At 45.3% G+C, this 144,179-nt stretch overlaps 1 protein-coding gene across 1 annotated transcript; it reads left to right on the forward strand.

Moving 5' to 3' along the window:
• Positions 1-21,732: 21,732 nt before the first annotated feature.
• Positions 21,733-115,372, forward strand: LOC147662640 (adhesion G protein-coupled receptor F3-like). The gene is made up of 9 exons (XM_086951029.1): positions 21,733-21,751; positions 21,915-22,043; positions 25,063-25,247; positions 76,753-76,935; positions 82,539-83,927; positions 85,187-85,228; positions 93,875-93,910; positions 100,351-100,425; positions 115,022-115,372. Exons 1-8 carry the CDS (start codon positions 21,733-21,735, stop codon positions 100,414-100,416), a joined length of 2,049 nt encoding a protein of 682 aa, XP_086807155.1. The 3' UTR covers positions 100,417-100,425; positions 115,022-115,372.
• The last annotated feature ends 28,807 nt before the right edge of the window (positions 115,373-144,179 follow it).

A 144,179-nucleotide genomic window follows, 5' to 3' on the forward strand; every position in this document is an offset into this window, starting at 1 on the left:
ATTTGAGTAATTTCTTAAACTATTTTGATTACCAGTCTGCTCAGTATGGTGTATTTGTATGTTATGTGGATTTGTGCAGTGGGCTAATTATCTGTGAGGGTATTAAGGCGCTTGAGCAGATGTGGAGGCAGTAAAGCCCTGCAGAGTTAGTCGAGGAGCCAAGCCTTCAGCTTCTTGCAGAATTCAAGAAGTGAGGAGGAGGCTAACATGTGTTGAGGGACATCGTTCCAGATTTTGGGTGTGATGTAGGAGAATGAATGACCTCCAGTTCTGCTCTTGTGAATGTGGGGTGGGGGTGGTGTGCGAGTGAGAGCATGACTGAACCTAGGTGTCAGATCAGCTGGTGAAAGTGTATGTGGTTGTTGAGGTATGCTGGTCCAAGGTTGTACAGTGCTTTGTATGTGGTGTGCCTTTCTGTGGGATTCTGGATGGTCTCGAGCCTGTGTATGAGTTGTTTAGAGATCTCGGTGTAGAGTGTGTAGCCACAGTCGAGTCTACTTGTGATGAGTGCTTGTGTGATGGTATGTCTGCTGTTCTGGGGCAGCCATTTAAAGGTCTTGTGTAGCATGTGTAGGATGTGGAAGCCGGGGGAGCTAACTGTGTTGACTTGCGCTGTCATGTTGAGTTTATCATCCAATATGAATCCCAGGTTTCTGGCATTGTCTTTGGGTTTCATGTGGGCCCTAGCTCTGACATATACCAGGTTGAGTCTCAGGGAGAGTTCTTGTTTCATAAGAATAGCACTTCCATCTTGACAGAGTTGAACAGATTTTCCTGAAATAGTTGTAAAAGTGAGGAAGGCCTACTATATATAAATCTCAGTAAATGGAGAACAATATTAGTTGTATATACACAATGCAGAACCATAGAGATGTTGGATTGCAACATGGGTTCTTTGGCGAGGGGCAATCAATGGGAAGCTGCCAAGAGGGAGAATACTGACACATATGTCAGGTCTCAGATACCCCTTTCAGGGCAGTTGTAGATTTGCTTCTATCTCTGGTCAACCAGTCCACAATCTGGTTTAGGCCCACTCTACCAGAACCGTGGGTCCACATAGTTTACTGGCCCTGACAGTTGTATATAAGTCTCATTCATCATCTGCGATCATGAAGGTGGATGGTCCACTTCCAGGGCCGGCTTTAGGGCAGTGCGACTGGTGCGTCTGCATTGGGCGCTGACCTGTGAAGGGGGGCACTGACATCAGGGGAGCGATGTGTTCAAAAATAACTTATGACTGGAGAGATGAGGGGCAAGTTTGCCCGGTGGTAGTGAGAGAATCTGAGGAGACGGTCAAGGGGGCACCAGAAATGAAAAATCTTATCATCATGCTAGTGGTGATATCACCTACACACTACACTTATACCCATCCTGAATATAGCTCCTCATATAAAGGTCACACTAAATATATTGTTACTTCTTTGCAAGGCTGTATAGGAAACTCTCAGTACAATGTAGGCAATTGGTATTCAGTATCTTATCACTGTTACTGCACATTTGACATTCTCTTTCTATTCGCTCCACCTCTGCATCCAGACCTGGCCACCATAAATAAATACAAATTCTGCCTTTAGTCTTTACAATCCCCAAATGTCCTTCATGTGCAAGCTCTAACATTCTGTCTTATTCCTTCAAGGTGGACCAGGCTTGTACTCCGCTGAAATATTCCATTATCCATTGCCAACTCACCCATGACCAGCCAATGGCCCTAGTCTCCTCTCCTAGTTTCTGCTTAGGCAGGCATATTTTGTGGAAAATGTCAGCATTCTTGGATATAGTTACATCTTTCGCGCACTGACCTTATCCACAGCCTCCTCCTCCACATTTTCCTCCATTCCCTCAATTACAAGCCACTGTGTCATTATTCACTTTTGAAATGAATATTCTGGAAGAGAAACTTCATACCTTATTAATCTGTCTGAAACTGCATCAAGCACTTTCTTCATGAAAATATCCCTCAACGGCTTGTGATCGGAGAGTACCAAAACGTTTGTACCTGACTCTTTGGTTTGATTTAGGATTTGGAGAGCACAGCTAATACTCAGGAAAGAGCTTCAAGGTGCTATAATTTTAAAAGCAGGATGGAAGGGTAAATGCAGCCAAATATTGTGAGAATTGTAACTCTGCGGAAATTAGTTCTGACTGATAAGTTAGGTGTTGAGATTTTTTCAAATTGTGTACAATCAGTGTAGCATGAACAGTGAGAGTGAAAGGGTTCCATAATTTTGCTCCTGCAAATGGTGCAGAGGGCCCTCCTCTCCACATTGTATGAAATATTGGATGGAGGGTTGAGGGAGCATCAGAGGATCTCAGAGGTCTGACCGGCAAGAAAAACTTAAATATTTTTTGAAGACTATGTGGATCAGGAAGATAAACGACACTGTGAATATGATTCACAGTATGATCCACAGTTTTAAAGAGAATCCTCTTTTCTATCTGTAGCCAGTGAATATTCCTCAATTCAGCTAAAATTGAACAGTGTCTGGGAAGGTGAAGTTGTCCATCTGGATGCCGAATTCTGTACCAGTTGAAGTTTACTTTTGAGATTCTTGGGGAGGCCTAGTTAAAGAGAGTTGAGTAATCAAGCATTGAAGTTATAAGAACATGGATTACAGTTTTCCTAGTCATAAGAGTGACAAAACTTAACACCTTGCTGAGAATCTTTAGTAACCTGAAACAGATGGTTGTGACTGTGAGAATCTGATGTTTGAAGGAGAGCTGATTTGACAAAGTTGACACCTAAATTCCGGTCGCCAAAGATCATTCCAGAATTCTTTGTTTATCCCAGAATATCAATAGTATGATTTTATCTGTATTCAATTTAAAATGATTTTTGTCCATTCATTCTGATATCAGATGTTGCTCGAGACTAAATTGGCTACAATTGTAATTGCTCACAAGAGAAAATATCAATTGCATATCTTTCACATAGGACAACTCTTCAAACCAGAACCTTGAATCAGGACTACCAGAGGGATCATATAGATGTTAAAGAGGTAGGGATCAATGATGACCCCTGCGACACCCCACATTACAAAGCAACAAGGATGATGCACTGACTGGGACTTATTTGTTAGGGAATTGAAGATCCAAACCAGGGCTGAGCCACCAACTCCTGTTTCTGCTACCCTCCAAATTAGGATGTTGTGAGATATGATGTTGAACGCTGCCGACAAATAACAAAACATGAGGGCAGTTGTTGTCTATTGTCATTAATTTGGTTGAGATGTTCAACACTATGGACACAAACAAAATTGTGCAACATCCAGAATCAGATTGGTTTCTAGGTACAATGATGGTTGAAAGGCATTTCCAGCTTCTTTACATGTGCTAAATAGGTCCATAGTTTGCTGATATATTGATGCATGCACTGTTTCTTTTACTGTTAACAAGTAATTATGTTCAGAAAAAAGGCTCAGGAGGCAAAAGCAAACACCCACTTCCTTTTTTTCTACAATAGAATATCATAAGCCATATAAAACTTGCCTGTTTCCAAACCAGTAACATAACCCACCCTGATCCGGTCAGATGTCTCAGCGGCATTTGATCCTGTCTCAGTTTGTATGAGTGGCCTGCTTGGCACAAGTAGGTATTAGGGATGAGGCTTTTCAACTTGTCTATTCTTTTTTGTCTAACAGAATACAGACTGAAGCGTGCAACCAGTATAGGTCTAAACTCTTTTCACTTCCTCATGGAACTTCCTTGAATCTCAACCTCTTTAATCTTTGTGTCCCCACTGGAAAGTCTTATTCGATCTTTTGGCCATTCGGTTCTTTCCTACATAGATAGCATGCAAATTATTGTTACTGTTTCTGATGAAATTCAACCTGCCAATTTTATAGACTGTGGGCCCAATTCCAAAAAAGGCTTGTGCACTTGTGGCGAAGATAGTAGATAGTGAGTAAGAGATGGAAGATTCTCTGCCAGTAGGGCACATCTTTACTCACAGAGTTCCACAGACAATAGTCTTCAGCAGCAGGGAAGTCTTTCAAATGGTGGACAAGTATGTTGAGAGCTTTTTCATGTTCTTCCCGCTTCTCGTATAGTATTGCACTTTCCAGATGAAGATCAGTATTCATTATTTTCCCTCCGTTCTGCCATTACTCAATGCAGGGACCCTGCCACAAGTGCACACCCCGATGACTGCGGGGCCTCCACCACGAGTGTGGAGGCCCTTTGTGTATAGGCCCCTGTATGTGGTGCAGCTAACAGCTGGATGAAATAGAATTGTTCTTGTGTTCTAAAGAGTTTTGACCTTCTGGTCCAATGCCTAGTGGCCTGAAAAAACTAGGTGGACTTCCAGAGCCCTTCAACTCCTCAATCACTCCTCGCACTATCTTGCTCAACCCATGGTATTAAGATTATGACTTTTTTTGGGTATTAAGGAAGATTTTTCCCTTCATCTCTACTGCATCACACAGGAGAGTGGTGAAGGCTTTAATTTCATCTTGGTTAGAACACTGCAACACCTTGTATTTAGGGTTGAACATAGTACTGCCATCTAAAAATTGACATAGGGCTGTGCCACAAGCCTTTTTGCTACTATGCCTTAAACCAATTTAAAGGGGCAAGAATGCACTTTATTCATACAATATGGAGGAGTCCTGTCCTTTCTGACAGTGCTGGTGTGAAATGTGATTTCTAGTGCCAACGCAGGCTCCCTTGTACCATGGTACAAGAGAGTCTGTGTTGCTGGCAGGATTGTTTTTGTGCAGGAAGGGGAAGATTCCTGCACAAAAACAATCCAGAGAGTTGTTTTCCTTGTTCTGTGTGTGCTGCATACCACAACAAACATAGAAAGAGGAAATACTTAGGAGAAATGAAATCATTTCTCCTCATTATGACTGAAATAATTTCTCCTCGTTATGACTGCTCTGGGGCAGCATAAGGTTTCGGCGCTGCCCCAGGATTAAGTGATTTTGTAAATATGGGGGAGTGTCAAAATCCGTATGTGTAGCGTGGGAACACCCGCCGCTATGCCCATGGAACGCCTCCTTGACACAGAGTAAGGCAATGCAGGGCTTTGCTCTGCCTTGCTGTAGTCCATATCTGTGAGGCCATGCAAAGCCACACAGTGTGCCTTTATGTTGCTTCATAGATATATTGTTAGGCCTGCCCCACCGGAGTATTAAAAAAAGTGACTATCGGCGGCCCGGGCCTCTTGTAAATAATCCCCTAACTTTCAGGTGGCTCAAAATGTGTATGTATGTCATCCTTGACTTGCCTAAGCTCCAGTCTATGGTAAAGAACTTCATAAGCTTCTCTAGCTTCAGGTCCTCAAAAGATCTTTGTTTAAAGCACTGTGTTTGGCAGTGGCTGCCAGCTAAGATCTGAGGTGGCAGGGTGGGAATGGGGTGTGGGGGAGTCATGGCGTGTATAAAAGATAAAATGAAAAAGACACCTCCTGCTGCGTCTCTCCCACATATTCTCAGCTCCACAACGTTGGGCAAAAGTTGCAGAAGAGGAAGCACATCCAGCTCCCCCAAGCCAATCACAATGCTTCAATGCAGTGTTGACATTGGTCTAAGTGCCGTAGTTCAGCGCTCAGACTGGGGCTGGGGTCCTGGGCATATCCTCCACCCAGGCTATAATGTAGCCAAGGTGGGGAACATGCTAAGTGTGCATTATTGTTTGGCCGTACATCAGTGTGCTCATCACTCCTCCCCCTGCCATGCTCTGTGAGCAGTAGCAAGCTACAGGGGCTGTCCGACAACCCTGAACCAGGGACAAATGATTATAACACCTAACAAAAGGTTCAGGTGAAGAAGTCACATAAAAAAATCAAACTTCAAATGTACAGTCAAAACTAGAAAGCAAAAGGAGAAAGAAGAAGCCTTTATATACATGAACAAATTTCAAAAACAATTATACTTTATTATATATATATATTTTAAAAGTTCAAGAAAGAACAATTGCGCTCAAGAAAAAGTGTTGGTAAAACAAAGACAAACAATTCACATGCCAAACATGTCGCTAACAAACAAACATTACATGTGCAAAAGAACAACAAAAACAAAGTAATGTGTCCTTCACAGATTATGGCCACAAAAAAGCGTCAACGGTGTTTCAACCGCTGGGTTACTATGCGGTCATCATCAGGACAGAAGATTACTTGAGCGTTGCATTACTTTATGCAAGACTGGCCAATCGTAAATTAGATGGCTTTGCAAAAATTCGAACTTCGAGAAGGCCAAATATTCAAAGACCCTAGGAATATCCAAACTGAGTACATTCAGTAATCGGCGTGTAAATTGTGCCCACAGGTATGCCCAATCAAGCGGCAAAATCCAGGCTCAGCGGTCAGCTAGACCGCTGCGCCTGGATTTTGCTGATTGATTGGGCATACCCGTGGGGGCAATTTACACGCTAGACCGCTGAGCCTGGACCAGACAGGTCCAGCATATATGAGAAGGGCAGACGAGAGGATATATCTGCGTTGATGAAGGGCAGAAATTACAGAAGTCAATAGCATTCATGGCAGTGTCCTAGCAGTTTCCCAATGACAGAGTGAGCCCAAGAAGGATGCCAACTTACAGAGATCAATTAGGTAGAGGTCATTTTGGGGGCAACCTAGCTCTGCATCTGCACCAATTGTTTTAAGTAGTTATGCCCATCCTCTCAGACTAAGACAATCATCTAATAGATCTTTGTATTTACCAGCTTTCTACTGACCTCCAGATTCTTCTAAAATGGATGGGACCATGATAGTCCCTACTACTATGTTTGAAATCAGCTAGTGTATACGGACAGACTGTCTGAGGCTCAGTGCCATTTAAAGCGAGGTGTGCAATATAAAAGACCAAGGGAGTAATTTAGAGCTTGGAAAAGTAGCAGTGCTCCCATCCCACCAACTCACAGTTCCTCATCATTATATTTATAAGTGGGTAGAGCCAAAAGTTTACGCCAATAGAGACTTGACTGGGCAGCTGGTGTAAACCTATGCCCTGTTGGGTTGTCCACCTCAGGGCCGCCAGGTCTTAGTGACAGCTGGCCCACTAGGCTTAAGAAGGTATGATTATCTCTGCAAGAGTGCACAATGCTTGGCAAGCGTTTCCAGGCAAGGCAGCTCTCTGCATGTCAGAGCCAATCATTTTGTGTTTTTCAGCAATGAAGTTGCATTATGGGGGTTTGTATCTGGAATACAAAAAATTTGCTGAGTATGCACAACACACATTGCAAACACTGAACAAAGTTTACTGTCTTTACCACAACTGCTGCACTGCCAGTTGCAGTGAAGGTTTTACAGATCTCCTCTAGGCTAGTGTAAATCTTAAATTGAGCAGAAAGTGATTGCTGACCTGGCATGCTGACGACTGGCTGGGGACAGTCTAGGGCCGTCCTCTAGACTCTAAATGAGAAACTGAGATATCATTTCTGTTTCTTCGCTATGTGATCATACCACAATCTGAAAACTGAGTCAAGGAACTCAGGTGTCAGGTTAAAAAAGGCAATTTTAATGAATGATCAAGTCCATTCGTGTAGCTTCTCAGTCTACAAACCTGTAGCATGGTTTAGTGGCTTGGTGGGTAATCTTGCTCATCACCCTTACTAGCTGTAACTGAACAAATGAAGTAGGGAATGGCACAAGTAGTACAGAAATGAATAGGGGTAATGATGAGTGCTTCCAGAGACGTGTGTATAGGGAACCCCATCTTGGTGATACATATCCATTTGGTGAATGTGCTCTTAACCTAAGGTGGGGCAAGAGCATGGAATATGGACTTGACAATATCTTGGACTCTGTGGGGTAGGTGGGGCTAGTGGAATCCCAAACAGGTCCTTGTCTCACTATACAATCTACCTACTATTTGGAATCCCACCCATGTCCTTGTCTTGCTGCATAGTCTACCTGTTATTTGTCCACCGTTTTTCTGCAACCTATCTACATGATGAAAAGACTTTCTTCATTATAACCAACACTAGACATGTTATCCTATCCATCAGTATGTCATAGCAATCCTCAAAACAAGGTTTTGATAAATGAAGCATAATAACGGAGAAACACATAACTAGTTTTATTCTTCTTACTGATTTCCTCAATTGATTCTCTAATTTTGCTCATCATATCTTTTTTAGGTCTGGATTTTGGCAGCACAGCTGTGCAGCAGACATATGGTTGCTAAGAGTGGGCTCTCCCGCTTCAACTATTGGCTTTATGACCAGCACCTTTGAGCCACATGCTTGAGACTTTGTCAATCACATCTGATTCTACTAAACATAAATGTGTCCCAAATCAATATGGTGGCTCACAAAGAAAAGCAGAAGAGTGACAAGACTTTTGTTAGTGTTTCAGTTCAGCCCGTCATGTAATTTAAAAATATTGACAATTTTGCTTAAGATAGGAGGATACTTGAATAGTAAATGTAAAGCATAGCTAAAAAAGATTATTATAAATTGTAGGTTTAAATATTACCACTTCAAATACATACATAAAGTACTGACATTCATTCATTCTTGTCAAACACACTCTTCTTGAAAAAAATAGTTTTTAAGACGGTTTCTATAGAAAAGGACCTTATTTCTAAACATGGTATTATGGCTTTTTCTTGTTAATGGGAAAAACTACATTGCAGGATGCATTTTCCTGGACTATGTCACCAGTACCAGGCTGTATGCACCAGGCACCATTAAACAATGACTACTTTGCAGAACTAATTATATTTCTTTGGTTTCCCAGCCTAATCATTTTCTATTTCTATAGATACAGTGAGCAGACTTGTCTGGATTGCAAGTAACCTTTGCCCTGTAGTCTTTACCCTACCTGCCCTTCACCCACAGTCTTTACCATGTCGGTTAGTACCATTCAGATAAGTGAAGCTACTGGGATTTTACCTTTACCACACATCCTTTAACACTTGGTACATTACTCTGCATGTATGTACATAAATATACATATATATTTTATTAAATAACATTCTTTTAATGCTATGTTAAAGAAAAAACAGGGTAACAGTGCGGGTAAAGATAGGGTAAGGGTGATTTTTGGATTAAGCGGTGAGTAGAAATAATGGAATAAAAGGGTGATTTTAGGGTTTAGGGCTGGGTAGAGGTAAAGGAGGTAAGGGTGAATGTAGGGAATAGGGGTTTGTACAGGTAAAATGGAAAAGGGTTTCTTACGGTTGAGGGGCGAGCAAAGGTAAAGGGAGATTAGGGGGTTACATTTTATAAAAAGAGGGGTTTGAAAGAGTCCAAAAACAGAAATAAAGGTGTGCATATATTTATATAAATACTAGCTTACCCGTCGCACGTTGCTGCGATCTCAGAAGAAAGGAAATTTAAGGAAACTTGTTATGATAACATTTAATTTACCGTGTGTCATTTTTATTGAAACTTATTCATTTTAATATGGAAAACATTTTAAAGTATTGTTTTAATTCTGTTTATTTATTCTAGTGCTTGTGGGTACACAGTATTTTTTGTTTTTCCGTCTGGTGCGAACACAAATAAATCAGAAGGTTTTCCAACACGTGAGCTGGCCACATACAGTTGTCCATGTGAGCAGCACGGATTCTCCAAATGTAGTCCACACACTTACAGCGATTGTCCTTGTGCTTTGTTGATGGTCATTGCAAAAGCGAGTCACACCGGAAACTGTAAACGTTCAGTATTGGAAAGATTATAAGGCCCTAGGGGACCGGGGGGGCCGATATTTAACTAATTTTCCTTTTTTTTTTTGCCATAAACCTTCGCTGGAGTTTACTCAACAATTTTTAACAATTTGTTTGGTTTTTCTTTGGGTTTTTTTTTTGCCAGGAACCTTCGCGGGAGTGTACTCAACAACTTCCAAAAGTTTCATGCCGATCGGATGAATGGTGTAGTAATGCATAAAGGACAAACAGACAGACATACTTTCGTTTTTATATATATAGATATATGACCTACTGGTGGTTGTCAGTAGGTAGTTATAGTCAGGACCTAGTTTGCGTAGGAAGAGTGTTTTTTCATTTACCATTAACTTTAGTGTTGTTTGATCGATCCTCATGAAATATTCAAAACTAATTTGCCACTCACTTTAACTGCTGTGTTGACAAGTTCAGGATGATCAGTCAAGCGGGGGCCAAGAAAAAGGGGGGTCCCAAAATGCGTTTTCCCCATGTTAATTTCCATAGGAAACTTTAGATAAGGCTACAGCCCGAACTCCAGAACGGAATTACACCAAATTTGACAGGAAGGTAGCTGTTGGTCCAGAAAGAGTCATTTTTGTTAAATAGTGTAAATCCATTCAGCGGTAAAAAAAATCCAGTTGTATATAGGGACACAGTGGATCCGCAACCCCTCTTGATCTCATGCTGAGATCTGATTTGCTGCTAACACTTTAAAACAGGAAGTGTTGGCAGCCATATTGTGACTTGGCTGAACAGAGTAACAGAAAAAATATTTTTTTTAAAGAAAAGTGGGCAGTGTAGAAACAGCTGACCCCCTAGGCCAGGGCCAAAAGAGCATTTAAAAAAAAATTACAGCAGGAGTCAGCCTTGATCTGTGACTCTCAGCAACATTTTTTTAAATGAAGCCCAGACTCCTGCAAGTGTAACAATACTTAGGAGGGGGCACACAGGCCCCCTTCCTTATAGCATTAAAGCCCAGGTAACCACCACCTCCCCAGGATATTTTAAAAGTTAGATGGGGTTGTCCTAGGCAACCCCTGTGCCATGGGAACAACCACCTCCCAAGGGCAAATAATTATTGAATATGGGGGCCCATGTGGCCCCCGCTACCCTGGAGACCACCATCTCCCTGGGGCAAAATTCAACAATAATGTGGGGGGCTGCGCATCCCCCCACAGCCCTGGGGACCCCCACCTCCCAGGGGCAAATTGCAAAACTTGAAGTGGGGGGCCCTGGAGCCCCAGAGACCAACGCCTTCTGAGGCTGTGTTCTGCAATGTAAGTGGGCAGCCGCTCAGGGCCAGCTCCATCAATGTCCTAGGGATCTCACCCCCAGGACATTGCAGTTTGCTATGGCGTAGCTACAGCCATAGCAAACTCTTCTCTGCATTCAGTAAGCGAAAGCATATAAAATGCTCTCGCTGACTTGAAGCGGAGCAGAATTGCTTTTCAACCGAGGGAGCTAATTGTTCAACATCTCCCTAGATATATATTTATATATATATGTATATATATATATACACATACATATACATTCTCTGAGAAAACCTACGTTTCCAGGGATGTTATAGTTAGGCTTAAGTTTCGATATTACAAAACCAGTGGAATTTAACTGTTATAATAAGCAGAGCTAACTATAACTTGCGGCCCTGCAATGCACTGCTTATGACCTCACATATTACATCACTCATGACATGGTCCGTGACATCACTGATGCCATCTAGTTTGTTTTGTGGATATTTCCTAAGTTTAAGTGGAGTGTAGCTCCTATATAGAGCAGCCTACAACACCAGCAGCATTTTCTGTTCTTCCATCAAAATCTTTAAGCATAGGATTAGCACAGTGCCATCCACGCTGTGATAGAAAGGAACTAAGTACTTAGACATCAACTAACAGATACAAATATCCACACAACCAGTCACTCACCAATACATTCACTGAGATACCTGATCACTCACTTAAGCAGTCATACATGCACCCACTCAGTCATCCATACAGTCACTCACATACCCACTGATTCACCAATACACATAAACATTTTAAAAACACTCACAGTCAGTGGATGATGTCATCACTGTTGTCATCAGTGATGTCATTTGAGATATCATCAGTGATGTCATCAGTGACATTACTGGTCATTAGTGATGTAATATGTTAGGTCATAAGCAATGCATTTCGAGGGTGCAAGCTATAGCTAACTCAGCTGAGTATAACAGCTGAAATTAACTGTAACGTCCCTGTAACCTTAGTTTTTTTAGTGAATTTCTAAGGATTTTTTAATTTCTATTTGCTAACTGTAACGTCCCTGTAATCTTAGTTTTTTCAGTGAATATATATATATATATATAAAGATATATATAACCCTTGACTATTTGCACTTCATATCATAGTGCTGTAATTACTTTAATTATCTCACTGTGTTTTACTATGTTTGTCCTGCATGGGTTTAATATTGGTTGCCTTGACATTAGATCCACAGTCTCCCGGTGCCGCGATTGTGCATTGGATTTCGGTTCTCTTTTATTGGGCACTGTCTCGCTGATTAGTATTGGTGGTCTTCCCCACCGTGAGCAGGCAACCTTATTGTAATAGTATGCTATTGTTCCATTATCATTACTCTTTGATCCATCCCTCACAGTCTTTGAACCCCCCTCTCAGAGTCATGGTGTGGGCCTCACCTGTTTGTACGGCGCTAGGCACCTAACTTATACACTTCCTTCACCCTTTCTATGGAGTAAGTAGTAACTAGATTGCTGGGCTTGTACCATTAATTACTTATGGTACTTTATCAGTAGGTTGGCAACTAATTTTCTTCTTTTCCTTCCTTTTTCCTTCCTTTTTTCCCCAGTTAATCCTTTGTTACTATTGAGTAATGCTCTCAAGCATCATTCTATAATGTCCTGATGATGATCCTTGTATTACTACAGGATCAAAATGGTGTTGACCCCAGAGCACTGACCCTGTACTTTCTCTATAATATTTAATATAGGGCGGAATTGCTGCTATAAGTTCATTTGTGACTAAGAATATTTTTCTTATATCCATCAAATATTATTGCCTGAGTTTTTTAATGTGATTTGTTGTCTTTTGTTTTCTGTTGCAAACCACCATTTAGTTATTTGCTAATAAATGTGATTTTATTTGCTTTCATAGACATTGTGTCTGGTTCTAACTTTTTCTTTTCATTGAATGTGTGACTGTTGGTCTTAGGGCCCCTTGTTGCTTTACACCATTATTTACCCCTCGTCCCTACATAGCCTCAGGTTTCCCTTGTACTTTTTTACAGAACCCACTTAAGTAGCCCTTAGCCATGTCTCAGGCCTGCCACCGCAGAGCCTGTTTGTGCATTTTGAACTGCCTTGTTGACTTGGTAAATTAAGCTTTTTGCCAGGTCAAAACCTTCCCTTTTAAGTCATACAAGTCCCCCCTAAAGTAGGCCCTGGGAAACCCAGGAGCAGGGTGCCATGTATCGTTAATGCATTACATGTAGTTTTATGTTTTCCATGTCCTGGTAGAGAAAAAACACTAACATTTGTTTTTCACTACTGCAAGGTCTTTCTCTTCCATTGGATAACGTTGGGGTTTGTTATGAATGTAATTTCCAATTGTGAAAAGATAGACTTTTCGAGTTTGATGTCTCTGGAATCACAATTTAAAATCCAAACTTATGGTGCAGCCAGATTTTAAATTGCAATGCAGTACTTCTGGCCATAACGGCAAATGGCTTGAAGAAGCTGATATCCAGCTTTGTAGATTTTAAGAAGGGGCTTGAGCTGGAGACCAACTTTTCGAAGACATTCATAATGACGTGTGGTTCAAGAAATATCAAATTGTAATTCTAAAAATGGCACTTTAAGAAAGTTGACATTTTCCTATGTTATCCATTTGGTGCTGGCTGTCTGTCTCTGATCACATATCTGGGGTGGGTGACAATTGCGCTTTGCCCATTCACCCTTGACAGCCACACACAATGGGAGCTTAGGAATGACTTGATGGGCCATCCTGGCAGTATGGAAGGGCAGAGCTGGTCCCAGTCTCAGGTTTCTTGGTGCAGTCTTTCACAAAGTGACCACTTAGGCCACAATACAGACAAAAGTTGTCGCGCCGTCTTTTCTTCATTTCGGTCTTGGAAAAGTGTGGTCGTACTGACCCGATCTGCATGGGTTCTCAGCTATCCATTATCGCATTGCAGACTAGTCGGGAGTCGGTACGGGGCAAAGCTGGGGGTACTCTGTTCTCTGCACGTTTCTTCTCCCCTCGTCGTTCCGCCAGCCGATGTTCTAATTGAAGAACCAGGTTTATGAGCGCATCGCAGTCTTGAGGGCGGTCGACCACCTGAACCAGCAGATCTTTGAGTTCATCACGCAATCCTCTGTAGAATAATGATGCTCATTTGTGTTCCAGCCAGTGGGCCTCTACCACCAGTCTTTTAAATTGTGCAAGGTAAGCAAGGTGATCTCTATTCTCTTGGCGTAGATCTAGTAGTTCGTTGTCTACTGTCTGTGGGGAGGTTAGTTGGTCGAAAATGCACCTGAGATCCCGCTCAAAGCGCTCAAAGGAATATAACACAGGATCATTATTTGCCACAATGTTTGTGGGATAGGCTGCCGTATCCCCAGAAAGATATGAGAGAATGAAGGCTACTCTAGACTCGGGTGTTGGAAACACAGCTACACTACATAAAAATATTTAATTTCTGAGGATCCCCTTGATTGCGCCCAGGGAGTGCCAAAGGAACCCCTATTTGTTAACATGACTGTAAGTGAGAGGTATAAGTTCCACCTGTAGGAAGGCGAGGTCCGGGATTAACCCCCTCCCCCCCATTATGTACTCAATTTAACCTTTAGGACATCCCTATTACATGTGACTTCAAGGTTTGGTTCTCCACTTGCACCAACTCTACCTGTCATTGGAGATCTCTCAAAGTGTTGTTAAGAGCAGAAACATCAAAAGAACCAGACACCATGCTGCCTGGGCGGGACAAGAAATTATTATTTTTGTTTCTAGGGGGCTTCGCATTCTATCAGGAACCAACCTGGGAAAATGAATGTTGGAACGTGTTCTTCTCTCCGCTGGACATGGAGAGGCAGCTGGACCCCAACAATCCCCAGAAACATTCAGACGAACACTGAAACAGAGACACCAGTGCTCATCTCATAATCTCAAGGAAAGGGGGTTTGGGAACAAACAATAAACTGAAATATGTAGTTAAAATAAAAAGCTAAAATAAGGTAAGAAACAACTGGTGCATGTTTGTGCCGGTGGAGAAGCAAACTCTGGGTCACAGAACAATCTGGAGCATCTGTTCTAAAGCTAGGAATGAGTATGGAGACCAGATCCTGCAGCAGTAGTAAAAGACATCAAAAAGGACACAAGTAATCAATTACATAAATCGTACATAAACCTCTGCAAGGTGTCACAATAAAAGAGGTCTTTTAGAATGATTTAAAATAAATCAGAATTACACTCACACCATATGGTGCCAAAAATAAATACAGATTTGTACAGCTGTCACAGGAGCCTGGTCTATAAGAACAGTATTGATGTGTGCAGGTCGTTTATTTGGCCCCGAGCTAGGGGAATCACTTCAAGATTGTACATATGAACAAAGAGAATTGGATTTATTTGTCACTTAAATGAAGATTGTTTTTCCTTTGCATTCCTTACGAAATCCCCTCACAGCAGTACCTTTTTCCCTAATCCTTCTTTCGTACATGTGGGCATAATTGTTTGGAAAAAGAAAAGGTTTTGAATGTGTATCTTATAACCAATGATAAGGTTTTTGAGTACTTTGTGAATTAAAACATCGTACTTTGGATTTCTTTCTGTTTTTCATTTGTGTCAAATATTGGTTCTATTTTCTATATTTTTCTTTTCTCTCCCAGTGCGGGACCCCTCTGTTTATAACACTTGTGAGCTAGCAGCACTAGTAATGACTCCCACTTAAGTAGCCCATAACTATGTCTCAGACTTGCCAGTGCAGAGCCTGTGTGTGCAGTTTACACTGCCATGTCGACCTGACAAAATAAACCTTTTGCCAGGCTTAAACATGCCCTTTTTAAACATATAAGACATCCCTAAAATAGGCCTTGGACAACCCAGAGGGAAGGGCTATTATTATCATTTAAATCTATGAAGCGCACAGCTGCCCAAACAGGGTTTCCCAGTACTAAGGCATCAGAAAGGGGCTAGCGTTACTAACAGGATTAAATTAACCAGGTCCAATGTATCTGAACGGTACTTTTTACTTGTCCTGGTAGTAAAGAAACACTTACATTCATTTTACAGTACTGCAATGCCTATCTTTCCTATTGGTTAACAGTGGGATTACCTTATTACATGTTATAAGTGGCATTCCCAATTGTGAAGGATTGCCTTTTCGAGTTTGGTGTCTCTGGAATCACAATTTAAAATCCAATATTATGGTGAAGTCGGATTTAAATCACAATTCTGAAAATGGCACTTTTGGAAAGTTGTTTTTACTTACTTTATCCATTTGGTGCCTGCTACCTGTCTCTGATCACATGCCTGAGGTGGATAACAGTAAGGCAGTTGGACTTTGTGTATTTCCCCAAGACAGCTACACACAATGGGAGCTTAGGTGTGACTTGATAGGCCATCCTGGCAGGATGGGAGGGAGAAGCTGGGCCAGGCCTCACTTACACCTGAATAGACTGTGCCCTGTCCCCACACAAAGGACTCCATAACCCCCTCCCGCCCCATGAGTTAGGAGCAAAGGCAAGAACGGAGAACCTCTGTGCATTTCAAAGGCCTGTCTTTGAAGTCTCAACCACTTTAAAGGCACAACTAGGTATATGTACTGGAACTCTGACACCACCTCTTCAGTATACTTCTGGACCTGTGAAGACTCTGCCAGGAATATGGAGAGTTGTAATGCTGAAGGACTACCACTCTGATAGACTGCTTCTTTGCTGGACTCCTGCTTTGCTGTGCTGACCTGCTGGCCTGCTACCCTCCTGCCGGGTGAAAAGGACTGAACCTGCTGCATCACTTGAACCCAAAGTGTCTTCAAGGGCTAGCTGGCTGGACTTCTGATCTGAAGTCTCAGGGGCATAAAAGACTTCCAACCAGCCTTCTCTGCACCTAGACTCTGCCATCTGTGAGTCTGTCCAACCAAGTGGTGCTATCACAGTCCTGGACCCTTGGAAGTGGGTCTAAGATGTATCTCCAGCAATATGTCCCTGAGCAGAACCAATGCATCTCCTCTGCTGAGTAGCATATCTTCAAGCAGAACCGATGCATAGCCACTATTGGGTGGATTAGACCTGTCGCAGAAGATTTGCATCACCACAGCCTCCTGCATCTGGGACAAACGCATTGCCTTCACAACTGCAGCTGTGCAACGCTTTACCCAGCGCAAGCTCTTTCCATCCCTCTCCGACGGAAGCCTCAGCGATGATGATGGATCTCCGCATCCTAGCTTAACCGCTCATCGGAACCGGTGCATCGCCCCTGCTGTGCCTCACAACCTCAACACCGGACTTTACATCGTAAACCCTGTTGACAGGATCCTCAACACATCAAGACCTCACACAGCAGCCTCTCTGCACTTCAGAACCAATGCTACGCCTCGGCTGTGCAATGCATCTTCGCAAGCAGCACTAAGGTTCTTTGGTTCAGCAGGCCTAACTGGGTCCCTGTAGCGGCCCCCTATACCTCATGGTCGGCCTGACCGTTTGACTTTGTCCTGGTTGGGCACAAACAGATGTCCAAATAGCACTTTTTGCTTCTTACCTCTCTTTTTACTAAAAAACGTAGGAATTTAAAAATCTCAAGTTCTACTTATTAGATTTTTGTAATTCTGGTCTTGTTTTATTTAATAAATTACGTTCTATTTTCCAAAAAAGTGTGGAATCTTTTTGTTTGGTGTTTTACTTTTTGTAGTGTTGCACAAATACTTTACACATTGCTTCTAAAAGTGAGCCTGTCTTCTCTGTGCCAAGTTACCAGAGTAGGCATAAGCTGATTTAGGATTTGCTTGCTTCCTAGCCTGTGTGTTAAATATGCAGGCACAAGAACTGTCTGGATGTTTGAAAGAGAGTCACTGAAACAGAAACATTCCAGGGGGTGAGAAGATAAATCAGAACCCAAAACAGCAGAGAAAAAAGCACAGGTTGGGATTAGTAAGAGTGGAAGTGAAAGCTGAGAAAAAGAAGAGGTTTTATATTTAGTTATATTACTTTTGAAGCAGGTTGACATCCTCAGTTGCGAAGGAAGGTTTTTCGAGAGGGTGCAAATAAGGAGAATTTTTTTTTTTTTTTAGGTGCAAGTATTTTGAGAATCATGTGATAGGTGTTGATTTTCATGCAGACACAGCAGCTACCGGAACATTTGAACTAGGAACGCTGGTTTGTCACTATGTGCGTGTTTGTAAAAAACAGGGAGGGATTTAAGTTGGGGATTGCCTGCGAACATTCAAGAGGGTATTCAGTTTGCATGGCAAGCAAGAACTTACAAATGGCTAACACTTTCTGAGAAAATTGTGATGTCAACAATATGGTTAACAGCAGTCTTAAAAATTAATCCCTTTGGGAAATTATCATTCCACACATGTAAATGCTTATTTCCACTCAATCTCACACCACCACACAAGCACACATTGTTCAATCAATCAAAAATATAAATGTTTATTTGTTTAATTCTCAATATTTCATAACACTTTAAAATAAATCAGACTGGAGCTGTTCGCTCTAATAAAAACACAATGTACTAATACAATGTCTCACAATATTCTTCTCAAGATTTTTACACATGCTATCTGTTGAAAGCAATTCATAAGAAGGTAAAGAGCAACAAGGACAGTTCATCAGTTTTTCACATTATGTAAGAGATATTCTAATATACAAAGACATATACATAAAAACAATTTTTTCTTGTTTTAATAAAAATTGACCAAGAAGCGACACGTTTTGGTAGCAATAAAGGTCCAACCACCTTCTTCAGGCACAATAGTAACAGTTTATAACTCCCAGCACTTTAATCCTTCTTTTTGTAAATATTATTATTGCGTGGGAAGATGCTAGGGAAACAGTCAAGGCCTCACTTCCGTATAGTTGCTCATCTAAAGCAATTCAACGGGTAGTCCAGGTATATAGACCCACTAGTAGGTCAATACCGTCCAAAATTAGTTCACTGGGGGTTCTGTAATTTCAAGGTGAGCTAATTTCTGATCCTATATAGTTAGCGCTGATAGATGAGATTCTATTCCAAAATATTTTGTTTAAAGTTTCTCTCAATACGGGATATTCACATCAGAGGTCCTCCCTATTTCGAAGACGTAAAGGATAGCCTTTCTTAATATCAGACGTTTACGTGCCCGGGATGTAATAATCTTCGTGTTTCTTCGTTCGTCCGTTTCAATATGGTTAAACCATGGTCATGAATGACTGACCAATAATGACATGAATAACCACATTTTGTCCATGGATTTAAAAACAAAGGTTTTCTCCAGTCTACATTTTATTTCATGCCACTATTTCAGGTCATTCTCACGAGTTTGCCTGGAACAAAGAGAGTCTAAGTGGAAAGATCATCACTTTGCATATTTATTCAGATATACACTTGAAAAGAAAACAGGTCACATCACATCTCCCCTACCTAAAGAAAACTCGACAGACAAAAGAGAAAAAAGAAGAAAAAATGTACAGTCAAAGGGCCACAACTACAGATTTTGAGCAGGTTACATTAGAAACTTTACAAGAACCCCACAGCATGATGTGAAATAAATAATATATACACTAGCAATAAAATATTGTTAAGCCCAAAGTTCTTTAGATATCCAGGACTTTTCTCGGCTGTTCCTACAAAATGACATCTTCACTGATGTGGACATTCCGCCATTCCTGGCCCTACTCCAACTGGGCAATTGATTGACGTTGGCCTATTCAGATTTCTTGAAGTAAACCCACCCACCAATCAATCACTCTCTGGCCTTCACACAATCTATTTTGTCAAAACATTCTTGGTAGTTTATTTGTATTTTATCTGATGATGCCACCAATTCTCAGAAATGTTGCTTCTTTAATTTCCTTCTTTCTGCTTGCCGGTACATTTCCTCTTCAACCACTATGGATCCAAATTGGACCCTGGCATTTACCCTTTACGGTGGATAAATTGCGACACATTAGTAACACTAATAGGAGTGAAACCATGTGCCAACATCTGATGCAGTGCTTCCTTTAAGGTCACCCTGAGATCTAAAGCCATGTGAACACAAGGTTTAACCAGCCTATACATCCTTCCCACTAGACCATTTGCTTGCCGAAAATACAAAGTTTTCCTATGATGCGTAATGGAAAGATTCTTCAAATATTATTCCTGCAGTTCCTTTGATACATCATGGACTCCATCAGCAGTTACAATGGACTTGGAAATCCACTCAGATTCAAACACATCCCAAGGGAATTCTGTAATTGAATTTTCACAACTTACTCTGGCCCACGTGAAGTGCAATCAACTAAAACAAATTCATATCTTTCAGGGAGAGGTAACAATTTGAGAGAACAATAATATGTTCTCACATATCAAAACTGCTCCTACTCTCATCTGTTTTCGTAGGGCATTGAAGACTTGGCTCTTCAACCAATAGGTTTGTGCTTACCACTGTATCTTAAAGTATCATACTGCGCCTAGACACCCTTGGGTAGTAGCTGCGCATTAAAAAATTCCATAAATAAATAAAAATAAAATAAATGTCAAGACCAAATTTTGCCCAGGGTTCTTCAGGAATCTCTATTGGCTACAAAGTCGATTCCCTCACCACCTTGGATTTATGATTACTTGAACACAAAATACAATCTCTCACCACATGGTCCACCTCCATATCCATTCTAGGTCGTCAGTAGTTCTCACACAACCTGACTGGATTGAAAAAATGGGAACTACTAGAAATTGAAGGCCTGGGAGTTATTTGGAGGGGACGTGCACTGATTAAGTTTTGAGAATTTGCAAGCTGAATATGAATTGGCTGATACCTGCAGCTGAGCCATGTCTTGTGCAAATATATCAAGGAAGGGGAAACACTGGTGGAGTACTCTCCATTGGAAGATAGATTACTAATTGAGCACATGACAACTAAGGCTACCTCCTTAACATATAGGAAAATATTATATAATTCTCCCAACCAAGTTGAGTCCCTGAGGGGAGCATGGAAACAAGATCTGGGACTCATGGAGAACGATGATTGAAAGGAGGTAGTGCAGAGTCCTCATGAAGTGTCAGTAGGGGCAAGGTTTCATCTCATTCAGTTGCGTATCCTCCACAGGTCCTATGCTTCCAGGACACAGCTGCATCAGTGGGGCCGGGGTACATCTCAATATTGTGCCAGAGTGTGGGGAATAGGGCTCCTTCTTTCACATTCTCTGGGAATGTAGGTACATCCACCACTACTGGAAGGAAGTAACACGAATTATGGCGGAAGTCACGGAGAAGGAGATCCCATTAGAACCAAGATGGTTAGTATTATGTGTAATAGATGAGATAAAAGTGTCCAAATGCATAATGATTTAGCTGAAAACCGCTGCAATAGTAGTGAAAAAAAATATTGCCAGGGGGTAGGGGGCTTCCAGACCGCCGGACTTTCAGGACTGGGAGGAAGATCTAGACTGGTGCTCAGGGGCTGAAAAGGTAACTTACGCAGCTAGAGGTTGTCCACGAAAATGGGGCAAAATATAGGGGCGGTGGAATACGCACAGAGGAATCTAAAAGAGTTTATAAGTTTCAGGGGGAAAGATAAGGCGGGCATAGACCATACAGGAAGGAGAGGAGTGCTATCCCCCAGGGATGCTACAGCATTAGTTGATAATGGGTTGTGAAAATGCAAACAATATGTTTCATTTACGTTGTGAGTACAGAGTGTTCATATTTACTTTTATATTTGTGTAAGAAGATGTACTAAACGGAATTAATAAAAAAGATGTTTAAAAAAAAAAGAATTTAGGATGCTGAAACTGCAATTCATGGGGCACTGTCTGCTGATGTAGTGGGTACAGTTGCCATACTTGCCTGTATCAATCCTATGCTGACAACTCAGTGATCCGTTCCGGGCGCGTTTTTTCACCAGATTGACACATTACTTGTTGTCATATGAACAATGTTATAGGGCACGCATGGTTGCCTTCTGGGATGGTATAGGGGAAAAAATCAGGTGTGATGTAAATTTCAATCCCCCCTCCTTGTTTGGTGAATTGATGGCAGTGGTTTCTTCTTGTGCATCCAATACATAATTCTGTGCTTGCAGGAATTGAATAACTCTAATGAAGTAAATTCATTTTTTTGTTGTTTCTGACAGACAGCAACAATACACAGTGTTATGGGTTGGTCACACCAGCTCCAGAGGATGATACAACTTACACCTGCACTTTTACTAATCCAAGCGATCAAAGTAAAAGCAACACCATACCAATAACGGTTATAAAAGGTATGTCTCACTTTTTATTACAATAAAGCTTTTTAATGCCGTTTGTCACAAAAAATGACAATATTCTGAATCAATGGTTCCTATGGCATACGATTTTGTATAACTTAATATTTATAACAGGCTCAATGGCAATGAAAACATTGGAGAGAGGGTGGCAAAAGAAAGAGAGACGCACACTTGTACCATGAAGGATATTTCCTTATATTTAACAATTGATAATGAAAAATACATGTAAATAACTTGCGACATACAAATATTATACAAAGTGCAGTGTATCCCAAGTGAATATTAAGCAAACCAAGAAAGTGTATAACAAGGTGAACTATACAGGTTTCAGCTGTGAATATTTACAAAAAACAGGAAACTAGACTCTAAACCAATTATATCAACAAATGATTAGCCAGCTGCTATAAAATTATAGAAACTGTGTTGGTCTGATTTGTTTCCTAGGGCGTCGACGGCGTTTCGACCATTAGAATAAAGGTCTCATCAGGACTGGGCAGTGAGGGACATCTTGCACCAGGGTGTAAATAGCCCAAGCGTGTGAAAGTAAACTGAATTTACTTACAGTGAACCCGGCCGGGCACACTGTAGGCACAGTTGGTAGCGTGTCTTTATTTTGTTTAGTTTTAGATATTCGCGGTCAATGCCGTTCCACCGCCAAGTTTCACAGGTGTGCTTGGCGCTTTCAAATCGTGCTGCTCGATGGCTGGCTCCGATCAACCTCTAGTAAGGGGTTGATCCTTACTAGAGGTTGATCGGAGCCAGCCATCGAGCAGCACGATTTGAAAGCGCCAAGCACACCTGTGAAACTTGGCGGTGGAACGGCATTGACCGCGAATATCTAAAACTAATCAAAATAAAGACACGCTACCAACTGTGCCTACAGTGTGCCCGGCCGGGTTCACTGTAAGTAAATTCAGTTTACTTTCACACGCTTGGGCTATTTACACCCTGGTGCAAGATGTCCCTCACTGCCCAGTCCTGATGAGACCTTTATTCTAATGGTCGAAACGCCGTTGACGCCCTAGGAAACAAATCAGACCAACACAGTTTCTATAATTTTATAGCAGCTGGCTAATCATTTGTTGATATAATTGGTTTAGAGTCTAGTTTCCTGTTTTTTGTAAATATTCACAGCTGAAACCTGTATAGTTCACCTTGTTATACACTTTCTTGGTTTGCTTAATATTCACTTGGGATACACTGCACTTTGTATAATATTTGTATGTCGCAAGTTATTTACATGTATTTTTCATTATCAATTGTTAAATATAAGGAAATATCCTTCATGGTACAAGTGTGCGTCTCTCTTTCTTTTGCTACCCTCTCTCCAATGTTTTCATTGCCATTGAGCCTGTCATAAATATTAAGTTATACAAAATCGTATGCCATAGGAACCATTGTTTTTCTATATAAACGTACTGCCCTGGTTCCGCTGTGAGTAGGGTTTCCCTTGTTTTTACATTTCGCAATATTCTGAATCAGGCATACGAGCATGAGAAGTCTCTCAAGCCTTTTCTTTCAATCAGAAGCCAAATCTCTGTTGACTTTTTACCATGGTTTTCATTATCGCCTCCATCATACTGCTACCTGAAAGTGAAGTTATATAATCAATATTAAATTCAGATCAAAATAGGTAGTATGAAGGGTGTGTAAATGTATCCACCTGTTTAGCAGAGTCAGTTGAAAGCCTTATTCTAAGATCCTAAGACGACGTAAACCTTATTAGGCATCATTCATGAAAGTTTTCGGTGCTGTGTGTCTGGAAAACCTCATAATCTACTATTAAGCACCACAGTTCATGTCTAACTAATTTATCCCGACACAGGTATAAATGCATGCAATATATATAAGAACGTGCACTGCGCCTGGATACCCTCACGGGTGATTAACCACGTTATACAATTCTCCCTAGATGCGTCACGTTGTAAATAGGGAGCAAAGTGGCGCATGGTTTACGCCGCCGATGCGCACAAAAGTGACACAACAGCGGCGCAAAAGTGGCGCACTAGGCTTGTAAATCTGCCCTCGATGTTGCTTTGTCCCAAATTTACTACAGGCATGCGCTGCCACTCCCAAACCTCTTTGCACCGTGCCATTTTGAATGCATGCAAGGAGGGGCCTGGCTGGGTCATGCCAGCACATCATGGGTTTTGGCCAAAACTAGATATACTAAAGTAGTTTTAACTGGCGTTTCTTCACATTCTATGGCCTACTGTAACCAGGTACAAGCAATGGGTCATGAGATATACTCTTTGATATACCAACGTGGAGCATATCTTACGCGCTTGGCCTCTGTGCTGTTGTACAACATGGATGCTCCCCATTTTCCTCTGCTGTGCTGGGCCATAATGTTAATGGGTGTGGTCAATACGAGGTGAGCTTGTCATGAGCACAGAAGAGGTGTACCTCATGACGAGCTGAGCTCGTCATGAGCATCGAAGGGGTTAAACTTTAGTGGAGTGAACTGGAGCATATACCTCCAGTACAAATCCTATGCTAGACACGGCAGGCTCCTCTTTGCGCCACAGTGCAAGGTTAAGCATCACCAGAAAAGCCAAATTTCACTAGTGCGCCACTGGTGGCGCCATGGGAAGTAGATTCTGGGTAAACATGGTACTAGATTATTTTCTGCTCTTCTCCCTCATGAAGGACAGTAAATCTGTCCATTTTGGATTCTTTACAAACAAAGAAACCAAAGTCTCGTAATAAACAAAAATTCATAAACTTGGCGATTAAAGAAACATATAAGGACATTTTAAAGGTATTCCAGAGAATTGGACGTGGACCAGACTCTCATATTATATGTGACTCAAAATCCAGGATGCTAAGCTTTGCAAAACTATGTGCCTTTGTTTTGAAGTAAGAGCATACAGCATTAAAGACAAAACATTCTTCACCATTCACTGATATATTGTAGTATCCTCAGTAAATCTTCTCTCAATTTGCTACAGAGAGATTATGCTGAAAGAAGGTGTACAGATCTTTTAAATCTTGCTTTCTTTTTTTTTTAAAGACAAATTTTGCAACAGCGATTTCAATGGTTGGGAAATAACAAAAGCTGGAATCTCTGCAGTGATAAACTGTCCACCAGGCAAAATTGGAAACATGACTAGAATCTGCTCAGCAGCTGGTGAATGGCTTAGCATTTCAGATAACTGCATAAGTGCTGAAATGAAGGCAGCACTGGACAATGTAGCTGTAAGTATATTTAATTTATTCGTCAGAGCAAACTTGCTTTTGTAGTCAATGGTCCAACATCAATGCAGCGTGGGACATTCACAGTTACTTATGCACCACATTGAACCTTCATCAGGCTGAGGGGTCCTCCCGATTTAGTTTTCTTGCGTGTATGGCTAGATTACTCAAACTCCTTTTACCTGGGCTTTCCTGAAAGTCTCAGGCTACAACTGGCACAAATCCAGGCAGCCAGGATGCTCTTTCATAAACCTAGGAAATGTCACATCATTCCCTTGTTGAGGAAACTGCACAGGCTACCAATGAAACAGTGCACACAATTCGGGAGAGGATCTAGCCTTACGGCCAGAGCAGTCGACTTCGGAGCTGGGGAACCGGGTTTGAGACTCTGCAACAACGCTCAACATCCTGTGATTCTGGGCAAATCACTTAATCTCCCTGTGCTTGATAAAAAAAAATGAATGTGCCCATCTGTACCAAAACAGGTGCTCATATAAAGCGCTTTGATACCCAATTGCTAGGGTCTAGTTTGCGCTATATAAAAGTCTATAAAAAAGAAATTTCAAGACTGGCTGCAACATTTTTAAATCCCTAAGTGGCAACAATCCTGTGTTCTTTTCGACCCATTTCTGAAAATACACACCCACCCGCAATTTAATATCATCTCAACTGAATCGACTTACTATTCCCTCCTTTAAAAAGAAAAGACTCAGTGGCTCTAGGCTTATCGTACTTGCTCCTCGATTATGGACCTCTCTGCCAGGGCCGGATTGGCTACCGGGTGGTTGTGTGTGCTGCCGAGCTGGGGCTGATTTCGTTGATGGGGACCTGCGTGTGCTGAACAAAATTCGTTTTGCTTTTTTAATTTCAAAATGCACACAGGTCCCCATCAACGAAATCAGCCCCCACTGCAGAGAAATCAGCCCACAACTCGGCAGCACACACAACCGCCCGGTAGCCTGTGCGGCCCTGCTCTGCCATTAGAAATTAGGATGACTACCTGTTACATCAGATTTAGAGAGCCCTTAAAAACATGTCTATTTAAACAGGTGTACATATAAAACTGCAGGCCCTGTGTAGCGGTACTGTTATTCCAAAAAAACGTTTGGTTTACTTGCGCTCTATAAATGTTTATAACATATCATAACATAACATTAGGTGACACCCAGCTGGAGAATCCCCACAACCGATGCATTTACCCACATTCAGTGTTATCACCCTGCCTGACTCCCAGTGTTTGATCTATTGAACCACCCACGGTTGTGACGCCCTACAGTCTAGGGTCGGCTTGAACACCGACATGCTGAAAGTAAAGCAAGGCTCTCAAACACTTTCTCCAGATATTAGATATCTGGGGTTAGCATGCTAAACCACCTCCTCCTCAAAGATTTGAGGGCATTTCTATGCATCATCTTCAAGATTCATGGAAAGTAAAGAAATACAAACACTTCTGCGAAGCAGTGCTGATGGGGGGGCTTGGATGGTTAGGACACTTACCGTAAGCATGACTACAGTAATGGCTTTATGCTCTTTTTCGCATCTGTCACCCCTGCAGAAATTTGTATTTCTCTGACATGGGTGTTTATAAGCCCTGCCATCTACCTGCAGAAGTCAATACTGCAAGGGAAGCAACATACATAGAATTTGCTGCATGTATGTGATATGTGTATATATATATATATATATATATATATATATATATATATATATATATATATATATATATATATATATATATATATATGAAGAAAGATTCCTCCCCAGCCTGCTCTGCGCTCGCAGACACCGCCTCCACGCCAGCAAGGAAGAGGACCGGACCAACAATTCAGCAAAGATGGTAATTTTATTTACAGATTAAAACAGAACCAGCGACGCGTTTCGGGCGGGAAGCCCTTGATCACGCTGCAACATGTTTGTAATCAATTATGCTTTTTTTATAGGTGTATGCAGTGAAATAGGCGCCACCCCCTGGTGACGCCCACCATGATCATGTGGTAAATACTAAACAGTAACAACGCACTACCGCTGATACATAGTTGCTATTGCTGAATAAACATACAAGAATTTATAACTGGTTAAATCCAGGAAACCATCAACATATATTCAATTATATAAAAATATTAAGGTACAATCCTTACATATTGAATTTCAGTTAAAAGGTATATCTCTATTATGTGCAAATAAGCAATCTAATACTTTTAGCAGCAAGATAGTAAAGTGCGTGTACCTAAAAGTGCATAAGTGATAAAAAATTGTGATGAAGTGCAAGAATTAGCGGAAAACATATGGAACTACCACTGAAACAATTATTAACAGTTAGGCATCATTTCTCAATGTTCGAATACAAAAATTCATCATCCTAGTCCATAATTATTTCTATTCGGAAGGTCAAAAATAGAACAAGAAGAACCATTTTATCAAGAAGCTAAAAATAACAGTATGTATAAAAAAGATTCATAATTCATATATATACATACCTATACACATCCCCACTCTTATACCTACAACCCCAGATACCTAGCCCATTTTATGAAAAGTGAATATTTCAATGAATTGCAAATCCCTATGTGCTTGTAAGGAACAAAGCAAAGCAACGTAAATGACAATAACTATATACACACCCAACTAAAAAACTATATACACACCCAACTAAAAAACCCTCTCATAATTTTTTACAAAGTGCATATCTGTGCGATTCGAAATATACACGTTCATGTGCAACACTAAGCCCAAGGTCAAAATAATATCAATATCCAAATTTCTATACATGGTATACACATAATAGTAAAATCACTGTACACTTAAAAGATAATACATATTGTCTATCATTAAAATATTGTACGTGATATGTGAATAGGAATGTATGAAAATTATGTATGTATAATGATGCCTAGTGCCTAAAAGTTGCCAAGTAAAGTGCATAGGTGTCCCTATAGGTGAAAATCGATGTAAGTTTCACCAGTTGTAATTACAGAATAAGGGACATATATATGGGACTTCTAATAGGGAACCTAACTAGAAGAGCCCGAAATCAGAACACAGATATAGGTGGAATCAGAAGCTGGCAAGGCCAAATGAATTTACAAAAAGTGATGCATCTCCTCAATGTTATTGAGCCCATTAGGCCAACGGCTATCGAGCTCCAATATATATTTAGACTCCAACTTTCTGAGTTGAGCCTCTCGATCACCTCCTCGTCTAGATAAAGGAACTGCCCCTATCACAAAATAGCTTAAACAACTTAGATCTTTGTTGTGCACCCGTTTAAAGTGATGGGCGACAGGGTAAGTGGGGTCACTATGCAAAATAGCCCTGAGATGCTGCAGAATTCGGGCGTGCACCTGGAGCTTAGTGCTTCCAACATATCTAAGCCCACAGGTGCACGTCAGAACATAGACAGCATGATCAGTCTTGCAGTTGTAGTTGCCATAGATGTTTTTGGCAACTTTGCTGAACGGGGTGTTGTACTGGGTGGTAGTGACCCCAAACTTACAAGCCCTACAACTGGAGCATTTAAAGAAACCTCTGGACGGGCGAAGCCATGGGATTTTGGATTTCAATTCAGGTGCTGCTTTGTCCAGATGGCTGCCCATGGTTCTGGCTCGTCTGAAAGTCACTGTGGGAGAAGAGGGCAACCTAGTGTTGAGAATGTGGTCGCTCATGACAATCGGCCAATGTTTGTTCAAAATTGACCTAATTTTTCTGTCTTCTCTACTAAAAGTGATGATCAGACGTGGGCACTCCAGTAGGGGTGTAGTAGTGGGAGGAGGTTCGATTTCCAAAGAGGAGTCAGGGAAGAGACTCTCCCTAGATCTAGTCAGGGATTTGTTTACTGCTGTATTTAATATCCGCTCGGAGTAACCTCTGGCCCTCAATCTGGCCAAGAGTTCTTCCAAGCAGGCATCAAAATCCGAAGGAGAGCTGCATATTCTTTTTAATCTAAGGATTTCCCCATAGGGGATTCCCGAGATTGTGTGTCTAGGATGCATGCTGGAGGCATGCAATGTGGCGTTGCCAGCCGTCTGTTTTCTGTGGAGGGTGGTGTTGACTATTCCATTGGAGACATACACCTCCACATCCAAAAATTGGATACGATTTTCACTGATGTTGGCCGTAAAATGAAGATTAAGCGAATTATCGTTGATGTCATCAATAAATCGCAAAGCTTCCTGTTTGCTACCCTTCTAGATAATAAAGATATCATCTATGTATCTTAAGAAGTATCTAACGTGATTGTCCATCCATGTCTTGTGGCGCACATTAAGGACCTGCTCCTCCCACCAGCCAACGTGCAAGCACGCATAGCTGGGAGAGAAGCAGGCCCCCATCGCCACGCCCCTTAGTTGCTTGTAAATTTCTTTCCCAAATGAAAAGAAATTATTATTGAGGCACCATTTTATTAATCCCACGATTATCTTATTGTGTTCATAATAATGGATGGGTCTGCTGGAAAGGTAGTGTTGTACCGCTGCTAACCCCTTATCATGATCTATGCTGGTATACAGCGATTCCACGTCAAGCGAAATTAAAAGCATTTCATTTTCCCATTCAAGTGTAGATATTTTAGATATAAAGTCACTAGTATCTCGAGTGAAGCTGGGAAGTTGCTTGACAAAGTCTTGTAAAAAGTAATCAATATATTCTCCCGCTTTCTCTCCCGCACTTCCAATGGCTGAGACTATCGGCCTGCCTGGTATTGGTTGTATGGATTTGTGCACTTTAGGGATGAGATAAAGAGAGGGTAGAATTGGAAAGTTCACATACATGTATTTGTGCTCTTCTGACGAGATGAGACCTTCCCTCTTCCATTGATTTGAAGACTTGTGTAAACTGGATATCGCTTTGTCGTATTCCTTTTGGGTGCTTTTTATGTAACAAGCCGGGTCTTCTAGTTGGCGTTTGGCTTCATTGATGTAATCTGTTTTGGGCCAAAGGACCAAATTGCCCCCCTTGTCCGACCTTTTGATCACTATGTCCGGGTTACCTTCAAGCTTTTTCATTAATTTGTTGTAAGCCATCCTGGTGTATGTCTCTTTTTTACCTCGTTTGTTGTTGGTTTCTGTGTAAAGTTTTTTGATGTCATTTGTGACGCAATCGTGAAAGATGTCGATCGCGTCCCTTGGCATAAGTGGTATGAATTTTGATTTGCTAGTGAAAGGACTCAACCCTGCACCTTTAGGAAGGATAGGAATGTGTCTGAGACGATCTTGAGTAGAGATTTCTACCTCTGGTTCTAAGTCGTCGTTTGTAGTCATTAAGTCATTAGCATCAAGGAAAACATGTGTGCCAGACGCCCTTAATGGAATGCTCTCATTTTCTCTCACAATTTCTTCTTGGGCATCTGAATCCTTAGCTTTTTGTAAGGCAAAATGCTTCTTTAGTTTAAGTTTCCTTATAAAGCAGAAGACATCTACCCTAGTGGTAGTATAATCAAAGTGTTGAGTTGGTGAAAAATTTTAAACCCAATGAAAGTAATTGCTCTTCCGCTTTATCAAGGACCACGTTGGAGAGATTGATGATGGTATTATTTTTTATCGTCGTCTCCCCCATGTTTTTTTCTTTTTCTTTTGCTGAAGTTGTTCCCCGGCTTTGTTTCCTTGTGCGTCGTCGTTCTTTCCTCCGTTTATTCCTCCTTTGTTTGGTTGAGAGTTGTTCTGCCATGATCTCAGGGTTTGGAGCCTCTCGTCTACCACGAAATCCATTTCTTGCTGGATACTCAATGTTTCCAGTCCATTTAAGTTTAAATCACTATTGGTAGAGCCTGATGATAGTGATTCCATGCTGGACGCACTCGTTGTTAGAGAGTCCGTAGACTGCATCATTCCGTTAGCATTGGCAGCATTAAATGTGGCAGGGCACGGTATATATATATTACCTACTGGCGGTCGCCAGTAGGTATATATAGTTAGGATTTTTTCTCTATGGGATTTTTGAAAATTCTATGTCTAATAACTTTGGCGTATGTGGACGGAATTGGCTGAAATTTTCAGGAAAATGGAACATTTTGTTTCTGAGCAGCCCCTGACAATTTGGGGGGGTTTCATCAAGGGGGGGCCGAGAAAAAAGGGGGTCCCAAAACGCGTTTTTCCCATGTTAATTTCCATAGGGCGGTTGGCCTCACTTTTAGCTCGAACGGCTGAATGGATTTGCACGAAACTTGGCAAAATTGTAGGGACTGTTAGCCCGATGTGCCTTTGCTAGGTCTCAATATATGTGCTCCAGTGGATTTTGAGTAATTTAGGTTCAAAAAAAGATATATATCTGGGCGGAGCCTAACCACACATCTGATCTGATTGGCTGTCAGCACTTCATCCAAGAAGTGTTGGCAGCCATCTTGGGACCAATATACATGATAGCACCTCATTAAAAAGCATTGTAGTTAATAGAGGGTTTTAGGACTTTAGTTACATTATAAATCATTTGTTGATGGTACCATACTCGTTTTAGGAATTGTGGTGGGTTCTAAGGTGATTTTACCATGTGAAAAAACCTTCTGCTGTGATATCATGAATATTGTTTGAAAGAAAACTAATATCTCATGATTTTCCCACAGTGGTTTGGAAGGGGATCTATAAGCTAAACTGAAAGCATATTTTCTGTAAATTCACATTATCTTTCTCAGTCATGTGAAAATGAAGTCTGACATTCTCAGTAAAACATGTACATCCAACAAGGACAGAGACTGTCAGTTGATTCCTTTGTGTTCTACTGCAGCCTCCTAGAGTGTTCTAAAGAACAACTAGAGCGCTAACAGTCCTACTTATTACAAAGGTATGGCACACCTGAAGCCATCTTGATTGGAATAAAGTGGTAACTCTTAAAACATTTAATTTAAAAAGAAACAACATGGGGGGTATATTTTGCCATAGAAAGTATGATTAGTGCTACAGAATGAAAAATTAGGGAACATTTTGAGTGACTTCTCAAATCCTTTTCTATTTCATTAAAACATTCTGACATGCAGTCTCCCAAGATGGCCACCAGAGACAAAAGAGCCTAAATGTAGCCCAAATATCACCCAGATGTACCCCAAGTATAGCCCAATGACAGAATGTCCCAGAGTGTTCTAAAGAACAACTAGAGCGCTAACAGTCTTACTTATGACAAAAGTATGGCACACCAGAAGCCATCTTGATTGGAATGAAGTGGTAAGTCTGAAAACACTCAATTTAAAAAGGAACAACATGAGGGGTTAATTTTGCCATAGAAAGTATGATTAGTGCTTCAGAAAGAAAAATTAGGGATCATTTTGAGTGACTTCTCAAATCCTCTTCTATTTCATTAAAAAAATTCTGACATGCAGACTGAAACATGCACTTTGAATACCAGCAGCAGACGTCCCTGGTGAGCAGTAGCTTTACTACAGTGATCTAATGTGCAACTAGAGTGCTAACATTCAGAATTTATGGCAAATGTGTGACACATCTGAATGCCTTCTTGATGGAACCAAAGTAAACAAGCATTGAAAATGCAATAGATCTCGCCCTCGTTTAAGTTAAAGCCATTCTGTTTGTAATGAGGTGGCTTTTTAGCTTTGCTTTTATTAGTGTTTTTTCAACTTTCATGTAAATAACATGCATCTGTATGCATATAAGTATATGTATGCATGAATTTATGTTTGTATTTATATAGATATACAGACGATATATGTTTATATATGTATGTATATATATATATATATTCACTGAAAAAACCATAGGCTATAGACCATATATAGTTAGGAATTAGCATTTACAAAACCTTGAAAATTCACTGAAAAAACCATAGGTTATAGACCATATATAGTTAGGAATTAGCATTTACAAAACCTTGAAAATTCACTGAAAAAACCATAGGTTATAGACCATATATAGTTAGGAATTCGCATTTACAAAACCTTATTTTACTCACACAAAAACATTGAAATTCCATATATAGTTAGTTGCACTAACTATATATCGCGCACCCGCAATCCACTGCTGATGATGTCACATATTACATCATTCATGACATGGTCAGTGACATCACTGATGACATCACTGATGACATCTCAAATGACATCACTGATGACATCACTGATGACAACATCCAGTGACTGTATGTTTCTGTAAAGTTAAAATATGTCTTACATATTGAAGAATGAGTGGATGTATAAGTGTCTGGATGAAGGATTTAGTAGGTGCATGACTGACTGTATGAGTGAGTGATTAAATGTGTCTCACTGAGTGCATGGGTTAGTGACTAAACTGTCTTAATTTGTGCATCATTATGTCTGTTGTTCTGTAAACTGTTGCATGTGTTGATAAGTAGCTATATGAGTAACTATATGGGTTATTGATTGGTTGCCCAAGTATTTTTATGGGAGACTGAGTGTGTGTGTGGGTGGCTGGGAGGTGTATGACTCTGTGCATAGATGTATGGTTTCAAAAGTGCATGTGGAAACAGCTGTATGGGCGGTTGACTGTGTGCATGAGTGTATTGGTGAGTGAATGGATATCTCAGTGCTACATGTCAAAGTAAGTACATATGTAAAACACAGTACATGTGAGAGTTGACATATATAAATAACTGTGCATAAGAGCCAGTGAATGTGTGAGTGGCTGTATGGATCATTGTGAACTTGTATCAGGGATTGTATAAGAGAGTAAATATGTGTTAGTATATGTTTGAATAAGTAAAGTTTGTATAACTGTATAGTTGAGGAAATGGAGGTGTGATTGATTCTTTGCATGACTGACTAGGTGTGTGAGTAACTCCATGGATGAGTGACAGTCTGTGAGTGTCTGTTTACACTGATTGTATCTAAGGTTATATTAGAGTCTGAAGAGGGTCATCGTATTATCACATGAATGATGTCATCAGTGATGTCACTGACCATGTCATGAATGATGTAATATGTGACATCATCAGCAGTGGATTGCGAGTGCGCGATATATAGTTAGTGCAACTAACTATATATGGAATTTCAATGGTTTTGTGTGAGTAAAATAAGGTTTTGTAAATGCGAATTCCTAACTATATATGGTCTATAACCTATGGTTTTTTCAGTGAATTTTCAAGGTTTTGTAAATGCTAATTCCTAACTATATATGGTCTATAACCTATGGTTTTTTCAGTGAATATATATATATATATATATATATATATATATATATATATATACAGACACTTCTGTTCTCTCCTCGAGGGCAAAATCAGAACAACGAACCACCAACAGCATGAAATATAGGCAGGAGAGATTTATTATCCCTTAGTGCTCAGCTTGACGCGCTTCGGGTAACAAGTACCCTTGATCACATGACAGGTGAGCAGTGCAAAAGCAGGTTTTTAAATACTTTTTTTCTCTTTTCTCCATTTTTTTCTTTCATCACCATGTGACCATGAAAAGTGAAAACATACTTAATCATTATAACACGCAAATCCAAAGAATTCATGGTTATACACAAAAGTCAGTGTTAAACACGCTCATCAGCTGAATGCATAAAACACCTTATATGACAGCTTAAATGCATAGGGAAAAACCCAAAGGTAATAAGTCGTCAACAATTACCAGAATTGTTCTAAAATAGCAGCATAAATGCCTAATTGCAAAGTTTGTGATGAGCAGATGAAAAAGTACACGACAATAAAACATGTTTTAGCAGCAACAATATGACATACGGTAGTGCAAATATTGCAATAAATGTTTGTGCAAAAAGTTAGCAATAAATAGTAATAAATATAAATAAATACTATTTAAATTCATATATTTACATGAATGGCAGATTAATTCCAGAGTGATATAATCTATTAATAAAGGTAATAAGCTTTATCAATTGAGGGTGTCTGCATAAATGCTGAAATATCGTGAATCTCGTCTGTCCATGCTAAAAACATCAAAGTCATACCATGTTGTTGAAGCTAAGAATGTAAATGTAAATGTAGACGTATTTGTAAAGCGCACTGATACCCCGGCAAGCAGTGTGTCCTGGCGCTGTACTCATACCGCTAGGGAACCCGTCCTGGCTTTTCCCCGTGACATGTCCACTCCTGGGCATCCCCGGGGTGCAACCAGGCATCCCCAGCGCTGTAGGGGGCCGTTGTGGAGGTTAAGCAAGCTATTGCCCAGAGTTGCAGCGTGGGACTCATGCTCAGAGTAGGCACCGAGGCAAGAAATCATGTCCGAGGAATTATGAGCCCAAGAACCGCCAAGATCAGCCGAGGCGGGATTTGAGCCCTGGTCCCGACAAGACCTCTGTACCAGGGACTGCCGCTCTAAGCAGTGAGCCACACTCCTCCACTTCCAAGAATACTAAGTTAATGTGAGTAATATAAATGAGTTCATAATGGATTGGCCTTGTTAAGTGCTACTGGTGCAAAAATAAAGGTGTAAAATAGAAGTGAAAGAACTTACTAAAAAAAACAATAAGTTTACTTGAACGCCAAAGAGGCTCCAATGTGGACCCCCACGGAGACATTAACAATACCCAAGCCTGGGTATAAAAGTATGATTACTGAAAAGGCAGTAAATATCAAAATTCACTCAGTGCAAGCCTGCAAGAGCAAAGAAATAAATAACTATTGAGGTCAAATAATGTCTAAATTGATAAATAATCAAAAAATGAACCAGCAATATCATAGAAAGGTGTGCATATCCTCCGTGGCGTTGAGGCCATTTGGACTTTTACTATCCAAATTTAAGATGTACCTAGTTTCCAGCTGTCTTAACTGCTTATCCCTATTGCCCCCTCTGCGTGGCAATGGAACGGAGTCTATTACAAAATAGGACAAATCATCAATGTTTTTGTTGTGGAATGTTTTGAAGTGTCTGGCGACCGGATATGCCGGGTCGCAATTAATAATGGCTCTGATATGTTGCAGTATTCTCACATGCACCTGGAGCTTCGTACTTCCCACATATCTAAGCCCACAGGTGCATGTGAGAACATAAACTGCGTAATCAGTTCGACAGTGGTATTTACCAGTGATGTCAAGTTCCCTGTCCCTGAACGGAGTACTGTACTTGGTGGTGTTCCTACCAATTTTACAGGCACGACAGGTGGTGCATTTGAAGAAACCCTGTTTCGTAGGTAACCAGTTCTTTTTGGAAACATTCTCAATTTTAGGTTTAGACAGATGTGTTCCCATGGATGCCGACTTTCTGAATGTGATATTGGGTTTGTCTGACAATTTAACATTCAGTATGCCATCGGTGAGCACAATAGGCCAGTTCTTGTTTATAATGGCTCTGATTTCGCGTTCCTGGGCACTATATGTAGTAATTAGTCTGGGTGTCTCCTCACCGCCCACCTTGTCATTACTTTCTGGTATTTTTGGGGGTAACAAAGATGCTCTCGGTCTGGTGGCGACTTTAGTTATAGCTTCTGTTAAGATCTTATCTGGATAGCCTCTCCTTCTCATGCGCTCTAGAGATTCAGCTTGACATCTTTCAAAGTCTTCTGGTGTACTGCATATTCGTTTGAGCCTGAGAATTTCCCCGTAGGGGATGCTGGCTATATGATGTTGCGGATGTGCGCTAGTCGCGTGCAATATTGCATTGCCTGCAGTAGGTTTTCTAAATGCACTAGTCTGCAAAATACCATTATGTACATACACGCTAACATCCAGAAATTCAATTCTATATATTACCTACTGCCGGTCGCCAGTAGGTAGTTATAGTTAGGACCTAGTTTCCATTGGAAAAGCGTTTTTTATTTTCCCAATAACTTTGGCACCGGTTGACTAATCTTAGCAAAATTTTCAAAACTAGTGGCCCGCTCCGGTCAGCTCCTGTCTTGAAAGCATCGGGGTGATTCAACAAGCGGTGGCTGAGAAAAAAGAGGGGTCCCAAAACGTGTTTTCCCCATGTAATTTTCCATAGGAAACTTTAGACACAGCTACAGACCGAACTGCTGAACGGAAATACACCACATTTGGCAAAAAGGTAGGTATTGTTTCAGAAAGAGCACTTTTTGTTAAATGGTGTAAATCTGTTCAGTAGTTCCTGAGAAATTTAAAAAGTTTCGATATGTAGGGATGCTGTGGAGTCACGACCCCTCCTGAGCACGAGCTTCACTGTGATTGGCTGCCAACACTCCAAACCAGGAAGTGTTGGCAGCCATCTCGTGACTTAGTAGTACTGAGTCACAAGAAAACAGCAAAACAAAGGTGAAAAAAAGAAACACCCTGACCCCCTAGGCCTTCTCAGGGGTCCCACAAGGATCTCCAGGGCTAAAAAAGCATTTTTTTTAAAATGTCAGCGAAATTCGCACTGGGGTCGCGAATCCAGCCGAAATGTTGAAAAAAAATGAAGCTATTCATTTAATCGAGGCCCCCGGGTGGGCCAGTTCCCGGGGGCATTGACATAAAATAGCAGGGGCCCATCGGAGCCCCCGCTGCCCAGTAGACTGCCACCTCCCCAGGCCTGTCTTCGTAATATGTGGGAGGGAACGCGACCCTCCCACAGCCCTGGAGACTGCCACCCCTGGGTCTTGTTTAATTTGTTGTGGGCCTCCAAGGCCCCCCAAACCCCAGGGACCAAATATTTAGTCAAATATTTGTGGGGGCACACAGGTGCCCCCCCCCACAGCCCCAGAGACCACCACCCCTGTGGCTTCAATTTTAATAAATTATTAAACCTGTGTGGAGGGCTCGAGCCCCCCCACACGCCCCAGGGCCGCCACCTCCCCGGGGCTATTTTCACAAAGGGAAGGCAGCTGCAGGGCCCCCCTACAGGAGCCCTTGATGGCCCTGGGGACCGCCACGCCCCAGGGCCGGCTCCTGTAGTGTCCTGGGGTGCCCATCCCCGGGACACTGCTGTTTGCTATGGCAGGGTGGGAGCCGTGCGGCTCCCACCCTGTCATAGCAAACACTGCTTTGGATTTTGGAAAGAAGAGCAGGGGAACCTGCTCTCTTCCAAAATCCAAAGCAGATTGCTTTTCCACAGGGGGAGCTGCATGTCAGCAGCTCCCCGTGTGGAAAAGCAATGCCGGCTCTCGCAGGACGCAGGGAGCCGACGGGACTGTGGGGGCATTGGGGCTTTCACTACGGTCCCCAATGGATAGGGGCAAGAATTGGCCACAGGAGGGGGGCCCACGCAGCCCCTTATCATTCCGATTTTTTTTTTCCTTTTTTTAAAAAGGGGTCAGGCTCTGGGGGATGGGGTCCCCAGGGCTCAAAAAAAAGGAAAAAGAAGGGGGGCCCACACAGCCACACTTCTACTTTTTTTTTTTCTAAAAGACCTGCATCGTGCCAGAGACCCCGCCCCCTCCCAGCAACACTACAAACGCTCCCCGTGTCATGTTTTAAGGTGGGGAATTAATTCTCCTTCAATACTGGGGGTGCCTGGGGGCCAACTAGCCACCAGGTACCTCCAGTATGCGCCACAGGGCTGCCTTGCAGAGCGGTGGTCTGAGGCCACACCACTTTTTACACCTCTTTGCAACGCAGCTTTGAGGCACTTAATGGAGGGACCTAGTGGGCTAGTCAGACCCCAGGGACCCTCAGGACTCAAGGGGATTTAATTCCCCAATTTACAATGCACCAGGGGGTGCATTTGCACAGTGGTGCAGGGAGAGGGCGTGGCCTGATTTTACAAGTGTGCAAATGCACCCTGTGGTGCGTTTCAAGTTGGAGGATGAAGTCTTCTTCAATCCTAAGGGTCCTTGGGGGCCAACTAGCCCACCAGGTACCTGCAGTAAGCGCCAGGGAGCTGCGTTGCAGAGTGGTGTTCCAGGGCCTCGCCTCCTTTTATACCACTCTGCAACGCAGCTCTGTGGTGCTTACTGGAGTAGCTGGTGGGCTAGTTGGCACTCAGGGACCCTTAGAATTCAAGGAGACTTAATCACCCAACTTAAAAGACACCACAGGGCGCGTCTGCACACTTGTCACATCAGGCCCCCCCTCCCTACACCACAGTGCAAATGCACCCTGTGGCGCGTTTTAAGTTGGGGGTTTAATTCCCCTTCAATCCTGAGGGTCCCTGGGGGCCAACTAGTCCACCAGGTACCTCTTGCAAATGCCACAGGGCTGTGTTGCAGAGAGGTGCTCTGAGGCCGCTCCCCTTTTTATACCACTCTGCAAACACGGCTTCTGGGGCACTGCTGGTGGGGCGATGAGGTCCTCTGGTGTGCTTAGGACCTCAAGACACAAGTGGACTTCAACCTCTGAGCAGCAGTGTGCCAGAAGCTGCATTTGCAGCATGGTGTGAAAAGGGGCATGGCCTCAGAACACCTCTTTGAAACGCAGGTCTGTGACACTTAATGGATGTACCTGGTGGGCTACTTAGCCACCAGGGACCTTCAGGATTCAAGGGGACTTAATAGGGATGTAATAGTTAGAAATTAGCATATAAAAACCATTGAAATTCACTGAAAAAAACAAAAGTTTCAGAAACGTTATAGTTACCTGGACATTTCACTCTTACAAAACCATAGAAATTCGCCCGTTATAGTTAGTTCAGCTAGCTCGCTCACCCGCAATGCACTGATCATGACGTCACATATTACATCATTCATGACATGGTCAGTGACATCACTGATGATATCATTCATGACATCTCAAATGACTTCACTGATGACATCACTGATGACATCATCCATGTGAAAATCTGATGCACCTCCTCACACTCTAATATAACCTTTTTATACACCCACTGTAAAATACAGACTACCATTTTCTAAATTATTGACACACCAATACCAGTTACAACATACACACTCACTGGTTCCTAGGTCACACACATCCACTCAGTCATCCATACAATCACTCATACATGCAGTAAATCATCAATACAACACCATCATATGCACTTATACACCTATATAGACACTCACACACCACCACTCATGCATGCAGTTACTCACACACCTAGTCAGTCATGCTAAGAATCAATCATACTCCCATTTACTCACCTATAAAATTATATACACACCACCTCACTTATTCATACAGATACTAACACATACTTACTCTCTTATATAGTCAATGATACAAGTACACACTCGTCCATATAGCCAGTCTCACAATCACTGACTATCATCTAGTGTCATTTATATACTTCAACTCTCACATACACTGCCTTTTACATATGTAGTTACTTGGACATGTACCACTGAGACATCCATTCACTCACCAACACACCCATGCACACACTCATGCACCCATACCTCTGTTTCCACATGCACACTTGAACCCATACACCCAGTGAATCAACCACTCACACATCTATGCACAGTCACATACCTCCCACCCACATGCACACACACTCAATCTCCCCAAAAAATACTCAGACAACCAATCAATACCCTATATAGACACTCATGTAGCTACTGACCAACCCATGCAGAAGCTTGCACAATAACAGACAGACTGATACAGACATTCACACAGTTTAGTCACTAACCCATGCATTAAGTAAGACACATTTATTCACTCACTTATACAGTCAGTCACACACCTACTAAATCCTCCATCCAGACACTTATACACCCACTCATTCTTGAATACACCTTGTAATATATAAAAACATATTTAAACTTTACAGAAACACACAGTCACTGGATGATGTCATCCGTGATGTCATCAGTGATGTCATTTCAGATGTCTTCAGTGATGTCACTGACCATGTCATGAATGATGTAATATGTGACGCCATGAGCAGTGCATTGCGGGTGCCCGAGTTATAGTTAGCTGAACTAACTATAACGGCCATATTTCTATGGTTTTGTAATAGTGAAATGTCCAGCTCACTATAACGTCCCTGAAACCTATGTTTTTTTCAGTGAATATATATATATATATCTATATATATATATATATATATATATATATATATATATATATATATATATATATATAGGCAGTTGCCAGTAGGTAGTATAGTTAGGACCTGGTTTTCTTAGGAAAGGCATTTTTGATTTGCCAATAACATTCGTGCCGTTTGACGAATATGGGCAAAATTGTCAAAACTAACGGGCGGTCACATCAGATGCTGTCTTGAAAATTTCGGAGTGATCCGTCAAGCGTGGGCCAAGAAAAAGTTGGGGTGTCCCAAAACGCTTTTTCTCCATGTTAATTTCCATTGAAAAAGTTTGAAATGCGGAATTACACCAAATTAGGCAGAAAAGTAGCTCTTGGGTCAGAAAGCACTCTTTCTGTTAAATGATGTAAAGTTGTTCAGTAGTTCCTGAGAAATGTAAAGATTTCTCAGATATACAACTGTGGTCACCAGGGGTCCATAAACCCCCCGATCTCGAGCCTGAGGTTAGATTGGCTGCCAGCATTTCAAACCGGGAAGTGTTGGCAGTCAACTTCTGACTCAGTTGTAACAAGTCGCAAGCAAAAACGTTAGAAAAAAGAAAAGGTGAAGGGTAGAAACACCCTGACCCCTGAGACGAAATTTTGTGAAACAATTAAGCGCAGGGGAGCTTCATTTACTTTAGGACCCTGGGTGGGCCAGGTCCTGGGGCAATTAGTAATAACGATGTGGGGACCTGTACGGGCCCCCACAGCCCCAGGGAGCATCACTTCTACGGGGTTTATTATAATTAGAACGTGTGGGGAGGTTCTAGCCCCTCCACATGGCCCCAGTGACCATCAACTTCCAGAGGCTGTAATGAAGAAAGATGCCTGGGGGACCCGGCCCCCTCAGGCAGCCCCAGGGACTGCCACCTCCCTGAAAATAGTATAGAAATATGCAGGGGGCCACATGCCCCTGCTGCCCTGGCAACCACCACCTCCCCAGGGTTATTTAAAAAATGGAATGGGGGGCCACGCAGTCCTCCTCCTGGAGCAGCAAATGGCCCTGGGAACCGCCAGTGCTGGCTCTATCAATGTCCCAGGGTGCCCAACCCAAGCCATTGTAGTTGGGATGGTGGGAGCACCCCTCCCGACATCCCAGGGACCACTAACTGCCCTTAAAAAATTAAACCGGGGCGTGGCCAAGATGGCGGCGTGAGCGGACGCATTTATCCGAGCTCCCGCCGCCGGCCTTTTACAGTGCGGGTTCCGTTCTATGGAGCCCCCTTTCAGCAACCCCAGCAGCCAATCCGGCACCCCCTGTGGCCCCGGAGGTCAGAGGGGGCCGAAAGCAAGAGGAAAGAGCTGGTTAGGCGGCCGTAGCCGCGAGGCCTACTGCGCAGCCTACTGCCGCGGTCCACTGTGGGGGCGGAGCCAAAGGCCCGCATGGAGGCAGCCGAGCTGGGAGGTCACGGCGCTGGGAACATTTACGCAAGGACCGGTGTGGAGCCGGCGGGTCTGGCTGCGCATACACACCGCGCGAGGCACCAGGCGGGGCCCACGCCTGGTAGCTACTCCGGGCCCGCCATACCACCGGTCAGACAGGACAGAGAAGGGTCTACCGTCGTCCCCATAGGTGTGGAGGGGGGCGCTGCGACAGACTGCGGAAGGCCTTCCCGGATGCGTGGGCAGTGAGCGGACTGTGGTGCAGCCAGCCTCGAGCAGTGAGGAGACGGCTAGGCAGTCCGCCTATACGTGCGGCAAGCCAGCGGGGAGGTGAGGAGTAGCGGTGCGAGGGAGCGACTTTGGTTGCATAGCCCCGGCGTGGTGAGGAGAGAGGGCCACATCGGGCAGTGGAAGGGACCTTGGAAGGGCCCTGAGCGGAGGGAGAGAAGAGCTCCCCGGGCACTGCCATCTATCCACACGGCCCTAACGAGTGGTTTTGGGCGGCCCCATATCGGATAGTCTTAGCGAGAGCCACGTGGGGTGAGCATTGGCATACAGCACGGCACCACCGCAAGCCCAGCCAGGGAGCGGATTTTACCTTGAGGATCGGAGGCGGGAGAGCACTGGCCGGACTTCGGAGTGGTGGATCCGACGTGGATTGTAACCGGAGGAAGAGCGGCCCCCTGCCTGCCATGCCGAGGGCCCATTAAACCCTGCGGCCCCTATGTGACTTGGCCTACACGTCTAAAGAGGGCCTATTAGACGCCCACAGCCTCAGAGATGATCTACGGCCTGGAGGATTTCCCTACGACGGCGCCTTTGATCAGAGGCACGACAATAATGTCGGGGACAAAACAGTGAAAGAGATGTTTGCCACGGCCCAGCCGTCCCCTACATCCAAGGATAAATCAGTGATAGAGGCGCGACAGGCCAAAACGGCAGCAGTAGGCTCGGAGCCCATCACGAGGGCCTTCATTGAGTCTCTTTTTACGACCCTGAGAGATGGCATCCACACCCTGAAGAAGGAATTTTCGGAGGAGATCCTGGCAGTACGGAGAGACATGGATGGTATTGGCAAACGGGTATTGGAGCTCAAAACAAAGCAAGACGGTCGTGACGTCGAAATAGAGGCGATGCAGCAGGAGATCATAAGAATACACGATCAACAGGTGGACTTGCAATCGCATCTTGAGGCGCTGTCAGAAGACACTAGAGATCTCTTTAAATTTACTAGGGAGCTCTTCAATCATATCCTGGGTCGCCCCCTGGAGGCAGATCTGACTATGGACAGGGCGCATGGGGTCGGGCCTCAGCGAGCCGGGGCGCCCCCGTGGACATTTTAGTCTGTATACAAGACTTTTGCACAAAAGAAGACATCCTTCAGAAGGCACGGCAGTTGCACCCCATCTCCTTGCATAGCCATTCGCTGACTCTCTTTCAGGACTTGTCAGCTCTCACATTGCAGAAGCGCCGAAGCTTCAAACCCATCACGAGCTACCTCCAGCAACAAGCCATACCATACAGTTGGGGCTACCCGTTTCGGGTTGTGTTCAAATTGGACAATAAGCTTTATCATCTGAAAGAAGCCTGTCACGTATTAGGCATCGATCCACCGACAGAGGAGGAAGACCCAGCAGCGCGCTCCGGTGACCCAGAAGGCTCGTCATCCCAATGGCGTCAACAGCGTAGACGGAGTCGAGTCAAGAAGCCCCCGAAAACAGAGATCGAGGATGGCCATCGGGCAGCAGTGGAAGCTGTAGCATCAGACTTAACCTCCTCGCAGCCGGGATGAGCACTCCATCCGAGCCCCATGAGACTGGGGACTGCTGGTCACTTTTATGGGGTCGGTGGTGGGGGGGAAGGAGGGGCGGCCAGACTTGAAATACCCCATACTACTTTTCAACCAATCATCTCTAAAGATGATGGACAATGGTTTGGTCTTCTACTTCTTTAATTTCAATTTCATTGTTGGGGGTGTTCCTGGGGGGGGGGGGCTGGGAGTTGGGAGAAGGGGGGGGGAGTTCCGGGGGATTCTGGGGGTGGGGACGGGAGGAGTTTTTGGGGAGGGGAGGGAGGGGTTCCAGGTCCTGGGATATCCTTTGGTAGGTGTAGGGCTGTGTTTCCAGGTAGCTGTCGGGTGGCACGAAGGGTCACACAATAGGCAGGAAGTTTGGTACGTTAGAGGGGGTTTGCGGAAATAGAGGCAGATTTCTTGAGCACTGAGCGGGTGGGGGAGGTGATGAGTCATGCCAGCTACTGAATTGAGAATTCTTTTCTTGAATGTTAGGGGACTAAATAACCCAGTTAAATGCAAGGCAGTCCTCTCCTGCTTAGAACACTCCAAGGCAGATATATGCCTCTTACAAGAGACGCATCTACTGCAAAAGGATTGCCTGCGGATGAAGGCGCGCTGCTTCCCACATACATTTTTTTCCTCTGCTCCAACTAAAACGACAGGGGTTGCGATCTTGGTGGCCCAGCGCTTCAGGAGGAAGGTTTTGCAGAAGGGGGCGGAGATACGAGGGAGGCTGCTATTGTATCGTTTTTTCCTGGGTGGGTCTGAGTTCACGATCTGCTTGGTCTATGTTCCTAACGAGGGGCAGGAACGATTCTTTCACCTGGCGCTTAGCGAAGTGGCTGCCTCTACAGATCGCCACATTCTAGTGGGCAGGGACCTTAACCTAGTGTTTGACAACACTCTGGACAGATCAGCTCAGCGCTCCACAGAGGCGGGGACCCTCTCCAGTCGGGGGTTGACTAGGTTGGGGAAGTTGGGATTGGTGGACCTCTGGTGCAGCTTTCACCCTGGTACTAGAGAATATTCATACTACTCGAATGCACACCGCACCTATGCGCGATTGAATTACTTTTTAGCTTCCACCTCCATCCAGGCCTTGAAATAGGTACTGCGTCTCTTTCCGACCATGCCCCAATCTCCGTGGTGTTCACTTTCCCCCCGTGACGCGACCCATGCGCTGCTGGAAACTACGCAACACACTGTTACACCGCAAAGACAGAGTAGAAAAAATAAACGGGGCTATTACAGACTACTTAAGCCACAATAACACTTCTGACACCTCACCGGCAACACATTGGGCAGCACTTAAGGCAGTACTGCGTGGCGAGTTCATAGCGGTCTCTGTGGCTGAGAATGTGGAGAGAGGGAGCAAAAGGGGCGAGCTTACATGGAAGGTGAGGGAATTAGAGCACATGCATCAAACGACGGGTGCACCCAGGGTCTGGAAGCAACTGAAATTAGTGAGGCAACAGTTAAGTGCGCTAGATCAAGACAGGGCAGAATACGCGGCCTTAAGGGTTCGGCACGTGTATTACACGGGGGGAACAGATGTGGGCAATTATTGGGTCGCGCACTCAGAGAAACTAGGCAGTGACACATGGTGAAGGAGATTAGGATGCAGGACGGAGGTCTGGCTACGGAAGACGCAGATATAGCTGCAGCGTTTAGGGACTTCTATACTTCCTTATATACTGGGTCCTCTAGATCTGGCTGCCGGGGATTCATTCCTGACTCCTACACCTCTCCCGGCCCTTACTCAGGAACAGGCTGAGCTCTTAGAACGAAGCATTAGACCGGAAGAATTTATTTCCAAGCTTAAGCTAGGGAAGGCACCTGGGTCTGACGGCTTCACAGCGACATTCTACAAGACGTCCTGCTCCCGGGTCGTTTCCCTGCTTACCGCTCTCTTTAATTCCTTCTCGGACCCGGGCACAATTCCGAGGGACCTCCTGGATGCTACCATCTCTGTTAACCCCAAACCTGGAACGGACCACTCAAAGTGCGAGGCCTATCGGCCCATATCGCAACTTAATGTAGATCTTAAACTTTATACAAGCATATTGGCAGCGAGACTTGCTCCGCTTATGCCGGGTCTAATTGAGCCAGACCAAGCGGGGTTTATCCTGGAGCGGCAAACTGCAGACAACACCAAGAGGGTGCTGCACTTAATAGAGAAGGCCACACAGACGCCCGGGAAATATATGATGCTCGCGATCGACGCTGAAAAAGCGTTTGACCGTGTCCACTGGCCGTACTTGGAACAGGTCTTGGTTAAGGCAGGGATGGGAGGTAAATTCCGCACTTGGATCCTGAATTGATATATGTGGCCCTCAGGGACGGTACGTGTAAATGGTTGCTCCTCGCCCCGCTTTCCCATCGAACGGGGAATGAGACAGGTGTGCCCTCTGTCGCTCTTGCTCTTTGCCCTCTACATGGAGCCGCTGGCTCAGGTAATGAGACTCGCCCCCACAGTTTGTGGGATTAAGTATGGGGCATACGTGCATACCATCAGCTTATATGCTGATGATGTCCTCCTATCACTATCCTCTCCCAGAGAGTCACTGCCGGCAAGTATCGATATACTGGACTCATTCGCGAAAGTGGCGGGCTTCAAAGTTAATATGAGCAAATCAGTGGCGTTGGACCCGGGCTCACTTGCAGGAGCTCTTCCCCTTTCGCTGGGCATCGGAGGCCATACCCTATCTGGGAATTCAGTTGGCGGCCATATTACAGGACACGGTCCGTCTAAACTATGCCCGCATTCGCCAGACTGTCAGGTCGGAGCTGGGTAGATGGAGACACCTTCCACTATCCTGGTTGGGCAAAGTGGCTGCTATAAAAATTACGATCCTCCCGCAAATTCTCTACCTGTTCCGCGCCATACCTCTGCGGCCACCGGAGGACTGGATCCGCCAGACTCAATCTGAGCTGGCTCAGTTTATATGGAATGGCAGGCGGCCGAGAATGAAACTTCTGCTGGCAACGTTGCCGCCTGAGAGGGGTGGACTGGGGCTCCCAGACTTGTTGCTATACTATCAAGCGGCGCGGCTGTGGACGCTAGTGGAATGGATCAGGTGGGAATCCGAGAAGCACTGGCTTTTTCAAGACCAGGCGGTGGCGGGCCGCCCGCTCCATGAGGTTCCCTTCCTTCGAAGGCAACACTGTCCCCCTAATCTCTACGCTTCACACATTATAGGGTCCCGCTGGAGGTATGGGATCTTGTGAACATTAAGCACGAGCTGACGACTTTTCCGTCTCCGCTTACGCCCCTGCTGGATAACCCTGATTTCGGGCCTGGTTAAGACACAACGGCCTTTGATCAGTGGCACCCGGCGGGATACAGGTTCTTATTCCATCTCTACTAAGCGGAGGGGGTCATTCCCTTTGACGCCTTTCAACAAGAGTTTGGCATGCCTGAACAGGAACGGCTCCGATATTTCCAGGCGCGACACTGGGCACTTAATGGGCAGATCAGGGAAGGGGCAGACCGGCAACTTAGTCCCTATGAATATTGGCTGATCATGAGAAGCTCAGACAAAAAGCTCATATCGGACCTTTACTGCAAGCTTTTAGGCCGATATACACATATTTACAACTCAGGGAAAGCACGCTGGGAAAAGGATTTGGGGCGTACACTTAGCAACAAAGACTGGGAGGGTATTTTTTATTGGGCACAACACTCTGCCTACCATATGGGCTTGACCGACACCCTCACTAAGATCACTTCGCATTGGTATTACACCCCGGAGAAGCTCCATGAGATGGATCACACGCGGGAGGTGTCCTGTTGGCGCGGGTGTGGAGAGAGGGGTACTCTGGTTCACCTACTATGGGACTGTGTCCAGTTGCAGGAATATTGGAAGCTGGTCGTGGATGAAGTGGACTCACACTTTGATACGTCTATCCCAAGATTCCCTGCCTATGTTTTGCTAGGACTGCCCAATCCCATTACTTACCCGCTGCGTTCGCGACGGGGCCGACTGATTGCCATAGCCTTGAGTTCCGCGCTACAGAATATTCTATCTCATTGGCGTACCACACACATCCCCACCTTTCAGGGTTGGGTATACCGTCTCTGGAATGTCCTGGGTATGGAAAAGTTGTCCCTGATTGTGAAGGGGGAGGGTGACAAATATCCAGAACTGTGGCAGCCCTTTTTATCATTACTGGCAACAGAATTCAGAGAAGTGACCTGTCCCAGATACTTACGGTTACTGAGGCTATTGCAGGGAGAAGGTTTGGGATCATCATGCTAGATGATACTGTGGATGCAGGAGGATAATGGACCTGGAACAGGGGTGGGGGGTGGGTAGTTGGGGGAAAACGGTAATCGGGGAATGGGATTTAGTTATTGTTTCTACGTTTGGATACTCACATGCTTGCTCAGATAGACCCTTCGACCAAAGCAGTGGTCTCGCAGCCACGTTATGTCTAACTTGGGCTACTGTTGTTTCTTCTTCTATGATGACGTGTGTCATATTACTGTCATGGACATATATTGCGTTGTACTATGTATGTGCGTATCTTCATTTGTAAATAAACAGATTTAATACTAAAAAATTAAACCAAGACGTTTCTTCTTTTTTTTTTATATGCATCCTGTTTTCATTTAAGGAAACGGGCTGCATTTTAAAACAAGCATTTACAATGCAACGGTTTCGCCTTTGCAAAAGTTAGAGCTATTGGCATTGTAAATGACAACATTTTTATTTATGTGTTGGTTTTGAAAACAGATAAATAAATGGCATTGTCATTTACAATGCCAATAGCTTAATCTCTCGCAAATGCCACACACACAGAGAGCCCCCCACACTCACACCCACACAGAGCCCCCCCCACACCGAGCCCCCCACACACACCCACACAGAGCCCCCCCACACACACCCACACAGAGCCCCCCCACACACCCACCCACACAGAGCCCCCCACACACTGCACATACATAGGCTACCAACATGGATATAATCTACACACCAACTAACCTGATATGCTAGGACACCCTAAATACCAACTCATCAAGTATCTCAACTACATGGATATATGTTAAAATAAATCACCCATACGTAGATGTGCTTAGTGTACGCTAGCTCCTGTCACAGCAGAATATGCAGTATGCTAGTTAATCTCACACTGTATACCCACATATATAAGAAGATCTGTTTTACAGGAAATTTAGAACAGTTTCCAGTATTGACCTTTTGTGCGATAGCTTAATGTATTCTGAATATTTGTCTTGTTTTACTGAAGACATCATATAAGCCAGCTCATTACAAATATATAGTTCAGATTTACACTCAGGGACGTAGCTTAATCAGGGAGTTTGCTGAGCTCAAATTCCCAACTTGGAAAAAAAAAATGGGCTATAGGGTGAATGGACGAGACGAAAGGTTCAGGATGGACTGTTGCCATAAGTAGAAGGGTCAGCACTGGGTTGCATTAGAAGGACCTCTGTGGCTGACAAGTACTCCATTGCAACGGCGACCCAATACCCTGTCCACAAAACCCAATGTCTGCCAACCCAATTTTGAGTTGGTGGACTGCAAGCTTTCGCTGACAAGATTAAAATGTATTCAGATGTTGTAAAACTTCCTCCAATGACCCAACAGAGTAGGGGCTGTTGGAGGTAAGCCAACCGACCGTCTGCCCTATTCAGAATGGGCAGTCGGATTACTTCCCCCCCCCCCACCGTCTTGTCACCGCCAAACTAGATGTGAGGGACAGTAAAAAAATAAAAAAAGACCCCCCACACACTGTGAGAGAACACCCAAGGTGTGGGGGAGGTTATTAGGTCGTTTCTTCTAAAAAATAAAACCTTGCAATGAGAGTTTGTTTTTGAAACTTTTAGACTGTGGAAAAGTTTGACGGTTGGATGGCATGTTTGATAGAGCTGTCGTCAAACTTTAGCTACATCGTCAGTAACTGACATGATGGCGGCTCCTGTCAATATATAGAGATGTCGACCGAGCAAGTGAACATTTCTAAATTTGGCAGGTGGAGTAACGATAGGAAACGAGACGTGAAGTCCTTTGCCACTCTGTCTGCCTTTACTCCGTCTGTCAACCTCTAAATCAGGCCCTCTATTTTGTGAGGCATGGTGGGTGAAAAGAAAAATGGTTCGGGATACCGGCTTGACTGATTGCCAGTAGTGGGTAATGTTCTTTCCCTCTGCATCCAAAAATGTGTCTCCTCTGCTGCACTACAATGTTGTGGCTGCCCCAATGCGCCAAACACCGCCGTTCAGTTTCTTGCACAGGACTGTCTGCCCCCCTCCCAGATATGTTTAACATCTGCGAGCTCCAATAGGGAAAAGTAAACTTAATTTGCGACTGAAATTATTTATTTGGGGATGGATTTTAAAAAATAGCACCATTTTACATGAAGCTACTCAAAAATAGGAAGAAATCCAGAAAAAAAGACGGCAAACACGGCCACATGATGCCTTTTGCCCCGTTTCCGCATTTTGGGTCCATTTTCGGTCTGCAAGCCCTCTCTCGGGCAAGGGGGTTGACACCACGGCCGGTGTCCCTGCAGCCCTCACGGGGACGCTGTAGAGATGCATAGAGAGGCGGGGCGGGACAGAGGGCAGGGGGCTGGCACGGTTTCTCTGACATGCCTTGGCACTCTGTCCATGTTTAGAAGCAGGACTGCCCCAAGTTCCTACATTGTGTTTGACACAGACCGTACAGTGGGAAGCACCGCACACGCAGTGTGTTTCACACACACCCTCTTCATGTTCACATCCGTGCATCACAAGCCCTCCACACACACAGCTGCCCGAGATGCGCAGTGCTTTTGTTGCCAAACACGATAGTGACAAGCCGCCGAGCAAACACACTATCCTACTGGGAAGGAAACTAAAGGGTTACGCATTCCTTTACGTGTGAGGGTGCTGGAAGGTCACTCTAGCCCTCGCCCCCGCCCTTCCTCTTCACCAGTAACACCTAGCTCAGACCCATCATAATCATCACCCCCATGCTGCAAGCGGTAAAGCGGCTGCTATTTCAACATGCAGAAAGAGGTGATAGGGAAGCAGAGCAGAATGCGATAGCTTCCACCCCAGCCAATAGAGGTGATTTCAATAGTTTTGAAAACAGGAGAATATGTACACGAATTGATACAAAAATGGCAAAACATCAAAGAAAACCTACGCTAATCACTGCGCTCAGCCCTCTGCTGATGCCGCACTTGGCTCAGCTGCACACAACTATACTGCAGTAATATAACCAGCAAAATTAAGTAAATTGAAGCCCGACTAATGGGAGCACTAAAGGTAGTATAAAAACAGTGGAAGACTTACTGAGTATGCACAACGGAGGCTGAATTGATCAGACTAAATTGGTCATAATGATGGGGCTCATCCGGGCAGAGAGCGGCGTGCCGATTACCGACACTGGGTTAGGAATGCACAGCCGTTATTTCCGTCAGTGGCTGCGACTCGTGTCAATTAGGCGAGTTCCCACATTAACTCTGAAGGGGGAAAGTGGTAAATGTTAGGGAAGGGAACAAGGCGGCGTGCCCGCAAGGTTAACAAGTACTGTGCTTCCTCGCCCTCCTCTGCTACGTGTTGCTTCTACTCGGCTTACCCAGTTTCCTTCAATCTGGCTACTACCAACCGTGCCCACGTTGACACTCTCCTACTCCTGTTGCTCACGGCCTCTCTGCGGTCTCGTTTACCCCCTCACCTCACTCTCCTCCTCAGTTACACCTGTTATTCTACTCTCTTGCCTTTGCTCTCCTCCCATCAAAGGAGGGCATTACCTTACTGCGGCTAAACGCACAGGTCTCACCTCAGGTCTCGGGGTCTTGTGGTCTCTTCCTCTAGGTTCCCCGAGGTTCTGCCCCGACTCCATGCTTCTCGCTGCTTTCCCAATCGGACCACCACTGCTCCTCCCCTAATAGCTGTCATGGACTCTTCCGGACAACATGAGAGAATTTGGAGTTAATCACATTTGTTGAAGAAACGATTTGACCAATCAGCAATCGCTATTATTACCACGTGACATTGGCTCTTCTGATTGGCTCCAACCAGAACACTTTGCTTCCGGTCTCTTGATTTTCGCCATGTTTTGGGTGTTTTGTTAACGTTACGTATTTCTCATAAATGGTGTGTGCTGTCAAGTTTCATAAGGACTGGTTTCTGCTGCAGTCTCTTGCTGCTACAATTCCTAGTTTGGCTTTAATGAATGTAGAAACAAGATGCGGTTAATTAAAAAGATTATCGCCTACAAGTGCGCCTTACATTTCCATGTTTCTGTAGAAAACCTTGCTTACAAATACTATGCTGCAGAGCCCTAAAGTGTCATTAGTCCGTCTGTGAGTAGATCAAGTTTTGTTTTTAATTTCTTTATATACTGGAAAAATATGGTCCAGGTTTGCTAATGGCAAACGACTGCAAATCCTAGAATGCAGAGCAAAATTTGAGCTGAAAGAGCTACTCACGCATGCCCCTGGGAAACGAGAGCTCTGCACAGTGACCAAGGAGGCGGAGCAGCGAGTCAGTAGCAGCACTGATATAACAAGTCAGGTCCCAGGCCGGCCAGCCAATCACAGCGCGGCCCGGGAATGACGTCACGGGGGTGTCCCGGGCCGGCAGCCAATCGCAGCGCGGCCCGGGACAAAGGGGCAGGGCTTAAAAAAAGCACCAGAAACGCCCCCGAATCGCGTTTTCAAGAAAAAGCGCGATTGACAGCCTCTGTCTCCCAATGGCTAGCCTCCATTTATGGAGCTAGCCAATGATAGACAGAGGCGGGTCATCACCCGACATAGAACTCAAGAGGTTTTGCTAGCGCATGCGTACTTCGTACGCATTGCTAGGCAAAACCTAAAAACTGCTTTATTTAAAAGCAGTCCCAGACATGGAGGTCTGATGACCCTAGCAGGCCACCATCCCTGGGAAGCGCCAGCCATTCCCAATGGGGTCGCAAATTGCGGCACCCTCATTAATATGCATGAGGCATGCAATTTGCGACCCCCATTAGGAATCGCAAACAGTGTCTCAGACACTGATTTACATTGGCAATTGTGACTCGCAATTGCGACTTGCAATTTGGCGCAATTTGCGAGTCGCTATTGCCAATTGTCGTACACCGGGCCCATAATGTGTGCAGCATTTCAAAATGGCTTTGCACTCTTTCAACGTCTGCTTAATACAATGTATTCAATATTCTTGAAGTGAAGTATTTGAAAAGTTCACAAGAGCCATCCATATAATTCCATGTTCCTTCCAGAGAAAGCAGCAATCATGGTTTGAGTCTTCCTAGTGGATGAGGAGCTGTGCTCTTCTCTTGATACCAAACTGTGGGCCATACATTCTGATCTGGCGATTTTGTATTGGGAATAAGGCCATAACTCAACAATTCTGGTAGGCAGCATCACATATTTTAGTATTGACAGGAGGACTCAATCATTAAAACTATGTCTGGAGAGTATCAACTGTCCTCTTTTTAACACCCAAGACCCACACACCCACGCTTCACAAATGGCTTATAAAAGGATCTCCAGTAAAGAGTCGCCATTGAGGGTGCCCATCAGTCATTGGAGCACCGGCCCGACATGGAGCAAAAGTCTAATGATGAAGCATGACACCTAAGGGCATTTATTCCTATAGAGTTGAGCTCCCAGCTGACTCTTTGGAACTGTACTGACCTAAGTAGACAAACACTTCTTATTAGGAACTGCATACCCTCCTTACCCTGACTAGTTATAGTTAGGCCCATGTTCCTGCAGGAAAAGTGTTTTTTGACTTGCTATATATTTAGCACTATTTGACTAATCTTCATGAAAATCAATGTAACTGCCACCAACAGCAGCATTTCGGGTTAGTTTGCAAAGTAATGAAGATATTATTTATGGAGTGCTTCTACTTGAAGATGCATGTACTGAAAGCAGGAAAGGGGGATGGCTGCAAGACCGTTGACGGCGTGTGCTGAGTTCTGCCCATGGTCACAGGCACAAAGTGGCAGAGGCGCGGATTACAGTAACAACGCAGTAGGGGCGTCGGAGTGTGCCTGGGGCGATAAATGCTGTTGGTGTGAGGCGCCCTAGGTCCGTGACCATATGTGGACTCTTGTTTTGGACTGGGTCGGCCCCGGGAGTGCTCAGCTGTACCCCGCTGCTTGGAGCCTGCAGAACATGAGGCGGCGGCGGTGGCGGCTGTTTACAAGGCTGTGTGTTTGGGCTGCAGCTGCTCCTGTGCAGTGCTGGAGCCGGGGCCCTGCAGTCATCGCAGCTGAATGGGACCTCAGCGAAGTGCTATGCTCAGCTGGAGAATGCAACTGCCCCTCTAGCCGGAGACTCGGGTAGGCGCACCGACAAGAGGACGCCTTTGGAAACCCCTGATGAGTAGATGAGTATATCGTAGCACAGAATTAGGGGCCCAGTGGAAATTTGTTCATCAAAACATAAGGGGCTATACTTGTAAGCTGCATGCTGCTAATAGCGCATTTTTCCATAGACAAAGAATGGACCTCCCCTCCTCGCTTAAACTGCACGAGAGGACTCTGCAGATCGGTTTTGTTTATCGCTTTCTAAGCAAAGCACTCCACCCTAGCAGGAATCGGTTGTTGTGGCACCCAATGCTGATGCTGAGGAGCCGATTAAGGCCTTTCTTGAGGGGAATACGACTAACCCCAATATGTGCTTTGCCATGAGGAAATGATAGCAGTGAGGGCACAGCTGTCAGTACTTAGCCCAAAAGCCGCCACACACAGGCCATGATGCTGTATTTCTTTTTTTCCTGACTGAACAAGGTAATAAAAGGGTGCTGCTGGAAACTCTTCGGTGTCTTCTAGGTACCCCATCCCTCTTCATCCAGGTTCTGGTATTCGGAAAGAGACTTTCTCGACCGGGAAATAAAACAGCACAGCGAGTGAAGCCCTTGCTGAAAAATACCAGATCTGTATGTAGCTTACAGTTCATAGGCCCAGCGCTGGGCAGAGCCTTTCATCCTTCTGAAGTGCCGCTCAGTCTCAGTAACACCTGCTATTTATTTACACACAAAACAGCACCTCTACGATAGGAAGCGCTATGCATAAGAACATAGCCCGCCGCTCCATTAAGCAGTTCTGGGTTTTATCGTGCTGGAAGACAGGAGCAGTCGTATTAGCGTAGCTCTATTTGCAAATACAGGGTGTCGTGTACACAATACAGTCCATGGCGCGGGTTCCGCTGTGCACACATTGTTCGGATTGTTCCACGCCTTTCGGATCTGCAGACGTGGAAATGAGTGAGTATAAAGTGTGACTGTTACTTGTATGGGAAGCAGGGCTTTGACTCACTGCTGTGCACGCTAACCTTTCGGGAAGGAAAACTTCATTTTCAGATAGTTTTGGTCCCATCGCTCCGTCGCTGAAGTCCTTCTTTTGTTTTTAGTGGGAAAGTCCCGTCGGATACCCCCCACCCCCCTGTTGTCATAATAATAGGCTGTTCGTGCCTAACAAAAATGAATGTGTCCTCATGATCAGGGCCGGACTTGGAACCAGAACCGGCCCTGGCAAAGTGCTCGGCCGGCCCCGCTCCGTGAGGAGAGGGGAGGGGGAGAGGTGCGATCGCGCTCTGTGACAGGGCCGGTTTTCGGACGTTTTTGTTACAGGGCCGTTTTTGTAGCATAACGGCCCTGTAACAAAAAAAGGCCCTATAACAAAAACGGCCCCAGGGGCCCAAAACCGGCCCCCAACCATGCGGCCCACCGGGGGATTGCCCAGTGCCCTCAACGGCCAGTCCGGGCCTGCTCATGATGTAACGCAACTTGTACTCATGTAAAACAGCAGCTGAGACTGGACCAGGGGGTGAGGAAGGCTCATATTGAGGAGGGACAGTGATGAGTTAGGTGTGGAGCTGAGCTGAGCTGTGAGGGGCTGAGTATGGAGCAGGACAGTGAGAACGCAGTGAGGGCTCTGAGCCTGGACCAGGAGCGAGGAATGCTCAGACTGAAGAGCAGGAAAGTGGGGGGCTGAAAATGGCATAGGGCAGTGACTGGGCTAAGTATGGGACAGTTCAGTCAGAGGCAGAGCCTGGACCAGTGGAGCAAGGAGGGCTTAGACTCAAGAGGGGCAATAGTGAGGTTGTGAGTGTGGAGCTCAGTTGTAAGGCGTGAGTGTGCAGCAGGACAGTGAGGGTCATAGTCCCAAACATGGCAGTGAAGGGTCAGAGTATGAAACTAGGCTGTGATCTTTAAAAATTTGTGACAGACAATAATCTGCTACATCCTTCACAATCGGGATTTCGCCCTGGCTTCTCTACGGAGACGACTCTGTTGGGCGTTACAGACAACTTGCGTCTGCTTTTGGATCGAGGAGAAACAGTTGCGCTGATCTTGCTCGATCTCAGCGCAGCTTTTGATACTGTGTTACACAGTATCCTTCTCAAATCCCTCGCTGCCATTGGCATTGGCAACAAAGCATTGGACTGGCTTGCATCTTTTTTGTCTGACCGCACTTTTCAATTTTTTTCTAAGTTATCATCCTCTAAGAGTCACTCCTCCCCTCATGGGGTACCCCAAGGGTCTATTCTTAGTCCTCTGCTTTTCAATCTGTATGTCACACCTTTAGCTTATGTTGCACAATATTCGGGACTAAATCTTTTTTCATACGCCGATGATTCACAAATTGTTTTTTCACTCTCCCAAATTGATCCCATGGCCCCCTCCCCTTTACAAACTGGACTAAGCAAGATAGCCGAATGGATGAATAACAACCTATTCAAGTTAAACGGTGGGAAGACGGAGGTCCTGATTCTTGGCAACAAACCCGATCTCTGGAACCTAACTCATTGGCCCACTTCCATGGGTCCCCTCCCAACTCCATCTGAACAAGTACGAAACTTGGGAGTTACTATCGACAGAGGTCTCACCATAAAGATCAGGTCAACAGAGTCACAGCCATCTGTTATACCATCCTACGATGGCTGCGTAAAATCTTCTGGATGATCCCTAAAAACACCCAGAGATCTGTCGTGAACGCCTTGGTGACCTCCAGATTGGATTACGGCAACGTGCTCTATCTGGGGTCTCCAAAGGCCGTCATACGTCGCCTTCAGCTAGTTCAAAATGCTGCAGCTCGGCTCCTCTGTGACTGTCGTAAACATGACCACATCACAGAACGCCTGAGAGAACTACATTGGCTTCGTGTTGAAAACCGGATCAAGTTTAAAGCGCTGTGCTTTATGCACAAGATCGAAGCCGGAGCAGCACCCCTCTACCTTCAAGTCCTGGTCAGTCCTTACCTTCCAGCTCGCTCTCTCCGTTCCTCATCTCACCATCTTTCTAACGTACCCAGGTTCAAACTTACCAGAATGGGAGGTAGTTCCTTCTCGAACTTAGGACCCAGACTGTGGAATTCACTTCCACTGGCCCTACGGATGGAAAATAGTCACACGCGATTTCGCAGAGCAGTGAAGACCTGGCTCTTTGACCTCTAATTCTTCTGTCTCATGTTGTCGGTCTGTCTCTTAGCGCCCGGAAACCCTTACAGGTAGCTGTCGCGCTCAACAAAATCAATTAATAAATAATAAAATAATAAATGGGTGAGCGTGGAGCAGGGCAGTAGCTTCGAAGTGGCTTGGCAGTGAGGGGGGCATAGCTGCAGTTGGTCACTAATTGGTCATTGAGGGGCACTCGGGTTGTGATGGTACAGTGAGGGTGAACACACAGCAGGACAGTGAATAGGTGCTTGCATAGTCAACAAGGGCAGTGAGGACGGTGGCTGGGCCAATGTAAATGTGCTTAAACCAGTTAAATCATTTGGCACAGTGTGTACGGAGGGCTTGGAGCACAAGAACAGTGGCAAGGGGGCCTGAAGCAGGGCAGGACAGAGAGAGAGAGCTGAGTGTAAATCAATCAATCAATCAATCAATCAATCAATCAATCAATCATATCATATCATTTGTAAAGTGCACTACTCACCCGCGAGGGTCTCAAGGCGCTGGGGTGGGGAATGCTGCTACTGCTCGAAAAGCTAGGTCTTGAGGAGTTTTCTGAAGGTCAGCAGGTCTTGGGTCTGCCTTAGGTGGATGGGGAGGGTGTTCCAGGTCTTGGCGGTGAGGTGGGAGATCGATCTGCTGCCGGAGGTCGCTCTTTGGAAGCGGGGGACTGTGGCGAGGGCGAGGTCGGCGGAGCGGAGCTGGCGAGTGGGGGTGTAGAAGCTGAGTAGTCTGTTGAGGTACGTTGGTCTGGTGTTGTGGAGTGCCTTGTGTGCATGGGTGAGGAGCTTGAAGGTAATCCTCTTGTTGACCGGGAGCCAGTGCAGGTCTCTCAGGTGGGGTGTGATGAGGCTGCGGTGAGGGATGTCGAGGATCAGGCGTGCAGAGGCGTTCTGGATGCGTTGGAGCCGTCTCAGGAGTTTGGCCGAGGCTCCTGCATAGAGGGCGTTTCCGTAGTCCAACCTGCTTCTGAGGAGGGCCTGGGTGACCGTTCTTCTCGTTTCAGTGGGGATCCACTTGTAGATCCTGCGGAGCATGCGGAGGATGTTGAAGCAGGAGGAGGAGATGGCGCTGACCTGTTTAGTCATGAAGAGGGTGCAGTCGAGGATGACCCCTAGGTTGAGTGTGTGGTAGGTGGGTGTTGGGGGAGTTCCCAGTGTGGTCCGCCACCAGGAGTCGTCCCAGGCCGAAGGGGTGGATCCGAGGATGAGGACCTCCATCTTGTCCGAGTTCAGCTTCAGTCGGCTGCTCGTCATCCATTCAGCGACGGCCTTCATTCCTTCGTGAAGGTGGTTTTGGCGGTGTGGGGGTCCTTGGTGAGGGAGAGGATCAGCTGTGACTCATCGGCATAGGAGATGATGTTGAGGTCGTGCCAACGGGCGACATGGGCGAGCTGTGCCATGTAGATGTTAAACAGAGTTGGGCTGAGAGATGAGCCCTGGGGTATGCCGCATATGATCTCGGATGCTTTGGAGCAGAAGGGGGGAAGGCGAATGCTCTATGTTCTGCCAGAGAGGAAGGAGGTGGTCCAGTCCAGGGCCTTCTCTTGAATCCCGGCGTTGTGGAGGCGTGTTTGTAGTGTGTGGTGGCAGACCGTGTTGAAGGCGGCTGACAGGTCCAGGAGGATGAGGGCCGCCATTTCTCCGTTGTCCAGCAGGGACTTGATGTCATCAGTGGCGGCGATGAGGGCAGTCTTGGTGCTGTGGTTGCTGCAGAACCCAGACTGGGAAAGGTTAAAGATGTTGTTCTCCTCGAGGTAGCGGGTCAGTTGTTCATTGACGATCTTCTCAGTGACCTTTGCCGGGAACAGGAGCAGGGAGATGAGCCGGATGTTGCTGAGGTGCTTGGGGTCCGCCGTGGGTTTCTTGAGTAAGGCATTGATCTCGACGTGCTTCCAGCTCTCCGGGAAGGTTACTGTCTCAAAGGAGGTGTTGATGACTTTCCGGAAATGGGGTGCGATGGCTGTGCTGGCTTTGTTGAAGATGAGGTGTGGGCACGTGTTGGCATAGGTCTGACGGAGAACCGGAGTGGATGGTGTTCATGATCTTGATGGTGTTGTCGTCATTGATGTTGGTCCAGGTGAGCAGTCGGTTGGTACGGATGGTGGTCGTGGGGGCAGAGGTCTCAGTGGTTGTTGGGGCGGTCATAGCATTGAAGCTGTCGTAGATGTCTGCGATCTTGCAGTGGACGAAGGTGGCCAGCGGGTCGCACAGGTCTTGCGAGGGTGGGACTTTGTTGATGTTGGAGCTGGAGAGTTCCTTCACGATGTTGAAGAGCTCTTTGCTGTTGTGCGTGTTGTTGTCTAGGTGGTCTTTGAAGGAGGCCCTTTTGGTGGATCTGATGAGGTGATGGTGTCTGCGGGTGGTGTTCTTGTGGGCTGCGTGGCTGTCCTGTGTTCGTTCATGGAGGCAGATCTTCTCCAGCTTTCGGCAGGTTTGCTTGGTGGCCCGGAGGTCTTCAGGGAACCATCTGGCTTTCTTGTTGGTGTGACTGTTGGAGGGTTTCTTGATCGGGCAAGGGTGATGGCACAGTCGTAGATCTACTGTCTAAGGTTGCGGGCAGTGGTGTTGGGGTCGGTAGGATCGGCGGGTGGCTCTGGGATAGGGTAGTGGTTAGCTGGTCTTCGGGGACTTTGCTCCAGCAGTGGCGAGGCATCTGTTGGGTGCGGTGGTGCGTTTCTTGAAGGTGAAGTGGATGCAGCGATGGTTGTCCAGTTGAGTTCGGTGGTGTGGTTGAAGGAGACGTGGGGGCTTGCGGAGAAGATGGGGTCAAGCGTGTGACCGGCGGAGTGAGTGGGTGTTGTGATGAGTTGTCTGAGTCTGAGATTGGCTAGGTTGTTGATCAGGGTGGTGGAGTTGGTGTTGTTGTTGTTCTCGAGGTGGAAGTTCAGGTCCAAGAGGAGGATGTAGTCCATGGAGGCGAGGGCGTGTGTGCTTACAAAGTCGGCGATGGAGTCGCTGAACTGTGGTCGGGGTCCAGGGGGTCTGTAACTGAGGGTTCCCCTGAGGGTGGTGTTTGGGTCGGTGTGGATCTGGAAGTGCTGAGGGTGTTGTCGGGGTTGGTCGAGACTCTGAGAGTGTTCCTGTGTACGATGGCGATTCCTCCTTCTGCTCCGTTGGTGCAGTCCCTGTGGGTGGTCTTGTAGACTTCCGGGATGGCTATGGCTATGTCTGGTGCCGAGGTGGGGTTCAACCAGGTCTCCGTCAGGAAGGCAACGTCTGGGGAGGTTGAGTCGAGTAGGTCCAAGAGTTCAATGGCATGTGTGCGGGTGGAGCGGGTGTTGAGAAGGATGCATCTGAGGTGGTTGGGTTCTTTCCTGGTTGGCAGCATGGTGGGGTGGATGCTTGTGAAGCTGCAGTTCCGGCAGGTGAAAGCTCCATGGGTGCGCTTCGGGGCGGCCAGGAAGCAGGTGTGTGATCGTCCGGTGTTGAGTGCGTGGAGGGTTCTGGCATTGTACTGGTGTCTGGCGTCGTGGCATTTGCGGGGTCCCGCTGTGCGTGGCCGCTGCGCAGACTCCATCTGAGGGAATGTGGAAGGGACGGCGAATGGGATTGCAGGGGGGAGGGCCACAGGGGCACAGCGGCGGGAAAAACGGGCGGGCCACAGGAGAACTCGGCACAGGAAGGAAAAACAAGTTTAGGCAAAAAAACAAGTACAGGCACAGAGGAATAAAAACAAGTCTGGGCAAGAAAGCAAGTACAGGCACAGAGGAATAAAAGCAAGTCTGGACAAGAAAGCAAGGACAGGCAGAGAGGAAAAAAAACAAGTCTGGGCAAGAAAGCAAGTACAGTCACAGAGGAATAAAAACAATTCTGGGCAAGAAAGCAAGTACTGGCACAGAGGAATAAAAACAAGTATGGGCAAGAAAGCAAGTTAGGCACGGGGAAAAATACAAGATTAGGCAAAAACAATGCAGGCAGAGCCATGCAGCAGCGTGGGGAGCGAGCAGTCAAGTTTTTATGCAGATCTGTTGCCTCTTTCTGCACCCCTCTTTTCTCTTTCTGCACCTCTTGCCTCTTTCTGTACTCCTCTTCCCTCTTTATGCACCTCTCTAGCCTCTGTCTGCACACCTGTTCCCTCTTTCTGTACCCATTTTGCCTGTTTCTACAGCTCTCTTGCCTCTTTATGCAGTTCTCTTGCCTCCTTCTGCACCTCACCTGCCTCTTTCTGCACTTCCATTGCCTATTTCTGCACCTCTCTTGCTTCTTTCTGCACCCCTGTTGTCTCTTTCTTCACCCCTGTTGTCTCTTTCTGCACTCGTCTTCTCTCTTTCTGCCCCTCTCTTGCTTCTTTCTGCACTTCTCATGCTTCTTTCTGCACCTCTCTTGCTCCTTTCTGTACCCTTCTTCCTTTTTTGCATCCATCTAGCCTCTTTCTGCTGTTCTCTTGACATTTTCCGCACCTCACTTGCCCCTTTCTGCACTTCTCTTGCTTCTTTACATACCTCTGTTGCTTCTTTAAGCAATTTTCTTGCCTCTTTTAACACTTCTCTTGCTTGTTTCTACATCTCTCTTTTGTCTTTCTGCATCTCTGTTGCCTCTTTCTTCACCTCACTTACTTCTTTCTGCACCCTCTTGCTTATTTTTGCACCCCTTTGTTCTCTTGCTCACCTCTCTTGCGTCTTTATGCACCCCTGTTCACTCTTTCTGTACCTTTCCTGGGTATTTCTGCACCTCTCTTGCCTCTTTCTGCACTTTTCCTGCCTGTTAATGTACTTCTCTAGCATCTTTCAGCAACCCTGTTCCCTCTTTTTTACCTCACTTGCTTTTTCCTGCACCTCTCTTGCCCCTTTCTGCACCTCACTTGGCTCTTTCTACACTTATCTAGCTTCGTTCTACACCTCTGTTGCTTCTTTTAGCAATTCTCTTGCCTCTTTATGCACTTCTCTTGCATGTTTCTGCAGTTCTCTTGCGTCTTTCTGCACCTCTGTGGCCTCTTTCTGTACCTCACTTGCTTCTTTCTGCTCCCCTCTTGCCTATTTTTGCACCCCTTCTCTTTCTGCACCTCTCTTGCTTCTTTCTACAACCCTGTTGTCTCTTTCTGCATCCCTGTTATCTCTTTATGCACTTGTCTTCCCTCTTTCTGCACCTCTCTTTATTCTTTCTGCCCTTCTCTTGCTTTTTTCTGCACCTCTCTTGCTTCTTTCTGTACCCGTCTTCCCATGTTTGCATCCCTCTTGCCTCTTTCTGCAGTTTTCTTGCTTGTTTCTGTACCTCTCTTGTGTCTTTCTGCACCTCTGTTGCCTCTTTCTATACTTCACTTGCTTCTTTCTTCACCCCTTGCCTCTTTTTGCATCCTTTTTCCTCTATCTGCACCTCTCTTGCATCTTTATGTACCCCTGTTCCCTCTTTCTGCACATTTCCTGCCTGTTTCTGTACCTTTCTTGCCTCTTTCTGTACCTCTGTTGCTTCTTTCTGCACTTCTCTTCCTTCTTTCTGGACCCATCCTGTCTCTTTTTATACTTGTCTTGCCTCTTTGTGCACCTCTCCTACTTTATTCTGCACCCCTCTTGCCTCTTTTTGCACCTCTGTTGGTTCTTTCTGAACTACTCTTGCTTCTTTATGTACCTCTTTTGTAAATGTCTGCATCCCTCTTGCCTCTTTCTGAACCCCTCTTCCGTCTTTCTACACCTCTTTTGCCTCTGTCTGCACACTTGTTCCCTCTTTTTGCACCACTTTTGCCTGTTTCTGCAACTCTCTTGCCTCTTTCTGAAGTTTTCTTGCCTCTTTCTGCAGTTCTCTTGCTTCTTTCCGCAGTTCACTTGCTCCTTTCTGCACCCCTCTTTCTATACCTATCTTGCTTCTTTTTGTACCCTTGTTCTGTTTCTGCACCTTTCCTACCTGTTTGTGCACCTCTCTTGCCTCTTTCTGCACCTCTGTTTGTTCTTTCTGCATATCTCTTGCTTCTTTCTGCACCCTTCTTCGTCTTTCTGGCCTTCTGTTGCATCTTTCTGCATTTCTCTTGCTTCTTTCTCCGATTTTCTTTCTGCACATGTCCTACCTCTGTAGGAATTACCTGGTGGGCTAGTTGGCACCCAAGGACCCTCAGGATTGAAGAGGAAATAATTCCTCAACTTAAAACGCGTCACAGGGTGTGTTTGCACACATGTCACCTCAGGCCCCGCCCCCTCCCTTCACCACTGTGTAAACACGCCCTGTGGCACATTTTAAGTTGGGGAATTAACTCCCCTTGAATCCTGAGGGTCCCTGGTGTGCAACTAGCCCACCAGCTACCTCCATTAAGTGCCACAGAGCTGCGTTGCAGAGAGGTGTAAAAAGGGGCATGGCCTCAGACAACCTCTCTGCAACGCAGCCCCCTGGCACATACTGGAGGTTCCTGGTGGGCTAGTTGGCCCCCAGGGACCCCCAGTATTCAAGGGGAATTTGATCCCCATCTCCAAATGTGCCAGGGGGCGTGTTTGTAGCGTGCTGCAAGGAGGGGGCATGGCCTCTGGCGTGATGCCTGTCTTTTATTTTATATAATTTTTTAAGAAGGGTGGCTGTGTGGCCCTTCTTCTTTTTCTAATGTATTGGCCCAGGAACCCCATCCTTCAGGGCCTGCCCCCTAATTTCTTTTTTTAATAAATAAATGTGGAAGGGGGCCCCCCTCCTGAGGTCTTATTCGGCCCGGGGACCCCATCCCCCGGGGTATGGCCTTTTTTTTGTTTAATTCTTTTGGAGGGGGGCTACGTTGCCCCCCTCCTCAGGCCACTTATGGCCCCGGGGACCGCATACCCCAGGGCCGGCCTTTGTTTTTTTATATTCTTCTTTTAAAATAGAATTTTGGGGAGGGGGGCTGCGTGGCCCCCCTCCCGAGCCACTTGCAGCCCTGGGGACCTATCCCCCGGGGCTGGCCCTCTCCGTTGGGGACTGTGTGGGGGTCCCCAATCCCCCCACGGTCCCGCCGGCTCCCTGCGTCCCTTGGGAGCCGACATTGCTTTCCCACATGGGGAGCTGCTAAGATGTAGCTCTCCGTGCGGAAAAGCGGTTCCCGGGGCTTGGGGGGGCTGTGAGCCCCCCACAATTATATTAGATAAGCCCCTGGGGTGGGGGGACCCTTTTTGGCCCCCAACCCAATACTAATATTGCCCTCTGGATTTGGCCCACCCGGGGGCTGAATATTAACGAAGCGCGGGAGCCAGTCCTTCAGGGGGTTTTTTCCCGAGAGGATCCACGCACCCTGCGCGAATTTTGCCGATTTAAAAAAAAAATTAATTGGTGGGGGGCCTTGGAGGTCCTTGTGGGACCCCCTGAGCAAGCCTAGGAGGTCAGGGTTTTTATACCCTGCCCCCTTTGTGTGTTTTGCGTTTTTTTTTCTGTTTGCTTCTGCCTTGGTTCTGCCAACACTTCCTGGTTTGGAGTGTTGACAGCCAATTAGCATACAGCTCGTGATCGGGAGGGTGCACGGCTCTCACGGCCATAGATATCGAAGCTTTTTTCATTTTTAATTTCTCAGAAACTACTGAACGGATTTACACCATTTAACAAAAAGGGTTCTTTTTGAACCAAGATATACCTTTTTTGCAAGTTTGGTGTAATTCCGTTCAGCAGTTCGGGCTGTAGCCGTGTCTAAAGTTCCTAAGGGGTAATTGCATGGGGAAAACACGTTTTGGGACCCCCCTTTTTTCTCGGCCCCCGTTTGATTCATCAAGTTGTGGAACCTTTAGAAATCCATAATTCAGATGGAGGTATGGGCAAGGCATCAAGTGGACAGACCAATTTGGAACTGGCTTTGGAAAAGAAAGATTTTAGGTTTCATTTTTTTATGTACTGTGTACTGCCATCTTCCTCAGTTCTGTGATCACTCCCATTGAAGGATTGATTTAGAGCCACGTGTTTTGAGGTAGAAACAGTTGATGCTGTGCAGGGAGTGAGAGCCACCTTATATGGCCAGTGTCTCTGCTAAAGGTGATGGGGAGCCACAGTGAAGGGCCTTACAGATGATGGAGGCAAGTTTGAAGGCAATCTTCATTTCAAAGAGAAGCTGATACAAAATCTGGGGTCCCAGACCCCCTGCTTGGATTTCTACCACTCTGATGCAAGCATTTAATTCAGTGCATCAACAAAGTATTCAAAACCCACTTGGACCATACCCTAACACTAGCCCAATGAGCACTCCTGCTTAGACAGTGCAGATACACAACATAATACTTTATTTGATTTGTTAAAATCATAAAAGGGTGGATCTTACCACCATGTGATAAACATCAACATCTTTGAGTCAGCATAAAAACTACATAAAATGACACAAGCCCCCGTGTCCTTAGCGACTTTGCACAGATATACATGGAAGAAAAAAGAAACAGGGGTAACACTTTGTAAGGGAGTGGCTGTCTCATTAAAATATGGGGTCCAACAAATGACTGTTATGACAGGGGATGCAACGTACATAGGGGCTTAAATTTATAAGATGTAACTGTCCCCTCTTGTCTCAAATAGAGTGCATTGCAGTGTATTAACATATCAGAGAGGGGAAGTGGGGAGGAGGGTAACTATTGAGTGTGTCTCTTAAGAGTGGTTTCAGGAGAATCTTCCTTAGATTTTGTAAGGCCGGGCAAATACATAATAGATGCAATAACGACTCTTCACCCTTGTCACAGAGGCGACAATCTAAAGTTGACCAGGTCCATAACCATTTAGGGGTAAGGTCTTTGCTTGGGAACCACCCGAACCTCAATAGACTTAGTTTCCTCTTGTAGTGATCCCTGAAACATTCTTGCAAATAAGGTTGTTGTTTGAGTTGATTGTATGTTGGCATCACGATCCAGGCATGACTTTTACCAGCCACTGAGCCTTTGTCTATTTGCAATGATGCTTTGTTTAATGGGTTTGTTGGTAATTTGTTTAAAAGCAGTGTAAGACATTGGTGAATGCTAAGCTTCTTCCAGGTTTAGCGATAGAAGCGCTTGGCTAAGAGACTTGCATGTGGAGTTGGTCTGCCTAGCCTGTTTTTCGACTTCTTCTCAGCAGAGGTGGGCAAGTGTGTTGACTTCAGCATCCCTCATGCGCCAATAGTATTTGGCCAGGGCCCCTTGTCTAGCCGGGATCTGATTTATTAACCCGTATTCCAGGCAGATTTGTGCTTGGGAAATATGTTGCGGAATTGAGAATAGATTTTTAGTATTAAATCTTTTTATTCATCGCAGAAATACCGACCCATGCTTGTGAAGGCACCGGCCACACAATAACAATGCCAAAGTAACTCCATAGCAGGCGCAAGTGCCATACAAGATGCGTTAAACACAGCAAGCCGCCTACAACCCAGTTGGGCCGGCCGCGTCTAAAGGCAAGAGAACTAGTCGAATGCTGTAGTCACGTGTGCAAGAAAAAGAAAAACCCCCCTTTTCCTACCCCCCACCCCCCTCCTTGTCCGCTGAGTAAACCAAGCAAAACCCCCAGCCAGTCCAGCAGCAATAAAGGGGTAGTCTTTGAACTGTGTTATATCTGGACTTTCCGCCTGCGAGCCTTTGCCTTGGGCTCAGTGAGTGGAGTGTCTGCGAGATGCAGCAATCTCAGATAGCGGGGACAGCTCAGCTCCCTGAACTCCCCGGTGAGCAAAGTCAAGAACTGCCGCCAGAGGTCTGCAAACTCCTCACCTCTCCCCGCTGCTGTCAGGGATAGTTTCTCCATCCCTAGGATTGTCCAAAGTCTGTGTAGCCAGCCAAGTTGTATGGGGGGCTGCGGGTCTCTCCAGCGGGCCACAATGTTCTGCACAGCTGCCCCTAGTGTGATAGCAATCTGCCTCCCTCTCATGGATTTCAGGGGGTACATCAGCGCATTTGGTAAGCCAAGGAGTATATAGGCAGGGAATCTAGGGAGCTGGGTGTCTAAGTGGTGTCTATTAGATCTAGGATGGTGGACCAGTATTGTTGCAGCCGCTCGCAGCTCCATAGCAGGTGCTCAAGTGTTCCCCGCTCCCCGCATCCCCTCCAACAGCGATCGCTTGCTTGGGGATCCCAGCGATGGATTCGCGCTGGGGTATGATACCAATATGTGGCTACTTTAGTCAGGGTCTCCGTGAGGCCGGTGTGATAGGCCGAGTGCCTGGCCCTGCGGTATATCCCTTCCCATTTTTTGTGCGTGAGTTGCCTCCCCAGGTCTTCCTCCCACCTAGACTTCCCTGAATTATATGTGTATATGTTGGCGAGGAGCAAGTGTTGGTATATGTCTGAAAGTAATTTCTTCTCAGATGTGCGTGTGAGGAGCCATTTCTCGTACGGCGTGAGGAAACGCTGCGCTCCTGGCCTAATGGAGGGGTGTAGGACCCAGTGCCGGACCTGCAAATAGGGAAGTCGATCAGCCTCTTGTATCCCATACTCCTCCTTCACCTTCTGAAAGGAGAAGATGCCTTCGAGGTGGAACATATGGCCCGCCTCCCTACAGGGAGTAGTCCTCCACGTTTTAAAGAGCTGTGGGTCAAGACCCGGTGTAAAGTCGGGATTCCCGAATATTGGCGTTAGTGGGGAGGGAAACGAAGTGAGTTCTCTCTGGACAGCCACCTGGTCCCACACTTTCATCACCGTACTCGTAATGTATGATGCATAGAGGTTAGGTGGCCTGTGACGCTGCGGTAAGAAGGGCACACCCTGGAGGGGTCGGCCAGCCACTGCTTGGTCCTGAAAGAGCCAATGCTTGCTGGATTCAAGTTGGTACCATTCCACCAGAGTGCGCAGCTGCGCTGCTTGGAAGTACAGGGTGAGGTCGGGCAGGCCCACGCCTCCATGGGCCGGGGGGAGAGTTGCGATCTGCTTCTTAAAGCGGGGACGACGCCCGTTCCATACATAACGTGCCAGATCCGCCTGGGTCTTCTGGAGCCATCCCGTCGGTGGGCGCAGAGTAAGGGTCTGGAAGACGTAGAGGACCTGCGGTAGGAGGGTCATCTTGACTGCCGCTACATGTCCTAGCCAGGAAAGTGTGAGACGATTCCATTTCCTCAGTGTCTCACTGAGTTGCGCGCTTAGCCTGGAGTAGTTGGCATCCGCCGTGCCTCGTACTGTCTGCGCCAGTAAAACCCCCAAATACGGAACCGTGGAGTTGGACCACTGCAGGTCAAATTCGGCCTTGGCATCCGCAAACACATCAGGGGGCAGGGACACATTCAACGCCACTGATTTTTCCACATTGATTATAAAACCCGAGGCCTGGGCGAAGGAGTGCAGCTCGAAGAGGAGCGCCCACAGGGATTGGATTGGGTCCATGAGGGAGAGCAGGATGTCGTCCGCATATAAGCTGATATTGTGTGTGTCTCCCCCAAAGGGGATGCCTCTGATGCGGTGATGTTGTCTGACCCGTTGTGCTAGTGGCTCCATGTAGAGCGCGAACAGGAGGGGAGAGAGCGGGCAGCCTTGCCTGGTCCCTCTGCCTATCGGAAAACGTGGCGAGATATGACCATTGACTCGAACCTGCACGGTGGGCTGTCTGTAGCAGTTAAATATCCGATTGCGGATAGTCTCCCCAAAGCCGAATCTCTGGAGCGTCTGTTCTAGATAGGGCCAGTGCACCCGGTCGAACACCTTCTCAGCGTCTATGGTGAGAAGCATACAACCCGGTCTTGTGCTAGATCCTGCTTCGATTAGGTGGAGGACGCGTCTGGTGTTATCGCTCGTTTGCCGCTGGGGGATGAAGCCGGCCTGGTCGGGTTCAATCAGCTGCTGCATATAGGGCGCCAACCGGCTTGCAATGATACCTGTATACAGCTTAAGGTCTACGTTTAATAGGGATATCGGCCTGTAGGAGCCTCAGCGAGTGGGGTCCCTGCCTGCTTTGGGTATCACCGAAATTGCCGCCTCCAGTAGCTCCGGAGGCATAGCCCCGGCCTGATCGAAGGTGTTGAAGAGATCCCGCAGCAAAGGGGCCACCTGCTGGCAGAACTTCTTATAAAAAGCCGCGGAGTAGCCATCCGGGCCCGGGGATTTCCCCTGCTTGAGGCGGGAGATCGCTGAAATGACTTCCTCCAGGCCTATGGGCCTATCGAGGAACCGTGATTGCTCCTCGCTCAGCGATGGAAGGGTTGCCCCTTCCAGGTAGTTGCTGCTGCGCTGTAGGTCTAGCCTGTCCGCTTCATATAGGTCTGCATAGAAGGCCCCAAATGCTGCCGCGATGGCGGCGTCGTCGGTGAGTGAGTCACCCTGGGTAGATTGGATGGTATGGATGTGTCGCTGCTGCCATTGTTCCCGCAGTTTGCAAGCCAACAGTTTTCCGCATCGGTTGCCACCGGCGTAGTAGGCATGTTTCAGGCATATAGCGGCGAACTCCGCCACGTCCTGATCTAGTGCAGCCAACATCTTCCGCTCCGTGCAGAGCTGGCGCCAAGCCCTGGCAGCCCCAGTACGTTGGTGTAGTTGCTCCAGCTCCGTTACGCGCTGTGTGAGTTCAGCCCTCTTCTGCGCGCGTTCCCTATTATTAGCCGCGGCTAGGGAAATAAACTCGCCGCGGAGGACAGCTTTAAGCGTCGTCCATTGGGTCGCTTTGGTAGTGTCGTTGTTAGCGTTGTGTGTGAGGAATTGGCTGATGGCTGCCTTGATCTTCTCCACCGAGGAGGGGTTCTGCAGCAAGCCATCTGGCAAGCACCAGTGTTGTTGTGGGCTAGGTGTGTCTGGTACCAGAAAGGATGCCTCTATCAGAGAGTGATCGGATAGGAGGCCGGGTGGATCTCAACATCTTGTGCCCGCGTCGCTAGTTGGGCGGAACACAAAAGGTAATCTAGTCACGCATAAGACTTATGGGCTGCCGAGTAGTGAGTGTAGGCTGTGGCATGGGGATGGCAGTGTCTCCGCAGGTCGACTAATCCCAGGTCTGCAAGGTGTGCGTGCCCCTCCGCTGACAATGCCCCCACCTGGCCGAACCTCTGGTTGGAGCGGTCAGCAATGTTATGAAACACCAGGTTGAGGTCCCCCCCTAGCAATAGGTGCTGATGCGTGTTGGCTGTGGCAGCTTCTAGTGCGGAATGTAGGAACTTCTCTTGTCCTTCATTGGGTGCGTACATGGAGCCTATCAATAGTGTCTGCCCCGCCACGAGGAAGCGATGGACCAGTAGCCTACCCTTCACTTCCGCCTCCTTCTGCAACACCCGTCCCCTGAAGGACCTTGCCACCAGAATTACCACCCCGGCTACTTTCTTGGAAGCGGACGAAAAAAGCTGCTCCGGGAAGGAGCAGGACCGAAGCCTATGGTGGTCCTTGGACAGTAGATGTGTCTCTTGCAGAAGGCATATGTCGGCTTGTGAGTGTTCTAGGAAGGAGAGGATCGCCCTGCGCTTGTTGGGGCTGTTAAGCCCTCTAACATTTAGGGAAAGTACAGTCAGCAGACGTGTCATCCTAAGCGTGGAACAGGGCCAGGCGCATGTTTAGAGCGGGCTGGAGGCGTGAAAGGGAAAAAAAACAGCGATGCATCTCAGCGACTGTGGACAAGGAGGCCCCACCCCCCCTCTTCCCCCTTCCCCACCTCCAAAAGACTGTCCCACCCGAACCCCAACTGGAAATCCCCTCAGCTCCCACTCAGCCCTCCCCCCTCCTCCCACCCTTCTCCCTCCCCCCATCAATACCCCAACTTGAAACCCCAAAGAACAAACCATAGTCTCGTCCTGATTGGCAGTTCAGGTCCGCAGAAGTGTCTCAGTGGGAAACGTGGCAGTGGTGGCTCCCCTTCGGCCCCCCACCTCCCCCATTATTAAAGCAAAGTGTGGTGATCAACCCCCATTGTGCTATTCATGGAGCAACAGTGGTATCCCGCACCACTTCTTGGACAGCCGCCGCTTGTTCCTGGGCGATCGTCGCAGGGTCCGGCCTCAGGCGTGTCCCACACCTGCGCCTTCTTCTGACCCTCTGCCAGCCATCTTGGTTACGCTGCGTCAGTCTGTCTTGCGATCCATGGGGTGAACCATGCTTCGAGTCCGTGGGATCTGGCAGGTCAATATTTAGGAGGGTACAGGTGTTGCTGAGGGGAGCGAAGTTGATGCAGTTTCCCCTGCCATTTGAAAATTATCCGGAACGGATGGCCCCATGAATACGGCACCTCTTTCTCACGTAGGAAGGTTGTTACTACCTTGAATTCTCGCCTCTTTTGCAGCGTGATGGCTGGCAGGTCCTGAAACAGAGCGATGGCAACCCCTCTAAATTGCAGAGGCTGTTTCCGCCGGGCCTCCTGGAGGATCCGTTCTTTCACAGGGAAATCAGGGAGGTAGGCCAGAATGTCCGGTGGCGGGGCCGGTGCACGCCTCAGCAGGCCCACCCTGTGTGCACGGTCTATGCAAATGGTGAAGTTCTCTGATTCCCCCAGAACCTCCCAGAAAAGATCCTGTAAGTATCCTGTGATGCTATTCCCCTCGTCACCCTGTGGTACATTTCTGACCCGTATATTATTTCTACGATAGCGGTTCTCAAGGTCCTCTGCGTGCGACTGTAGGCCCACCTGCTGCTCCTGGAGACGGAGGACTTCCTGTTGTAAGTGCACCAGCTCTTCACTGCGAGCATGACCGGCATCCTCCACCACGGCCACTCTCTCCCCCAGACCGTCTATGTCTCGACGGAGTTCCTGTTGTTCCCCCGCGATGTCCTGCTTGAGAGCCTGAAAATCGTCCCTGAGGGTGTTGAACAGCGATTCTAAGAAGGTGCGGATGATGGGCGCTTCGTGCTCCTCCTGGTTTTGCACATCGGGGTTGGCCGGGGTAGGGGCGGTGTCTTGTGGAGCATGTCTGTGATGGTGCGATTAGCTCTACGGCTCGAGTTGGCCATGCTGCTCCCAAGCACAGGGCCCATTGTAACTCTGGGTTCCTCTCCGGGGCACCAGATGGTCGCCGGTCTCCGTCAGCCAGTGAGGAACTCAAGTCCACCGGCAGTACCACCTTTGCCTTCGGGCCAGCCCTGGGGCCCCTTCCTCTCCAGCGCCGGCCCGCAGCGCCTGCTATCACCTGTCCCCGGCTGTCTCCGCCGTCCAGGCCCGGCTCCGACTGGTGCCCCTCTCTCCTCCCGCCGGGGGCCCGATCACCTTGCCCCCCGAGGTATGCGCCCCACTCCTCACCTCAGCTCGGGCTTCTCTGGGTTCCCTTGGTACTCCTCACCGGCACACTCCCCCAGTAGCGCTGGATCCTCTGCAATAGCGATGGGGCACGGTCTCACTCTGCCAAATTTGCTTGGGCAACTGGGTGGCGCGCAGTCAGTGGGTCTTTGTGTTCCGTGCTACCAGGAATGGGTCCTTTCTGACACTCCCGGGGATGCCTTGATCACGTCATCCCGTCTGGCCCGCTGCCGTCGTGGGCCCGGGCTCCAGGCCACTCACAGCCTCGTAGACTTGAGCCCCTCCGCAGTCGCGCCTAGTTTCGGGGCCTCCTGCTTTCAGGCCCGCTTCTCGCTCGCTGGACCCCTGGCCGCCCTCTCACCTGCCTGCGGCGGTCCGGTGGGGCGCCGACGCCCACCCCTGCCTCTTCGGCCTCACAGCCGGCCGCCCAGGCCCAAAGCCGGGGCCTCGATTGCGGCGTCTCGCCACTCGGCCACCTCTCCGTGTTTCAACCATATGGGCCTGGTCCACCGGCTCAGCTCTCGTGACGGGGGGTTGGCCGCTCACCACCGGGCTCCCCGCTGCTGTGTTTCGGCTCCGGGTCAGCCGCCACCGGCCACCAACGCCGCGCCCCCTCTCGAAGCGCGCGGATGCACCCCCGGCCGCAGCCTAGTCCCGGCCCTGTCGTGGTGTGGGCCCCGGGTTCCGTGTAGATGACCGCCCTGTCCTCGGGGCCAATGCTCCTCACCGCCGGGTCTCACACGCTCCTGTCGGGGGGCCGTCAAGCCAAGCCCCGCTTCTGTGTGCTCCTGCGCGGCCTCGCTGCAGTCCGCCCAGGCCCAAAGCTGGGGCCTCGATTGGAACGGCCCGCCAGCCGGGTGTCGGATGGCCGCCGCCTCTTTCCGCCCTCGTCGTCTCAGGGGAACTGCGCGGTGCAGGCCGATGTCAGAGCCCGCCCGTCTCTCGTGGGGCTCGCTTCCAACCTGCGCGGGCCCACCACCGGCAGCTCCGGTGTTCCCTGCAGGGCCGCTCAGTCTCCGGAGCCCGCCTCTTCTGTGTCTATCTCCCGGCCTGGGCCGGATCGCGGGCCGCTCCGTCTGCTCCCGCACGTCTGGGCCGGGAGGACGGTCTCGTCGCGAGTGACCACTTGCCCACGCCTCAGGGAAGTAAAATCGCCCGAATCAGGGGGTCACCACCGCTATTTTAAGGCTGTTTTGGGTCTTGGGCCGGGGAGCCGAGGGAAACCACGTCCGTTCAGCCCACCATCTTGGCCACGCCCCCTGAGAATAGATTTTTAAACAATCTTGAGTGAGCAAGGTTTAGCACTGTAGAGTCCTTGGTAGCCATCATTTCCGAGCCATATATGAGCGAAGGCAGACATTTTGCTGCTACAGCCTTTAGCAAGTGACCGGTTGAACGTCCACTTAGATGTTTTTGAAAGCAAATTTTAGTTGTTTTGATTTCGCGTTCCCAAGGTCTAAATTATGTTTGTACTTTAGTTGACGGTCTAGTAGGATTTCCAAATATTTGTATTCATCCACCTGGGTTGAAGTACAGGAATTTATCCTCCAAACAAATTTTGGTTGTTTTTTTCGAGAGCTGGAGAAGCATAGGACGTTGGATTTTTTTTAGGTTTATTGTTAATTGTGCGTTGGAGATGTACAGCGCAATTTGAGAAATCAGCCGTTGTAAGCCAAGTGGAGTTTGTGAGAGAAGCACAATATCATCCGCATATTGCAGACTCGCTATGGGTGTTTGTCCTAATTTCGGTGGGTCTCCCTGGATTGTACTTAGGTCTCGCTCTAGGTCGGCGGTATAGATGTTGAATAGGCTGAGGGCCAGCACGCATCCTTGCTTTAGCCCATTATATGTTAGAAATTTCTTTGTTAGGCACCGACTGTCCCCTTTTTTTTTATTTGGACCCAGGTATGCGAGTATAAATTGATAATTGCTCCAAATAAGCTTTCATTTTGACCCATAGTTTACATCTTGGCACTTTATCAAAAGCAACTTTCAAGTCTAGAAAACATGTATATAGAGTGGTAGAGTTGTCGATTGCTTTTTTAGCTAGGAGAGTTAGTGCTGATAGGTTTGTTAGGGTACCCATGCCGGCCTGGAAACCTGTTTGTGTCAATGGGATCAAACTTTTACTGCTGACCCTAGTCTCCAGATCTGCCAATAGATTGGATGCGTAAATCTTGGCCTCAACGTCTATTAGGGCTATTAACCTGTAGTTGTTAGGGTCTGAGCGAGTCCCTGATTTATGAATCGGTTGTAGAATACTGCCTCTCCAAGAGTCAGGAATATTCCCGGTCCTTAAGCTGTTACAGAACAAGGGGGATAAGTGACTAGACCAAAACGTGGGATCTTGCCTAAATAGAGCGTTGGGTAGGCCATTTGGTCCGGGGGCCCATCTGCTCTCGGGTGGTTTATAGTCCTCAAAACCTGCTTCGGTGTACTCTGATCTGTTTCTCCTGTATGTTCCAGACCTGGAGGCTTGCCGCTTGCTTTGGTTTAAAAAGGCTTTACTGGGTTCGAGGCTAAAGCTTCCACCAGTACCCGACTATGGGTGCGGGATGAGTCTTTTTGCATGCTGGGTTTCCACGCTTCTGCGGTTTTTCTCGAACTGAGAGTTAAATTGAACTCTGTTGGGGTCGCAGTTGTGTTATCTATGAGCTTATTCGGTGTGAAATTGTATGTTAAGTCAATGTGTGCGCCCCAAATTTGATCTGTCATGTCCGAGTTGAACTGTCGCTGTTTGCCATTAAGCATAAGATTTATTTTCGCCCAGAACTGTTTGGAATTCCGCTCAGACAGTGCTTTCAGCTTACTATCAGCCCCTCTAGATGAGTTCAGGGACACAGCATAGTGGCAATGCAAACAATCATTCATTTATGCCCAAAACACTCGAAGATAGCACTTCTAAATGAGGATATGTAGTTTAAAATGATTATTTTAGACTCCTCAGTCACATGTATAAAATATGTACGGTAACCACAGAGAATGCAAACATAAAAGTAGTTAAGTATATAAAGTTCAACAAAAACAATATAACGGTTCCTAACATTGTTAGCAAGTGTTGCGATCTCCTCCCACTAATTTCCATTTCTAAATGCTATGCTAAGCCTCATATAAAACATTAGATAGCAAAACCTGCCTTGCGAGGTTTGCATAATGAATTGCACAGCATACCATTGAATAGTTGAGCATGACATCAATGGGCCTAGTGCCACCAATCTGCAGTGCAGCTGCATTTATGGCTGCTCTTAGGTGGGATAGGTGGCATTTTGGGATGTCTGACTGGATGGGCATGCCACAATCCAGTCTAGAAAGGACAAACTCAAACCTAGCATGGACCAACGATTTGTGGACCTAAGCAGCATTGATGAGGCATTACATCCCATGAAGGAGTCTGGTTTGGAATTGGGCACTTTGGATACAGCATTAATGTGAGCTTCCAAGATGAGGTTCATGTTGAGGATGAAGTTTATGGATTCGGTATCATTGACAATAGTGAGTTTATACTCCAGCAGATTAGTAACATTGACACAAGCTTGAATTGAGGTGGTGGTCTTAGCAGGAGAGATGATTATGAATTCTGGTTTAAAGGGTTAAGCTTTAAGTGATGGTGAAAGATCCAAGACTGGAGGAAATTGAGAGTGCTTGACAAGACTCCAATATCTTCAAAAGAGGCAATTTGAGATACATATGTATTTCTTCTACATAGAATTTGAAAGAGCTATTGGATTGCCTCAGGTTGATGCTAAAGTGGTCCATGTACAGATTAAGAAAACGTATGGGGTAGCATAGATCCATGGAGGACTCCTTAAGGTAAGGGTGTGGTACTCAAAAATAATTTCCGTTTTATCTGCTGGGAGCAATTGAATAGGTAGGACTCAAACCATCCCAGGATGGTGCCATTAACTTCCAACCATAATTCACCGGTTTACAGGAGTGTGGCATGGTTGGCATTGTCAAACTCTATTGATAGGTCAAAAATGATGAGAAGCGATGAATTAAGAAAGACGGTGCACAGAGCACTACTATTGTAAACAGATCCTAGGTTTACTAACTAGAGTACGCTAGATGCAATGCAGAAGCATGTATATAATATATATTCATTTTAGCATGTCACATTTTTAAATACTCTTTTATGTAGAATCTTCAGCAGGGTCTGGGAAACCCACAAGAAAAAGTACCTCTAATCGTAACAGCACTAAACAATCCTGAAGCGCCATCTATATCGAATGCTGCTGAAGTGACGACCATGGTGAATATTTTAGGAAAAATCTCTAATGTATCATCAATTGGAAACAATTCATTTGATACTGCAGTTGTGACAGTAAGTGCAATAATATTTTTTGTGTTTTGATAATTTATGCTGTGCACACAAATGATATGGGAATTGGTATGCTGAACAACATAAGATAGTAAATACTCAGAGGTGGTTCAAGGTATGTTGGAATAAAAATTGCAAGAAAAGGCAGATTTCACCATTACACGGGTTGACTTTCCACTTTCCTATATGTCGACATCAAGCACGTACTGTTTTATATACTGTATTGGGTCAAGCACTTATACGCATACAAATAGACTAACTTAAAATTAGCTTATCTCTCAGAACAGATCACGTAACCTCAGACAAAAAACGAATAATCCTATTAATCAACACTGCATTGAATACAACTGGCATTTTGTAGTGCATGCAAAACACCATGCTAAAATAAAGGCAAATAATGGCAATTGCATGGTATGTATTTGGAAGTCAGTTTAAGAGGTCTTGTATTTCTTTTGGTTTCCATCGCAGGAAATCCACATTTCTCGCGAGTTTGATCTCTGCTGGGGATTGAGACCGTCTCAACTGGACTGAGACCCACAGGCAAAAAAACTGTGCAGTGAGTGACTGCAGCCGCCTGCACTGGAAAGTTTAGGGGATCTATGTAATGCCTTTTCTCCCTTTCAAGGTGTGCATCCTGAGAGCTATTATACCTCTGCGCCCTTGTCTATTTCACTGTTTAGGCCTAACGGGAACATTTTCTGTTATTTGCAATTGGGTACACCCCTACAAATAAGAGAATAACACTTTGAGATCATGTAGGGCCGGTGCATTCTGTATTGCAGACAGGACTACGCAAGAGCCAGACCCTTCTGTGATACCAAAGTGCCATGATTTCATAGAATGTAGGCTTATATGCCAGGAGCGCCCTAGTGACACTCTGTGTATTACAGCCCCAGGTGTCATTGCATAAGTAGATAACCCTCGCACTGTGCCCCAGCCCCCACCAGTATCTGTACATACATGCATAGGACCTACCCCGGTCCCTTGAATGAACAAGCCAACACCTGCTTTAGTTCTTTAGTGGTCAGTGTTGGCTGAGTTTTATTGCAATACATGCGAAATACTGTTTGTCATACATCGTATGTAGTTCTTGTCATAAAATATTATTTAGTAATTTGTCATACATGGTCATAAATCATCAGTCCGTGTTTGCTAATCCCATCTTACGTCCGTTCCCTTTGGACTGGTAGTTCGTTCGTTAGTTCTTTTGGGTTGCCTCAGCGCTTGCTTTGCGCGGGGGTAGCTTCCTTCCCTGAGTAAGGACCATACTCGCCACCTTGTTGGTTTCTGTTGTGCCCTGCCAACCGGCGGGGGCTGGGCGGCGAGTGCCATCTCCGTTTGCTACCCCCTTTCTCGTGGGTTGGCCCCTCACCCTTCGGCATCCCAGTGTGAGGGTGCCCATTCTTACACACCGCCCGTCGGTGTGCCTCCGTAGCAACCATTATTTTCCTTATTCTCTGCCATCACTTTCTTCGTTATCCGGCATATTGCTGCCCTTTTCCCTGCCCGTGATCCAGCACTGCGACATTGCTGTTCTTCAGTGTGGGTGGGTGGGTCAAGATTCTAACGCCGTGCTGCCACCGCCCCGGGTCCAGGATGTCTACTGGACTCGGGCGCGGCTCTTTTATGCCCCCAATTTTGCATACCCGGCTAGCTGGCCCCTCTCTCCTATTGGGGGGTTTGATCCCCCCGATGCCCCCATTGGCCGGCTGGCCCGGCGCCTACCTGGCGCAGCTAGCAGGGGGTTCTGGAGGGGTGGCTCAGACTTTTCCCGCTTCAGGGAGTGCCCCGAACCGGTTTCTCTGTGAGGGGGGGGCCCGGCGCGGGTTAAGGCGCCGGCCCTTTAAGCCCCTGCGGGGGCGGCCTCTGCGACACTCGTTCTTAATTTGCATCTCAGAATTGGTGGTTGCCACACTTAGCAAATTAAAACAAGATGAAGTCTTTGTCTCTTTGCCTATTTTTGTTGCTATACCTAAAATATATGGAATATTGTGTATCTTGGCCAGCTTACTTCAATTAAAGAGGTAGTCACCCTTGTGACTGGAGGTTAGCAAACCCCTTAACACTTTAAACAAACCTGCTAATGAACCAAATAAATCAAAAATCATCATCTAGCCAGAAATACTCCTAAAACATATACATGTCACCCAGTATAGATGGTCTCTTCAATGTGAATGAATCAAAAAAGATTTACCTTCATAGCAATGCCCAGCCATCTAAACGTGAATAATATCTTTATACATTGTTCTCAAGGCAGACCCTCTAACTATTGAAGTAGCCTGTTCCATAGTAACAAGATGATCCTTATTTCCTTACTATGCAAATCCTTCAAGAATATATGAACAATGCTGCCAATAGGAAAGCTGCCGGGCATAAGGAGGTCTACCAAATGAAAACATCGGGACACAGTAGCACAGAGAGGACGTCATTTATTTAGTGTTTCGAAATGAATAAAAACTTTAAGAAACTGCATTTAGTTATTTTTCAAGGATATGCTAAATTATATTGTTACAGTCACCACAGTCAAAATAATTAAGAGCCTAAGAGTTAAAAGGATTTTATCACATCGTCACAGTAATAGAACATTCTCCAACAACAGTTGCTCAGTAGTTTTTTAATCCAAGTGGTTTCTTTCTGGACATACATAAAAAATAAACCCAGAGAGAAAGCACGTGGATAACAAACTACACACCTTTTGTTAACTCAAAAAGTACTTACCCAATTATGAAGTTCTTGGTGTTAAAAAATATCCAAAATACCTGTCATTTTTCCTAGTTGGTCTCGAGTTTCTTCTTGAGTGTTTGTTTCATTTATTGGCTTTGTGTGTTCAAAAATTGCTAAACACTACCCCCTGATTAGCCTAAACTGCTCACCCACACTATCACAAAAAAGAGCATTTGGAATTACAAATGTAAGCCCTGTAAGCCAATTAGGGTAGTGTGGACTGTCTACAAAGTTGACCTCATTTTGGAGCTCTACATAAAAAGCCAGCTTCGTACCTCTGTATTCCCACTCTTTCAATTTACCTTCTTTTTGCCCCTATTTTTGCATCACCACTTTCCCTTGTGTGGTTTCTACCGTTCACTGCTTTGTGTTACTTGTTCTTACAATACTTTCCAATCACAAATCTATTCCTTCATCCTGAAGTATCTACTGGACCTAAGGTAGTCTTGGCCCATCACAATACCACAGCAACTTGAATAATAACGATGAAGTCCTCCCCCCACTCTTAGTGATTCACTTGTAATACAAAAGGAACTCTGTATTCTTATCTTGTGGAGAAGTAGTTTTCGAGTAAAGCTGAATGTTATGGGGATGGCACATACCCCAGACACCAGTGCTGCTCACATTTTGCCTTGGTTTGAGTACAAGAAATTCCCTCAGAGCACTGATAGATCCATTGGACTGTAACTGACTGACTTATAGCTGTGTGAAAATGCTATTGTTTTCTAAATCAATGCAATAAAAATCAAAACATTTTGAAGGAAAACGTGTATCACCCTGATGAACTTCAAAGAGACTCTCAATTTAAGTTATAGTGACGTAATATCAGTATTTGGGTCTAGATAGATTCTTGAGATATGTTGAGTTTCAAGATTTGTATACCACAAGTCAATCAGATTCTGAAACTGGTAGCACTTTTACTTCCAGAAATGTGTGTCTGTGGTGCCCAATATAAGAAGTCAGGTTTTGTTGGAAACTGAGTTTGGCATGAGGTGGATTTCCATGGGGTGGGTTATTGCCATATGCTGTCCAAATCACTCTAAGAGTGAGGAGTTTTAGAATAGCTCAACAGCCAGCTGTATGGCAGTTGGTGTGTGTGCCATTTAACCCTCTGCCTGACCATGGTCAGTTGTGACATTTAGTCCCTCAGGAGGTCTTCGTAGAATTTTTTTGTTCTGTGTTGAAGGGGTGCCTGTGTGATTGTGTGTAGTTTTTGCCTGATTGCGTTTGGGGTACGACTCATTGCATTACTGACAATGTTGAGTTGAAGTTGATTCTAATGCCAGGCTGTTGGATTGGTGATGTGTGGAATCCACAATAAGCATTTATATTTTTTGTTTTGGCTCGTTGAAATGAGAAGCGCTACCTGGAGTTGTGATTTGAGCAGGTCAGACCCGTCCAGTTGATCTGTCTCACCACGTGTGCCTTGTTTCCCTGGAATCATGTCTAGATCTTATAACCATGGGTATCGCTTTGCAATATCATGTAGGGTTCATAAGCTTCTTAAAATGATGTTTGCTTAGCATAGCCTTCCTGGGGCTGTCACTATTAATGAACCAATAAACAAAAGAAGAGTGTCTATGAAAAAGGCTAAGCCGTTCTAGGGATCACAATAACAACCACACCCGTAGCACCCGTAGTCTACCTACGTCGCCCTCGAACCGGACCCCGACGTCGGGGTCCGGTTCGAGGGCGACGTAGGTAGACTACGGGTGCCGAGCGTCAAGGGCGGTGTGCCGAATACGCTTCCACCCCCCTCCTGAGACCCATGGTGTTCATTTCCAACACCTTTAAAGTGCAGAAACGATCAGTAGAAGCCTCCTAAACCAGGAGTAATTAGGAATAGTTCAACCATTCCTATTTTTTTTGCACTTTTTTCACTTTTATATAATTTTCACACTCACGTCCCTAGGTAAGGGTGGGCCTTAGTGTGCCCATACCGCCAGGGTTTATCACACTCAGTCCTGATGAATTGCCGGGTAAATTAACACTGTTTCGATGGCAAGAAACATGTCGACTACCCTTTAGGAATCCACCACTCAATTAAAGTGGACTGTTTCCTCACATATTTTAACATTTTTTGTCTCTAGTGATCATTTAATAAAATTGTTACCTCAGATACACTACTGACTATTTTAATACCCCCATCACTCACTAGTTTTCATTTGCACTCAACACGCCCTAAACTCACCATCCCGCTCCGCAGTAATCCTGGCGTTGCAGCACACCAAAGAGACACTCGGTCTCTTTGGTGGGGCCCGATGATGAAGCATGTCATCACTAGGTGGTGAGTGAGGGCTTTCTTCAACATCCCAGTGTGGTTGTTATTGTGCTCCCTAGAACGGCTTAGCCTTTTTCATAGACACTCTTCTTTTGTTTATTGATTACTGACCGGGGAACAAGAGTGTCAGTGTACTCTCCCTACCTCTCTCCTTGTTATTCACTATTAATGAACCTCCAATTCGCTGATGAACTGGTTGTTCTTTCCATTTTTTAAGTGGTCACTGCTGTGGGCTCTAAAGTGTACCTTATGCTATAGGGTTGTCGGTCATGTTATCCATTTAGAGAGTGGGGAAAGAAAAGGGGCTTCTGAGGGGAAGTGGAGGGTTAAGGTACCGAGATCCAAGGGTATATGTCTGCAGTGCATGCATGAAATACAAATTATTTGATGTCATAGGGCATATATGTAGCTCTTTTCATATGATGTATAAAAACATTGTTTAGGATCTGTTCCTTCATACTGGTGCATATTCATCTAAACTTACATGCAACTTTGCGCCATAACTATTAAAAATGTTTTAAAGCATTTTTACTTTCATGATTACAAATGTCCACCATTAAATTGGTTACAAGTGTTAACTCAGTAACTACCTGTTTTTCAGAATTTCCTTTCACTTGCGAGTAACATCACTACTAGCCGCTTTGCATCATCATTATCCGGTAACCAAGGAGCACAAGCATCCAGCATGCTGAAGACTGTGGAAACGTTCAGCCAGTTACTCAAATCGGATAACCAGTCCTTCGATATCACTGTGCCAAGTATTCAGGTTAAAGGCGAATCATATGAACCAGGGCTAAATCTGAGTGCTTATCAGAAGACATTTGACTTTAATCTCAGTGTTAGCATGTTCATTGATGAGAGCACAATCGCCGATTTGACGACTCGAGGAAACTTCACAATCACAAGTGTGGCATATGCCTCGCTGGGCGACATTCTACCCAAAAGCACAGGAAAATTTGAAGGCTCAACCTTAAACAGCATTGTCCAATCAACATCCATAAAATTCAACAACATGAATCATCACCTTGGTGAATTTGGTGTCATCAATATGACTTTCCACATCAACAATTCCAACAAAGACTCCATAACTCACTGTGTTTTCTGGGACTTCAACATGCCACCTGCTGGAGTCGGAGGATGGTCTGATGGCGGCTGTTCAGGGTGGTCCGATGAGAATACAACTTACTGCATTTGCAATCATTTGACGTCATTTGCTGTTCTGATGTCAATAAATCCCGAACCTTTGCCCCTGATTGACGAGATCACTTATGTTGGCCTGGCAGTTTCAATCATTTCACTTTGCATTTGTCTTTTCATGGAATGGATAGTCTGGAAGTATGTGGCCAGGAGTAACATTTCCTATTTCCGCCACACATCATTGGTCAACATCTCATTTTCCTTACTGTGTGCAGATGTCTGTTTCCTGGCAGCCTCCTTCCCTATTGTAAAGACAAGCAAGTTCATCTGCCTCTCCATCACTTTCCTGAGTCATTTCTTTTATTTATCTCTCTTCTTTTGGACCCTCTGCCAGAGCATGATGCTGTTACACCAGTTGGTTTTCATCTTCCATCATCTAAGGAAGAAAGTGTTCCTTTCGCTCTCATTTGTCTTGGGTTATGTCTTCCCGGCAGCAATTGCTATTGGCACCTTTTTCTATTTTTATCCCAAGAGAAGGTACACCCACCAGTCAATTTGTTGGTTGAACCCAGACAGTGGGGCTATCCTCACCTTTGCCATCCCAGCAGGATCCATCATTGTCATCAATTTTCTTACTCTTATTGTGGTCATCTCCAAACTGACGAGGCCTTCAGTATCAGATGCAAGTCAAGTGGAGGACAAAGAAACAGCCAAAAGTATTATGAAGGCTATTCTCGTCCTGACCCCAGTTTTTGGATTAACGTGGGCCTTTGGTTTTGCTTTGCTGACGGATCTAGACCAGCTGACCAAGATGGTATTCACCTACGGGTTTGCAGGGATGAACGCTTTCCAGGTATTTTGTATTAGTGGTACAGATTATTTGAAGATGTGTGTATGTAAGATGAAGGAATGTCTGGCTAAAGGAAAAAAACTAGTGTAGAAATGGATGAATGGAAGAACAAATTAACAAGCAAATGTTTTAACAAACTAACACGTGCTGTAAGAACTAAAGAACCTTGTTTATGCTTAATATAATGCATGGAATTCCGCAATCCTTGAATGAAAACCTGTCTCTAAACTTGATAATAGGTGACTTGGGATGCATCCAGTCACTAATTATAAAGAAATGGTGTTGCTGCACACCTGCAAATAACTTCATACTACGAGTTCTGTCTGTTTCCAGAGAAAGCAGCCGAAAGGAAAGGAGGGTCAATAAAACAAAATGTTGATTTTCTTTCTTCTGCTCTGTGTTTCATACTGTACGGTGAAAAGCAAAAGTGAGATATTTATGGCAACATGGTTTTTTGTTTGCACTCTTTAGGTAATGTTTTAAAAGTTAGAATTTTCTGCATGTTTCTACACATTACGAGATACCACGCCTTTTTGTTTATTAAGTGAGTTGTATGAAACTGATTCTAATTTTTTTTAAACAAATATCTAACAGACATTGATTGTTCTGATAGAGATTCTATTTTTATTCTAAATGTTTGCAAACATGCTCTCTCTTTCATATGAAAGAGCTACACAAAATGATTTAAGCTGTTTGAGGTGAAGGTGAAGTTGTGTCCATGTATTGTAAGGAATAAAGTAACCTGGGGTACACGATAAGGATTTTGCAAGTCACCTCGGTATTCCATACCTTTATAGAGGAACTGGGGCTTCAGGTTTGTTACTCTAGATCTGGGCTCTTCAAACTGGGGCGGGCCCCACTAGAGGGGCCTCAGGTGATCCCAGGGGTGCTCCAGGCTCTGACCAAAAGAAGAATTATGCTTTGTAATGGCCCATCACTAACATATTTTGTAATTTATATCCTAGCTGAGAGTATGTGTCAAAAGGGAAGGGACTCCAAAAATTCTTCCAAACACTCGTCACACACTGCTAACACATACAATTCAATAGAATAAATGTGAAAAATTCTGAGGGGGGCCTGATGATTTTTCTTTTCCACGTGGGGGGGGGGCTTAAGAAGTTTGAAGACCACTGCTCTAGATGGTCACGGAACTCCTTGGTGATTTGCAATATCCTTTTAATGTATGGCAGGGGTACTTTACCCCATACATTAGTTCATTAAGAAGTTCTCTGCTTTATATTCATGTCTGTTCTCTTTTCAAGGGATTCTTCATATTGTTGACCACATGTTTCACAGAAAAAAAGGTAAATCATTTATCTAGTGTTTAAATCGATATCAATAATGTAAATGTGTATGTGTATACAAATTCCCAATGGCTCACATCAATCCTAGGGGTATTGTATGGCACAACTATTGCCAGAGTGCTTACTACAGAAAAAGTCGAGTTTAAAGTGACGAAAGCACCAACATAATAGCAAAAAAGATGTGATTAGAGTAATATTTATCAAAGGAATTTTATTCATTCAATATGTATATCTTATAGACATAGCTAATTTTCACTATATATAAATGTACAAGTAGTTGCAAAAAGTACATTGGAGATGCAGGTTTTTTAAATAAATATTCCTCTAGTGTAATAAATGGGTGTTTTAGTCAAAGTATAAACATATGACGCTCAAAATAAATTCAGGAAGGTGCGTCCTCTTTCTCCTACTCATTGTGGTACACAATTTCCAAATACTGTTATAGTCCTTTTTCATAGCAATTAGTACATTTTATGTTTTTTCGCAAAGAATTTTATGTTTTTGCTCGCAGAGAATTTTCTTTCATACTAAATGGGTTTCCTAATGCTTCTCCATCACAAAGCTGGTGCCAAGCATCAGTACAGACCAAGAGAATGCTACCACACAAATCATGTCTACCAAGAAAAAGGCCAAGTACAGAGCCCTGCTTAAGCACTGGCATGCAGAAACAATCACAGCTTCACAAAAGTGAAATGGACATGCTGATGAGCTGAAACAGATAAAAATAGTTTCTATTAGATGGAGAGCTTAATTTGTAAAATTCCTCATCAGAAGGCCACCGTAGTTTGTCACTGTACTTACACAACGGCTAACCATCACACTGCTACAAGTGTGATAATTCAGAACGTTCGAGGCTGCCAAAGCTTTAAAATGACTTGGGTGGCAGGTATTACCTATTTTTGATGTGTATTGCTTCAATTACTTAACGGTAATTGCATCACTCCGAGTACGTTTTCACGATAATTAATTACTTAATGAGGCTGCCACGCCTCACAGACACACCCAGTTCCCTTCCCAAAAAGTTGAAAAGCCCCTACCTCCCCCACGATCTCCTGTTTGTGTTGAAGCAAGCTCACACCTAGAACAGTTGGACTGGTCCTAATAGGGCGGGAGGGATGGCTTAAAACTTTAGGGGGAAAACGTACTCGGAGTAATGCAGTTACCGGTAACTAATTGAAGCATTGCCTCCTCAGTATATTTTCCCCCCTAATTAATCACTTAATGATACATAAGCAATAACACCGACCAGGACAACTGATTATTTATGCAACACTCAATGTATTTAATACTGAAATTAAACCTCCTATTACTTCATAGAAGACAGCACTTTTGACCCCAACATCTCCTCCAGCCCAATTTCCTGCATAACTCTGTAAAGCCGTACAAATGTAGAAGGCGTGGCCCATGTTGCGGTCCTACAAATCTCAACCAAAGATGCTCCCTGAGCCTCTGCAAAGGAAGTAGACATGGCTCTAGTGGGTCTACCTTCCACCCCAACGGGACACGAACCTCCAACCTCTCTATACGCCAATGCAATCAGAGACCTGGATTCACCTACTCAGAGTCTGGCTGTAGGTTTAGAACCCTTCCTAGCAGGTCCAAAATTCACCAACAATGAAGAAGAAATTAAAATCAGAAACTCTGTCCAAATAAAGCCACATAGCCCGCTTGACATCTAAGTAATGTAGCTTCACCTCCTCCGGGGAATAAGGATTAGGATGAAACACTGGTAAAAATACCTCCTGCTCCCTGTGAAATACTTAATTTACCTTAGGGATGAAAGAAGGACCAGGATGTAACATGACCCTATCCTTGAATACCCTAATCAAAGGATGCCTTACTGATAAGGAACCTAATTCCCCAACCTTCTCCCTGAAGTAGCTGCACCAGGAAGAACGTTTTCAAGGTAAGCGATCTCAAATCCACCTTCTCAAGAGGTTCAAAAGGAGACTTCTGCAACACCTCCAGGACTAAAGAAAGATCCCAAGATGGACATACGGTCTAGCCAGAGTCTTGATATTAGGAAACCCCTTAAAAAGCCTCAGCACAAGCCTATCTGCCTCTTGTAATTACTCCAAGATGTCCGGAAAATCTTAATGACTGCCCATTGAATCTTAAGAGTGGAAACCTTAAACCTTAGAGCAAAACCATCCTACAGAAAATCCAGCACCTTCACCAGTTCAACTTACTGTGGGACTAAATGCTTAGTTTTGAACCATTTTTGAAAATTGGCCCAGTGTCTACAATAGGAAGAAAGAGTGGAGGCTCTCCTAAAAGCCTGAATGGAGGAAGCCACCTTCTCAGAGACCCCCTTAACCTGTAAGCCAGCCCTTTCAACCTCCAAGAATCAGCCTGAGGGTTCTCAATGGTTTGACCCCAAGGCAGGGAAATGCTAGGGGGGATGGAACTACTTGAAGAAGGAACTCGTCGCTGATCCTCATCAAAATTATCAGAGGTTAACAAGCAGAGCGGTGCCATGCTGGAGCTACCAGTATCACCACCGAATCCTCTCGCTTCAACCTGTTTAGAAACCACCAAAGAAGAGGAAAAGGCGGGAAAGCATAAAGGATCCCCTTTGGAGAAGACAGCACATCCACGCCCCCTCCTCCCTCTCCCTTGAACAGAACAGGGGAAGAAGGGTATTCTGAGCTCATGCAAGAAAATCTGCTACTGGGGCCCCACAGTCCTGACAAATCCTGTGAAAGGCCTGCTTGGTCAGACACAATTCCTGAGAGGAAGTAATTTCCCTGCTCAATTTGTTCGCTCTGACATTCATTGTCCCCGGAATGTAAATCGCTCCTAGCTCCAGTATGTTGTCCTGAGCCCAAAGATCTGATGGGAGATCCTCGACAATGCTGGAGATCTTGTGCCCCCCCTGTTTGTTCAGAGAGGATGTGGTCGTGTTGTTGTCTGTACATCCCAGTTCACTCTTTCCCTTCAACATGGGAGCAAATGCCAGGAAAGCCAGATGAATCACCCCCAGCTCCCTCCAGTTGGAGGACATCATCTGCTGCACCCTTGACCAAAGACCCTGCACCTGCCGTGCACCAATCCAAGCCCTCCAACCTGTTGTTCTGGCAACGGTTGTCAAGATGATCGGTGTCTGGGGCATTAGGCTGCACTTTTTCCAGATGTGTGCAGACTCCATCCACCAAGAAAGCTCCTCTCTCATCACCGCTGTCATCGGAATCCTCATAGACAAATCCTGAGATCCCGGGGACCAATGACCCAGAATGTGTCCCACCACCTTGCTTAGATTGAACCTGGCCCAAGGTACCAGAAAAATGGTTGCTGCAAGGTCTCCCTGCACCTGCATCCATTCTGCTGCAGTGGGATTGGCCTGCCCCATCAATTTCAACAAATAAGAGTGAATCTTCTTGATCCTCTTCTCTGTCAGTGAAACCACTCCTGTGCAGGTTAAAAACCTTGCACCATGCAAGTCTGGTCCTGAACAGGCATCAGATGGGACTTCTTCTGATTCACCAGAAACCCATGATGTTGCAGAACCAAAAGAGTTCTTGTAACATGAGCCACAGAGGTTTTCAGGGAGGATGAGAATACCAGGCAGCCATCAAGGTACAGCAGGAGTGCATGGCCCTCCTGATGTAGAACTCCCACCAGAGGATCTAGGACTTTGGTGATGACCCATGGTGCTGATTTGAGAGCGAATGGCAGCACCTGTAATTGAAAGTGCAAATGACTCACGGCGAACCGCAGAAATCTCTGGTGATGTCTGTAAACGGGGACCTGAAGGTAGGCATCCTAAAGATCAATAGTGGCCAGAAAGTCGCCTTTTAATACCAAATAAATACCTTGCTGCAAGGATAGCATTTTGAAATAAATTGTCTTTACGCACTGGTTCACTGCTCTGTTTGCCTTCTGCTCCAGGAACAGCATAGAGTAAACTCCTTTGCCCCTTTCCGGTGCCGTAACCACCATAATTGCAGTTTTCTTCAAAAGAGCGAGAATGTTGGACCACAAAGGCTCTCTCTTTACTGGATCCCTTGGAATATAAGTATGGAGAGTTCCTGAATCTGGAGGTGTTTGAAAGAACTCGATCATAGAGTCTCCGAAGTCGACTGAGCACCCTTTGATCTCTGATGGACTCCTGTCAAACGCTGCCAAAGTCCAACAACCTCCATCCAACTGGGCCATACCCTACCAGAAGAGGGGACTAGTCAGGAACTATTCTTGCTTGCTCCTGCCTGTTTACCAGAGTCCTGCGACTTGGAGGATTTCCTAGGCTTAAATCGCAGTCTTCTGGAAGAATAACCCTGTGCATCCTTCCTAGAAAATAATTATGGTCCCGATTCCAAGACATATAGGACCTATAGGGAAACATTAGCTTCCTATCTTTAAAAGACTTTGGTATGGTTGCATCCAGCTGGTCTCCAAACTACTTCTTCCCTTCAAAAGCAATTTTCAGGAGAGAAGTTTTTTCTGCATAATCCGTCTTTCAGTCCCGCATCCACAAATGGAGGCATGGCAGGATGGATGCACAAGAAGCCACTGCTGAGGATCTAATAATATCTGAAGAAACTTCAGCTAACATCTTTGCCTCCTGTTCCATTTGCAGCAGTATATCGGAGCAGTCTAAATTCTCCTGGATAGCAACAGAAGGAGACTCAAAGGGCCAGATGTATGAAGCTCAAATGGGTTCGCAAACGCCGAAATTCGGCGTTTGTGAACTCATTTGAGCAAAATGGTATGTATGTAGCAAATTTCAGTGCAAAATAAGGAATCGCATTTTGCGATTGCATGTAAGGAATAGCAAAATTTGCGATTCCTTAAATGCAATGTATGATGCAAAAAAAATTGCTAATTGTCCCTAAGGAATCGCAAATTACCACCAACTTCAAGTTGGTGGTAATTTGCGAATTTCTTGAAAAATGCCCAGTTTCGCATTTTTCAAAGTGCAATGTGATGCACATACCTGCCCTTAGGGCAGGTATGTGCACCACATGTGCACCCAAGCTTATTTCAGGGGTGCAACAGGGTGTCCTTTGGACACCCTTGAAATTATTCTCAATTTGCGATTCGCAAATTGCGAATCGCAAATTGAGAATAATTTCACATTCATTCCTATGGGCCTCCTGGCCCATATAAATGAATGGGAAATTATTCCTTTATTGCGATTAGCAATTTGCTAATCGCAATTAAGGAATTTTAGGAAATCGCTAAAAAATAGCGAATTTCTACATACATACCATTTTGATATTCTCAAATAGCGATTCCTTAAAAATCGCTATTTTAGATACATCTGGCCCTATGTCCTTTACTAAAGACTGTGCTATGTACACCTCATAAGTAGCTGCCTTCATGGACACAGAACTGGCAGCAAAAGACTTCTTAGTAGCACCATCAATCATACGATCCACAGCATCAGCAGGAGATCAATCCTCTGGGTTAATCCCTGTCCTGACAATCAAAGGCACCAAAATAGAATCCACCTTAATCTTGGGAAGAACAACTTCCTCCCATTCAGCTAGAGCATACCTCTTTTGGAGAAACCTTGGAACATGATTGATCCACCTCCTTCCAATTCCTGAAGATTAATGGCCCGATGTAGGTAATTCCGATTTACCTACTCTTAAATACCGAATCATACCGATTCGGTATTTAAGAGTAGGTAAATTGGAAGTAGGCAGATGTAAGTAATTTTTCTTTTTCAATTACCGATTCTGTAAGATTTGGTATTTACCGATTCGGTAAATACCGAATGTGTATTTCCCATTGATTCCTATGGGCCTTGAAGGCCATAGGAATCAATGGGAAATACCGATTCGGTATTTACCGAATAGGTAAATACCGAATCCTGGCAGGGGGAACGGGGTGTCACTTTGACACCCTGTAGCACCCCAATTGCAGGCTTGTGTGCCATGTGGCACACATACATGCCCTAAGGGCATGTCTGTGTGTCACATGGCATAGGTGTACATGCACAGATGTGCAGGTACACTGGAATTCGGTATTTTACCACCCAATAGGATTGGGTGGTAAATTAAGAATTCCTAACGGTCTGTGGCACTGCAAACTACAAATGGATTTACAGAATGGGTATATTTACCGAATCGGAAAAATACCGAAGCTGTAAATTTACCGAATCAGTAAATATACCGATTCTGTAAATTCCGAGCCACCTACATGTCAAAATCCAAATACCGGTCGGTAACGGCCGAAAATCTGTATTTTGGGCCGTTTCCGATCGGTATTTGGATACCTACATCTGGCCCTAAGTCTTTTATCCTCTTATAAAGAGGAAGAGACAAAAGTGAAGGCTTGGCATACTGAGGGAAAGACCCTCTTCATCTGGCTGGGCTGAAGGCTCCTCAAAGCCCAGGTTACGTCTAACATGATCCAAAATCTGGACCAAATCCTGACTGGAAATGTTCTTCCCATAAGCTGGAGTATTAGTACCTCCAACTCTGAATCTGAGGAAGAATCCTACATCTTTCCCTTTATTCTGGAAGACGCTCTTTCTTTTTCTTCTTCTTAGGTTTGGCAGCCAAGGCCTTAGCCACCGCCACCTCAGTCATGGACTCGACTTGGGCCTCAGTTAAATAAGCAGGACTGCAGGGGACAGTTCCTTGAGCTTCTTAGAACTCTGATCCCCAGGCAGGCTCCTCTCAGAGTCAGAAGAGGAGGAAACCATCTGCTTTTTCTGCTCACACTTCTTGCTCTCCATAGCAGAAATACACACCATGCAGCATGGAAGAAAATCCACAAATGACAGAACTAGGGCTCCTTAAATCCACTGTTCTGCCAACCATAACGCCGTAATTAAAACATTAGCTTACAAATGCACACACAGCCGTGACCAATAAACAGCGGGCTACAGCAGCCCTACAAAAAGCAGCCTTTGGGAACACACTGAGAGACTCCTGCGCCTCCCCATCAAGCACTTTGCAGCCCGAGGGGAGCTTGTCCCACATATTTTCCCGAAACAGCCCGGGTGCTGCCAGAGACAGTAGAATGTTTTAAAGCCGCTCTACTGGCATTCCACATTTAGAAAAGGTTCGATAAAAACGCCAGCCTGACTTCTGGTGAAAAACAAAGCTGTAGCCACAACTAGGTCACAACTTCCTGGGTGTCTGCAAAACACAAACAAAACAGAAGGTCGTGAGGGGGGATGGGCTTTTCAACTTTTTGAGAAGGGAACAGGATGTGTCTGTGATGCACGGGGCCTCATTAAGCAATTTATTTTTAGGTGAAAACGTAACAAGGAGTTAATGAATTAACAAATAACTGCTTTTCTGCTCATCTTCAAATTACAAAAACAGCACCACCATGTGGCAGCTGTCATAAATGCAGGTTTTAGCAATTAAGTGCCAGTGCTGAGCACCGGAGACCACTAAATCAAATTAAGCACTGATTAAATGGAACTTCTAGCTGCACTATGAACTTCACCCACAGACCCAAAACTGAACTTTGACCCTGCTTCTGACTTAATAGCGCTGTCTAGAGGGCATGTTCATACTTGGTTATGCTACACATTTGTGCAGCCACTGCAGACACTTCTGTTCGATGACAGAAAGCAGTTGTTGATGCTTCCAAGATATGATGTTCAGCGCTCATGCACAATGCACCACTCACAGAGTTAGTGTGTCTGTTACAAACAACTCAATCTAATTGAAGACTATCACTCCTCTCTCTCCTGCACTAGCACGCGCTGTCCAAGACATTGCATATGGCCCAGGCACACGTACACTAATATTGCTCTACTCACAAACAGTTTAATAATAAAAAGATGAGAATGTCATTGCTTTATCTATCATATTTGTATATACAAATCAGTGCCAAAGTATGAAGAAGTGGGTCTAAGTACTAAATCAGATGGCAAATACCATTTACTTCTCTGATCTACATATTAAAAGTCAGCTTTCTCACAACTGAAAGTTAATACTGCAGAATTTTTGCATGTAAGTGGCATGGCCATTACTGGTCTTATTTTCATATTAGAGACACTGTGAGGAGGTGAAGCAGGCCTTATCCTCTCATCATTTCTGACATACAAACCCACCTCTGAAATATTAAGGCACCGTTTGCATCTCATAACTGAATGTGCCATCACTCTTAGATTTCAGATTTACCATGGCAAGTGTTGTATGACGGCACACATCTGTACCTTCTAGCATTACTCTAATATTATCAACTCTTGCAAACTTCCTTACCTGGGGAATCAGTCTTAGACAGACAGAGAACATAGGGCTGAAAATATGTAATTCTGGCACATGATTGCAAATATGAGCGTACCGTTTTGATATATCAACCGACGCATTTTAGCAAGTCTTTGTATGAGAGATTGAGTGCTGGCTCTGCCTTTTAACTTGGTTTATTTAGAATATTACATCTCACCTGTTTCACTTTCAATGCACGGTACTAGTATATCAAGCTACACAATGCCCTGTGTTATGGCGTACGTATTCCTCATCATCATCTCTGTGGCAAGCAGCAACTATTTCTCCGAATCGTAAATTAAACTAAATATATAGAAAAAAGGGAGAAACAAATGTTCTACATATGCTAAGCCATCTAGTGCAAATATATATATATTGTTATCACGACTAGAATATCTAAAATGCCAGAGGTAGCTAAATCCTAAATTCTATTCAAGGACTTTAGTATTGACTAATATATTTTTTTTAGGTCAGAGATGCCTTCTGCAAGCGAGTGAGCGGAACAGTAAGTAAAAGGAATTATATTTTCTAGAAAATATATATATATTATAAGATAAGTAAGCTGTGTCCACCAAAATGCGTTGTCCTACGGGTGTTTTTGCCTATATAAACACTTCTCCCATATTCCGTGTTGCCGGTGCCTCTTTAGGGATTGAGGAAGAGCGGGTTTGAAGGGAATATATGTGTGTGTGTGTGTGTGGGTGTGTGTGCGTGTGTGTGTGTGTGTGTGTGTGTGTGTGTGTGTGTGTGTGTGTGTGTGTGTGTGTGTATATATATATATATATATATATATATATATATATATATTACCTACTGGTGGTCGCCAGTAGGTAGTTATAGTTAGGATCTACTTTCCATAGGAAATCCGCAACATTCTATTGGGAATAACTTTGGCGCCGGTGGACGAATCTTCGCGAATTTCTCCAAGAAAATGGCCTGCTCCTTCCCTGAAAGTTTGGGGGGGGGGTGATTCATCAAGCGGGGGCCGAGATAAAAGGGAGGTTCCAAAACGTGTTTTCCCCATGTTAATTTCCATAGGGCGGTCGACTTCACTTTTAGCCCGAACGGCTGAATGGATTTCCACCAAACTTGGCAAAATTGTAGGGACTGGTAGCCCGATGTGCCTTTGCTATGTCTCAAGATATGTGCTCCAGTGGATTTTGAGTAATTTAGGTTCCAAAAAATATATATATCTATGGCAGCGCCCCGGTACGCGCACCGGGGGAAGGGGGGTGCACCGGGCGCGCCACGCGACTTGCGCACGGAAAGCTGATTGGCTCTCGTGTGTCTGTAAACATTCTAAACAGTCCGGAGCGGCCGCCATCTTGTGTCTCGGTAGGATCGAGACACAAGAGGTGGCCAAAACAAAGGGGGAAATGACCATAAGGGGGCAGGGTAGACACCCCCTGACCCCCTAGGTTTGATGTGGGGGCTATAAAAGGGCCCCGCGGGGCAAAAATAAATTTTTTATTTTTTTCGTTTTGTGCGGGGGGAGCGCCCGGTACGCGCACCGGGGAGCGGACCGGGGAGCGTACCATGAGGAAAAAAGAATGTCAGAGTTTTTTAAAAATAAAGCCTTTTTTTATAAATTGGAGGTAGTTCTAAAAAGAACTGTTTTTCTATTCTGTTTGTTGTTTTATATATTTTTTAATGTTTTTTGAACATTTTGTACTTTTTTTGGCTTTGCAAAACAGTTTTATATTTTGTTTGTATTTTTTTAGGGGGAGAAACAAAAAAGGGAATTGAAACTGGCTCAACTGGAGCAAAAAACAAAAAACGGAAAAAATTACTTCTTTTTGGGGCACTTGTGATTGTCACCAGCAAGGACGATGAGCTTTACTCTCTTTTCACCATAGGCGATAAGCTTGCCACATTCAGTACAAGTGATTTTAAAATCAGCAAATCGTTGCTGAATACAAGGCATCATCTCTGATGTTTCTGGTCCCAATGAAGTGGGTTCGTTTCTTTGGGAGGTGGTCCTTGAAGACTGGGGGAGGTTACTGGCCAGTTCCCTGAGCTCTGCACGAGAATAGTTGTTAGGGTGCTTACGGATCATATGTCGAATCATGGTATTGTTACCCAAAGGAATACTTTTTGTTTGGGTTGCCCCTTGAGAGTTGTTCGTTACAGATTAGGCAAGTTACCTTGGCCGCATTCACTTTTTTCTTGCCCTCTGGGAGTGAAAAAAACTCCCATACAATGTGTGCCTTGGGCTTGTAAGGGGTATTTTGTTCAGGCAGCCATCTTCTCCCATCCTCCTCTTCCTCTTCCTCCTCTTCTAGACCACCAATGTACTGTTTTGGTGGTCCTCTTGGTGGTTGTGGTGGTGGTGGTGGTGGTGCAGATGCTCCAGCTGTTGCAGCTACAGTAGCCATTAGAAAGTACAAAATAGTTCTCTCTCTATTACTGAAACAGGTCTTCCTCAGTCAAAGGACAAAGTCAGAATAAGGAAAAAAGGTGGGTTCTTTCATCATTTGGAAAAGAAAAAGGCCTGAACCAATGAGAAGTGTTATTTTCAGGTCACAAGACCAGGGATTTCATCATTATGAAAGTAAAACTGTTCTGCACCAATTAAAAGTGTTATTTTCAGGTCACATGACCGACGCGCTTACGCGACGCGCCCCGGGTCGCGTCGCGTAAGCGCGTCGGAAGTTTACGTTGCGCGATCGTATTCGCTCAAGTGCTTCCGGGTGTGCTTACGCCGTGCGTATCACGCGGACGCGGCTACGCGATACGTCATGATCATGCTTTCGTTCGCGACATTGGCGCTAACAGGACGCTTCCCCGATTCGCGCACCGGGGCGCTTCAAACGACTACGCTCTCCGGGGCGCTCACCGGGGCTCGCCCCGGGAGCGCTCCAAGGTCAAAAATTAAAAAAAATGAGTGATGTCACTGACCAGGTCATGAATGATGTAATATGTGAAGTCATCAGCAGTGCATTACACGCGCAAGTTATAGTGAGTCCAACTAACTATATCGTGGAATTTCAATGGTTTTATGTCAGTAAAATTTGCAGCTAACTATAACTGGTGTGAAACCTATGGTTTTTTCAGTGAATATATATATATATATATATATATATATATATATATATATATATGTATCTATGTGATAAGTAGGGTACAGGCGTGTGCCCCATCTTGTGTATTACTGTAAAATACCTCCATAGTTGTTTATAAGTAAATATCAGACCTCTGTCCGGCTGGATATGTCAAAACAAATATAGTTACGATTAAGTCTATATTTATTGTTCTCAACTCCCTTCCTTCCGAGGGACCACTGTTGTTTAAAAGTAGAAAAGCTTTTCAGCAGTCGTAAACCTTGAGAGTGTGCAACCCCTAAACGGCTTCATACATCTGGCCTAATATTCTAATATTTAAACAACACTTTAACCAAGGCACTTTACATAGAACATATTTATGTAAATTCATTATTGCACAATTGAAAATCATACCTACTTACTAGTCTCAGAAGGATTAAAGGCTCATTTGACCTCTCAGAGGACTGAGCCATTGACCGACTGGTCCCATAAACGCCTCATATGAGCACTTAAATCACTGAGCTATTGTACTAGCTGTAAAAGATTTACTAAGATTTATGTAATCCAACTTTGAGCGAAATGGCATGCACAATTAAAACTTAGATAATGAACAATATTCCCCAGCTGAGAGAAAGAAGATACACAGACTTTTGATCTTGAAATATGCCTACTCACAACCATGTTGGTAAATTGGAAGTGCACAGTAACCACTGATCTTACAGGACAACACTGCCATAGTTGACACAGGTTAAGTAGAAGGTCTCCTTACTCCCACTGTGAACCACCAAGGAGAGATAATCCACTACACATGAAACATTCCCACAGGTGGGATGCAAGGTCACAAGACCCGTTACCCCTTTATGGAACAGCTCTGTGAGGAAAGTTAACCACCTTCAAGCAATTCTCCACACCAACGTGGCCCAGAATAAACTCTCCAGTGAATGAATCCTAACCACTAACTGATGGCTCCTCAACATGCCAAGCAACATAGTAAATGATGATGGCTGCACTATAAAAATACCCAATAGCATAACATAATCTGATATTTGACACAGCCATTAGTCTCTCTTCCAAGATCACTGTGGTACAATCTAGCTGTGCTTACCATCTGAGGCATAGCAGGTCAGTGTTTCTGCTTTTCAAACTTTTACAGAAACCCCTGGCCATCTTGGTCTCCATGGGCCTTCCACTGGACTGTGTTGCTTATCTTTCTGTAGGACTACCTCAATGTTGTCTACACAAATTACTGGTAGTCCAAGACTGAGCATCTTGCAGGATCATTGATGCCTGTTGGTTTAGTCATTTAGGGTTGTGCTAAAGGGCTCTGGGAAACTTCCATAGATAATGGATGTAGTACACAAAGCGTGAATTATTTAAGCATTTGAATAACCATTAAGGACAACAGTTCTGGTTCCTGCCATTGGCCTACAAGCCTGTGCCGTTTCAAGCCCCATGCTAGGCCCACTGCTACTGAATTTAACCCTGGGAGGATATTAATTTGATAAAAACCCAACTTTATCTAAAGAGCAGAATTACCTTCCTCCCTGCTGAAGGAAATACGGGGAGTGCATTGGTTTTCCACTCTAGCTCTTCCTGAAAGAACCTGCCCAGGAATGTGGAAGACAGACTCCAGGAGAGACCCCAAGGGTTAATGAAATCTTGGTTTGTTGTGGGCAGCTATCCACAGGGCAACCTGCCTTCTGTGCCACTGAGGTTTCATGCTGAAAGATGCCAGAACAGAGGAAACGTATTGCCCATTTGGAATCCCATGTGACTCATATTTTACTGTGGTGTGTCCTGGTCTGCTGGGGGCAGCCTGCAGTCTGAGCCTTTTCCCTGGTCCTCAGGTGGATGGCAAGGAGGGCCCCTGGAATCTAGAGAGTCTGCAAACAATATGAAGGCTTCCCAGGTAACTGATGGGGTACAGGGAGCACATTATAAACTTTTACCAATGTTGGGCCACCCCTACAGTTGGAGACTGGAGACTTAGTGGAAAAGGCAACATAGTGGCCCTCTTGATCTATAATATTGGTGGTACATTTGAACCACCTGCTCAGTGCACAACCAATATTTTAGGTGACACATGTCCCAGTTGTCTATTTACCACTAGACCTGGGTGGTGAACTCTGCTCCATTTGCAGAGTTTTCCGCACTCCACGGAGTACAGTAAGTTGGCGAGTAAAATACAATGCAAGACCACCTCCCTGCGAGATTTCTCAACACAGGCAGTTGCAGTTGGTAGAGACCGCCCGTATTACATAACCATCTGTCTGCATTGAGGAAGCTGCCGATCGAGTAGGAATATCCACTCAATCGGTAGAAAGAAGCAGCGCTCTCCTGTGCTGTGCATGGTGCAGTCCAGTGCGGGACATACACCCTGCGCTAAAAATCCATGCAAACGGCATGATCTAACTCACGCAGCCGCTTGCGGAGTTCCACTACACAATCTCGCCCAGGCCTATTCAGCACATACAGTGTAAGCTAAGGTTGTACGTTCAGTTCAATTATCTTTATCTTTTTGAAGTCAGCAGCAAAAATCAGTTTGTACATTACTTTTCAATAAACATAAATATTATTAGTAGCTCAAAATAGCATTGACCATCTTAAAAATGAATAGAAGCCCAATGGAACACTCTTTATTTGTGTAATCAAATGCAGCACCAAAACAAATTGATTTTTAAAAGGTTTTCTCTGTCTTGAACAAATACATTGTTCTTCACTTTCCAAATCTGGACTCTTTGCAGCCGGACCCAGATCCTCCTTGATGCACTTCACAGCCTACTCTCATCCTTTATTCCAAGACACTGCAAGCACTTTACTTGAGACAGGGGGGACAGACATATTTAATCAAATATAAGCCCTAAATTTGCTGCATCCCTTGTTATAACAGCCATTTGCTAGCCACAATCTTCTAATGAGAGGGCCACCGCCTCATAAAGCGCTACTCCTGTTTTTATTCTTCTTGTATATTTAAAAGCGCTCTCCCTGTTTTACTCATCATGTACATTTGTGCAATGCTGGCCAGAACATGGAGACATGTTTTATGCTATATGTTGTTGTTTACCACATAGTGGTATGTTCCACCCTTTTACGATTTTAACAAATCAAATAAAAGTATTTCTACACATTCCAAATCTGAAATATGGTTCTAAGTGCGTGGCAAAATCTGCATCAGCTTCTTATAGTACAATGGTACTACAAAGGCAGTGAATGGATTGTGAGTTTGTTATTAAAATATTTATTAAAAAATCTAAAATGATTTATAAGTTACTTATGAACTATGTTAATGCAGTGATATCACTCAATGTTTTCTCAATTTCTGGGTCGGTGCAAACTGTTTCATGTAAAAGGAACTGAAGCAAAATCTACTTGATTGGTCTCTTATTACATACGCAACAAAAAGTATGTTATGTTTTTGCACCACATTCCTAGCTGGATTGGTGGCTCACTGCACTTATGCATCCTTTGCAGAGATGTGTTTTGATCGATTTAGTAAGAGGGTGACATTCTGCCAGCTCCACTCATCCTTTCATCCTTCCGGGGTCGATAAAACAAGTACTTAAGTACCTTTGATTTAAGATGCAGGAACTATTGGTCAAAGGTGCCAAAAGACCATCTGTCTGAATGCATACTCTACAAATACACTTGTTATGTTATTAGTGCTGGCAAGATGCCTCAGTGAGTTGAATGAACATTACTCATATCTGATGTTATAGGTAGCTGATAAGACCTAATCGGCTGCCTCTAATTTTTCGAAGATTTGTAAAATGAACACTATTAAAGTGGGTGATAAGATGTCTCTTAGAAGTTGTGACAATGCTATATAAAACCAATTATTAATTTGATTTTTATATTGTTTGAGATATGAGCTAATGTTTATTTACTTTGATTTTGTTTCTTGCAGACATCTACTATGTCCACATCTGAAGCCCAAACCAAAATGTCCTACAGCAGCTCGCTGAAGAAGTAAAAATGAAAGGTTGGTATCAGATCGTATTATTTGAGGAGTAGCTAAGCAATATAATGAAAATGGCTTACCTTTTCCAAGGCAGAAGAACTTTTGTGAAGTGAACGAAATATCAGAATGGGCAAAGATCCAGTTCACAGCTCCCTGATGGCATGTTCCGGAAGCTGGCCTGTCGGAGTTAGGACAACAGCCTCCCTGGGCGGCGGTTCCTCTAAAAGCACTGGGGGCCATATTATCAACGGCGATAACATTATCGCGGCTTTAGCGGCATGAAGCTGGCTCTAAAGCAGCAATGAGGGGCTTGATAATATGCCCTTGTGGATTCCCATAGAAGCCCAGGTTTACACCAGAACCTGGGCTTCTATGGGAATTCACAAACGCATAATATCAAGCCCCTTATTGACACTTTAGCGGCAGTTTCCGGCCACTAAAGCGGCGATAATGTTTATCAACGCTCTTGATAATTTGGCCTTTGATTGCCTGTGGGCTGGTGGGTATCTCTACATATGACGGCAGTAGTCCGTCAGTGTGGTGTATATAATTTGCTCTTCCACCCTGACGGCTGGGTGGCCAGCCCACAAAACTCTAAATCGGCCTGATGCAACATTCGAGGTTAAAAGATGGTCCAAATCCAATCTGTTTTCTTCAGCAGAAATATTACCATATAAAGGCCACCCATGTGTTCTGAATGCCTGCGTTGTTTTATTAACTTTTTCATTTTGAACATGTTAGAAACATTTATATAGCAAACGATACCCTTTATTGTTTTAGAGTGGAACTTTAAAAAACATCAAAAACATCTAGGAATCAGAACAGCAACTAAAAAAAACATCTGGGAATAAAATAGTGGAAGCATGAATAACAAATTCAAAAAAGGTAAAATAACAGCAGCAGTTCAACTGAGGATAAAGATAGGTATATCGATGTGAATACCTCAATAACTGAGTGCAGGGCATACACTGTTTGAGAGGCGATATATTAGGGTTTAATTTGTAAAAAAATAAGTTCCAGGGCTCTAGTCAGGAGGCCTCTGCAACTTGCATCACCCATTGCCAGTGTTGCCAATTACAGTACCTACACAACTACTAACCAGCATACTACTACAAGTGTCTATTCCAGGCCCACAAAGCTATAAAATTGCGTGTGTTACAGGTATTAGTTGTTTTTAATGCATACTGACTTAATAAACAATTTCTTCTCTGTTCATCTTTAAATTGTACAAACAGTGCCACTATGTGGCAGCTTTCATAAGTACCGGTTTCGACAATTAAGTGCTGGTACTGACCACCGGAAACCACCGGCTCAAATTAAGCACTGCAATAAATCAATAGTGGGAGAGAACTCCCTTATTAGCGTGTTAGCATAAAACTGCCATTAAGGGAAAATGATTAGTATTGCTGAATTTAGGAATGTCAACTTTCAAGGTGTAAGTGCCCTTTTCACATCAAAGTCAGTTGGCCAGTATGGGCAGATATCCTTTCCACCAACTATAAATGTCACAGTGGGTGTGAAAAGAAGAGTTAACTGTTTTCCTGCCCACCCGTCTATTTCTGGCACGAGAGCCAATAAATTGCTAGGCAGAGGGTCTCTAATGAACAGTAATGTGAATCATGTATCCCTCATTATGGAGACAGGGACTTTCTGGATCCCTTCCTGAGTAACTGTCGAAGCACAGTTTGGATTGAGCACTGCTTTGAGTGGGAAGAAAATGGATGTCAAGTAATAAGTCCTTCTGTCTTGATAGAACTATTCAGTGTAAGTGTTCCAAAAATCAGATAGAGGCCGGTACATCCTGATTTCTTAGAAAGCTGATTTGGAACAAAGAAAATGTCACTATGCTGGCAACATAAGATTTCAGTGGCTTATTTACAAGCCCCTTGCGCCTCCGGTGCATCACTTTTTGTGATGCTCTGGCGACGCCGGAACCTGCCCCATATTTAGCAGGCAGCACTAATCCACTTGTTTTGGCTAAATGCTGCCTTGTAAATATTTTTCCCTTAAACACAGTTTTCTGCATTAATGGGGCATGCTATGGGTGTTTCTAGGGGGGTTCCCAGCAACATCCATGGCTTTTTGACACTGCCCCAGATTTACGAGGAATCATAACTCTGAGGCAGCATAAAAAATGTACACCTCCCAAGGGTAGGCTTAAGGGAGGCACAACCAGGAGAAATATCTTTCTTTCTCCTCATTTTTCCTTTTTATAAAAGGGTGATGGTGGCTACTTGAAGGGCTTTGTGTTTGGATCTTGAAAGTATAACGGTCTGTGCTGGTGTAGAGCCTTTGTTCCAGGTTATTGCCCAGGCTACCATGATTTGTATTGGCATCTGCTTTCTGATTTGTTGAAATTGTATTCCACCCATTCTGTACGACTGGATTTTTTGCCTTTTGGATTACCCGATTTTGGACTTTTGACTGAGTATCACTACATGTGCCTCACCGACGGTAATCACAAGGAAAATGGACTATGCGTGTTTATTGCCAGTGTCCACCTTTTCAGATATGGCCGCTGTGACACAGCAAGGGTAAGGGGCATTTCACTGGTTACAGGTAAACACGTGCACACAGATACAGAGACCAGGTCTGAGTCATGTTTAAAGAGCTACTTAAGTGGGTGACACAATCAGTGCTGCAGGCAAACTAGTAGCATTTAATTTGCAGACCATGGGCAAATGTAGTGTACTTTACCTAGAACTTACAGGTAAATTAAATATGCCAATTGTGGATAAACCAAACAAACTATGTTTAAAGTGGAGATCACAAGCATTTTAGCATTGGTTAGCAGTGGTAAAGTGTACAATGTGTTAAGGCCCAAAACAATTTGTTCAGAAAACTTAGGAGAAGGAAGACAAAAGGTGTTTTTGGTGACACTATAGAAAGGGCTACTTCCAATACCTCCCCACACAAAGGGAGCAATTAACAGTGCTTCACTCAGCTCCTGAGGAGGAAAGGGGTGGTGGCTGAAGGATTTGCATCCATGTTGATGTGGCATTTAAAACCCCTTGTCCAGCCTTAAACTCTCCTTTTCTTACATATACGTCCCCTAAGGATCTGCATCAATCTCTCAGCTATCACACTGTACCCGGGATGGGCCTGCCCAAGCCCACTACACAAAGGAGGGAGCCCAGACCTCTGAAGCCAACAAAGGGGGGGGGGGGGGGGGGGGGGGGGCTCCCCTTTACAAATGTGGGGAGAAAGTCCCTAGCAGTGATATGAGCGAGGGGTGGACCTAAGGCCCCCAGAGAAGATGTGACTAGTGACTCCTGGATGACACCATTTTGAACTGTCCTAGCTTGCTGTGCAGGAAAGTTGAAACAGGGGTAGAGAGTGGCATGGCACCTTAGGATTGGACACGGGTGCCTGCCTTCTGTAACTTTAAACTCCCCCTAAAAATCTCTTGCACAAAGGGGAGGCTCTCTCTTGCCTGGTTATTTCTCTGTGCTTCACTGCTGTATCCTGGGTTGCCATGGACAACTGGAAGGAAGAACCCCCTGATGCCCACAAAGGACTAAAGACTCTGCCCAGTTGACCCCAGGACCAGTGGATCTGCCCAAGGGCCAGTGATGCTGCCTCCTTACAACCCCCCAGAGGACCCGTTGGGGTAAAGCTCTGGACTTATGCACCCAAAGGCAAAGACACAGATGAAGGCTAGCACAGGGAGCCACGAGAACCAACTCCCTGAGGACAACACTGCTTTGGAGGTGAGTAGGTTTGCTGGTGCTGCCACTGGTGCCACCAGGAGTAAAATGAACCAAGGGTCCAAAAATTGGCCCAACGGGGTCCTATTGTGCCATTTTAAAGAATGTGACCTTTGACGTCTTTTTAACCAGCTGAGTGCGTGGGACTCCACCACTGTTTCTTACCTTACCTCAAATGTGGGCCAGGGCCCAGGAGTCGGTGCAATATTTATTAATTAATTTTATTCCTCAGGGAGGGGGCAGGCTTGGGGCCCCTCCCTGGACTCCCTATTGGCCCTGGGACCCCATCCCCTGGGACAATTTTACTGAAGGGGGGCTGGCACCACATACCCACCCCCCACGAAGCAAAAGATGATGGGGCAGTGTCACTGCCCCCGTCCCCATTTGCGCTGACTTCATCCCTGCTCACCGTGTCTGGGGGGAGCGGTGCGGCCACTGCGAAGGCTGCACCCTACCCACAGGAGCGGGCAGGGAGAGAAATGCTACATGCTCCCACTGCTGCGCACAGAGGGGCAGGCCATGCGAGAGCTGGTGGGGCAGCAATGGGTGGGCCCCCTCTACTGCCTCCCACCTGCTGGAGGCATAGTGGTGCCTGGGTGGTACCAGGTACCCCCCTCAAAAAACAAAATTAAGACGGGGAGAACCGCGCAATGCAATGTGGCAAAAACAATGCAGTGGCTCTTCCCAGCACAGTGGGAGAGCCGTTCATCAAATATGCACTCCTCTTAGAGGAGCGCCCCATAATGCCCTGTCGTTCTCTTCAGTTTATTTGTATTTTCCTGATTTCTCTTTACTATCAGTGACCCCAGGAGGGCAGGGGCACCAACAACAAAATCAAGGGAGCATCGGGGGGCTGCAGAAGTGCAGCATCTCCCCCATAAAGAGATTTTGTAATGGATGTTATGTTATGTTATGTTAAGTGCTCTTTTATAGCACTCGACTTCACCCGGGGCATCTCGGCGCTTGCCTAGCACTATTTCTGAGGATGAGGGAAAGAAAAGGTGAAAGTTTTAGAATAAAAAGCCTTTCAGCTGTTTCCTGAAGATGCTGTAGGTCTCCATTTTGCGCAGATAGTCAGGATTGTATTACAATATTAATTGTTAGAAACATATTAAACATTATAAATACATATATATACACATACACCAATAACATGGAAATACAAATAAAATATATAAATAATAAAATAAAATATTAAAATATTTTTTATCTTTTTAAAAAACATTTTACACTACATCAACTGAAAGATTAGAGAAAATATTGGATAGCGGAGGGGTAAAAATTACTATTCCCACTCCAGTGAGCGCAACAGTAGGGAAAGTGTTGGATAGCGTAGGGGTAAAAATTATTATTCCCAACCCAGAGAGTTCAACCGTATGGAAAGGGTTGGATAGCGGAGAGGAATAATTTACTATTCACACTCCAGTAAAATAATTACAAATTATTAACAAACAAAAATTAATTTTATAAGATGTACCTCCCACCATATTCCCCTATAAATTACACCACCAATATTGTAAAACATAACACTATTAACATAGTTAATCAATTATTAATTAATTATTTGAAATTACCAAACAATTTTTTTAAAAATTAATAATCATTCAATTCACACAATTAACAGTATAAATCAATATAAAATACATTTTATAATAAAACATATAAAAATATAGAAATTAAACTACTTCCCAGCCTACTCCCATATCAATACACAACCCGTTCTTAAAAAAATCACACAAATAACATAATTAATAAGTAATTAATAATTATTAATATCCAATTATTAAATAATTAACACAATATAATTTACCACAATATGCAATATAATTTTTTGAAAACATAAATATTTAAAAATATAAATAAATAAATTATTATTAAATTACTTCCCACCCTACTCCCCTATAAAACCACAACATGCTCCTAATTAATAAGTAATTAATAAATGATTAACCATAATTAACTATATAACATAATAAATACATAATTATTAAATAGAAATTATTTCTTAATTAATTATAATTAAATTTCTTCCCACCCTATTCCCCTATAAACCCACAACCCGCTCCTAAAAAAATAACCCAATTAAGATATTTACAAAATAATTAAGAATAATTAACAACTAATTAATAACGAATTAATAATAATTTAATTACCACAATTAACAATATAAAGGGGTTGATTCCGATTCGGGAAACAAATCCGTACGACGACTTGTATTCGTAGCCGTTTCCGTACGAATTGTACAAATCCGTCCGAATCGCGTAGTACGATCCGTAGGTAAAAAATACGTCTGAATCATTGCGAACCGTACGAAAACCAAGGCTGAATCCGTACGACACAGACCCTCACAGTGAACCGTACGAATCGTAAACATGCCGTACGACCCGACAAGTACAATCCGGACCGGGGAATGAGTACGCGATTCGGACGGAAAACATCACGTAGAAGCAATTCGTATGGAGAGCCACCCAATCACATACGCACCGTACCCCTAAACTCAAGGGGTGTACGCACGGGGTGTTCGCACCGTACACCTACGACCTTGGGGGTACCAACCGTACCCCTAGGCAACGTACACCCACAATCAAGGGCTGTACGCACGGGACATACGCACCATACCCCTGAAATCCAGGGGTGTATGCACCGTACCCGGCGGGGGCCGTTTCGTACGTATTTCGAGTCAAAATCTGCTTTTCCGGACGTTTTCAGCTCCCGTAGAAAAAGAGTCGTACGGAGTGTTGTCCAGAAGAATCGTACTTGCTGGGTCAGAAAATGCTGCTGCGATCCGTACGGACATTGCGTACTGGGTGTTCCGAATGCGATCCATGCGGGTTATTGAGTCGTACGGTGTTTGGTACAATTCGTACGGAGAACTGCTTTGGGTGCACATCGTACTACATCCTGCATACAGGGATGGTTCGGAATACGATTCGTACAGGAAATGTGCTCCATACGGCTATTCGGACAGAATTTTACCGAATCGGAATCGGCCCCAAAATATTGAATATATAAATATAAATTAATAAAAATAAGTCATTAATTAATTAATTATAATTAAATTACATCCCACCCTATTTTCCAATAAACCCACAACCCGCTACGGAACTAAATCGCAAAATTTAATTAAAAAGAATTAATAATTTCAAAAAATTATTTTTGAATGTACTATAATTAAATTACTTCCCACCCTATTTCCCTATAAACCCACAAACTGCTACAGAACTAAAATGCAAAATTTAATTAAAAATTATCAATAATTTCTAAAAATTATTATTCCATTTACTATAATTAAATTACTTTCCACCCTATTCCCCCATAAACCCACAACCCGCTACGGAACTAAAACGCAAAATTTACTTTTAAAAAAATGAATAACTTCTAAAAATGTGATACATATATTTTAAAAAAAATACAATACTTAACAAAAATTATAGAACACATACATTTAAAATACATACTAAAATACATAACACAAATATAAACATCAATATTAATAACAACAATATTTTTACAAACTATGGGGCAGATGTATCATTACCATCATTTGCGATTCCCAAATAGCGATTTTTTAGAAATCGCTATTTGGGAATTGCAAATTGGGATGTATGTAGAAATTCGCTATTTTTTAGCGATTTCTTAAAATTCCTTAATTGCGATTAGCAATTAAGGAATAATTTCCCATTCATTTCTAAGGGCCAGGAGGCCCATAGGAATAAATCGGAAGTTATTCTCAATTTGCGATTCGCAATTTGCTAATCGCAAATTGAGAATAATTTCAAGGGTGCAGGGGTGTTCAAAGGACACCCTGTTGCACCCCTGAAATATGCATGGGTGCACATGTGGCGCACATACATGCCCTAAGGGCATGTATGTGCGTCACATGGCACTTTGAAAAATGCAAAAATTTGCATTTTTGAAGTAATTTGCAATTTACCACCAACTAGAAGTTGGTGGTAATTTGCGATTCCTTAAGGGCATTTTGCTAATTCTTTTTTGCTGCATACATTGCATTTAAGGAATAGCAAAATTTGCGATCCCTTAAATGCAAATGCAAAATAAGGAATCGCTAATTTTGCGATTCCTTATTTTGCACCAGATTTTGCTTCCTACATTCCATTTAGCAAATTCGCATTCGCAAAGGCGAATGCGAATTTGCTTGATACATCTGGCCCTATATTACTGACTTTGATATTAACAAAAACAATATTTCTTATCTTCTTGTCGATATTCAGGTCACCAATATTCTTGATGTCGATATTCTGTCCCTTCGATATTTCCAACTCAATATTTTTGTAGATCGAAAAGAAAACCTCGATAATATGTCTGTACTCCAATATGACTGATGTAGATGAGCAGAGAGGACCCCAAACGATTGAGATGATCCATCTTCCTACAGGATATGGACTTTACAGTGGAACACAGATGATGACTACCACCAGGAAAAGGGTTAGTTACTCATCACATTTTGTCTGGAAGGGGCCCATGTAAGGAAATGCCTCTTTTTGCATATTCACCCTCACATTTGTGGACTGAGGCTGCTGGTTTATTAACTCTGAGAGTGCACTGAGGCCTACTAACCAGACCTCAGTGCCAGTGTTCTAACCATTTACAAAGTGTATGTCGAAGGACTGACATATAGGTTCCTAGAATAAGGTATCCAAGGTACCTAGGGCATGTAAGGAAGGTCTATTGAGACCTAAGGCAGGGAGTTGTATATGATTAAGTAGGGTAAGTAATTTTATAGATGTTTTTACAGCAACACTTCTAAATTGTTGTTTAGCTGTGGATGAGTTAGTAGCGCGATTGGCAAACACAGGGCTACAGGTTAACTTATGAATGGGACTACCTAGCTGGATACTGTAAAGTATCAAATTCATTATGGCATTAAAACTGACGATGCCAAGGTCGAATGTAATAGAAACACAAAGATAGGGGTAAGCCCAAAAGACCCTACTATCCCTGTGCAGAGAAAACTGAACTCAAAACAAAATGATATAAAGTGGGGACTAATAATAATGCCATAAGTCCATCCCATTTAGTATAGACTTGTTGTGTTTTATTAGTCCCCACTTTATACCTTTTTGGTTTTTGAGTTCAGGTCAAATTAATGTCACTATTAAAGACATACAACTTTTAGAAAGTTGCTACCCTGTGACTCATTTTTCCCAGTGGCCTCACACTGTCCCTGGCCAACAGATAGCATTCTGCCCACCTTGGGAGTAGTGTGAATGACTTCCAGGCTCCCGAACAATAGCAGCCTGCAAACAGGGTGAGGTGTTACCTGCCGTTCGCAGGAAGCTATCCAGGGTGTTGGCCCAAAAGTTTAGATTCAAAGGTGAAGACACTGTTTGTGGGCAAATGGAGTTAGCACTCCTGAGGGATTGCCCTTTGTTCAGGTAGATGGGCTGGAGACAGGGAGAGAGGGAAGACCAGTTCAAGTTCAAGTTCAAGCTCGGGAATTTGTATAGCGCACTACTCACCCAGAGGGTCTCAAGGCGCTTGAGGAAGGAGTTCGTTATTTGTCGAATAGCGAGGTTTTAAGTTCTTTTCTGAAGGAGATGTGGTTTTGAGTAAGGCAGAGGTGAGTGGGGAGTGAGTTTTAGGTGTCCGGCGATGTGATCTTGTCGCGGGATGTCCAATATGAGTCTCGCTGATGCGTTTTGGATGCGTTGGAGTTTTTTCTGTAATTTTGCTGTGATTCCGGCGTATAGTGTGTTACCATAATCCAGTCGACTTGTGACCAGTGCGTGGGTGACAGTCTTTCTTGTCTCGAGGGGGATCCAGCGGAAGATCTTTTTGAGAATGCGAAGTACGTTGAAGCAGGAGGATGAGACTGCGTTGACTTGTCTGGACATCGAAAGAGAGGAGTCTAGGAAGAAGCCAATGTTACGTGCGTGATCTGTGGGTGCTGTGCCCAGAGCGGAAGGCCACCAAGAGTCGTCCCAGGCAGAGGGGGAAGGTCCTAGGGTGAGCACCTCCGTTTTGTCTGAGTTGAGTTTTAGGCAGCTCTGTTTCATCCATTCGGCTACTTCATGCCTTCGTGAAGATTGGTTTTGGCGGTGTTAGGGTCTTTGGTGAGGGAAAGGATTAACTGGGTGTCGTCGGCGTAAGAGATGATGTTGAGGTTGTGTTGGCGCGCAATGGATGCGAGTGGGCTCATGTAAACGTTGAAGAGGGTGGGACTGAGTGATGATCCTTGTGGTACTCCACAAATGACTTCAGTGGCCTCTAAGTTGAATGGGGGAAGTCGGACTCTTTGAGTTCTACCGGCGAGGAATGAGATGAACCAGCCCAAGGCTTTTCCATGTATGCCGATGTTGCTGAGGCGTTGTATACGGGTGCTGTGGCAGACTGTGTCGAAAGCGGCGGAGAGGTCGAGTAGAATGAGCGCCGCTGTTTCTCCGTTATCCAGTAGTGTTCGGATGTCGTCTGTCGCTGCAATGAGGGCGGTTTCGGTGCTGTGTTTGGCTCGAAATCCGGATTGAGAGGGATCGAGGGAGTTGTTGGATTCAAGGAAGGCAGCGAGCTGGCTGTTGACGGCTTTCTCAATGACTTTGGCGGGGAAAGGGGGGAGGGATATGGGTCGGTAGTTTTTACGTTCAGAGGGGTCTGCTGTGGGTTTCTTCAAGAGGGCACTGAGTTCGGCGTGTTTCCAGCTTTCTGGGAAGGTGGCAGAGTTGAACGAGCAGTTGATGACATCACGGAGATGGGGTGCGATGATGGAGTCAGCTTTGTTGAAGATGCGGTCGGGGCAGGGGTCGGTTGGCGAGCCAGAGTGGATTGAGTTCATTAGGCGGATGGTGTCTTCAGTGGTGATTGGGTTCCAGGCACTGAGGTTGTTAGTTGGCGGTGTAGGATCTGAGGGTGGTGGGGAGGGTTGATAGCTGGGAGTGTTCTCGAAGCTGTTGTGAATGTCAGCGATTTTGTTGTAGAAGAAGGATGATAACGCATCGCAGAGGTCTTGGGAGGGAGTGATGCCGTTAGATGCTGCGGTGGGGTTGGTGAATTCTTTGACGATGTTGAAAAGTTCCTTGCTGTTGTGGGTGTTGTTGTCGAGACGATCCTTGAATGCTGATTTCTTGGTGGATCGGATCAGTTGGTGGTGTTTGCGGGTGGCTGCCTTGAGGGTAGCCATATTGTCGGTGGTTGGGTTTTTTCTCCATGTTTTCTCCAGGGTGCGGCATAGCTTCTTGGATTTTTTAAGGTCATTATTGAACCAGGGGGCCTTTTTGCTGCCTGATTTGATCTGGTGCTTTTTCAGGGGTGCTAATTCATCAGCACTGTGGGTGATCCATTGCTTGAGATTGGTGGCCGCTTGGTTTGGGTCCAGTGAGAGGGTGGGAGGGTTTTGGTTGAGTGAGGTGAGTAGTTGGTCGGAGGTGATTTTGTTCCAGTTTCTCCGAGGAATAGGTTGTGGGCGGTTGTGGGTCAAGGTGGTTTTGTAGCTTAAGTGAACACAGCTGTGGTCCATCCAATGGAGAGCTGTGGTGCGATCGAAGGAAATGTGCTTGCTGGAGGTGAAGTTGGTGTCGAGCGTGTGTCCGGCTATATGGGTGGGGGTGTCGACAAGTTGTTTGAGTCCGAGATTGGCCAGGTTGTCCAGAAGGGTGGAGGTGTTGCTGTTGTGTTTGTTTTCAAGGTGGTAGTTGAGGTCTCCTAAAAGAATGTAGTTCTCGGAGGCAAGGGCATGAGGGCTGACGAAGTCAGTGATGTCATCGCTGAATTGGGTGCGGGTTCCTGGAGGTCTGTAGGTGAGGGTGCCTCTAAGTGTGGTCCTAGAGTCGGTGTGGATCTGAAAGTGGAGATGTTCGGCGTTTGCAAGATTATCGTCGGAGCTGGTCGTGATTTTGATGGTGTTCCTATGAATGATGGCGATGCCTCCTCCTGTTTGATTGGTGCGGTCTTTTCGGATGATCTTGTAAGCGTCCGGTATGGCTATGGCGATGTCGGGTGCTGATGATGTGTTCATCCATGTTTCCGTAAGGAAGGCGATGTCCGGTGACGCAGTGTCGAGTAGGTCCCAGAGTTCAGTTGCGTGTCTGTGGACTGAGCGGGTGTTCAGCAGGATGCACTTCAGGTGGTTAGAGTCGGAGCTGTGTATGGAGGAAGTGGATTTGGTGAGGGTCCTGAAGCAGTTGAACTTGCAGGAGAGGCAGGCGAATGGGCCGTGGGTACGTCCTGGGGTGGCTTCGCAACATTGTGGTGTGCGTCCGGGTTGAGGGCGAGGAGAGTTGCGGAATCATATGTGAATCTAGTGGGCTGGGTACGGCGGGGACCAGGGGGTATGGTGCTGGGCGCGGTCCAGGCGCGGACGGGCGTAGACGGGCTTACCTTTGGCGCACCTTCGGCGCATGGGGCGCGACCGCTGCGCATGAACGCTGCGCGCAAGTGCATCTGTCATAAATGGATGGTGGAAGGGGAAGGGCGAGGGGGGGTCAGCTGGGAGGCGGGAGCGGGGTGGAGCTCAGGGCAGGGAGGCACAAACAATAACAAACCAACAAAATGGCGGCAATCGGGTAATTGAACAGGACTGGGGTCCGATCGGCAGTGCCTCTAATACAAATGGCAGTGGAGTTGGCAATGAGTGACCAGTGACCAAACAGTTTCCCCATTGGCATGTAGCCCACAGTCAGCCACATCTCTAGGGTGGGCAACCAAGCTCCTGGCATCCAAGAACGTTTACCAACATCTTGAGAGGGGACAGACAGAATAGTGCACTATGGCATTGATCGATGCCACACATAGCTGGAACGTCGTCACTAAGAGGGTGGAGACCTGGTAGCCCATAGACTACTGACAGCATCATCCCTCCAGGGCACGTTCTGGTAATAAATATAGTACCCTGAACCTTAGATAACATCATAACTGGAAGAAGTACTGCCCTGACATCCCCTGGACTGCACAAAGCGAGGCTGCATTGTCTGCTGGACTGCACCTTCTTCCCCTTGAGCTAGCGAAGAGAGGACCATGCCTGTGGCTCCTGGCTCAGGGAAAAGTCATGCTACAGTCCCTGACCAAAGGACTGATTCAAAGGAACAGTGAGTAGACCCCCTTGAACCCCCAGCAGGGTCAGCACAACTGAAGTATCTCACATCGGCAAATTGGTAGCCACTATGGGAGATATGTTTCTAACTGCTGCTGGGAACCCCAAGAGACCGATCCTCACCAGTTAAAAGTTGCATCTGAGTCAGCCAGACCAGGGAGTGCCATGTGAGTTCAGAGGGACATCAACTCCCACCAAAGGATATCCCTGGGACCACTGTACAGGGAGACCAGTAGCCCAGCTTCAGCTGTCTTTCTATGGGCTCAAAGACTCCTTTGAGGAACCCTGACCTCTGTGGCCAAAGTCCCTCCGCCTGATCCAGAATAACTACAAAGGCACCCCTGTCAACCACACAGTACCCAGAGCATCCTTGAGCATTTTCGTCCCCTGTATCCACATCATCAGGACCACTCCATTGAAGTATATTGTGGTAGTGCTGTAAAGTTTGGCATTGGTCTGGAAAATGCTCTGGTGGGCTGGTAACCATCCAGATGTAACCCATTAGCACTCCAGACCTTCTCCCTGTCAGATTTGATTGCCCAAGCTGGGCTGTAATAGCCTAACTAATTTTTATAAACTTTTCAAAAGTTTCGGTACTTTACAATTGCCAAAGTTTGCTTGTGGTCAGATTAAAAATTACATTGTCTTTAGAAATCTGTATCTCCGGAACCCTCCAGTGGATTTTGCTTATCTAGGATTTTGAAAATGTATAAAAATATACTCTTTTCTTATAAGTTGATGTTGTGTTTCTTTTGTGTTGTGTGGCTTTCTTATTTTGTTGTACAGTACTGTTAGATGCTTTTCACTAGTTCCTTTATTCAAGTCTTGCTGCTCGAAGCCATACCTACAGAGGGTTAGCTTAAAGTTGTGCAAACGAGCCTGACTGGACCCAAGACAGTTTTTGCTGGTGTATTCCATGGTGAGGTTCACAGCCATACCATATAATACACCAAAAACCTCTAATATGACTAAACATTGTGCCAATGGTTAATCAAAGAAACACGCACACACAAAATCAGTGCTACACGCTCATGCTAATTGCCTATTCATATATCATTGATTTCAGTAGTAATATCTAAAATCAGCCATTTACCTTTCAGACATTAAAGTCCTACATTACCACGTTTGCAAGTAGCAGGTGCTATTATTAACTCATTTGCACACTTTTCTTCAGTCTTCTATGGATGATGCAGGCATAGTGAGATTAAAATAAGTGATTGTCATGTTAAATGCAAGGTACCACTTGCTATCATGCCTTCTCTGGTGTAAAGGTGGAGAATGACTATCTCTGCCTTCTGTAAACTTTAGACTAAGCCTTTCATCATGAGATAGGACCAAATATAGTTTTATAGCACAACTGGCACCTGCTGCTAATCAAAGAAAATGTGAGTTTGCAGAGCCCAGCAGTAAGTTATGTGAATCCCAACCAATGACGAGTTTCTTCCCCTGAAACCTTTCAGAAACTCAGTGATATGAAAGTTTATAAATATTACTTAATTTAGCTGAAATTCTAATTTTGAAATTGAATTGTATTTTGTATTTGAAACTCCAAAATAACTCAAGTAAAAATGTAAACATTTGGATGTAGTTCAATTTGTGGGTGAGTGCCAATGATCTACTGGACAGGTGATGCACTTTTTCCTTCTTCTTGTTGGGATTATTGTCTGTTTGTGATTCTGGACTACCTCCAAGGAGATAGACTTCAGATAAGGGGATATGCAATATTATTTTGATATTATTCTTCCTTCTTTTCCTTAAATGTTCTTTCAAGTTAAACCCATGACTCACTGTTTACCTACTACTGAATGACCATTTCTAATGTATGTAGCAATCATTTGACCATTTGCCTCTGTTTCTTTCCCTTCAGGAGGAAATATTTCCCTGGCAGGGCGCATTTCTTTCTTGCCCATTAAAGCTCAGTTGTTCCATCAGCTGTCAGAGAAATAAGTATCACAGCACAGCATCACCTGATGAACAATTCACCTCAACCATACTGCAACAGTGGCATGATCAGACTCACTGTTGTCCTCTAAGAAGGGTGTTTGATAGTGGCATCTAGCCCGGTGTTAGAGAAACCTATGAGCACTAGCAGTAATTACTGGATCTATCGAAGAAACAGCGTGGCAATAAAAATATTCCTTATGTGTACGATTGTCATTGTCAATAGTTTGCATTATGCTGTTAACTCACCATACATCGAAAGGATGAAAAATCTGTGTACTACTAGTGACAAAATATAATTAAACTATACTAATGTTCTAATTGACTGGTGCACTGGTGTGTACAAGGTGGCAACGTACCTTACATGTTCTCTGAGGATATTTCTAAGTAGTGAATGTTCCTTCTTTTCAATAAATATTCTTAAAAGAACCAAAAACTTAAATCCACTTTTGGTCCGACAGTGGAGCGATGTCAATCAATGTTTTTTTTCTACTTACAGGGTAAAACTCACTATTGTGAAGGGGTCCTGCTTGTATCTTTACTCCAATTTAAAACAAATTCTTGGTCAAGTAGGAATATAAAGTTGCTCAGTATCAAGGAAGCAACCCTTCCTATCAGTCCGAAGGTGACAGAATCCTTCTGCTTTTGTCGTTTTTAGTTATTTATACGACGGTTATGTTATACATGCAAACAAGTTCAATTTGTTTAAGGTCTTTCATATTCAACAGAAAATAATCGTAAAAGAAAGAAAATGTTAATTACTGATCCACAATATAGCATAAAAAGGAATATGTTTTTTAATTAAGACATTAACGATCAATATTAATCAATTAACTAGTATTCAATAGCTCTTGACTCCAAACTGGCTGTACCCTTCTCCTGGGTGAAAAATGCTATTCCATAAGTTTTGAAGAAATGCAACTGTGGACACTCTTTTTAGGAGAAAATTTGAAAATATTATACTCTCAAAAAAGAGAGAGAGGTCTATCATTCTTACTATTGCATCCTCCCATAGGTTACACACCTAACACTTAGTGATGTAGTGAGACACATCTTTCAAATTCTCTTATACTACTTCAGGTATGTAGAGGAGATTTCTCTTTTTGGAAATGAAACATCACCCACATTTTGTGGCATGCTTCATCAGTGGGCTTTTACCCATGTTCAGAAATTAGACAACATTACCATAGGTTGAGTTTTAGTAGAGTCTATTACCAAAAAGTGTAATGTTCCTCATGGGAAGTCATTATTGACTGGATGGTTATCATATAGTTATTTTGAAGGGCCTTAGTCAACGTTGTCAAATCTTGAAGATTATTGTTAGTGTCCATTGATTGCATCTGCTATATATTTTTAGAAATAATTTTAATAGTAAATAACAATAAGAAGTGAGTGTGGATATTGCAGTTTCTTCTAAAACTATTCATAGATCCATATATTGAACACATTGTTTAGTGTAAGGAAATGATTGGAAGGAACTGATGGAAGTCCCAAGTAAATTGTCTTACCCTCAGCTAAACTTGTTTTTTTTCTAAATGTGAATATCCATTCTACCACTTTTCTTTAACTATGTGTAACTGTGGCTGTATTTGAATACATGTAAACCACAAATAAGAAGGAGTTTGTAGATTATTCTGAATTATTTTTCTTCATTTTGTAAATATGGTAATAGATTGATACATATGTGAGAAATGTATCACATTCACCCAGGTGAAATGGTGAAAAGGATTATATAATATTGCAGATCACTCAACATCCATCTGTATGCATCATATTACGCTAACAGAGGAATTAAGCATTCTGGAGTATTTCCCTTATGGGCCTGTAATATAGCTAACAATGTTAACCTGATAACTCATTCTCTTTAAACAACTATTGGAGTTTTTGGAACATCAGAACCATAACTGTCCAAAATTAGAGATAATCATCAATCTCAGGGTTTTCCTTTGAGGCTACATTTTCAACATATGACAGTGTGTGAGGGTCCGTTAGTGAGGCCATTGATAATTAAGTCAAACCTCAGAAACTGTGCCTCATGGCTTCTTGTTTTCCTGGATAAGAGATTGGTTTATGTCTCATTTCGATTTTGTCATTGATAAATTTATGTAATTGTAAAGTCCTTGAAAAATAGACAGTATCTTAGCCATTATTTGTCACAACATCAAATAAATTGAAAAAGATTTCTCAATATAACCTGGCTGTCTTTTTGAGTTATAACAAATGTATTGTAGATATCATTAGTAGCTGAATGTTAACAGTCTCCTAATTCAACTTTATCAACTATATATGTATTTTACAAGTGTCAATATTCTGGATTTAATACATTTCATCCGGAAACTGTTTTATTAAAAGTTTGAAAGTTGGTCGAATACACAAGGGTTAAAAATAGTTAATTCTCCATCACATCAGAAGATCATTCAATTAAGGTTTGTCTTTAGTAGTTTTCCACAGCTCTTTGTTTTGGAGAGTTCCTAGGAAGGGTAAAAGAGATGGCAGGTGAAAGAAGAGTGAGCACCCACAAAGTTGTAACTTCGAAGATATTTACAACTGACGCAAAGGGCCTCATTTACAAAATGTTGATGCATTGCAGCACATTTGTGCAGTAAAAATATTGATTCCAAATTATCGACCAACATTAGTATCGAGTTAAAAATATCAGAGGTGAAGAATATTGAGGTCAAGAATATAGTTCGACAGAATATCGACCCTAAGGTAAGTAATATCGATTTTTTTTATATCGATGTAAGTAATATCGAAGTTAGTAATATCGATATCAGTTATTCGATGTTACTAATTTCGATGTTACTAATATTGATATTTGTTTGTTGTTATGTATTTTATTATGTATTTTATATGTATGTGTTATATGTTTTTGTTAAGTTTTTTATTTGTTTTAAATTATATGTGTACTATTTTTTATATATTAAAAATGTTATATTTAATTTAATTTTATGTTTTAGTACTGGAGTGGGTTGTGGGTTTATGGGGGAATAGGGTGGGAAGTAATTTAATTATAGTAAATTAATTATACATTTTTAGTAATTGTAAATTCATTTTAATTCATTTTTGCGTTTAAGTTCTGTAGCGGGTTATGGTTTTATAAGGGATATTGCTAATCCATTTTTTTAATTGGTAATTAAGGTTTGTTATTGGTGATTACAATTTTTAATTGGCAATTATTTTTTTTAATTGGTAATTAAGGTTTGTAATTGGGAATTACATTTTTTAATTGGTAATTACATTTTTTTATTGTTAATTAGTTGTTTTAAATTGGTAATTGATATTTCTAATTGTTAATTACTTTTTTTTTTTTGTATCCTCATTTGCATACATGGCTCCAATCTATCAAAACAAGAACTGCCACAGAGCAGGCAATCAGGCTGCGCCTCTGTACTGTCTCAGCGTCAGCTGGCAGGGATAACATAGGGGAGGGTGGCGGCCAAGTCCCAGCAGTAACTACTCGCAAGCCATGAAAACTCAAGCCTAAGGGCAATTTTGTTGGTCGATAGTGCCCGAGGTGCCAGGGCCCCAAAGGGGCCAATTACTTTTTATTAATTGGAAATTCATTTCATTAATTGGTAAATAATTTTTCATTAAAAAAATGTGTTATGTTATGTTATGTTATGTTATATGATTTTTGTATAGCGCACGGATGCCGCAGCAAAGTGGCGTCCCGGCGCTTTGGAGAATAATAACACAACACGACAGAAAAGGTAGAAAAAATGGGCCTAGATTGTGGTAAAAAGGAAGGTTTTAAGTGCCTTCCTGAAAGGAAGCAACTCAGGAATAGAGCGCAAAAATTTAAAAAAAATTGTTTACCATTTTTTAATTGTTCATCAATTTTTAATTATTAATATGTTTTTGTTTTGAAAAATATTTTAGTGTTCAATATTTATTATTTGTTAATCTATATTTCTTAAATAATATTAATGTTAATACTTTTTAATTTATTTTTAATTGTAATACATTTTTTTGTAATTATTAATGGGTATTTGCAAATGATGTAGAGTTATTTAAAACGTACATTTTTTATTTACAACAATTATTTATAAGTATGTTATATTTAACTTCTACGCTATCCAATGCTTTCCCTACTATTGCCCTCTCTGGAGTTGGAATAGTAATTTATACCACTACCCTATCCAACGTTTTCCCTACTGTTGCCCTCTCTGGAGTTGGAATAGTAATTTCGACCCTTACGCTATCCAACAGTTTCCCTACTGTTGCACTCTCTGGTGTTGGAATAGTAATTTTTACCCCTACGCTATCCAACGCTTTCCCTACTGTTGCACTCTCTGGAGTTGGAATAGTAATTTTTACCCCTACGCTATCCAACGCTTTCCCTACTGTTGCACTCTCTGCAGTGGGAATAGTAATTTTTACCCCTACGCTATCCAACGCTTTCCCTACTGTTGCACTCTCTGGAGTTTGAATAATAATTTTTACCTCTACGCTATCCAACGTTTTCCCTGCTGTTGCACTCTCTGGAGTGGGAATAGTAATTTTTACCCCTAGGCTATCCAATGCATTCCCTACTGTTGCACTCTCTGGAGTTGGAATAGTAATTTTTACCCCTACACTATCCAACGTTTTCCCTACTGTTGCACTCTCTGGAGTGGGAATAGTAATTTTTACCCCTACGCTATTCAACACTTTCCCTACTGTTGCATTCACTGGAGTGGGAATAGTAATTTTTACCCAACCGCTATCCAACACTTTCCCTACTGTTGTACTCTTTGGAGGTGGAATTGTAATTTTTACCCCTACGCTATCCAATGTTTTCCCTACTGTTGCACTGTTTGGAGTTGGAATAGTATTTTTTACCCCTACGCTATCCAACGTTTTCTCTACTGTTGCACTCTCTGGAGTTGGAATAGTAATTTTTACCCCTAAGCTATCCAATGTTTTCCCTACTGTTGCACTGTTTGGAGTGGGAATTAGTTATTTTCACCCCTACGCTATCCAACGCTTTCCCTACTGTTGCACTCTCTGGAGTTGGAATAGTAATTTTTACCCCTACGCTATCCAACGCTTTCCCTACTGTAGCACTCTCTGGAGTTGGAATAGTAATTGTTACCGCTGCGCTATCCAGCGTTTTCCCTACTGTTGCACTCTCTGGAGTTGGGATAGTAATTTTTACCCCTATGCTATCCAACGTTTTCCATACTGTTGCACTCTCTGGAGTGATGTGATGTGATGTCATGTGATGTGATGGGGTTTTTATAAAGCGCAGGTTGCACTCCAAGGAGCATATTTGCGCTGTAGAAGAGATTTAAGAACCCCAGTGGATTTGAAAAGGAAGCGGGGAGGTATCTAGAGTAGGTTTTTACATTGCTGTTCGGAGAAAGTGAAGATCAAAGTTTTGAGGGCTTTCTGAAAATTGTTTCTGTAGGGATTTGACGGAGATGAGAGGGAAGAAGGTTCCAGGCCTTGGAGTCTAGTACCGCCAGGGATTTTCCTCCTTTAGTCTTGAGTCTGAAATTGGGAATGGTGAGAAGATTGGCCCCTTGGGACCTGAGGCATCGCGTGGGGCTGTAGTGCTTGAACATTTTCAGTATATAGTTGGGTCCCTTTCCATTGAAAGCCCTGAAAGTGATCAGTAGAATTTTAAAGACCACCCTTTTGTAGATGGGCAGCCAGTGTAGGATGTTCATTGCTGCTGTAGCTGAAGTTCTCTTTTTCCATCCTAACACTAGTCTGGCTGCGGCATGCTGTACCATTTGTAATTTGTGGCAGACTTCTCTGTTGGTCCCTGCATATAGACTATTACAGTAGTCGATGCGGGAGGTGATGAGGGCTACTGCGACCGTTTTCCTTGCGGAGATGGGAATTAGGTCGAAGAATTTCCTGAGCCCTTTAATAATCCCGAAGCAGGTCCCTGCTACGGCTGTGGCTTGCTGTTTGAAGCTTAGGGAGGGGTCAAATTTGATCCCTAGGTTACGGACTGAGGAGGCAGTACTTGGGGGGGCAATCGCATCCTCAGGCCACCACGATGAGGGGTTGAAGGTATTTCCTTTGCCGACAGGTAGAATTTCAGTTTTCCCAGTATTGCACTTGAGATGATTTAGGGTCATCCATCTGAACGTGGCGGTGAGGCAGTTTTGGAGCTTAGTTTCGGCTTCACAGGTGTCATTCTCCAGCACCAGAATGAGCTGCGTGTCATCTGCGTATGCAATGGTATCTATACCAAAAGATGAGATGATAGTGATTAGTGGGGCCATATATGTATTGAAAAGTGTGGGGCTCAGGCAAGAGCCTTGAGGGACTCCGGAGCCTACTAACTTTTCTTCCGACCTGTACTGTCCTAAAACCACCACTTGTCTCCTATTTGAAAGGAAACTTTTTATCCAACTCAGTGCGGTTCCGACAATTCCTGCCGCGGCTAGACGGTCCAACAGAATGGTATGGGACACCGTGTCAAACGCCGCGGACAGGTCTAGCAGAACCAGGACTGCTTTCTTTCCCTGATCTAGTGCTGCACGGAGGGTTTCAGAGGAGAAGATTAGAGCTGATTCTATAGAATGTTGGGATCTGAAACCTGCTTGGTTGGGATGCCAGATGTTGTTGGCTTCCAAGAAAGCAGTGAGTTGTTTATTAACAGCTTTCTCAGTAAGTTTGCAGAAAGCTGGAAGTAGGGAAATGGGACGAAGGTTTGTGAGGGTAGCAGGGTCCGGTAGTGTTTTTTTTGCAAGGGTTTGACTGCTGCGAGTTTCCATTCTTCAGGAACCAGACCATGGTTGAGTGAGGAATTTATGATGCTATTAATGAGTGGGTTGGCAATCTCTATTACTGAATGGAGCACCAACGGGAGGCAGGGGTCAAAGGGGGATCCTGATTTAATTTTGAGGATTTCTATCTGAGTTTCTTCTTGGCTTACAGGTTGAAAAGAGGTCAGGGTATGAGTTTTTAAGCTGGAATTGATTGCTTTGCTCTCCTCATTGTTATGAGGTTGCGGGAAGTCTTTGGTAAGTGTTAAGGTTTTACCCTCAAAGAAGTCTGCAATGGTGTTGCAGAGGGTCTGTGAGGGGGGATGTCTTTCTTCATGGTTTTAGGGTTGGTAAATGTGTTTATAATGTTGAAGATTACTTTTTGTTTGTTATTGCTTTTATTAATGGTTTCCGTATAGTATTCCCTTTTGGCTGTTTTAATCGAACCATGGTATTGGCGGCGTGCGATTTTATACATGTCTTGGTCAAGGTCTGCATAGTTAAGTCGCCATTTCCGTTCGAGCGCCCTAACCTTCCTTTGTTCCTCTTTTAGGGTGGGAGAGAACCACGGGGCGGTGGGTCTCTGTTTTCTCCTGGTCTTCAAACAGGGAGGGATGGGCTCCTGGCTCTTACTGAGTGTGCTGATCCATTCCCTAAAAGCCTGACTGTCTTTGTCAGGAGCTCCTGAGGAAGTCGGTCTAGATTTGTCTGCTCTTGTCAGGAAGTCTGATTGCCTAATCAGATCTTTTCAGCAGGGTACTTTCATGGCAGGCTCTGGGGGATCGTTAGCATTTTTGGTCCGAGAGTGAAATGTCACTGGTTTTCGAACGGGATATAGCTATGGTCTGTCCAGGTTAATATTTGTGGGGTGTCTACCTTAAGTGCTTCGATATTGGAGCAAATACAGTCAAGTATATGTCCTGCCTTGTGTGTGACGGAGGTGGTAAGAATTTTCAGGCTGAGTACATTCATAGTATCAGTGAAACAGATTGTAGCCTTGTCTGACTGGACGTCTAGATGTTGGCATCTCCCAGGATGGTGAAATTGGCTGATTTGAGGGCTAGGTTGCCTATGGCTACACCGATGCTGTTTGTGAAGTCAGTGTGTGTGCCAGGTGGTCGGTAAATTAAAGCCCCTGAGAAAGTGAAGGAGTCGTGTATTTTTTGCGCAAAGCCAACATTTTCTGCCCCTTTGAGGCCTGGTATGGTGAAAGTTTGGCAGTTCAGGGTGTCACAGTAGTCAATAGCAATACCTCCACCCCTCTGGATAGGTCTATCCTCACTGGAGATTAGGTATCCTGGGGGGAGGGGGTTTGTTATATCAGGGTTACTATTGGGTGTCAGCCAGGTTTCCATCATAAAGAGGCAGTCTAGCTTCTTTTCCATTATTAGATCAAAGATATGTGCGGCGTGCTTTCTCATGGACCTGACGTTAATCAGTCGGCACCGTAGGTTCCTTACTTGTATAAGTGGCTGATTTCTCGCTTGATTGTTGGGGCCAAGGCTGTGTCTGCAGAGTCTGCAGACACAGCCTTGGCCCCAACAGTATGGGGTGGTGGGCGGGGGTGGCCATGACTCCCAGCAGTGCCTAACAGCATGGGGGTGGTGTGGGGGTGTGTGGCCATGACTCCCAGCAGTGCCTAACAGCATGGGGTGTGTGGGGGGGTGTGGCCATGACTTCCAGCAGTGCCTACTACTAAATTGAGAAAAATCCTAATTTTAAGACTTTCGGTATTCACAGAAGGCATTTAGGAGTCCTAAAGTTAGTAGTCCTAACTTTACTACTACTAAATTCAGAAAAATCGTAATTTTAGGACTTTCGGTATTCATAGAAGGCATTTAGGAGTCCTAAAGTTAGGAGTCCTAACTTTACTACTACTAAATTGAGAAACATCCTAATTTTAAGACTTTCGGTATTCACAGAAGGCATTTAGGAGTCCTAAAGTTAGGAGTCCTAACTTCTGTGAATACCGAAATGAGTAAGTTCATTCTGTGAATACCAAAAGTAGTAAGTGCATTCTGTGAATGCCAAAAGTAGTAAGTGCAATCTGTGAATACCAAAACAGTAGTAAGTTTAGGATTGAGTCTTAAGTTCATTCTGTGAATCGGGCCCTTAGTTCTGTTTTCATGATGAGAGCCTACAGCAAAAATGACAAGGAAAACATGTAACCAGTCACTCTGTCCTGCATTCTACCAATGGACATCCTTCGCACAAACTCTACAGCATGCCAAAGGAGAATTCCTGCATGTAAGGAGACACTGGGCCTGATTCCGATTCGGGATAAAAAGACGTCGTACGATTCGTATTCGTAGCCGTCTCCGTACGAATTAAAAAAGACAGTTCGAATTGCGTAGTATGATCCAAATCCCGAAAATACGTCCGAATATCAGCGACCCGTACGAACCACAACCGAAGACCCGTACGAAATGTCATCGTAAGCCAAACCGTACGATTTCTAAATATGCCGTACGAACTAACAAGTACGATCCAGACCAGGGACCTAGTACGCGATTTTTATGGGCAAACGTAGTTGCGCATGAAGCATGATTCGTATGGAAAACATCGCGTGTAAGCGAGCCAACCAACAAATGCAAACCGCACACCCCTCAATCAAGCATACACGAACCCCCACCTCGAAATCGGACCATAACAGCCAGCCGCACCAACAAATGCAAACCGCACACCCCTCAAACAAGCTTACACAAACGCCCACCCCAAAAATGGACCGTAACAGCCAGCCGCACCAACAAATACGAACCGTACACCCCTCAAACAAGCGTACACGAACCCCCACCACGAAAACGGACCGTAACAGCCAGTTGCACCAAAAAATACAAACCGCACACCCATCAATCAAGCGTACACGAACCCTCACCCCGAAAACGGACCGTAACAGCCAGTCGCACCAACAAATACGAACCGCACACCCATCAATCAAGCGTACACGAACCCCCACCCAGAAAACGGACCGTAACAGCCAGTCGCACCAACAAATACGAACCGCACACCCCTCAATCAAGTGGACACGAACCCCCAACCCCCGAAAACAGACCATAACAGCCAGTTGCACCAACAAATACGAACCGCACACCCCTCAATCAAGCGTACACGAACCCCCACCCCGAAAACGGACCGTAACAGCCAGCCGCACCAAAAAATACGAACCGCACACCTAACAATTATAAAGTGCACCCGAACCCCGAAACCATCACAAGGAGGGTGCAAACGAATCGCACAACACCACAAAACATGTCTCCAGTGTACACACCATTGGAAAACAATGTCCTGGCCACAAATAAACAGGCAAACAGAAGGCCCAAGTCACACCCACCCCATATAACACACCCACCACAAATTCAAAATAAGCCACACCCACAAATGGACCAATAAAAGGGCCCACACATACAACCCATCATCCTTTGCAACATACCTATTTGCGCAAAGACACTGACAGCACACCAACAACTGCACCGATACACCTTCACACATACACCCTATCTCATCCACACCCACACCACCCCTTCACAATCAGACCCACAGACCCTCATCCAGACACACCATCACCCCCTCAATCACATACACCCCACACCTTGACCACACCAAAGAATCCAAAGTTCACTAACCCGGAGATGGAGATCCTTACAGATGAAGTCATCAGAGTTGAGCCACAGCTGTTTGGTGCATTGGTCAGACAGACCAGCATTGCAGAAAAAAAACGCCTGTGGGAGAGGATCGTCGATAAGGTCAATGCTGTTTCACCCATCAGGCGCACCAGGCAGGAATGCCAGGTCAGGTGGTACGATCTGCGGAGGATGGTCAAGAAGAAGATGGACGAAGACTATGCCAATGCACATTACACTGGAGGTGGTGGTCCCCGCAGACCTCCACAATACCATCCCTGGGAGGAGAAAGTCATGGCCCTGCTTCCACCGGTGGGAGTTCGTGGAATCGAAGGAGCCGTGGAGCCTGGTGAGTATACAAACAACTCATGTAACATGGGGGGACTCCCAGCAGTGTCCAACAGTATGGGGGTGTGGCTATGACTCCCAGCAGTGCCTAACAGCATGGGGGTGGTGTGGGGGGTGTGGCCATGACTCCCAGCAGTGCCTAACAGTATGGGGGGGTGGGCGGGGGTGGCCATGACTCCCAGCAGTGCCTAACAGCATGGGGGTGGTGTGGGGGTGTGTGGCCATGACTCCCAGCAGTGCCTAACAGCATGGGGGGTGTGGGGGGTGTGGCCATGACTTCCAGCAGTGCCTAACAGTATGGGGGGGTGGAGGAGTGTGGCTATGACTCCCAGCAGTGCCCAACAGTATGGGGGTGTGTCTATGACTCCCAGCAGTGCCTAACAGCATGGGGGTGTGGGGGGTGTGGCCATGACTCCCAGCAGTGCCTAACAGAATGGAGGGTGTGTGGGGGTGTGTGTCCATGACTCCCAGCAGTGCCTAACAGCATGGGGGTGGTGTGGCCTTGACTCCTAGCAGTGCCCAACAGTATTGGGGGTGTGGTTATGACTCCCAGTAGTGCCTAACAGCATGGGGGTGGTGTGGGGGGTGTGGCCATGACTCCCAGCAGTGCCTAACAGCATGGGGGTGGGTGCAAGGGGAGTGCCAGAAGGCTGCAAGGGGGAGGGTGAATGGGTGCAAGGTGTAGGATAGGAGGCTGCACTCAACCCATATGGCCCAGGTACACACCCATGCACCATGCTCAATGCACAGGGAGTGTGAAAGTACTGACAAGATAGCTGACACTGGGCCCTAGTGTAGGCAGCACAAGGACCTCCTGTGACCAGTGCAAACACTAACACCAGGACAAGGTCAGATATCCTGCACAGGAACTCACAACCCCAAACATGGCAGCATGCTTCATGGGTAACAGAAACACCACGAGGGATGCCCACCTGCAAATCACACTCAAACTACTAGCATGGTGTGTGACACACACCCCTTACAGGAACTGAGCCCCTGGGGACAGGCAATGGAGTGCACCACTGTCACAATCGTCATGTAACACAACATAAAAAATACTGATCTGATGACGCTTCCAGGCAAAAATAGCACAGTGCTGTTTCACAAGTCCATTGTGTCACTCACACAATGCTGTTGCCACAGCTTTGGGACGCTGTGGATGCACTCAAGTATCACCATGGACCTGGGTATTGACAAGGTAATGCAACTTAGAGAAGTGCCACGTTCTAAAGCCCTCTGCCAGAAGTAGGTATACTGGTCCTGGGGGGTTGGCAGTGGGTGGCCGTCACGGCACAGCAACACCTCTCTAAAGTTGCTGAATGAAATCAGCAAAATACCACTCAGTCTCCATCATACACATGCTACATTACAACCCTGTGCATGCTTGAACCAGGCATTAAGATTGACGCTGCATTGTGCAGATTGGGCCACACAGAGCACAGCTGGATCTGTGTGGTGCTGGCGACACAAGCCACAGCAATGGCTCTGCCAGTCATTGTAAACAGTACCCAACATGTCAAGCACCCCTGAGCACATGTCAAACTCATTCCACAACATACCCATACACAAGTGAACAATTACAACAATCCAAAGCAGGTGGAACAGTGCTAACGACAATGGATATCCAAATTGGAAGTTGCATGATAGTGCATTAATAGTGTTTGTCTATCACACCCACAGGGGAACGTGTGGAAACTACCCCCAACCAGGGGGGAGATGGATCCCAGTCCCAGGCTCAGCAGGACCCTGACCCCAATGACAGCGACGCCTCTCAACACACCGTGGTTGACCCCAACCAGCCTGGCCCCTCTGGAACCTAAACCCATGCAGCAGCTGGATCAGATACATCTGTGCCAACCACCACACTCATTCCCGCCACATCCCAGCAGACAGCTCGGAGCCCAGACCATAATCCACAACAGAGCCAGTCTGACAATAAGGGACAAGGTTCGGCGGGCACCCACGAGGTGGCAGATGACAGCACCACTGCCAGCACTCATGGGTCCCGTCGACCTAATGTGCCCACAAAGGCAGGCCGTGCTCATGTGGCCAGGGGTGGTGGGGGTGGCGCAAGGTGGAGGCGAGAACCTGACCAGCCAGATGCAGGGCCCGGTATGTGCATAGGGAAATTAACCAATCACTCCATCTAATTGCTGCAGCACCCTCCCTGTGTCACAAGGCCAGAAACATCTAGGCAAAGACCAACAACAGGCACAGGGAGGGAGGAGGAGGAGGAATTGTCAGAATTGTCAGACGGAGCATCCCACGCATCCTCAAGGCTTGCAAGTGAAGGTCCCCCAAGGAAGGTGGGTCATCCACAGACAAAACGTTGAGAGGCATAGGGCCATGCACAACTCCCAGGTCACCTGGTCTGGCATCTTGCCTTTGTGTGCCTTCGTGTGCAACAGCATCACCTTATTGACTTTCTGACTCTCCCACATGGACTTGCTGGTTGCAGTGTGCCCAATGATGCCAAGCACTGTGGCCTTGACTCTGTTAACTCAACCTGTAAGGCATCAAATCTCCAGCTGTGAACTTTGGATTCCCCCCTTTTTGTACAGCAACTACTCACTTTTCACGCACAAGATCAGAAAATAAATGTAAATAACATAATACGCAGTGGTGGAGATGTTTTGTACCCAGATGCAAAAACATATGTGTTGGGACAAGGAAAAAATGCCAGAGTATTGAACAAACTGCAGCCATCCACACACTGGGATCTGATTCCGCGTGAGGACACACATAGGTCACAATATTCCAACAACTACATACATGGATAGCAATACACAGCTGTGATGGTTACAAAATGCAGAAGGGGGGTTTGGCTTGCAATACTGCAATTACAGACAGTTACATAAGAGTCACTTGGAGGTGTACAGATCATGGGTAATATGTAGGTGTCCACGGAGGGAGTACCATGATCTGTGTTCAGAGGTATAAGAACTCTCAGCCGCATGCAGTTGTACTGTGGATGTCATGAATGGTGTCCAGGCCAAGGGTGGCAGGACGGGCTGCGGACAATGGGGTGTTGGATGGTAGACGTCCATATTATTGTATTGGCCTGGGCCTGTGGACGACGGCGACCAGGCTGAACACCACCTCATCAACAGACATCGCCATAGCCATCCCAGAAGGCCGTAAGATCTCCCACAGACAACGCACCAACAGAGTGAGAGGAGGAATCGCCATCATCCACATGAACACTCCCAGAGTCACTACCAACACCAACAACATACTCCACACCGCCTAGCACATGCACTTACAGATCCACACTGACGCCAACAACACCCTCAGAGAAACACTCGTCGACAGCCCACCTGGACCACGACCACGATCCATCAACTCCATCCCTGACCTCATCAGCACGCACTCCCTCGGCTACAAGGATTACATTCTCCTTGGGGACATGAAGTTCCAGCTTGAGAACAACAACAACGCAAACTCCACTGCCATGATCGACAACCTCGTCAGCCATGGAATAAAACTACTCATGACAACACCCACCCACACCGCTGGACACACACAGGACCCCATCTTCTTGGCAACTCAACACGTCTCCTTCAACCACACCACCAAACACCACTGGACAGACCACAGATGCCTCCACTTCATCTTCAGTAAACCCACCACACCACCCTGCACCCAGTACATGCCACGCCGCTGATGGTGCAAGGCCACCGTGGACTAACTGACTGCCAACCTCGCCATGGGACCACCCGCCAACCACACCTACCCCGACTCTGCTGCCATCAAGCTCAAACAGTGGATCAACAACTGCGCCGACACCCTCGCCACACTCAAGGCCTCCTCCACCTATCACAACCATAAGATAGCCGCATGGTTCACCAAAGACCTCTTGACCTCCAAGTGCACCTGTTGGAAGCTGTAGAGGAGCTGGCTCCGCAACCAAACACCATACAGCTACACCGCACACAAGAGCGTCACATGCAGACACCACCAACTCATCAAGACCTCCAACAGGACTGCCTAGACAGCAACGCACACAACAGCAAACAGCACATCAACATCGTGATTGAACTCACAACTCCCACCTACAACACCAATGACATAGCACCATCACAAGACCTGTGTGACTCACTGTCCACCTTATGACAGCGTAAGATCATCAACATCCACAACAGCTTCCACTTCGCTACCCCCACACACAAATGAGTCCATCCCCCCTTAGACCAACACCCACAAAAATAACCTGACCGCCCGGTACTACGTCAGCGATGAAGACACCATCAGGACCATGGACTCCATCCACTCCGGTTCCCCATCTGACACATGGCTTCTCAACATTTTAAACAAATCCAGCTAAGCCAGCACACCTCTTCCTCCAAAAACAATCCACATCTCCTTTGAGACAGCTACCTTGAGTGGGAGCTGGGAGAATGCTGAGCTCAACATCTTAGTGAATATACAAAAAGCGGATCACAAATACCTCAAGAACTTCCGGGCCATCTCCCTTTCACAGAAAAGGTCACATAGAAGATTGTCAACAGACTGCTGACCCGCTACCTCGAAGACAACAACATCATGGGCCCATCCCAGTCTGGATTCCGCTGCAGCCACAGCACGGACACCGCCCTCATCACCGCCAACAACGATATCAGCATCCTCATGGGCAAAGGAGAAACAGCCGCCCTCATCCTTCTGGACCTATCACCAGCCTTCCACACGGTCTGCCAAGACACCCTAACAGCACGCATCCATGACGCCGGAATCCTAGAGATTGCCCTGGCCTGGGCCACATCCTTCCTCTCCCGCAGGGCCCAGACGCCTGCCTCCACAACTTCCATTCCAAGACCATTGAGACAGCGTCCCACAGGGATCATCCCTCAGCCCAACGTTGGTCAATATCCGCATGGCACCACTCACCCATGTTGCACTACAACATAGCCTCAACATCATCTCCTACGCCAATTACACACAGCTGATCATATCCCTTACCAAAGAAACACACACTGTCAAAGGAAACCTCCACAGAGGAATGAAGGCCGTTGCCAAATGGATGAAGGACAGCAGGCTGGAGCACAATTCTGACTAAACGGAGGACCTCATCAACTCCCCCACCACCTCAGCCTGTGACGACTCCTGTTGGCCAACATCGCTAGGTACAGCCCCAGAACCCACCAACCAAACACGCAACCTGTAGGTCATCCTCAAATCCTACCTCACCATGAACAAGCAGGACAACGCCATCTCATCTTCCTGCTTCAACACCCTCTGAATGCCCGCAAGATCTTCAAATGGATCACCTCAAACACGTGAGAAACAGTCATCTGGCCCCTCTCCACAAGGTCACTGGATTACGGGAACGCTCCCTATGCAGCTACAACAACCAAACTCATGAGACGGCTGCAACGCATCCAGAACGCCTCGTCACGTATAATCGTCGATTTCCCCAACACAGCCACATCACACCACACCTGAGAGGCCTGTACTGGCTCCCTGTCAAGAAGTTGTGTGTGCGCTGTACGAGGCCCAGAACCTGGTTGTACGTAGACGCACTGTGATGTGGGGCTGCATCGTGTTGCCAGTATGAGTTGCACACACAGGCTGAGAAGCTGTCATGGGTGTGTTTGTGGTAGCGTGATACCAGGTGGATGATTGTCTGGTGTTCACTGTGTGGAGGGTGGCTGGAGCAAGAGTCTGTTGTGTCACATTAGTCAGGAAATGATCTAAGCGTCTGGCAGTGTGCTTGTTGCCGTTGCTGACCGACCTGCCTTTGTCATGGAGGTTGTGCAACAGTGGCACAGACAAGCTGCGGCATGCTTTAAGAATAGATGGATGGAGGAGTATCTTGTAGGTGTGTGTGGTGCAGGATCTGGCCACTCGGTGCTGCTTTGTGTCTGGGGATGCAGCAGCAGGAATGAGTGAACACATGACGGCAGAAGGGGTGTGACAACATGCCAAACAAGCACACAAATCCAAGGATTGTAGCAGGGCACAAAGTGACATGTGAATGTGAAGGCTGGAATGTCTGGTCACCCATGGCTCACCGCGAGCTACATGTGTGAACAGTTGCCAAAGATCTTGGGCAAAGGATTAGGCAGCCTAAGGCCAAGCGGGGCACAGGACACACAGCATCAGCAGGTGTAGCCTGCACGTCGTGTGTAGCAAGCTAAACAACACTTACACAACCATGTACGTCAGGCACTATATGGTACATTTGCCTTTTCCAACAGCATGCATGTTGTCACTGTACACGTAATCACATAAGAACAACCATCGTAAACAATGCCATATTGAAGGCATGCAGACTGGCAAGAGATGTGCATTGACAGCAATGAGGCACAATGTACTGTGTTAACCACACTTACTACACAATAGGATAACGTTGTTTGTGAGGCCATGCTGCATTAGCCAATGTACATGCCCAGTGGCATTGCTCTGAAGACAATAACAGTCATGCAATGATGTCACCTGTAATGCAGCTGAAAGAATCTCTACACGACTGCCAGGGACTGGCCGCACCTTTGATCATCAGAGTGGTGCGATGCTGAAAGGGTTCCATCTCTAAATAGCCCCCTGGTCTGAGTACAAATGACAGTCACAAAAGGGAGATCAGGCGAGGGAAGGAGAGGATGGGAGCTGCATGGAGGGATACGTGAAACAAAGTAAAACAAGCATAAGGATTCAATACTTTTGTCACAGAATCACAGAATACCTATGGACCTACACTGTAAAAGTCACACCTGTGAAGTGTAACCACTGGCACTGTACCCAATGTGTGATCACAGATTTAGCAATGAGACTAGATCAGATGCTTGAATACCAACAGATAAATAGGTAGTACAGTTTCTCACCTAAACAAAGCAAGTGTAACGCGCACAAGGCTGCTACTATGCAATTAGTTCCATGCGGCAAGCAAATATTACACAGTGTATGAATGAGGGTCGTAATCTCAGAAAATGTAATGTATAGCAGTGCTACTGACACAAAGCCAACAATCCATATTTAACCCAGTGAATCTGTAAGGGCCATGACAGGAAAGTAGACATCACCCGCAAGAGCCGTTAGCAGCTCCTCCAATGACGAAGGGAATGACCTATACACAAGGAAGCCCCACAGGAGCCAGTTATTGGCTCTTGCAACTGTGCCCCACTATGCTAAACATGACAAGCAGGTGGGACCAAACAGCGAGTAATGAGGATCAAAGCCACAAAAACAACCCTTCCGTGACCATGAGATGCTGCACGGCACAAGATAATCCTGTGGATTACCTCACTCGACTGGTGCCACGGAGATTAAACATTTGCTACAGCCCAACGTAGTGATGACATTAGCGCAACCTACCTGGCATCATGGGAATGGAAAGTTGACATCAACTCACCGAGAAGGCTAGCGAAGCAGTGTTTTCCACCGGCACTGAGGTAATGACATGACAGTGACATGACCAATGCATTCATGCTAACAGACTCACAGGACAGTTGACAGAACATGTGGGACATACACTGGCACACACCGACACAACATGGTTTTCGGGAAATCAAACTGTACTGGCCAACAAGGTTGAGTGGATGATTCAGACACATACTGCTGCACACAGTGAGGCTGCAATTCTCCACGAAGCCTGTGTTTGTGATGTCACACACAATGGCAACCCGTGGTATCCGCAATGTGTCAGGGTCAATGTTATCACACATTGATGCATTCACCAAAGTCAATACTCAACTACAGATGACTGTCAAGAAAGGTGAGTGTCCTGTCATGGGAGTGGTGCAACATTAAATTTGATACATGGTAATGTGACATGTATGTATGGGCCTACAACATGCGCATGAACAGTTCCCACACATTTAAAAACCACACCAACAATAAACTGCCCTGTTTGGAATCCTTACCCAAACTGACATTTCCACATGTCCGTGCAGGGAACACAGATTCATCCGACGTTGCTATCCTCAAGAGGAATTGCAGGAGGACCAAGATGACACGAACAGGCAACAGACAGGGCGACCTGGGAAGCACAGGCACACAAGGGGTCACGTACTGAATATATCAATTCAGACATGGTCATGTACAAAACACTTATACATACCAAAGGTACCAGAGGGTCTAAGGTAAGTGTGCCCATGTACAAGAAACCAAACCGGGACTCACCCTTACAACCAAGTAGTGACACAGAGAGCTCTCCGTGGATGAGGACAAGTACCCATCAGTCACCATTCGGATCCGCCCTTCATCATTTGGGAATTTTATCCGTACCACCCGTCAGAGATTTAACGATACTCTCTTAGGAGGTCAACCCGGTGGTAGGGGGTAGCCTCGCTAAAATAAGAGGACGACAGTGTGGTGTACCACTTGATGTTAGTAAGTGGTAAACAAGATGGGACTGGGGTGTGTAGTGCACAAGAAAATGTGAAGGAACAGAAAAACCAAAAGAAGTGGGTTTAAAATTGGTTAGGGCTAAGCACTCAACAAAGATTTTATTCCAATCGTGCTCACCGTACCAATGTTAAAAACAATACGCCTGCTCACTGACCAATGATGTGGACAGCCTCAGGGCAGTGTGGTCTACTAGTTTCAGCAATTTAGCGACTGATTTTGTCAATTGCTTTCATCAGGACCGAAAATCAAAACAAGCTACTACACCATGTGAAAGAAATAAGTAGGTAAAACAAGTAACACCCAGAAGAACACACAACAAGTGCAAACAGTCACCTGGATGTTCAGGGTGTCCTTACAGTCTGTACACACTATAGGAAGAGGATGAGAGAAAGGTTTACAAGTAGTGGAGGGCCACATAGTCTAACCATAAATATATGCTTTGGACTAAAACATAACAGTATGTTGTTAAAAAGCACTACCTTAGCGCAAGCTTAGTACATCACCACTTGGAAAAAAAGTTTTAAATGCCAAAGGTTGATAAACTCTTACCTAGACATGTAAGGTCTGATAGGCGCGTGACCCACGTGACGGGCCGAGGCGTTGTCCAATTGCAATACGCGAGAGAGATGCGATGCGTTACATCTCCGCGCACCCAATAACAGCGCGATGACGAATGAGAGCTCCCTTTGGCGCCCTTGTTCACTAATCTTAATCGGCAATGCATATGCCGTACGGCGCCTTTCCAACGCTGTTGTTCATTCGCCAGTGCGCTACCCCACGTGACCTTTCTCTCAATCACGATCAAGTATAATAACATCTCCTTGCTAATGGTCGGTACCTCCCCAGATGGCCAGGACGCCGGCCAGGAGTACCGACGGTTAGGTAAGGAGGGTTTTCACGTGTTTGTCAGGGGGGTGAACAATATTGCCCGTCAGTGCCTTTTTACCATCAATTTCTGTAACAGGTCGAGTGGACCATGTTTTGTTTGCTTGTCTAAAGCATAGGGGCGACTTTTATTTCGTGCAAGTGTTGTTTTAATTTGTGTTTTCACATATTTCCTAGAGCGGTGCTTCATTCTTCCCCTGAGCCACAGCCAGGAGGGGTGAGGCCATCTTACCTTACATGTCTAGGTAAGAGTTTATCAACCTTTGGCATTTAAAACTTTTTTTCCAAGTGGTGATGTACTAAGCTTGCGCTAAGGTAGTGCTTTTTAACAACATACTGTTATGTTTTAGTCCAAAGCATATATTTATGGTTAGACTATGTGGCCCTCCACTACTTGTAAACCTTTCTCTCATCCTCTTCCTATAGTGTGTACAGACTGTAAGGACACCCTGAACATCCAGGTGACTGTTTGCACTTGTTGTGTGTTCTTCTGGGTGTTACTTGTTTTACCTACTTATTTCTTTCACATGGTGTAGTAGCTTGTTTTGATTTTCGGTCCTGATGAAAGCAATTGACAAAATCAGTCGCTAAATTGCTGAAACTAGTAGACCACACTGCCCTGAGGCTGTCCACATCATTGGTCAGTGAGCAGGCGTATTGTTTTTAACATTGGTACGGTGAGCACGATTGGAATAAAATCTTTGTTGAGTGCTTAGCCCTAACCAATTTTAAACCCACTTCTTTTGGTTTTTCTGTTCCTTCACATTTTCTTGTGCACTACACACCCCAGTCCCATCTTGTTTACCACTTACTAACATCAAGTGGTACACCACACTGTCGTCCTCTTATTTTAGCGAGGCTACCCCCTACCACCGGGTTGACCTCCTAAGAGAGTATCGTTAAATCTCTGACGGGTGGTACGGATAAAATTCCCAAATGATGAAGGGCGGATCCGAATGGTGACTGATGGGTACTTGTCCTCATCCACGGAGAGCTCTCTGTGTCACTACTTGGTTGTAAGGGTGAGTCCCGGTTTGGTTTCTTGTACATGGGCACACTTACCTTAGACCCTCTGGTACCTTTGGTATGTATTGGTTTTGTTGGGGATAGTACCCAGAGCTAGGTCTTTAAAATTTCCCCTAGGTCCTCCTCTACTGTTTTGTATTTGTTGCATGTACAAAACACTAACAATGTAGTACACTTGTACATTCAAAGTTCACTCATTGCGCTCATGTGTGTGGCAAGACATCTGCACTTGTGTGACACTGCACCACAAACATCAAAGTGGTAGTAGCATGAACTCTATTTTACAGGTACTCACTGTTATGAGAAGAAGTTGCGTATGAGCTGTCTCCGGATATCATCATCATCCTCCTCATCGCTAGCATCCTGGCCAAGGCCTTCATCCTCAACGGGTGGATGTTCCTCATAATCAGGATCCAGGATGAGTGGCACACCCTTCTCCACTGCCATGTTATGCAGCATGCAGCACACAATGAAGATGTTACACATCTTGAGCGGGGCGCATGGTAGGGATCCGCCTGTCTTGTCGAGACACCTGAACCGGCTCTTCAGGAGTCCAAACGTACGCTTTATCACATGCCTGGTCTGCCCTGTACAATATTGTACCGCTGGTCTGCAGCAGTTCTGGGTTGCGTAGTGGAGTCATGAGCCATGGCATGTTTGGATATCCGGCGTCTCCTACAACAATACATCATGGCAATGAGTGTGTAATGAGAAGCCGTGAGAGAGATAAATTACATTGAGACATACATGAGAAACAGTGTTTACCCACCTACAAGACATGCCCGATGGTTGCGCAGCTGCAGCATCATCTGTGGTACCTTGTTCCACCTCATGATGAATGCATAGTGGCACGATCCTGGAAAACGTGCACAAACATGGGAAATCATCATGTTAGCAAGACACAAAACCAGGGCATTTATGGAGTGGTAATGTTTCCTGTTGCCGAAGGCCTGCTCCTGAGCCTGTGGTGGCACCAGTCCAACATGTGTTCCATCAATGGACCCAATTACATGTGGCATGTGTCCCAGGGCATAGAATTCACCCTTGACATCGGTCAACTCTTCTGGAGTAGGGAACTTAATGAATTCATCAATGTGCTCCAACATAGCAGCTAAGACATCACGGAATACATGGCTGAACATGGTCTGGGACATCCCCCCACATCAGCTATGGTGAATTGGAACAAAGCTGTGCAAAGAAATGTAGGGCTGCCATCACCTTTACCTTGGGTGTCAGCTCAGTTGGATACCTGTCTCGCAGTTGGAGATGTGGTTCCAGCCTGTCCGTCAACTTCTGAATCAACTCTCGAGTGAATCTGTAGCGGCGGATGCAATCACATTCCCTCATGGCATCCAAGTCAGGCAACGGCCTTGGCAGAGGGGGTGCCCTGCACGACATATTTGGGGATAAAGGTGTACAACTATCAGCAAACAACAATTACAATGTACATAGCACAATCAACACTGCTTCAACACATCAAATGACAAATGATTCTGCCGTGGGCTATACATCATGGACACTAATGCCAGCTAGTTGGCACTCCTACAACAAAACTGATTCACCTGTTGTCTATGAAATGGACATGACATGCACACAAATGTTCAGCTGGGCTGGTCTGAGTGAGCAGAACAATGTATCACATCAGTGACACAAGTCATGTGACATGCATGAGAAGGTAGTCAACACATCTAGACAGATGACATCAAGGAACACACCCACGTCACATGTGCTATATATTTTACATTTCTGTGATATTGTGCCTGAGTTATGCATTTTACAAAACTACACCACATCCATCCTCAGAATGCAGATCTGTATGTCTGTGGACAAATGCTCTATGGTGCCATCACACACATGAGCTGTAGAAATGCCCCTGTGGCATGGTGTGCGTACATGTGAGACACTTGCAATCACAACACAGACCCATCATAAATGCACCTAAAGAGGATTACGTTTACCGGATACAAACAGCATGTCCAATCTGTTACATGGCACACACATAACACTGTCACACAGGGTCATGCTGAGCGTCAAATGGTCAACTGAGACAGTGCCCCTGCCCCTGGCATCATGTGACAGATGCCCGTACTGAAGAGTGTGACATCCCAGTGTTCATGTGAATGACAACATGTTCATGATGTTACTCATGTGACAAGTGTCAAGGTAATGTGAACCACATAGTGGCCCATCACAAATGTCATGTCTCCACAGCCCATCACACATCAACTGTGCCACTAGCTCACATGCCCTCTGCTATATAACGGTGCGCCACACCTAGGGCCTGCTCATGTAAGTATGCCATGCCAACACATACATGGACATCCTCATAATGACCTCACACCCACATCCCTGCCATGTGTTTTCCTGATGTCACTATAGTAATGGTGCCATGCGTGAGCTTGTTGAACGCACTGTGCACATGCATTCACTAGGTTCACTAGAACGTGTGAAACGGCCAGTACCCCATTAGTACGTGCATGTGTACCGGTCGTTTCACCGTTGCATTGTAGCCATACGCGAGCACAGCGTACCCCAATAGTATGTGCGTGTGTACAGGTCGTTTTACTATTGCATTGTAGCCATACGTGAGCACAGCGTACCCCAATAGTACATGCGTGTGTACGGGTCGTTTCACTATTGAATTGTAGCCATACGTGAGCACAGCGTACCCCAATAGTACGTGTGTGTGTACGGGTCATTTCACTATTGCATTGTAGCCGTACGCGAGCACAGCGTACCCCAATAGTACGTGCGTGTGTACGGGTCGTTTTACTATTGCATTGTAGCCATACGCAAGCACAGCGTACCCCATTAGTACGTGCGTGTGTACTGGTCGTTTCACTATACCATTTTTTAGCCATACGCGAACGGAGCGCACCCAGCCATTGCGTGTGTGTGTGCGGGACATTTCACTATTGAGTAAGTAGCATTCACGACGGAAAACGCACTGTACTTGTGTGGGGATTCCAGAAAATACATAGGGAACATCTAGGGGACGAGTAGAATGCCCAGAATTTAGGCTAGTTGTCAAGGAAACAGAGATTTGAGTTTGTTCTACAGGTGTTCATGAAAATTCAGTTGGGCTAAACAATACAATGTTGCAAAACTTGTTGTGGTGCTCAAGCTCAGTTTTTAAACCACGCAAATGTGTGTCATGGCCTTATGTGTAATGGGATTGGATGAAACATAGGATGCCAACTAATCTGACCTATCACACTGTACTCCTTGGACTGACAGCCCCTCAGCAGCACTGATTTAAGGCTGCACGTGGCTGTGAGAGGGCACTTGCCTGCACAACATTGGAGTGGACAACACTGCTGCTGTCTCTGCATTCCCTGGACCCTGGTTTTGCTGAGCATGGAGAGGGCACCTGCATTCAGTGAGGAGGAGAACAAGGCACTGCTGGATGCCCTCCTGCCAAACTACAGCAAGCTGTATGGGAGACCAGGGGAGCAGGTGAGTGATGACGGCACTACCTTGGACTGTGCACCTGTTGTGTGTGTGACACTACAGCCATTGTGTATTTATGGAACTGAGATGCAATGTTGTTTGGAGTGAGTGCCGGGTGTGTACATTGTGGTATCTCCCATGCAGTGAATGATGTGGTGAAATGGTGTTTACTGCTCACCTGCATTGTGCTAACTGTGATATTCAATGCAATATGAATCACACTTTATGCTGTGCCACACCTTGCATGTTTTTGTGGCATGATTTACTGAGGTGTAATGGTGTTCCCCCCAGAGTGACAGATTAATGTACTCACTGTTGATGATTGTTATTCATGACCTGTGTGGATGTTGGACAAATGCATGCTTTGAAGTCATGGACATTGAAGAGTGTGAATGTTCTTTGTCACCTGGCTACTTGTGTATGTGATGTTTAGCAACACTGATGCATTACGTATGCCACAGCTGTACCCATCTGATGTGGCAAGTAAGCAGTGCCGTGTGCATGACTTGGACAGTTAGCATGAGGCCTGTGTCACATCTTCCTAAAGTGTGACATGTGCAAAGTGATGTTGTATACACTGTTGACAAAGACAAGCAAATGATCTGTGCCAGGGTGTGCATGTGTGGTCTGCTGAGGGTTCTTAGGTGTAGTGGGATATTTGACAGCATGTCACGTGCTGTCCAACATCCTGAAGTAGCAAATCTTGTTCAGTGTGTGCCATGTTCAGTGAGTGGTTTGCAGCCCTTATGGCATCTGTAGCCTTTTAAAGGCATGTAGTGCATTCGTGGTTGTTCACAGGCCACATTCACATGGGCAATGATGCAAGTCCGGTCAGCATCCTATGCCCTGTTGTCATCGTCAATGTGGTGCAAGTTTGTGTCTTTGGGACATGGACCAGGTGTACTGATTTTGTTTCACTTTATCTTCCTGACAGGTATCTGCCTATGAGAAGGGGGAGATCTGGCTGGACATAGCCAGGGCTGTCAGGAGTGAGGGGGGCCCTCGACGGAGGATATGTAACATCAGGGAGAGGTGGCAGAACATCGGTGCTGGACCCACCGTATCGCCCGGGTCCAGCTGAAGCTTGAAGCTCCAAGCTGGCATGGCGGCACCCGTCACCTCACCCCCCACATGCTCTGAATCCTGGAAGTGGTTTTCCCAGACCTCCATAGGCAGTTGCAGGAGGGACAGCAGCAAGGAGCGGATAGGTACATGTCTGTTGACATGTGTGTCACATGCTACCTGCAGTGCTCCGAAGCCTGGTAACACTCCCACAGTTGGGGTGGGGTGGTCAGACAGGCACTTTATGCATTGTCATTTCAATGCCCCATATTCAGCAGATGCTCGTTTACATCCCTTCCCCTCCTCCACATTTGACCCCAGCTTTGGGTCTTTCATTTTTTCCGCATGTCCTCCTAGGGTGCAATGTATTAGTATGCATATTGCTTATCAAATCATCATGTTGTATGGAGGTCTGTGACACGTGTTGTTACCTTACCTGTTGCACGACCTGTGCACTGTGTTCGCCCTTCATGATATTTTGGCATTGATCATGAGTCTCAACATGGAGTTCAGCACGCGTCTGCCTCAGTGGCCTTTGTCCCTGGTATACTTTCTACTTTTCATGTGTTAGCTACATGTGCACACTGTCCATGTATACAAAATTTGGCTTGTGCATACTCACACTGGGCAGTGCGTGTGTGCATATTCACAATAAATGCTGCAGGTTGTTTGGAACAAATATTGAAGGGCAGCCACACAATGTGACCTTGGCTTACTTGATATAGCTGCCCAGTTATTGATATTCAGATTGAGAGTTTTCAGTACTTGAGCTGTATCACTCACATTGACGGAGTGATTCGGGTGTTGTGCATGGGAGGTGTGATGGGCCTGCCTGTTTGGGCTTGTCAGTGGTGTGCTGTGTATGTTATTTCTGATGTGAACTTGTCACTATGCACTTAGCCTGTGCTGCTGGACAATGCAGTCATTGTTGGATTTACAGGCAATGTTATTGGCTTCCAGAGATGATTGTTCCACATCGTTTATTGCTACATGTATGGATTGGTGGTGCAACACAGTTTTTTCTTGGTGAGCACACTACAGTATTCACATTTCCCATGTGGTTGCGGGTGTGTCAAGAATGCATCAATGTTTTTCACATTCACAATTGTAGGTACATTAGCTTTGTATTTTTCTTGATTTTGGACATGTGTGCCACTTCGATTTACAGCCAGTGTGTGTTCTGTGCTAGCAACTGTATGGCGTGGTGATAGTTGCCCCTGTGAGGAGTGTCACTACAGTGTGTGGTGATGGAGGGAGCCTCTGTACCAATCATATACTCACACCCAGTCAACAGGTCAGGGTTTTATCCATTACCTCTCTGTTGCCCACTCTGCCCCCCAAGTTCAAACATGGTCATGTGCAAATCTGTCTGTCCATGTGCCTCATGGGAACAGTCCAGCCATAATTGTCAAGCCATGCCTTCCCTGGACTGGGAACAACGTTCCTGGAACCACTTTCTGGCATTACAGCCGTCTTCAGCCATGCTTGTTTGTATACACATCTGTGTTTCACACAGGCCTGGCTGTAGACAGCTGTGATGCAAGTGAGAGGTGATGGAGAATTTGTTTCAGGTCCAGGGATGGCATCACATGGCAGTTCGGGAAGGACTGTTCCCAGGTGGCACAGGGTCAAACAGATTTGAACATGACCATGTCTGGACATTGGTGGCAGAATGGGCAACTGAACGGTGATTGATCAACACATATCCTGTTGACAGGCAGTGGATCATCATTGTGACTCTCATACAAGTGGTGGCCTTGTCTGTTACTTGTATCTTTGTATACAATGAGCGTTGTGTCTATTACAATTGCGCATTACTAGACTAATATATGTGCAGAGTTATGTGGCATGTGACTCATGATGCACGCCATGATTAGAAATGTCCCCAAAAGATTTGTTGCTGATATGTCTGATGTGTACAAGTGATTCATATATTTGTCATTTTCTCCTTGCCAACAGCATCATCACCACAATCTGGAGGAGACACAGGCACGGACCGGACAGAGGGACCCAGCAACAGTGCCACCAGCTTTGAGGAGTCGGACGGAGGCAGTGGCACAGAGGGTGAGGGGAGTCAGGCGGCCGGACCTCATGAGCACGACACCTCTTACCATGCGCACGGCTCAGATTCTGACTCCCAGGAGGAGGGGGAATATGCAGCTATGCCATCTACAACAACTTTGCCTGTATCCTCCTCCTCCGGAACCATCTCCACCCTCCCAGTTGTTAGGGTCCTTAGGGTCCGTGCTACCCCCATGTCTCCTTCATCCCCGGCACCGCAGCCCCTGCCCCTGTCTCCCCTGCTGCCCTCAGTGTTGAGTCTATGGACCTGCTCCGGCAGATCCAAGTTGGTCAGACATCGATGCTGACTGTCCTCCATGGCCAAACACACATCATGACACAGTTGTTGTCATACATGGAGGGGCATGTCATCAGCCATGTCTGGCCAAAGTCGGAGTTTGGCAGCCATAGAGTCTTCACTGACGGCAGCACTGTCCATCCTACAGCGTCAGCCCCCCCCACTCCTTCAGACCCTTCCACATCACCCTCTCCCATACCTGTCCAACTTACACGCAGACGCCACAGGTCAGACACCACAACAGACACACCCAGCACACCCACACGGCAGTCGAAACGCAAATCTCCATGCACCCAATCTCAAGGGGATATAGGCACACCCACAGGGAGAGGGGACAGACGTCACACACGCATCCACAGACACACAACACCTGACTCAGAGCCCTCTACCTCCACCCCCATTGTGTCCCCGGGTTCAGACGGTAGTTTGTCAGAACTGGCAGCAGTGTGCAGCGCTGAATATTTGTCATCCTTTTGCGCTGCACCGGACACTGTGGAGGGATCCACCCCACCTGCACCCACTACACCTGCCCTTCCCTCTCCTGTCCCTGCGGTGCCGGACAATTACCCTGATGATGCCCCCCATGTGTCCACAGACATCTGATCTCCATGTGCAGGCAAGTTTGAGTGTGACAACATCCACTACGCCACCACTGTTGAGGACATTTATTTGGACTGGCCATTTGCCTTCTGTGAGCCTAGACTCATTATTTTCGTTTTTTTGATTGTGGCACTGAATAAAGCTTTTCATTTTTCATTCTGAACTTTTGCATGTCAGGAAATTGCTTTGACTGCTGTGTTCCTACGAGTTTTTGTGATGTTCATATTTGGTTATTGTAACATAAGTCTATTTACTGATGGTAATGAGCTGGACCATGGTATGTTTGTGCTATCCCAATGTTGCTGCAAACTATCTAGATTGGTGTGTCTGCAGTTTGCATGCAGACATTGTCCCAAAGAGTGTCCCTTCCTCAGTGACACATGTGATGTTCACTACGGACAGTTACACAATTGTTGTGATTACGTTTCTGTTGATTCCCTATAGATTTGTACCTTCCCTTCAGCAATGGCAATGCCTGCTCACAAATGATTTCAGATAATTGGTCAGTGCTATCCATGATATTCACTGTGCTTGGGTTTGTAGTATGTAGTACTGCCTTCAGGAAGACCATCATACTTTATCAGACTATGCATGACAATGTTATCAGCCTTGACGTTATGATTCAGATTGTACATTTCTAATCTTTGGACACACACAATATATTTTGTTTCTTTGTATCTAGGGGAT

The sequence above is a fragment of the Lissotriton vulgaris genome, unplaced genomic scaffold (assembly GCF_964263255.1).
Source record: "Lissotriton vulgaris unplaced genomic scaffold, aLisVul1.2 SCAFFOLD_1792, whole genome shotgun sequence".
Classification (NCBI taxonomy): Eukaryota; Metazoa; Chordata; class Amphibia; order Caudata; family Salamandridae; genus Lissotriton; species Lissotriton vulgaris.

Coding starts and splice junctions, on each gene's coding strand:
- LOC147662640 (XM_086951029.1), top strand. Junction 83,928..85,186: donor CAGGGATGAACGCTTTCCAG/GTATTTTGTATT, acceptor TCTCTTTTCAAG/GGATTCTTCATATTGTTGAC. Junction 85,229..93,874: donor CATGTTTCACAGAAAAAAAG/GTAAATCATTTA, acceptor TATTTTTTTTAG/GTCAGAGATGCCTTCTGCAA.